The following is a 144179-nucleotide window of genomic DNA, read 5'->3' as shown; positions in this document are numbered from 1 at the left end:
CACTAACGGAGTTTGGCAAAATCTGTTAAGTGGTGGGAGTTTATAAAGGTTTTGTAAAGTTTAGGTGGAAATTTAGGAAAAAAAACATAAAGGCCGGAGTTTCTAAAAATGTGAAAACTTAAGGTGGTTTTGTGCAAATTTTCCATTTATTTATGATTTCTAATATTATAAATTTTTAGTTGATTTTTGCATTAAGTACAGTACTTCATAAATTGTAAAGAAAGTGGACACTTTGATTTCAAGTCAAGTTTTTCATAGGTTTTAGTTTATAAGTGAATTTTTAAGTTTTTGTAATATTTCCTCATTTTAGTGATTTGCATAACGTAAATTATGCAATTTTATGATTTTAGTTGACTTGTGAGTGATTGTTATAATTTATTTTAGGTATTTTTGTTTGAAGCCCCCTTTGATTTGTAAGTGAATTTGTAATTTAGAATGGGAAGGGAGTAACATAGTCCTCTTCATTCGGGGACACCATAGCTCCTCCCTTCCCTTATATAATAGAGATATGTTGTACATTAATTCTTGGATGATAATTTACACAAACCTTTTTACTTTGATAATTAAACGCTATTATAAAATAGAAAAAGATAGGTCTAAATATATGTAAAAGTTTCATTATATATAGGAAACACTATAAAAAAGTAGATAATTTTTTTTCCTTGTCTAACTTCTAAATTCTGATTTCATTACAAAAATACCTCTATTTTTTATCATTACCCACCATTAATTGTGATTGGTTCTTGAGAATAGTGATTTATAAGTAAATTCTTGTAAATGTTTTTGTATGTATTGACGTTCTAGGTTATTAGTTTTAGTTTGTATGTTAATTTTAAGTAGTTTTAATAAAGTTTCCTGATTATATGAGTGATTTGCGTGATTTTTATAACGTGATTTTCTCAATTGTATGAGTGATTTGTAAAATTTCTTCTTTTAAGTGATTTGTGAGTGAGTGTTGTAAATTAATTTTCGATAGTTATATTTGAGTGCCGATTTTAATTTTGACATTTCTTTTGTAATTTAGAAAGGAAAGGGCGCAAAATAGGCATTTCAAAAGAGGACACCATTGCTCCCCCTTCCCTTATATAATAGAGATTTGACAGATTTGGAGTTCAAATGTGTCAAATCACATTGTACAAGGTAAGACAGAGAGCTCTAGTGGATATAAATGTGGGAAATAATACTTCCTACAATTTCTTACCTATGTACTACTCCCTCCGTCCCATAATATAAGTCCTGATTCTATTTTTACACGGGAATTAAGATTAAATGGAATCTTGTTTTATTTGAATAAAAAAAATTATTTTTATTGAGAAACACTTACATTGTTTTTTTTTTCTTTTTAACAAAAAATAAAAATTGTCATTTAATGTTGCATGGTTTAATGTGTAGAGGAGTTCAATGGAGTAAAAGATTCCATTTTGTTATTAATAATGGTGCATTGGAAGCTGAAATTATGATGACATTTTGGGAATTAAACTATTTTTATGAGGGTATTATGGGCAAAAATTATTAATTAAAAATAGAAATAAGACTTATATTTTGGGACACCTTATAAGGAAACATGACTTATATTATGGGACGGAGGGAGTATGAGGTAATCAAGGACATCAACCCTAATTCAATTGCAAATTTTGCATGGAACCACCAGAACATGTTGACAGGTCTTTTGCTTTTGTTTCAATTTTTATCTCATTCAAAGGTGCTTTGGATGAAGTGATTGCTGGTTGTAGGAGTTTAGTTGGAATGGATAAGGCTCACCTTAAGAGTATTATGAAGGTGTTTTACTCTCAGCAGTTGCCTTAGATGCAAACACTCAAATCTTCTCCTTTGCATGGGTTGTAGTATCTGGTGAAAATGAAGAATCTTGAAAGTTCTTTATATAGCATCTAAAAAGAAATCTCTCTACATGAGGAAGAGGAGATGAATGGTGCATCATCCCTGATAGGCAGAAAGTAATTGCACTTAAGTTCTTTATTTTTCCTTGCATTGTATCTTATCTTGTTTTTTTTAATTTCCTCAAATCGACAGGGTTGTAACTAATGTGTCACAGGGCCTTGATCTGGCCATAACTAAATTGTGGCCCAAAGTGGACAGAAGGTACTATTGTAAGTACCTTGCTAGAAATTGGAAGATGAAGTTTCCTAATCCACTGATGTTCAATCACTTTTGGAAGGCATCAGGGCCATACTCACCTTTCACATTCAAAAAAGAAATGGAGTTTTTACATAAGACAAATTCACTAGCTCTTGTTTGGCTGATGAAATTGGGGAGCAGTCAACATGGTCAAAGCATGCTTTTAAGCCAGTTGTCCCAAAGTGATGTTAACAAAATCGAATTTGTTGAGAGATTTAATTCCACTATTGGCATTGATAGGTGTACACCTATACTCACACTTCTAGAAGGTAAAACTAATACTAACAAAATTGATTTTACAGACATTAGAAGAGTTACAATGGTGAGGATGGCCACAAGGAGCCATACTTGTGAGGAGTGGAAGAGAGAGGATTTGTTCCCTAACATAACAAGAGGTTGCAAGTAATTTCAAGTGATTCAAGAACCTGTGTTGCTTACCTAAGTTCAGAGGGTGCATATGAGGTTGTTGATGGGAGATCCACACAACCTGTAAGCCTGAACAACAAATCTTGTGTTTGTGGGGCTTGGCAAATCTCTAGACTACCATGTAAACATGCCATGAGGGCTATTCGTCATGCAAGGTTAGACCCTCATTCCTTTGCAAGCCAATGGTACACTTTGGACATGTACAAGGCATCCTATGCATACAACATAAGTCAATTACAGATTGGGAGAAATAGCAAGAGAGTAACCGCACTAGCTATACAACCACCAACATTAAAAAAGGGGCATTCGTAGACCTCTAAGGAATATAAGAAGAGAAGAATATGAACAAAGAAAGTGAAAAATGTCAAAAACAGTAAAGTGTAGTACATGTAAATAGTTTGGCCATAATGCAGCCACTTGCAAGGGTGGTTTGATGTAATACCCCGATTTTTTAAGAGCTTTTTACTTAGCGTTAATTATAATTATTAAGTTAATGATGTTTTGAAAATTCTTATTTTATTTAAGTTGGAATATGACTTTTTAAAAGAGATTTTGTAATGCATGTATTATTTTAATTTTTCAAGATATCTTTATCTAATATATTTTGGGGTTTTAGATATTTAAAATATGTTAAATGGTATTTGGCCTAAATAGGAAACTAAAGCTAATTTCTCTTCTAACACCTCTTCCTACTTATTTTGGAAACCACAAATTCCTCCTTAGATTATACACACGCACGTATAGTGAGGAAGGTGTGCATGCCCTAAAACGCGAGCAAAATAAAACAAATACGCTGGCAACTAGAGGAAAACACTAAGCTAATGAATATGTGTATATACAAAAATGAACATGATTTAAAAACTGAAAAATTAACTGATGTGACAGTTTTTAATGCATATCAAGTTACCAAAAGTGACAGGCTTCAGTTGCACGGATTGCGAACGCTGAACTTTCTCTCTCTAAATTTTTTTTCCCTCCAAAACTCTTCCCATTAACTTTTCTCTCTACCACCACCATTAAAAAAATGGCCGCCAACGCAGTCGCCCAACAAACCAACACCGGCCCCCATGGCTACCACAAGGCAAGTTTGTATCAATTTTTTTTAGTTTCTGGTACATTAATAAATTCTTTAGAGCCCAAATTTTTAATTTTTAATTTGTCTCAATCTAATTCAGTACCAATAAGAGGAGGCTTTGAGCGCCACCCCATTGAACCAGATATTTTCGACAACTGAGTTTGTTATTTTAAGAAAACAAAATTGTGAAATTCAGTTATATTTAGTGAAAAAATAGGAAATTTTGTGAAAAAACACCTATTATGTTTAATTTTTTGTGACAAAACACCTTATATATTTTTTTTTTGTAAAAAAACACCTTATATTTTCTATATTATTAAAACAACCACCTTACTTCCGGATTCCGGCAAAAAAAAGTCAATTTTCCGGTTTGACCTCACTTTTCTTTTTTCTTTTGAGTGTGTGAACTTCACGCTATACATAAGAAAGTATGGGTTTCTATTTGTCTTTGTTATAATGAGGAGAGAGAAAATTGGGAGAGCAACTGGAAGGTTCCCAAGTTCACACCATCTCCATTGATAAGCATCTAGAAAGTTGATTCCATTTTGCCATTCCTCCATTGATAAACATCAGGTATGTGCTCTTCCATTTTCTCTCCCCTTACCTCTTTCTCCACTCTTCCCATTTGTTTGTTTGTCTCTTATCTACCTCCCTCACAAATACAAATTGTCTCCTAGCATATGAATTTCAGAGATTATAAATCAGGATAAATTGCTTGAAAAATCTTATAGGAATTTGTAATAGCTTTTGCTTTTTTCAAGTATAGATTGTCCTCTTAGGGTGCGTTCTATTCAACTTATTGGACCTGAACTTATTGGAACTTATCTGAACTAAACTTATTGAACCTGAACTGAACTTATTGGAACTTATTAAACCTGATTGGACCTGATTCAACTTATTGGACCTGATTGGAACTTATTGGACCTTATTGGAACTTATTGACCTTATTGAAACTTATTAGACCTTATTGGCCCTGATTGAAACTTATTAGACCTTATTGGACCTGATTGAAACTTATTAGACCTTATTGGACCTGATTGAAACTTATTTGACCTTATTAGACAAAAACATTGACCATGAATAACATAAATATTACCACTAACGTAAATACTACCCCTCAAAATTTTTTATGGAGTAATAATTATTATAATTTGTCCTTTAAAAAATAATGATTATTAATTATCTCTTATGTTAATTATTTAACAAAAAAATATACTATATATATTTGCCTATACATAACTTTCACCTCTAATATATCTAATAGTCTTGTTTTGGTTTTATAAAACACTAGTAGAAAATCAAAATTTTATATCTTTCATTGTTATTAGTAACGAAAACATGTTATCTCTAGTTATTTAAAGACGAATTGCAAAATATTATAATTATAATTATTATTATTATTGTTAACCTTAATTATTTGACCATGATTATAATATTATTTAATAGCAATATGAATAATCAAATAATAGACAATAATACAAGTATAATACTATACATTGTGGTACTTTAATAAAAAAATTCTAATAATAACATAATCAGTTAATAGTAATATGAATAATAAAATAATAGACATAATATAAATAAATAATAAAATAATAGACATAATACAAATAAATAATAAAATAATAGACACTAATACAAGTATAATACTATATAATCATTGTGGTACTTTAATTAAAATTCTAATAATAACATAATCAGCTAATAGTGATATGAAATTATGAATAACAAAATAATGAACAATAATACAAATGTTTATTAAACATTGACTATTTGGACCTTATTGGACCTGATTGGAACTTATTGGACCTTATTAGACCTGATTGGAACTTATTGCACCTGATTGGAACTTATTGAACCTTATTAGACCTTATTGGAACTTATTGCCCTTATTAGACCTTATTACAACTTATCTGAACTTATCTGAACTTATCTGAACTTATTGGACCTGAAACTTATTTTTTTAGGTTGAACAGAACGCACCCTTAGTCGTATTAGTTGATGCTGTGATGTTGCCCTCTGTGGCAGAATATCATTGCATGGAGAGCAAACATGCAAACACCACTAGATTACATCTTATTATAGCAGTCATGATACTATCTTATTAGTTTATTTCAAGCTCTTGTATCCTGATTTAAACTATATATTGGTGTTGCAGTTTTGTTCCTTATTGTCCAGTACACCCACGAGTCCCGGGGGAATCTGGGTTTTGTTGCAATGGAATATGAAATTCATAGTTGGATATGGGATGGAGTTTGCTACTATCCACACGTATTTGGCGGAATAATGGTCACAACAGCTCTACTCGGTCTGTCGACTAGCTACTTTGGAATTGGATTTCACTATTTGCCTTATTTGGGCCATGGTTTTGGTATTTTGAAAAAGCAAGCACATGAAAAGAAGCGTGTCAGGGTATACATGGATGGATGTTTCGATTTGATGCATTACGGCCATGCTAATGCACTGAGGCAGGCTAAGGCCCTCGGAGATGAATTAGTAGTTGGAGTTGTTAGAGATGAAGAAATTTAGGTTAACAAAGGTCCACCTGTGTTGTCAATGGAAGAGAGGTAATCATAAAAACTTTGTTGATTTTTACTTCTATTTTATTAATTGCTGATGATTGATATTAATTTGTTATAGTTGTCAGTATAGTTTCTATATTGAAAGTAACAAAGAGTTTGGAAGAAATTCTCAATAAACTACTTGGTCTAACAAACATATGAAAAAGTATATGATCTAACGAAGTAATGATTGAATAATTATCATATTTCTATCGACCATTTAGACCTAGATTGTAGCTCTCAATAAGTTTCAGGGGTCCTGTAATTTTGTTCGTTACACACTAATTTTGCTGGTGAAGTAAGACATTGTTTGGTATTTTTGTTTTTCAGTGGTTTCCTATACTGGTTCATCTTCCTTTAAGCTTTTAGTCCTTGTCTAAAAGCAGATGATGTTAGACAAGTTCTTTGGTGCAATTACTCTCTCGTAAATTATTGTATCGATTGTTATACTCCCTCCACCCTGTATTAAGTTACCGTTTTCCAAATTAAGAAGTTCTGAATGATCTTCATAATTCCATTTTTACGTAAAACTTGCATATTCTTGCTCCAACTGGCTGGTACAAATTACCGCCTAAAGGGTCTGGATCATCTTGTTTCTGGATGACATCTAGATCGTACATAGTTGGAGTATCAGGAACTCCTGTGTTTCTCTTACCTTATTTTTTATGCACTTTGAACTATACACCATGAGCAATAAGGCAAAGTTGTCATAATGAAACTGATCTGCTCATTGTGAGAAAAAGGACAAAAATAGTTTGAATATCTTTGTTTTATTGCTGTAATTAACTCATGGAACTTCTCATTTGTTTGCAGGAAGAACATTTCTGACTGGTGGTTATAAAAGCAATCACAAAGATAATGATGATCCAGCTTCGCAGGAGGATTCTTGCGGCGTACAGCAAGTCACTAAGAATAAGTAGCCTAGCTGGTCATTTATCTCATTTTCTCCCACCTCCAGGCGCATTGTACAGTTTTCAAATGTCAAGGTATTTAACAAAGCATCTCCAATGTAGTTTCATTACGTGTTTATCAAAATCATAGAAATAAATTAAAAGAACACCAACTAACTCTCTAATAATGTTGTGATGATGGTGGTGCTTGGATGAACGAACATTTGACTTTCAGGCTGATCACCACCATTCTCGGTGGCCTCCTCTCTTTGCAGGCGGTTTGGGGGGGGGTTTGGATTTTTGCACGTTGATTTATATATTATGCCCATAGTTCCCACAATTCCCACATTTGTTTGGTTTTCTTTTTCTCAAAACCGGAGGTTCTTTTGGAGCCTCCTCTTTCACCTTTCTCCTTATCCTCTTCTTTTTTGATGGTCTTCCCGCATCTTCTTAAACCCAGGGGGGTTGGGTTGTGGATCCAGAGTTCTATCCCATTGTTTTATACCAGGCATTGGTTGAAACACAGGAGAATATGCTAATAAGTAAGCCTCTCTACTATAAGCCTTATGTACATATTCTTCTGGGTTGCCTCTGTATTTCATAATACATTTAAAGGCGTGACAACAAGGGATACCAGACAACTCGCATCTAAAGCAGCCACACGTTCTTTGTTTGAGGTCAACCACAAATCTGTCATTATTATGGTCAACCTCAAACAAATCAACATCAGATATAGTTTCAAAGCAATGTTTAGCTATATTAGATGCAACCTCTAGTTGCTTCATAGCGGCTGGCATTATACTTCCCTCAAACTTTCTTAGCCCGTCACGCTTTTCAAAAGCTCTTTTCATCACATATTGTCGTATCCATTCCATCATGGTCAAAATAGGTTTGTCTCTAGCTTCCCTTAAAACATTGTTGAATGATTCACAACAATTATTAAGGAGCATGGCATATTTGGACTTTGGATTGAATGCATGTCTGCTCCAATGTTTTGGTGGAATTTTGTCCAAATATTTGAAGGCATCTAATAACAAAAGCTTGATTGATTCCATTTCCTCTTCAAATCGAGCCTTGCATTTAAAACAACAAAGTAAGAAATAATTAATATAAATGTTAAAAAGATATGTATAATTGAATAAAGGATTTGTTTTAAAAAAAAACCTTTGTCGATGCTCTAGCTGCTTTCCAAAAGCTTTGCCTATACGCTTCACCAGCAAAAGCCAACTTAAAGTTGGCCCAGATATGCCTGACACAGTATCTAACATCTGCAGTTGGCACAACTCTAGCAAATGCTTCTAATAGACCCTATATTAATCAATTCACCAATGTGAATTTTATGATAATTCGTAAATTTGAATCACAGAAGATAGAAGTTTGTCATTAGGATATACCTTTTGTCGGTCAGACATGAAGGTCAACTCTTCATTCATCATGAACCCAGGTGAGGTCTTCAGTGACTGAACCAAGGTCGTTTGTTAACAAATCAAGAAACCATGTCCAACTGTCTGTATTTTCCACCTCCACCACTGCCCAAGCAACTGAAACAATTGTTATTTCCATCTTTGCCAACAGCTACTAGACATACCCCTGGCCAAATCCCCTTTAAGTGACATCCATCCACCCCTAATATGTGCCTACAACCTTGTATGAAACCTTCCTTACAAGGTTGTAAGCAAACATACATTCTTTGAAAGACAATTGGAGGTCGTTCTATTCCGGTGACCATGACAAAAGCAGAACTACCGGGGTTGTATTTCCTAATTGCTGTAGCATAATCCCAAACTTTATTATATTGCTCTGTTGCACTCCCATGAATAAGATACAAAGCCATTAACCTAGAATAATATGCCTTGTAATACTTCACATCAACACCAATATCCCTCAAAATAAGCTTTCTCAAGTACTTCAACTCAAGTTAGGCTCATCCCTAAAATGGTTCATATATCTTTCCGCTAAGAATTCAGATGTGACCTTAGGGTTGGCATTATGGAAGCCACAAGTATAGTTTAGCCGCATGCTTTTGATTTGAAAAGTCTCTTCTAATTTTAGTTTTTTACAATGAATCTTGAACATGCATTTTCTGGGATAATTACAACCACATTTCACCAACCTACCTGCCTTGAAAGGACATTTACATCTGTACCTACAGTAAACGCTAACTCTTGTAGTATCGTTATCAAGGAAGTAGTAGTCATACCCGTTTAATATCGCATGTTGCCTTAGTGCCTTTCTACAAACATTTGCTGAAGGAAATTTCAAGCCCTTTCTCAGTTCAACGGGATTCTTAAAGTCTACTTCTGGGTTGAATACGGGAGCCTTGTCGTGTTCCTCATCAGATCCAATGTCACTACCTTCCTCGTTAGAGTCTTCATTTAAGTTCTCATCTTCGGGAACATGAACTTCCTCACCTTGTACAATTTCTAAATCCAATTGTGATTCACCTACAATATTTTGGTTGACTAAAGCTCACATTAACACTTTCAGTCAAGTCTCTCTCAACTCCCTCTGCAAAGAGATCACATTCTGTTCTATCCTCGTCCACAAACTCATCATACACAACATCATCAACTTCAGGTCCCCTAAGAGATCCGACTTTCCTTCTTGATTTCTTCCTCACATTAAGTTTGGCAGGTTTATTACTAAGACAACCCATATCTCCTCTTCCGTTTGAACTGAAACTCACTTCAGTATCCCAACCATCATTGGCAGCTAAATCACCCCAGTCATCTAAATTGGCACCACCAAGAATCGAACCTTCATTGTAACCTTCGTCATCACTACCGTCACCATATACTCTATCGGTTTCCTCAGCTCCATTGTCATACTCTACAAAAATAGTGATATACCCATGCTCATCCTTAGATTCAAACAAATCATATGGGTTTGAATCAATCATAAATTCCATTAGGCCATTAGTCAAACTTCTCCCTTTTTTCCTATACCATATTTTAACTCCATTTTTATCACCAAAGTAGTCTGTTATAATTTGAGCTATAGTAAAGTAATAGAATTGAGACATACCCCCTTTAAAAAACATTCTCCCTCCATCATATATCCTCTCTTTATTTTCAAATACAAACTTTCCACCATACCATATCTTCAGTTGTACAACCGTGTTAATCCCGATTTTAGGATTCAATATGGTGTTTGTTGTTTCCATTCTGTCATAAATTATAAATAATGTTATTAATATATCAAGTACAATTTAAACAAAATTAAAACATGAAAAAATAGATGACTTAGTTAGCAGCAGGTAGGTGTCAAACTATGAACTTATTGTAGATGCAATATTATATACAACTTTTGGTATCATTATGTTGTAAACAATTTGAAATAAAAAAATATATGGCAATTACATGTGATTATAGATATTGTGGCTGCTATCATACAGGGAATCAAAATAATAAAATTCTAAAGACTATGGTCTATGCCCAACTGCCCACGTATAGATATGTGCTGAGATTACTTTGGAAACATAAAAGAAAAGAAGATATAAAAAGAGTCTAAGACACAAATATAAAGAATCAAACTCACATGTATGTTGTAGTCTTGATTTTCCCTTAGCAACTTGATGCTGAGTGATATCCCAAATCAAGAAACGGTGGATTTTGATGTAGAGGAGACAAAGCACTGACACAATCTACTTTGCTTTTTGTAGAGGAGCATGAGAGACCAGAGGCAAGCAAGAAACTTTTGGCAGTATTAGGGTTTAATTAAACGCAAAAAAAGTTGAACAAAAGAATGAAAAAAATATCTGTTTTTTTTTTTATTGTGCGTGTAGTTCAAGCGTAGGGAGAGAGATATAATACATGGGTCAATGCCGGAAAGTTGACTTATTGGCCAGATTTTGACATTAAGGTGATTATTTTAATAAAAAAATATTATATAAGGTGTTTTTTCACAAAAAAAAATATATATATAAGGTGTTTTCTTACAAAAAGTTAAACAAATAAGGTGTTTTTCTCGCAAAATTTCCGAAAAAATAATAAATTTTGTTGTTTTGTGCAAAACTGAGGACTCGGACATGGAAATTCCATCCGCGCAGTACAAATAGCCAAAGGGAAGTAAGAAGAGAACAACATACATAGTAAGCGACCCATTCGTTGACCCAATGATTCTTGAAGAACTAAGAGAAGAGCATAGGTGATTTCTGGCGAATTTGTGTTCCGACATATTTATTGATTCATTTTTCATTAGGACCAATACGAATGTTCACTTAACTGGACTAGTGTCACTAAATGGGAATTCATGTTCAGCAAGTGAGATTTAGGGTTCCCTGGATGCATGCGTAAGGTTCGTTGAAATCTTTGCGATATTCAATACAATTGCATATGATGTTCTATCCGTCTTTGAATGTTTAGGGTTTCCTTAAATGTTTTATTATTTTCAAAAGTATATGCATGTCCCATGTTCATTGAAGTATTGCTAATGTTTGTTCACATCGGATGTTCGTTGGATGCTTGTGTAATGTTCAATGGAAAGAGAAAGTGATGGTCGCTTCAATTATCTCGCACGATGTTCATCAACATTAGTTATATGTTCAAGTGTATTGCATGTTCAAAAACATGAGGTTGATGTTCTTTGAACAATAGGTCGCATGTTCACTAATGGTTGTTTGTTTTTTGGTTTGTGGTTCACTTGTAATTTCCTATGCATGGACACAAGTAAGTCGCATGTTCACTATAGTGTTAATAATGTTCATTAGTATGATTGCAAATATATAGGCATATCTTGGCAGCACATGTTCATTTCCCTACCTATGATGTCCACTTGGATTGAACATAGTGTTCACTTGCGTATCCTATATGTTCATTTTTCCCTAACACATGTTCTTTATTTCCTAACACATGTTCATTTGTCTCCCCCATGATGTTCATTCGATTGAATGTAACGTTGGCTTGCTTTGGCGATATGTTCATTTCCGTTTCCACATGTTCAACTGTACAACCCAACATGTTCATTGAGTTCATGTAACTGATTGGTTTCAATGCCCGGGTGTTACTATGTTCAACATGGTTGGAAGTCAAGGTTCAAGATTTGTTGTGCTAAAATCACAACAGATATTGCAGAGCTGAATGCACTCATGTGCCATGACCTCCTCCTAGGCTCCACTCAAGGTGGCAAAGACGCGACCCCGACTGTAATGAACATCGTCTTTGATAGATTGGCAAAATCAAGCATCCCTGTTCCACCTCAACTGGAGGGGGGGGGGGAGTCAATCCTTAGCCAAGATGCCGATCTCTTATCCTCTAATTCTCTGCTACAGATGGTTGACCAAGTTGTTGCAGAACAACTTAACCCCCGCCCCCTAGGAATGATTTACATGATGATGGCCCTTCCTGTGAACTTCTAGACCTCGCGTTGACTGTGGGATGTACGCCAAATTGCCGGGAACGTACACCACAACGACATGAGGACCCCACCATAGATAAAATATTTGATCAACTTTCTCCTATGCATCCCCTCTACACTGACAAGGCCAAGCCCATTGAACATGCAGTAGCTAATAATTTTAATTTGGGTTGCTCGCTGCGAACAAATATGAGTGTATCATTGGACGGGAGCCCTACACAATATCCCCCCTACACAACGATGGAGACAAATTCATGAGATATGATTAGGAAAAAGATTTGTTTGTCAATTGCCATGGACTACCTATACAACGACGGGGACGAGTTCATCTTCAGGGATAATATACGGACCATGGCAGATGATGTGCCAATCTACAAGAACTTAATTGATGTGTGGGCTACACACCTTAACAAGCGCAATGCACAATGCCTTCTAGGTTCAGCAACCCAACTTTTCTTCCCAACAACTCCATATGTATGTACTATTCGCCTCATATAACGCATTGCTTCGTTCTTAAAATTGATTACCAAACTTTGACACACCGATGACTGATGCAAACTGAAATTCTTTCGTAAATATGCCACGATTTCTCCTATGCACACCCACAACTGGGGTTGACAACCAAGCCAATCATGTGGTCCGAATGAACGACATCATTGAATGTTTCAAGTATTTCATGACCAGGCTAGAGATAATAGACATCTCAGCGTACAACCTGGTTCGTATTCTTGTTGTCTGCGCTTGTTTTTCATACGTACGGTTCTTTCATCCTACTTAATGTTCTTAGGTCACTTTACATATGTGCATACTACACATCCACAATGTTCATTGGGTATTGTCATGGAAAAATATATTACAGTAATGTTCCTCTAGACTTCGTTCGAATGTCCATTTTATGTACTTTAGTTGTTCATTGGACAGTTCTCTAATGTTCACCCTGATCCTATTGCAACAGATCTTTTCCCAATCGCAGCTCATGGACAATACTACCAATTCTACTTTAACTTCCTCATAAAAACACTAGATATCATAGACAACAGGATTTCGGACCCGATCATCCCATTCACTGCCAAGTACAATAAGCACAACAGATGGTAACCACCTTGCATGTACCTGTTAAATTATTTTTATACCCAATCCACAAATACACTATATTCACATGCCTTTACTTATTAATGCAGAGGGACCTGTTGTCCAACTTATTCTTTAAGTTACATGACGTGAATCAGGTTAGTCTTATCAATGCCTTGCTCGCTCGTGTAATTGAAACAGGGTTCAAGCAAAACAATGTACAGTACAACTTACACTACTCTCCCTACATATCATTTTGTTTTGTTACCGTGTATTAACTGATCAAAATGCCGATAGTCTGACATGCTGAGGGAGCTCTGCTTCAAGTACCTAATTGACATCCTCACCCATGAAATGAACAAGCTGCGAGATCGGGTCGTCGAAAATGCAACAAGAAGGATGAACGGGATGCCATAATTGTCCTTGGATGACACATCCGCCAACTGAAAAACATTTAATCTCATTTTTTTTGTACATGACAACATTGGTTACAATGTACAAGATTATATGTTATTGCCTTAAAAATGCAACAATTAGTCAACTGCTTATCACATTTGATTTGAACAATTGTACGTACTTGATGAACATGTTCACAGATTAAAGTGAACATATGTAACATACGTGGTTAACATCGTGTTAATCTCAATGGCCATTTGGATTTAGCAGATGAACATTTTAATAATCATTACATCCATAGCATGAACTTATGCAAAGCACACAATGAACATTAAATGAAAAAATTATATGTTAACTGCACCTATTTAGAGTATTGGTGAAACTACACACAAAGAACACATAAAAATTCAAATTGAACAGTTGCATAAATAAAATGAACACTACAAAACATACAGTCACATGTCCATTGAACATTTGAATTAACATGACAGCAACATAATATGTGCATTCAACATTTACACGTTCTTGACGATTCAATGGACATGACAACGACATCGGCAAAATGGAAGGGCTGTGATTTTGGTCAAAACCGCACGCAGCCCTTTACGTAAAGTCCATTATAGATCCATATGCAATGTGAAAAAGATGCACGTACGGTTGTTTAATTCTATCTTTTTTATTGTTATTCCGTGCGCATAAAGGGCTGCGGTTTTGACCAAAACAGCAGCCCTTGTGACTTTTTTTTTTGCATTTTTTTAGATCTAAATGATTCCGGAACAGTGAATTTTGAAAACATCGAGGGTATATGGTGAATTAAAGAACAAGAGAAGGAAAGAGATGAAGAATAATAGAGAGAAAGAGATAATTCAAGTTTTATTTTAAAAAAAAAAAAACTAATTAATTGTGTTTTAAAACAATTTAACACTGTTAGCCATTCCATCAAGTTTAATGACAAAGTTTAGGATTATCCGCAATATGAGTGAAAATGTCGGGTTATTTGGGAAAAAGCCCATATGTCAGGGTTATCTAAGATAATTTCCCTTAGTAGAACATGTTGTCAAAGCACTAGGGGCGGCCTTCGAGAACTCCTGACATGTCCCACCTATGGAAGAATAGAAAAGCATATAAATTAGGGAATAAAACCCTAATGACCAACCCATGAACCGACACCTAGATATTTATAATTGTACGTTTAAAGGCTTTGACGTTGTGTTAGCAATCAGTCAAAATTCTTCCAAGAAGCAGAAAAGATAGTTTATTATCATTCATGCTAGGGTTAAGTACTTCAATGCACATAACAGTTTCTTCCTCGTCATTAATACTCAATTTAGAACATATCTTAGTAATCTCCTCAACCATTAGCGAGGGGAGATCAACCGCCGCGACAGAAATGAGATTGGAAAAGCGGTAAAGTTTTCTATCAAGGATAGGGAGAGAAGCCCTTTCTTTCATGGAGGAGTCAAGGAGGAGTCTAGCTCTTATAATATATATTTAATAGTTAGTTGTTTCTCAAAATTCATATGCATATATTTACTGGAAAATTTATTAGGACACTCTTCAACTTTTACAAAGTTTACAAGATAACATTCTATCGTTGTGCATTAAATAATCTTTTACTTTCAAATTATGTATGTCGCATGCAAAAAGGTATTATGCAATTAGTTTGTCTCGAATAATTTGATGTGCTAGAAATTAAAATTTAGCCAAACTACTTAATTAGCTTGTTTGAAACATATAAGCTTATATTTTCAAAGTTGATCATATAGTACTAATTAATGCTTCTTTAAGTTCTTTCGCATCCATAACATAATACAAAAGTTCTGGGGGTAATAACACGAAGTAAGATACTAAACCAGACACTGGGCCAAACTAGCCTGACGCATTAGCTTGCTCGGCTCGGCACACAAAAAGTCTAGCTCTGTAGGAGCCCACTTTAATCCTAACCCATTATTTTAATTTTGGGTTATCTGCCGTCTCTTTTTTTGACGGGCTAAGCTCGCCCCGCATCCCATTGTCCACAAGTCGTTCCGAAACAAGCTTGTGGGCCGACCCGTACGATGCATCCATCTATTCTACGATTTTGAATGTTCTGTATGGTTTCAAAGATATAAAAGGAGCAATTGTATGTGTACGTATTTGTTGAACCCTAGTTTTGATAATGACAAAGAAACAAAGGAACAAACTAAGTAGTGAACTAATGAATTATTTAAGTGTATGGTGTCTAAGGTATCAATGCAAGGAACTGGGAGAATACAAAGTCAATGAAGAAGTCAAGAGAGGATTTCAAAGGCTAAGTAAAGAAGTTTCTATGTTGATACTGGAGCAAGCATTGGATCAAGAATAATAGAAGCTAGGCGTTTTATTTTCTAGTTCCAATGTAAAGGAACAAAGAAAGAATGGTAAGGAACTGTGGCAGAATATTTGAGAATGAAGCGTTTGTTCCTCTGTAAGGAACAAACTCAGTGGCACTTAGTAAATATGTTAAAGGAACTGAACTATATAAGGAACTAGACTTAGGCGTGTACTTAGTGTAACGGTTAAAAGATAATGGAGTAAGTCATGCCTAGATTATAGGAAATTAGTTATTTCTAATTTCAAATGATAAAATCAGTTTTAAAAAAGAAAATCTGTTTTGGAAAAGATTTTATTTTTCGGAAAATAAGAAAATAAATATCCGGTTGTTAGAAAGATTTTATTTAAAGATATTATTTTCTTAAAGATTAGAAATTCAGATTTAAAGATAAAAAGAGTTTATAAAAACTGATTTTCGGATAATTTGAAGGAACTCCTATTATTTAGGAGTAATGGCTGCATTTTATCCACGTTCATTTATAGTTCATGGGATCATGGGACATGATGTAAAACGTGTTCCTTAGGGGAAGGAACATCATGGGTAAATGGATTAAAACGTGTACTCTAACATTAATCCCACGTTCTTCATGATTACACTATAAATATAGAAGTCTAGATAAGTTCCAAATGTGTCTGACTAAGTAATTAAGTGAGTTTAACTTATTAAGTGTCAGTGCCTTCATTCTCTCATAATAGCCATTTGTTCTTTGCCTTCTTACTCTAATTCCACTAAGCTTATTTCGATCAATTGTATTTTGGTTTTTGGGGTAAGGGAACTTTGAGTGAAGTTCTGTAAGAGAAAGGCTTTGAGTGAAGCTTGTATGTGTGAGAAAACTTCGAGTGAAGTTGAGAGGAACTGCTGTTAAGGGAACAGTGGTTCAGGAACTTGAGTTTAGGAACTCAAGGTAGGGCTCGAGTTAGAATTAGGTTGTAACAGAGTTGTTTGGCCTAATTAGTGAAAGTGTTGAGTTTAAAATCCCTAGTGGTCGAGGTTGTTTCTTCTTGTTGGGCCCAAGAAGTTTTTCCTCGTAAAAATCCCTTGTGTTCCTTTAGCTTGTTTATTCGTTTAAGTTTTAATTTCCGCAAAAAGTTACGTTTATTTCTACACCTACAATTCACCCCCCCTCTTGTAGTGTTCCTAGGGAAATAACAATTGGTATCAGAGCTAGAACTCACGTAAGATAGGAAACCCTATTGAGGAAAAGATCCAAGGAACAATGAATACCACCGAGAAACTTGAAGAAGGTTATTCCACTCAAAGGCCTCCTATGTTCAATGGGAAGTACTACAACTATTGGAAGAACCGCATGGAGATATTCATCAAGGCTGAAAACTATCAGGTATGGAGAGTCATTGAAGTTGGTGATTTCGAAGTCACAACTACAAATGACAAAAATGAGGTAACTCTTAAACCCCTCTCTGATTATGAAAATCTGATTTTGAAAAATGGAAGTAAATGCCATGGCTATTAAACTATTGCATTGTGGACTTGGACCCCATGAACATAATAGGATCATGGGATGCAAATCCGCAAAGCAAATATGGGATTTACTAGAAGTAACCCACGAAGGAACTAATGAAGTTAAAAGATCGAAAATTGATTTACTTATGAATCAATATGAACTGTTCTGCATGAAATCCAAAGAAAGCATCCGAGACATGTTTACTCGTTTTACTAACATTATAAATGAGTTGGCTTCTCTTGGAAAGTTTATTTCATCTGAGGAACAGGTTCGAAAGTTCTTAGGAGTCTTCCTAAGGACAGATGGATGGCTAAAGTCACGCTCTTCAAGAAACAAAAGACTTCACTAAGTTCAACTTAGAACAGCTGGCAGGGTCACTTATGACTCATGAGCTTCACCTTGATACTGAATATGGTGAAAGCTCCAAATCAAAATCAATTGCTCTCAAAGCAGATGATGAAGATGATTCGGACTCTGAAGAAGAAGAAGCAGCCCTCATGGTTCGAAAATTTCGAAAGATGTACAGGAACATGAAGAATGGAAACTTCAAAGGTAAAACTAAGAAATTTTCTAACAAAGCTGCTTGTCATAAATGTGGAAGTACAGATCACTTCATCAAAGAATGTCCTCTTTGGGAAAACGACAAAACCAAAGAAAGGAACAAGGAACGCTTTGCTGAAAGGAACAAAGAATCAAAAGCACCTTTCTCTAAGGCAAATGTGCGCAAAGCTATGATAGCTGCTTGGGGAGATTCAGAGACGGAAGAAGAAGAGGAACAACCAACTGAAGAAACAGCAAACCTTTGCCTATGGCAAACATCGACGAAAAAGAAGATGAAGAAAAATTGAGGTAAGTCAACATGGACTTGAGTCAGAACTAGATGGTAAAACTAGGACTGAAATATATGATCTTCTTTATGATGCAATTCTTGAATGTAGAGATGAACGTGAAAAACGTGAACAAACGGAACAAGCCTTAAAGGTTTGCAAGGAACACATAGAATGGCTTAAGAAAATGAGAACTGATGTCGAAACTAGATTTTTTGATTTGTTTGATAAAAACTTAAAAATCAAAGAATGTTATGAGAGTTTGAAAAATGAAAATTATCTAATTAATTTAGAGATTTCACACTTGAAGGAATTTGTCCCTGTTCTGAGTTCCTTTGATATAAGATCAACCCCTTTGAAAGGATACAGATCTGAGATTGAAAAAATAAATAAAGAGAAAAATATTTAAAGGAACAGATCTGTAATCTTAAAAAGGAACTGGTTGTCGCAAGGAACAGAGGCAAAATCATGAAAGTTCCTAAGTGGATTGAGAAACCACAGACCAAAGGAAGGAAGGTCTTGGTTTTGAAAACTACAAGAAAAGGAACAAGACAAAGAAATATGTTGATCTACCTAGTGATAAGTTCTGTATGTATTGTGGCAAGGTAGGTCATTACATAAATCAATGTCAACTAAAATCTGAGATGATTGGGAAAAATGTGACAATAAGTAAGAAAAAATGGGTTGTCAAAACAAATCCTAGTCAAGAACAGGAACCCACGAAAGATGGGGTTCCTTCAACTAACAACTAGTTGATTTTTGCAGGTTGGAGTGAGGGGAACAACACTTGGTATCTCGATAGTGGTTGTTCCAAGCACATGACAGGAGACAAAACGAAGTTTCTCTCACTCACAACCTATGAAGGTGGCAGTGTAACATTTGGTGATAATAAGAAAGGTAACATTGTTGCTATGGGTAAGGTCGGTAAGTCACCATTACACTCCATTGAAAATGTATTTTTAGTTGAAGGTCTAAAACATAATCTATTAAGCATTTCTCAATTCTGTGACAAAGGAAATACTGTAAAATTTGATAAGAAAAATGCTTAATCATCAACATTAAAACTAAGAAGGTTATTTGGAAGGAACAAGGAAAGGGAACACATACATTGTGGATCTAGACCTTGTTCCTCAAATCAATTTAACTTGTCTTAGTGTTATTGAAGATGATTCACTTCTATGGCACAAGCGTCTAGGACATGCTAGCTTTTCATTACTTGAGAAACTTAGATCAAAAGACCTTGTTTTAGGATTACCATCTATAAAATTTCATATTGATCAAGTTTGTGATGCATGTGCACGAGGTAAACAAGTAAGATCCTCTTTCAAATCTAAAACGATTGTAAGACCACTAAACCATTAGAGTTAATTCATATGGACTTATGTGGACCCATGAGAATTCAAAGCAGAAGTGGAAAAGAGTATGTACTTGTGATTGTAGATGACTACTCTAGGTACACTTGGGTTATTTTTCTCTCTAGTAAAGATGAAACTTATGATGAGTTCCTTGTCTTTGCTAAAAGAGTTCAAAACCTAAGTGGACATAAAATAATGCACATTAGATCAGATCATGGCAAGGAATTCGAAAATTATAAATTTGATGACCTAAGCAGAGATAATGGCCTAGATCATAATTTTTCTGCCCCTAGAACACCACAACAAAATGGTGTTGTAGAAAGGAAAAATAGAACTTTGGAGGAAATGTCTAGAACCATGTTAATTGCTAGTGAACTTCCAAGGAACTTTTGGGCTGAAGCTGTTAATACTGCTTGTCACATAATTAATCGTGCCATGATGAGACCTATCATTAATAAAACTCCTTATGAACTTTACTTTGGAAAGAAACCAAACATCACCTATTTTAGAACATTTGGATGCAAATGTTATGTGCATAATAATGGAAAAGATAATCTTGGAAAATTTGATGCAAGGAGTGATGAAGCAACATTTTTAGGATACTCCTCACATAGTAAAGCTTATAGAGTATATAACAAGAGAACTATGTGTGTTGAAGAAAGATTCATGTAATCTTTGATGAATCTGACAAACATAATCCAAGCATACAGGTTGATGACTATGAGATAGGGTTAGCGCAACCTAGTCAAGGAACACAGATTCACAAGAAGAAGAAGAAGTGAAAGAGGAAAGGAACGAGGAATTCGAAAATAATGAGATCAATGATATTCCTGTTCCTCAAGGAGGAGAAGATACTCCTGTTCCTCTAAATGAGGAACTGAGTCCACCGAGGCTAACAGAGGAACAACTGAGCAGAGTTCCTCATCCACTCAAGGAACTCATGAGGAACAACATGTTCCTATAAGAGAGTTTCAACCAAAACCTTGGAGATTACAAAAGTCACATCCTGTGGAACTCATAATCAGCGACATATCCAAAGGTACGCAAACTAGATCTCAGTTAAGGAACTTTTGTGCATTTCATGCGTTCCTATCAATGATGGAACCAAGAAATCATGAAGAAGCCTTAACTGACTCTGATTGGTTATTGCAATGCAAGCTGAATTAAATGAGTTTGAAAGAAACAAGGTATGGCATCTAGTTCCTTCATCTAAACAACAAAAAGTAATTGGCTTAAAATGGGTGTTTAGAAACAAACTAGATGAATATGGAACCATTGTAAGAAACAAAGCTAGACTTGTAGTAAAAGGTTATAACCAACAAGAAGGAATTGATTATGAAGAAACCTTTGCTCCTGTAGCTAGATTAGAAGCCATTAGAATTTAATTGCATTTGCTGCTTACATGGGATTCAAATTATATCAAATGGATGTTAAGTGTGCATTTTTAAATGGCTATCTAAACGAAGATGTATATGTTGAACAACCCCCTGGTTTCGAAAATAACAATCTCCCAAATCATGTCTACAAGCTTGATAAAGCTCTTTATGGGTTAAAACAAGCACCTAGATCATGGTATGAGAGATTATCTAAGTTCCTTTTAGAAAATAACTTTAAAAGAGGAAAGGTTGATAAAACCTTGTTCCTAAAATCTAAAGGAACTGATATTTTGCTTGTTCAAATATATGTTGATGACATCATATTCGGAGCTACTAATGAAACATTGTGCAAAGAATTCTCAAATCTCATGAGCAATGAATTTGAAATGAGTATGATGGGAGAGTTAAATTTCTTTCTTGGACTACAAATCAAACAAACTGAAAAAGGTATAATTGTTCACCAACAAAAATACATAAAGGAACTATTAAAGAAATATGGCCTCGAAAATTCAAAGATAATCACACTCCTATGGGAACTTCAACTAGATTAGATGAAGACTCCATAGGAACAAGTGTTGATCAAACAAAATATAGAGGAATGATTGGTTCACTTTTTATCTAACTGCTAGTCGTCCAGACATAGCTTTCAGTGTTGGTTTGTGTGCTAGATTTCAAGCAAATCCAAAGGAGTCTCACCTCACTGCTGTGAAGAGAATTCTTAGATACCTTAAAGGAACAGATGATCTTGGACTCTACTATCCAAGAAGTGATACATTCGAACTAAAAGGATATGCAGATGCAGATTATGCTGGAGATCTTGTTAATAGGAAAAGCACCTCAGGTATGGCACAATTCCTTGGTCATAGTTTAGTTTCTTGGAGTACCAAGAAACAAAACACAGTTGCTTTATCCACTGCTGAAGCAGAATATGTAGCTGCTGCTGCATGTTGCTCTCAAATGCTTTGGATAAAACAACAACTTAGTGACTATGGAATAAACTTTGAATGTGTTCCTATTTATTGTGACAATACAAGTGCCATAAGTATATCTAAAGATCCAGTGCATCATTCTAGAGTAAAGCATATACATATTAGACATCACTTTTTAAGAGAAAATGTCGAAAAAGGTTTGATCAAACTTGAGTTTTGTCAAACTGATTATCAGATTGCTGATATCCTAACTAAGCCTTTGCAAAGAGATAGATATGAGAAATTAAGGCTTGAGTTAGGCTTAATAAAAATTAAGTGATTGTTCCTATGTCAATTCCCCCATGTTTGAATCAATTTGAGTGACTTTGTGTGCTAAAAATAATTGTGTTTAATTGCCTAAGACCATTGCAAATTGGAATGTTGCAAAACATAACCATGAAGTCAAAGAAACTAAACAACTCACAAATGTCACATAATACTCCCCTTACTGTTCCTAAGGTCAAGAAACATGCATAGTATGAAGGATATTGATATGTAGCATTAGTTGTTCCTATAGCACAAGTTCCTTAGCATTTATTTTCTTTCAAAAATTAAAATTCATAAAAATCCGAAAAATCCGATAAAATCCAAAAAAATTAAGGGGAACCAGTTTAATTAAATCTTGGTTCTTTTTATCTTTTCGTTTTCTTTCTTATTTTTATTTTTATTTCTTTTGCTTTATTTCTTTCCCGCGTGTCATAATTACTATTACATGCAAAACTTCCTTCTTCAATTCATCTAAGAAACCGTGTTCCTCTCAAACGCTTCATCTTCACCAAATCCGAAACCTCATCACACCCTTTGATACTCCATAAAAACCTCCAAACCTTCATAAATCATGGCAAAAACTTCAAGAAACTCACCTTTTCCAACAACAAAAACAACCGACACTTCAAAAATGGAAATTTCTTCATCTCCAACTAAAACCCTTGAAACCGACATAATTCAAGAAAACCCCATAGAGGAACAGCAATTAGAATCTCCTAGAAGGAGCATGAGAAGAAGAAAATTGATTGGGGAAGATGATGAAGAAGAAACCCCGGAACAATCTCAGGGGGAAGAAGAAGAAACTGCACCTGTTCCTTCCAAAGGAACTGTTTCTTCGTCTTCCAAGAAAAGGGTCGAACGAAGTGAATCTAGGTATGTCTTGGGCTTTTGCGTCGATTTAGAATGGGCAAATAAAATTGAATTTCTAGAATTAACATCCATTCTAAAGGAACAAGGCATGGAATTCTTGTTTGAATTCGCCTTTAATAATGCTCTTGTTCCTCTAGCTATGGACGAGTTTTGTGCAAATTTTGTTAATACTAATGGAACTTGCACAACAAGTTAGAGGCAAGAAAATAAGGTTTAATCAAGCAACTTTAAGCAAAGTATGGGAAGTTCCTTGCAAAGGAACTGATTTGTATTTTAAAAGGAAAGGAACTGTTTCCTTTCCGAATTTTCCTCAAGACAAAATCTTAGAATATTTTGGAGGAACAGCTGGCCAAAACAAAATTAACCATAACCTACTCTTCCCCTTCACAAAGTACTGTTTAACTTGGTTTGGAGAGCACTCATTCCTCGAACTGAAAAGAGGAATGAAGTGGGTCTCTTGGATATGTGTTACATGTTTTGCTTAGACCACCACATACAAATCAACTTCCCTTCCCTCTTCATTCAACATTAACTCACTGTATTGAGAACATTGTGTGATTGGGTACGGTCCCTATAACTTCTTTACTTCATCACTTTGAAGTAAGACTTCGGTTGGACCACCATAGGATCAAACAAGGGAACATCTTGAATGAGAAGACCCTAAATGGACTTGGCTTGTCTGTCCAAGAAGGTGTTCTCATTCAAGGAAAATGGTTTCCAGTTCCTCAGGAAAAAGAAAACTGCCTCAACTAGATTTAGAAGAGGACAATGATGTAATTTTGGATAAGGCGCAAACACATTGCCACTAAGCCTAAACCCTCTGTTCCTTTGAGAGTGAGAAAGAGCACTCGTCGAAAAATTGCTCCTGTTCCTGTTCCTTCCAATGAGGACTCTCCTTTAGTCCTTTCGGATAATGAGGAACAGGTACCCTCACTCTCAAGGAACCATACCTCCACCATCTCCCAAACTCTCTGTTCCTTCACAAAAATACCCTCCATTTCACCTTCGTCCTTCTCTGTTCCTTCAGTTTTGAGCAGTTGAAGGATGAAATAAAAGGACCAAATCCTTTTGCTTCCACCTCCACAACTCTTCCACCCACACCACCATTTCTTCCTCCCATTTATCACCCTTCACCTTCTGTTTCCATTCCTGGAACAGATGAGCCTTCCACTCAAACCTCCCCAGTTCCTTCACAACATCCCCCATCTGCCTCTAGTTCCAAGGTAAGGAACAGGAAAATCCGGAATGACTAACTGGGTTAATGAAGTCTGCCTTCCTGCACAACATATGATAAAATTTTACAATCATCTTCATTGGACTTTGGATGCCAAAACTGATACTATGATAAGTCTTATGAAGAATTGAGTGATACCGTGGTTGCGCAGCAAAAGAAGATGGACTATGGCTCGTACTTGGAGGAGCTGAAGGAACAGGTTGAACTACATCATGGGGTGGTGATGAAAAAGTTGGAGGATGTGGTTGAAGAAGAAGTTGTAGAGGAACACCATTCCCCTTCCCTTTCTTAGTTTCTTTTATTTGTTTTGTTGTTCCTGTTTCTTTCATCAAGGAACACAACTTTTGTTTCTTCTTTTTCTTTTCTTTCTTTGTTTTGTTATGGAACAAGTGCTATATAAAATTAATGACTTTTGCTATATTGTCTATGTTTCTAAATGCTTTGCATAATTTCTTCCTTGGAATGGCTAGTATTATGTGATTGATGTTTGAGCAAGTTTACTCTTTGATTTTCTAACTTAACCACTAATGGTGCTTGCATATTGGTCTTAAGGTGTTAAATCAATTCATCAATTCATACCGAGTCTATTCTTTTTGAGGATGACAAAGGGGGAAAAGGATTTAAGGAACAAACTGTACATAAAAAATGAAAGTTGAAAAAATTAAAAAAATTAAAAAAAAATTAAGGTAAATGAAAAATCAAAAATAGGTTAAGGTAAATGAAAAATTAAAAACTTCAGTTACTCACATAATTGTGTTTTATTTTTCATTTTCTTCTTTATATTTATTTTCATTCACTTATATTATTTGTTATTTTCCTTAGTTTGACCTTTGTTGTCATCATCAAAAAGGGGGAAATTGTTGAACCCTAGTTTTGATAATGACAAAGAAACAAAGGAACAAACTAAGTAGTGAACTAATGAATTATTTAAGTGTATGGTGTCTAAGGTATCAATGCAAGGAACTGGGAGAATACAAAGTCAATGAAGAAGTCAAGAGAGGATTTTCAAAGGCTAAGTAAAGAGTTTCTATGTTGATACTGGAGCAGCATTGGATCAAGAATAATAGAAGCTAGGCGTTTTATTTTCTAGTTCCAATGTAAAGGAACAAAGAAAGAATGGTAAGGAACTGTGGCAGAATATTTGAGAATGAAGCGTTTGTTCCTCTGTAAGGAACAAACTCAGTGGCACTTAGTAAATATGTTAAAGGAACTGAACTAATATAAGGAACTAGACTTAGGCGTGTACTTAGTGTAACGATTAAAAGATAATGGAGTAAGTCATGCCTAGATTATAGGAAATTAGTTATTTCTAATTTCAAATGATAAAATCAGTTTTAAAAAGAAAATCTGTTTTGGAAAAGATTTTATTTTTCGGAAAATAAGAAAATAAATATCCGGTTGTTAGAAAGATTTTATTTCAAAGATATTATTTTCTTAAAGATTAGAAATTCAGATTTAAAGATAAAAAGAGTTTATAAAAACTGATTTTCGGATAATGTTGAAGGAACTCCTATTAATTAGGAGTAATGGCTGCATTTTATCCACGTTCATTTATAGTTCATGGGATCATGGGACATGATGTAAAACGTGTTCCTTAGGGGAAGGAACATCATGGGTAAATGGATTAAAACGTGTACTCTAACATTAATCCCACGTTCTTCATGATTAACACTATAAATATAGAAGTCTAGATAAGTTCCAAAGTGTGTCTGACTAAGTAATTAAGTGAGTTTAACTTATTAAGTGTCAGTGCCTTCATTCTCTCATAATAGCCATTTGTTCTTTGCCTTCTTACTCTAATTCCACTAAGCTTATTTCGATCAATTGTATTTTGGTTTTTGGGGTAAGGGAACTTTGAGTGAAGTTCTGTAAGAGAAAGGCTTTGAGTGAAGCTTTATGTGTGAGAAAACTTCGAGTGAAGTTGAGAGGAACTGCTGTTAAGGGAACAGTGGTTCAGGAACTTGAGTTTAGGAACTCAAGGTAGGGCTCGAGTTAGAATTAGGTTGTAACAGAGTTGTTTGGCCTAATTAGTGAAAGTGTTGAGTTTAAAATCCCTAGTGGTCGAGGTTGTTTCTTCTTGTTGGGCCCAAGAAGTTTTTCCTCGTAAAAATCCCTTGTGTTCCTTTAGCTTGTTTATTCGTTTAAGTTTTAATTTCCGCAAAAAGTTACATTTATTTCTACACCTACAATTCACCCCCCCTCTTGTAGTGTTCCTAGGGAAATAACAGTATTAATTTATAAACATTAGAAAAAAACTAAGAAAATATCATTTGAAATTGATTAAAAGCGAAAAGTATCGAAGGATAGATCATTCGACTTGTGGGCTCGTATCAGGCCATGATTATAACATGTTCGAGCCAGGCCTGACACGAGGGTGTACCGAACCTGACCAAGTCCAAAGCCCAGTTAGATGGGCTCGAGGTCAAACCCGTTGCCATCTTTATCTCACAAGTGCGTCTTGCATACAACCGGCCACATGCAAAATTATAGGTGTAGCCGCGCGCGACACCTTCTCAGCCTACCAGCTCATTTTCAAATGGTCATATCTCACTCGTTTTAATTGAGTTTTTTTACCAGGCGTCGAAAAGCTATCGAGCCAATCATCTTCAACTTAAATCTTCCCAAAATATTAAGTGTGCTGTAAGATATGAACTTTTGAAGTTGACCCTTGTAAACAAATTCTTATGAACAAATGAAGTTACTCTTATGAACACATAGAGTTACTTGTATGAATATATGGTTACTCTTAACAATAAAAAGGTGTTACTCTTATAAACAAATGTTGTTACTTTTATTACAAAAGAGAATTCTAATCTGTTTACTTTTATGAACGAATGATGTTACTCCTATGAAGAAAATGGATTACTTTTGTGAAAAATTGAGGTTACTTGATCAAATAGGGTCATCTACGATTGAATAAGGCTAATATTGTGATCTAAGGAGGTTACTCGTATGAAAAAATGAGGGTACTTTTGTGAACAATTGAGGTTACTGGTATGATTATATAAGGTCGTCTTATTATTTAGTGAAGTTACTTATATAAAGAAATGGGGTTACTTTTGTGAGCAATTAGGATTACTCGTAGGATTAGGTGAGGTTGCTCGTATGAATAGATGGAGTTACTCGTATGAATAAACGGGGTTACTTTTGCAAACATTTGGAGTTACTCGTATAAATAAATGAAGTTACTGATATGAATAAATGAGGTTACCTGATATGAATAAATGAGGTTAGTGATAATAGAATGGGTAATTCTTATAAGAAAAATATGGTTACTTATGTGAACAAAATGGAGTTACTCATATGATTAAATGGGGTTACTAGTATGAATAAATGTGGTTACTCCTTATGAACAAATGATGTTACTCGTATTAATAAATGCCTGTTCATTGCGTAAAAAATTGAAGTTACTGATATGAATAAATGAGATTACTCATGTGATAGGTTAATGGAATAATCTAAGGTTATTCATATGATAAAAATAGGTTACTCATAGGATTAACAAGGTTACTCCAAAAACTAAAGGAGGTTACTGTAAATCATAAATTGGGGTTACTAATATAATATTTCTAAGGTTACTAATTAATAATAAAAGGGTGGTTATTCATATAAACATATAAGGTTTTTTTTTTATAAACAAATGGAGATACTAATGATCAGCTTACTCTCGGGAACGACTATAGTTACTTGTATGAATAAATGCGGTTACTTTTATGAATAATTGAAGTTACTTGCATGACTGAATAGGGTTACTAATATGAATAAATAAGGTTACTCATATGATTAAATATAAACAAAGTTACTCGAATTATTAAACGAGATTACTCCAAAGTATTATGGTAATACTATTCACCTCATCACATGTAGTGTCTTATTGATGAGATCTAAAATCCATACTATTCATGTAGTGTTTTATCGATGAAATCTAAAATCCATGTGTATCAGGTGATGTTTATATTTCCACACTTGAATTGCAATCAACGTAACAACATACCCAACTAACAAAGTCAATCCAAATTTCACCAATTGAATTTGCAGCAATAGGAATACAAATTAATTAACCAAAAGAGAATAAGCAATGATGAATCTAATATTGGGTTATCAGCCGCCATTATACATGACAATAGGAGAGGTTGAAGGAAACGATTTGTAGTCAGTTTGCTGTTCTCTTTGGCTGATGAACGACATTCTCTCTCTCTCTCTCTCTCCTCGTATCCTCCATCTCTCCTCTATCTCGTAGTTTTGTGAAGAATTTCTTTTCCAGTGAAATCGGGATCTTTTGCTGAAGCTTCATTGATCCCCCAACCATCAACAAAAAAAACAAGCTTAGTTAAGTATAAGAAAGAAAGAATTTGAAGTTAATTACCCAAAAGAGAATAGTATGCAAATAAATCTGGAGGAGGTGCAGATTTTAAACAGGGAGGAAGAAATAAATCAAATAGCAAGAAGTAGTGAAACAAAGAATTATGTTCGCGAGGGAAGAAGATGGAACGCGTTGGAAGAGATTAAAATTTATTTCGTCTGGGCGACCACATCTATAATTATACATGTAGGATGTAGCCGGTCACATATAAGAATTTGTGTTATCTCACATGTTATCCGTCCATTAGAATAAGTGAGTCCGGGAGCCCAGGAAGGCACGACTCATCACCATGAATTAACGGGCTGAATTCAACAAGCCGCCATATGGACCACATAGTATAACTATACAACAAGGTCTTCCAAACGGAAATGACGACATCAATGGCTCCAAAACTGTTAAACTAAACAAAAGATTCTAACGAGTTCACCTCAAAATAAATAAAAAAACCTAAAAAAACTGAAGAGAAAATTCACGCGCAAAAAGAGAGCGTGGGAAAGTAGAGTTGGCTCTTTCAAACTTTGGTTTGTTTTGGAATGATTAGGCAAATTAACCAATAACACTAAAAACGAAGGGCGTTGTCCACTCCGTTCACTTCTCAACGCCGGTGATCCAATTTCAACCCCCATCAATTTTAATCTTCAATTGCATCATTTAGTTTCATCTATTTCTTGGGTTTTCCTTCAATTTAAGGTATGCTTTTCAACCAAATTATCTTTTGATTGCTGTTTAATTTTTATTTAGACCAAGTGCGCTAGAAAATTTGGTTGATGGGTCTTTTCTCTTGTGGGGTGGTTAATGGGTTTGGTTTAAGGTTTGAAATCTGTGGGTATGATTTGATTTTCTCTGATGTGTTGTGGGTGATGAGATATTGTGGTATTTGATTGATCTTGAAATGATTTTTGTTTGTGTTTATAGATTGAGCTTGTGTTTGTGTATGACTTTATTATGCTTTTGCATTTCATATAATTAGTGGGTGACTCTAATTTTGGGATGAAAGGTAAGTTCTTTGTGTTGGGTACTTGTGAAATCTTCTTTTAATGGGAGAATTGACTTGTTGATTAAATATGTTTAGGCTATTCATGTTGATTACTACTAGTTTGACCAATGTTCTAGTTCATGAGGAAGGTTAATGTTGTGGATATTGAAGATAAGATATTCGGAAGAAGGTTAGAGTTGTGGATATTGAAGATAAGATAAGAGAGAATTGTTGCATCGGTTTGGGCCATAGTTTGAAAATGCGGTTTTGGTCACGGTCGCGATCGTGAACCACGAGTGGTGATGGTGGCTGGTTCATCTTCAAGGCAGACAAGAATGCGTAAAGAATCGTCCAATTACGGTGATACGGAACGAGGATGATGCGGTTGTCGTACCGCCAAATATTAGCTTAGACCATGAGATATCCCTATAACTCGCCTAAAACGCGGGTTTTTTTACACCTTTACGATGCTGGTAATATCGGTTCGGTAGATTTGAAAACCTTTACGACACTGGCGATACGATACAACGTGGCCTTGTTTTGACACTATGGTTTGCGCATGTGAAGCCTCACCTTGATGATGCATGGTAAGGTTAGTAGAGAATTGACATTATAGACATTTTAGATTAAGTTAGGGGAGGGTCGGGAGGCCAAAGATGATGTGGATACAAGGCGTAAAAAATGATAGAAGTAAATTAGGTTTATAGTAGCATATAGAAAATGGGATCTCTGTGGAAGACCATACGAGATAAAATCCTAAATTATGGAGTTGACTCCATCCTATTTAGATATGGCTTTGAGGTTGTTGTTGGTGTTGTTGTCCGTTGCAAACCACCTCTTTATTTCTCCCTCTGTCCCTTAAAGTATTCCCCGTTTTTCCTTTTCTGTCTGTCCCAATTAGGTTTTTCATTTCCTTTTTTTGGACCGATTCTTTTATATTAACTTACTCTTGTCTTAATATAATATTATGCACTATGTCTCGACACATCTACAGTTTTCGTCTTTCTAGAGTATATATCTTTTTCCTGAATTGTGTGCCCAAAAGAAATGAGAAATTCTTTGAGGAATGGAGGGAGTAATTTGAAGTTTGAGCTTTACAGGAATGAGACTGCTTGTATGTGAACCTTCTTGGACCTTGCTGATAGAGGATTTATATTGGATCTGTTATTGCCCTTTTGTTTTCTTCATAGTTTGGTTTGGTTGTATGACCCAGTTTGTTAGCAAGTCCACTATGGCAGAGACGAAACTATTTTCGTCAACAAACAATGGCCTTATTCACTTTTACTTTTGAGTTTGTTCACAATTTTATGCTATTGATATATGAGTGATTGAGGTGTAAATTTGCTGGAATAAGCTCTACTTTACCATCCTTGTAACAATCAAGTCATGAATATGGGTAACGGAAGCTTTCATCTTATTTGTTAAGGATATTTGGGTTGTATACTATTTAGGGGTCGTTTGGTTCACTATTTTTGGGTTTCAAGAAACGGAATCAATTACCAATTCCCTTTCTTCTTGTTTGGTTCAACCCCTCATCAATCGCTTACCATTACTTGATGGTAATGGATTCCACCAATTTGTTACCTTCCCTCCCCCTCAAGTAACAAAATCCATTACTTGAAGTTAATGGTTACCCTTCATTTCCATTCCTTAGTTTAAACCAAACACTCAACAAAGGTAACCATTTTTATTACCATTTTCCTCCTCTATTTGTATCTATTTCCTTTTCATTTCATATCTTGAACCAAACAACCTCTTAGTGTTTACTCAAATGCTTTGCTACTGCCTACTAGTTATCCATTGTGGATTTGTGGTTGAGTGAATCTGTGGGGTGACGTATGACTTTCAACGCTCCCAACTTGGTGAGGGTCTGTTCCATAAGTGTAGTAGGGTCTATTCAGCCAACTTGCTCAGTACTCACTAAGATGTTTTCTTTGAGGTGCGTGGAAGTATTTATGCATCTTTCAGATGTATGAAAATCTGCTAATGTTAGCCACGAAATGCCCTAAAACATAATGCCTCCTACTCCTCGAGGAAACTTTCAAAAGACCCCCCCAAAAGTCATGGAAATTTCCATGGCAGTTTTATTCCCGAGATTCTCAAATTTGTAGCTCTTTAGGTCCTTTCTTTATGTGATCCCTCCCTGGGCTCCTTTATACTGCTTTGTTTCTAACTTGATTTGATGATTACAGTGTAATACAGTTGGATGCTTTAAGTTTTCATAAAACTCACCATATACTCTGTAACCCGTATTTTCAATTGTAATTTATCCTGAAAATAAGAAACATTTCTTCTTAAAACCATTGTTTGTTTGCCATGCTGTGACCTGTCTATATGCAATGTATTGATATCTTACTTCTGAATAGTGTTGATGCGTATAATCAATTTTTCCAGAGAATGTTTGATTTCACTCGTGCTTTTTGTTATATAGTATTAACACTGCACAGTTATTCTCTCTGGCCTTTATGCATGCTTGACTTTTATGCTTTTTGAGTTAGCTTATTGTAATGCAGGGAAGAACCTGGAACTCAACTCCAGAACTTTTTATACGGCCAAATATGGATGGGCGCCCTGCTTTATCCGTTCAGACATCTGGTCCAAGACAGTTGGGTGCTTCTGGAGCTCTGTCTTCATCCTTGCCAGTTCTTCCTTGTACCTTGGAAGAGAAGTATCCTAAATTTCCTAACTCCCAGCAAGTCTCCTTGGAAAGAGACCTTGTTACTGATCCTTTAGTCTTCCATCCAAATCCGTTGCCATCCAGCGTTAAAATTGTCGGCCATATGTTCTCATCATCATCTGGATATGCTAGTAATGAACAATTTTCTTCTTCCTCCCATGAAACGCATTCTAGTAACTACCCGTATATTTCTCCATCTGCTAGTAACGGATCATCATTGGCTTTAGGGCCCTCTAATCATGCAGATCTTATTCATTCATCAGCTTCTAATACTAGAGGAAACAACATCTCCTGGTGTTCAGATTCAGGACCTGGTTTCCCTGATTTTACCTCCCACACCTCCTTGCAGAACGGTCACATCCAGGGAAATGCTGATGGTGGTAGTAATCTCATCACACATGAGGAACTTCTCAAGCGAAATGATTGGCAGGAATGGGCTGATCAGCTAATCACTGATGATGAATCTTTAAGCTCTAATTGGGGTGATCTGCTTATTGATACCAGCACTCCAAATCATGAAACAAAGGTTGGTTTGCTGCATACTTGGACCTTTTTTTTTCCCTTTGCTTATGGATCTTTCCACGATAGGACTGCTGCTTCATTTTCTGTGCACCATTGTTCATCACTCTGTTTCTTTAGATGTCGAACAAACTGGTTAATTCAGCCTCAAATTTGTCGTTGCACCCTATGCAAAGTCAACAGCAGCTTTCTGTATCATCAGCAGAAGTCTCAGCAGCTGGCCCTTCTTCTTCTGCTGGAGCCTCATCAAAGCCACGCATGCGCTGGACACCAGAACTTCATGAAGCCTTTGTCGAGGCAGTCAATAAACTTGGTGGCGGCGAAAGTGAGTTGCATATATATCAAGTTTGACCTTTTCTGTATGATGGATGCAGCATCTAATCTAACATGAGCATCTTGATCTGCAGGAGCCACTCCAAAGGGTGTTTTGAAGCTTATGAAGGTTGAAGGCTTGACCATCTATCATGTGAAAAGCCACCTGCAGGCATGTAGGACATTGTCCTTTTATCTTGAAATGCGATCTTTCACACTTTGTTTCTTTTATTATATGCTTCCTCCGTTTCAAAATAGTTGCTCCATTTGCTTTTTCACGTTTGCCGAGATATTTTTTTGAAGGTTAATATCTCTAGTTGCGTATAAGTAAATATTATTAAAAATTAATATTTGAAATCCTCATATTGAGACGTATTCAACAAGATCTCACTTGACTAAGTTTTTTCTTATATAATGGTGAGAGAATGCGTGTCAAAGTTGGTTGATGAATAGTGATCAAATGCCAAATGGTGCAACTATTTTGAAACGGATGATACATAAACTTTACTTAGCTTTTATCTATACCCTTCCTATTGACTTCTTCAAGTAAATTGAATGCAGAAATACAGAACAGCTAGATACAGGCCAGAGCCCTCTGAAGGTGCGTGTTATAATGTTCTCTCCTCTGGCCTTCATCGAACTCTCGTGTTACTTTTTTCAGCTTTCTACTGTGAAATGGAGTTGTTGAATTGATAGATGTATGTGGATTAGAAAAATTTGGAAAACTCAAGGGATTCCGGTACCTCGATAGACTTTAGTAGTACTTTTCATCCTTTTCTTTTAATTGACATAGACCATCTGGCAAATCGAAATAGGTTAGGGAAGAAAGGGGAACATAGATGACACATTCACATTGCCACTATTTTCCTAATTATATGGCACATAGATTTGTGAAGAGAGTTGACCTGCTGGCTAACTTTGGAACAAAGTGATGGCATGTCTTTGCTTCAGTTTTTTTTCTCTTTTTGTACCAGTTGAAGTGTTTCTGCATAGTGGAAATGGTGGGTTTGCGAACTGTAGAATTTAATTTCTGGACACAAAATTGAAGTCACGTTGTGAACATTTATAAACTGGTTTTCTTTAAATCACTCATTTTTTGAACGTGAGATGATTATGTTGGTGATTTGGCTATGAAAGTGGAAATTCCAAGAGCTTTGTAAGGATATAGCTTCTCCTCCTTAAAGTTTCAAATACCTTCTTTTTTTGAGCTTTTTTTGTATAACTGGAGTTAAGTTTTAGCCTCTGAGCAATATTTGACAATTCTTGATGCTGGAGGGCAGAGACTTCTTTTTGTCACTAGGCCTCCTTTAGTTTGTGAGTGATACCCCCTTGCTTTATAATATGTTTCATTTTAACTTACAGAAATTAATAGAAAGAAAAAAGATTGGCACTATTTTCTCATTTAATATCTACAGCTCTGAAGGAGCCTGATGGGTTTAAGTTAATAAGACCCCTTGCCGGCTTTTTCTTTTTCCATTGTAGACCTGGTCCTTTTTGTTTCGCGTAACAATTATAAATCGTATTCATCATCCGCTAATTTTTATCGCTTCAAATTGAGGCATAGCTTTTCATGGGAGTTTTATTAGTATTGAGACCATTCCGCGTCATTTGTTGGTTTTATTATTTCTTCTGTCCTTCATTGTGAGACAAATTAGATTGCACACCAGACCCTACTGTCCGTATACAAGACACACACACAGCACCTAACATAAGCTGCTGAAGGAATGATATTGTTATACCATTACAAGTATTTTCCTGATGGACATGAATTTCTAGATCTATAGTTCTTCCTTACAAGAAAAGAAATGTGGATCTAGTAGTTTGTGATCTTCAGTTGTTTTACTAGTAAATAAGAGTATGGATAAGGCCTTCACTCCATCTTGGGGTGGGAAGGTGAAGGTTTTCTGTTTTATTCAATGGTGTTTGCTTCTTCTGAAGTGTATGTCCCTTATGGGTTATGACTGTTTTAGTTCATCCATTATATGTAAACAAAGTTCTCAGGATTTGTTTTAATTACAAAATATTTTTCGGCGTTTCTCTTTTACCATGTTTTTGGTTTGAGCCTGACCCTTATCATTCTTAGGAATTGGTTTCCTGTGTTCAGGGATGCATGCCTGCTAACTTTTTTTCTTTTTCTTTTTTCTATTCAATATATGTTGTTCAAGAACCAGTGCCAAGATATCTTCTATTGGAGAGTTATGTTGTTTTAAAGAAGCCTGAGTTTAATGCTCTTTTGCTGTCGTATTGTTCTAGCCAACAGGGGATTCAATACCTTTTTTTTGTTGTTTTTGGTGCTTGAAACAATTATGCACTAATGTCTTGTATTCTTTTGCCAGTGCATGAATGTGTGGTCCCTTAGCTTTCTTCTATTTTAAAATTATGTGCTTGGATGCTCACTGAGTGTGGTTTTCTGTCTTCTACTTGCAGGATCATCAGAAAAGTTGTCAACTCCTCTTGCAGATTTGTCGTCTTTAGACTTGAAAGCGTAAGTTATATGTGCTGTATCCTTCGACATGTTTCTTGTCTTCTTCTTGGTGTTGCCATTCCCTTGTCTGCATATAAACATTTTTCTGAAACCAAAGCCTGGACTCTTTTTAATTTTTTTGGAGATAGACAAGAAGCCCACATGGGTGGCTTAATATCATAGATGTGAGCTTTCCAAAGTGGTACATTAGACATTGTTAGTTGGCTCAATCAGTGGATTATTATCCTTGCCATTTGTTTCTCTTTAGTTCCTTTATTTTGCTTGTGCCTTTTAGGTGTTAGTTTTTCACTGACCTGATGACGCTCTTCATATCAGTAACAGATTTGGAAGTTCTATGATGCAAGTGCAAAGAATATATATAAGGTTTCTGAAAGTGGAGTCACTTACTTTATAACCCTGTCTTCTTTTAGTCTCTTGCATTTTAAAACAGGGTTGCAGTTGCGTTCCCATTTATACAGCTGGATGCCTGCATCAGCTCGCTTTTCTGATGACTTGCACCAATTTCATTGGAGAACTATGCTATTGGTTGGAACAGCTCATTTATTAGGGCAGCAAGTTAGAAAGTGACATTGTTGTCCGTGTTGAGTTAATGGGAGATGGTACACCAGATAGTTCTGATTAAGCTAACTAAATTATACTTAAACTGGATGGAATGAATTGCTTGTTCGTATAAGATTGAAGTTTGAACCTTTGAATAATATAATCACGACATCGTTTCAAGTTCCAACCTTTGGAGTCCTGGACCTTTCACCACTTCCTATATATGTTCTATTAACTCAACTTTGTCAAAGGACTGATGCGAGGAACAAATCCCTATTAGCATCTTGAGGGTACACTAAATGTTAAATGGGTGTCTACCATTTATTTGTTTGGAGGTTGGCGTGTTACATTCATGTCCCCTGAATATTTCTTTTCCCATTTCTTTTTTGTGATGTAGTCGTGGAAATGGTATCTCATTCGACATTTCCTCTTTCATCTTCAATGGAATACAAATCAAAATTTCACAAAACTTACTTCCTTGGCAAATGAGCAGATTTTCGCCTAATAAACAATTTCCAAAACATCAAACTTTGACCCTTGAGCTTTAGCAGGAAAGTGCTTGATTTTTGCACGAATTCAATCAGCCCCATACATTCATCACTTCAGGGGATTGTGTTTATTTTGGTTTCCAAATGTGCGCTAGAAATTCTGTTATCTTCTCTTCCATATCTTAAACTGTATGTTATTTATTTGAATAAGAGTAAGTGATCCTCTTTGAAATAGCCTAAGAGATATTTCTCAAATTTGGTCAAGTTATTTTTGTTCATTTTCTTTGTTTTTCTCAGAATGTGAATATAACATTTTAATCACTGTTTCTCTGTTCTGATTCTGTTTTATTTCCTTTCCGTTTTTGTTTCTGCATAAATAAGCTTCTGCTCATTACCACAACATCAAAATCTGGAGGGAGCAGACAACGGCTATGAAACCTGTTTGAGTCGTTTCGGCTTTGCATGAAGTCATGAGTTCTCTGCCTTGAAATAACCCACAGTCTAATGTCGATAACCTTAACGTTTTGTCTGTGTGCTCTTGTTGTACTTAAACAATCACTTTATCGTTAGGTTATGTAAGTGTGAGTGCTAGGATAACGTTGGCTTCTGCCTCATATATGGAGACCTCAGTGGTAGTATTTCTAAAGCATTTATAATTTAGTTAAATGGTCAGTTTCTGTCAGGAAGTGGTGTTTCCAGTGGCAGGTGGGTGATAATGCTTTACTTGGAAGGGGAATAGGATGATAGAGGGTGCTGATGGTGATCCTGACCGGAGGTTGGGGTCCTTTAGAAGTATAGACTGTTTTAACTATATAACTCAACTGTTGACGTATCCATGTGGAGGGTTTTTATGATGTTAACAAAATTTGGTTAAGTTCATCTTTACTCCCGTCTGGGGAATCTGCCACAAGGAATAGCCATGTAGATAACACTTTAGACATGTAATGATGCTTTTTTAGGTCTATATTGAGAACTTTCTTTCTGCTCCTACCTTTCCTTTTTAATTGACAACAATCAAGTTTCATATCGTTTCTTGGTGTCACAACAGGGGTATGGATCTTACAGAAGCATTAAGGTTGCAGATGGAAGTTCAAAAGCGTCTGCATGAGCAGCTTGAGGTATGCGTTTGTGAAGTATACATCTTTTCCATCAGTTACAGGTGCTATCTAAAAGAAGAAATATCTAAAAGAAAAAGAAAAAAGAGATTATTTGCAAAGTGTGCCCTTAATTGTACAGTCAGGTGCTTCTTCCCTGTTCTCTGGCTTTCCAGATGTAGTTTAAATCTGTCACTTGGATACTGGTATGAGGTTCGGGTATGGGTACATATTTAGGTGTCAACACAACATGTTTAACATTTCAGACACGGGGTAGCTATCCAAGAATTGGACAAGAGTGGGGGGACAAGGCATTCATAGAACATATGCTTGCCAAGGAAGACCTCTTGCATGTTCTTACAATGTAACAATTATTAGATTTACTTGTTTGCTGATTCTTTTCGAAATTATGATCTCGAGCATGTTTGTAAACATATATTTTATATTGCATACTTTTCGCTTCTCTTTCCCCCTCTTTTTACCTTTTTCTTTTTTCATTTATGAAAATGTGGTTTAAGATTATTGAAGTATTTGGTTGAAAATTGAAGTGTCAGTTAAGGATTTCATACCCTTGTCAGAGTGTCGAGTGTGACACAGGTGCGTGAGACAAATTGAAGTGTCACAGGATCATAGACTTTAATGGTACAATATGCAGCCTCCGTCAAATTGTTTTTTCATTCTTGGTGTATTTGGTGAATATGATCCCAATGTATACATTAAGTTTGTGCTTCACACCATTTGTAACATATGAAGATGTAGTTGTATTCATGATTTCATGCTGGGGTGTAATATGAAAGATCAACCATTCACAATAATCATCAATATGACATATCTTAGACAATATTAAAAAAAAGAATAAGCAATAAAGAATATTCACAAAGTCAGATCATTTGATTTGAGGAGCATCATCATCAACTTCAAGAGGAGCAAGTAAAACTATGTAAAACTTCGATACTTGCGATTGCTATCTTAGTTGATTAAGCTAGATCTTTACAGGGTAGAACTTCAAGACTGTCCATATGCTAGTAGTGTATGGATGCTCTTGTGCCGCATACTTCCTTTGTATAGCAATTTCGGTGCCATATAAGCAACTGCTGTGATTGTTCCAAAAATGTTCTTATAGATCGGAACATTTTGATTGGGCTTCTCCTGTTACGTACCTAGCCTATAAAGAATGCATGTGATTGTGCTTGTAAAAAAGGATGAGTTAGAGGGGTGCGGATAACATTGACTAGTTTTTTTTGTACTATTTGTTTTGGTCTCTTAGGGCGACGCCTAAAAGTACTACGTTTTGAAAAGCTTGCGAGGTTCTCTTGCAGACATGCTATGTTCCCCCCCCCCCCCCCCCCCCCTTTCTCTTTCATTTACCTTCTCTCTGCTTGTATAAATGCATTTTTTAATATCATATGAGACTATAAGTTGGTGCTGGCATATAGATTTGTGATTGTGCCAACACATTTTGCAGATTCAAAGAAATCTACAGCTTCGGATAGAAGAGCAAGGGAAATACCTCCAGAAGATGCTTGAGAAGCAGTCCAAATCAGGTGTTCACGATCTCAAGATTGATTCTTCAACAGCTGAAGAACCTTCTTCCCAGACCTCACCGGTAACTGCTCAAGATCAAAATGACGCTGAGAAGCTAACTGTTGCTCCCTCAACTCCCAGAGAGACTACAGAGAGATTGGGAAGGGGAGAAGGAAAGATGCCCATTGAAGTTGCTGAATCTCATAACCCATATAATGAAGACGTGTCTGATTTACAACCATCTAAGCGCAGTAAAAGGTCTGAGCCAAATTTATCAGCGTCTTCAGAACCTCCTGAAGACTGAACAAAACCATGCCAGTGCAGGAAAGCTCTGTTGTAGTGTTCTTGCTGCTGTCATTTTCTAGTGTGGTAGATTTAGCTGAAGGTCGTGTGACCAAACACGAAATATGATAGTAACTTTTCTAAGACTTCGGTATCACTGATAAAAAGTAAGGTTGGAACGTTGAAATGTTCCGTTTCTTTTGTCCTTTCCAAAGTTGCGTCCAGATAAAAGAAACCCGGACAATGGTTTCTTTTTTAGTTGATCATGGTCACGGGCTCACAGCACCTGATAGCTCATATGTTTTCCTCAGCCTCTAATATTTTCCTTATCAAAGTGAATACTGAGTAATGCAGTTTAGGTGCCACTTAGCTGTTTTTCTTTTGGCTTACTAGAGAGTACTTCATATATTTGTGAGGGAAGGTGATGAAGCCGTAGCGTGATATAATCAAATTCTTACCTATAACCCCCTGTACAGTGATGATCCTTTCCACAGAATTGAATGAGATGACTTATTGATGGAAGATTAATGTGCTTTGTTCAGTTTCAGATTTTGGTATTTGCTTGACAGATTTGGCATTTTTCCAAAATCAACAATAAGTAGCCAGTGATGGGTAGTGATATATTTTTCTGGGTAGTCTTTTTTGCTAACTCAAATAAAAGGAAAGTCTCATTTTTGTGGGCAAGAGTCATTGATAGCTGATATAATGGTGATTTTAATCTTAAGTTTGTATGTTGTTTACTGTCAAGTTGTTCTGTTGGACAGTCAGTGTCATGATAAGTCAGTAATTTCTTCTTTTCTACGATCTTTATCAGTCTGAAATTCCTGTTTATGGCTGAATTATCATGATACAGAGGCGAAATACTCTTAGAAGACTAGTGAACATGTATTTATGAGTAAAAGGTATTTAATTAATTCTTTGAGAATCTAGAGAATAAAATGACGTTACAACGAGCTATTGATGTGTATTTTGATTATACCTTGACCTGTATTCAACGTTATCCGAAATATCCGGACTTGTATTTTACTAAAAAAAACCTTAAACCACACTTTCCCTACCAATTTGACAAGTCTAATGGTGCCCCATAAACTTAAAGTTCATAAATTTGCCATTGATCAACCACTGCTGCTAGTCCAATAGGATGGCATTGCTACGGTCCAGTGAATCCCAGACTTGGGACTAGGGGTGAACAAAACATTTGAGTATCCAATCTCAAATCTGAGATTGGTTAGGAATTGTCGGTTTCAGCTCTAAAATCGATTATGTTAGTTCTTGTTCCGAGTATTAAGAATTGGAACTGGTTAAAACCGGTTACAGTTCTAATTCTCAATTTCTTGAAATCGAAGTTACTTAACATGGTTCAATTAGATGCAGTCCTAGCTGAAACCATGTTAGAATGTGATTGTACACCTAATTAATAAGAGATTGTATTCCTCTATAAATAAATATATAGTGAATCACTAAATATACAACTTATAAAATACTATCTTTCTTTTTTGTTTTTTGTTATTTGCTTTTATTTTTTGCTTTTGAGGTGACAAATAGTTATCTACTACTGTCACTTTCGTTTGATATTAAGTTCAAATATAACATGAAAAATTGATATTAAAGCAATAAAAAATGTGAAGAATTTGGAAAATGGCGCCAACCTTGGACATCCTTTGAGCCTAAGCTATGAACAGCAAAGTTCTCTTTTGTTATTTCACTCTTCTGTCCTACCAATAATCCCCAAGATTACATCTAACGTCTCTTTGAATCAAACCAATGACTTCCCAACTATCAGTTTGGTAGAAAATTACCTATTCTCACCATACTTCATTACTTGTTTTAATTTCATTAGTTATTATGATCCTCTTTAAAGCTCATTCCCTCATCAACTCCTCTTCTTCATCTACCCCGCCTTCGTCTTCGCCTTCTCCATCGCCGTGGTTTCTTTTGCCATGGCTAGCCTCAATATTGCTCCATTCCCTGGCTCTGATGAGGTAACCTCCCTTCCCCATCTTTTATTTTGTATCACTTTACCTTTCGAAATTTATGACAAAATTACGTGTTGATCATTATCATTTTTTTAAGAAAAACTATATTGGTGAGAAGAATTCCTCTGGGCTACTCTTGAACAGGCCCCCCCATTCAGAGGCCCATTACATGCTACCACCCCAACCTTCCTCCCCTCTAGAGATTTTGCTAAGAAAGATGGGAAAGTTCACCACTTGAGCCAACCCCAATTCATCATTGTCATTAATGTTTAGTTATTTGCTTAATATTTTCACTTTTAACTTCATTTTTTTCCGATAATTTTCACTTTTAGCTTTTAGAAAGATCACTCTAGAATTTCACAACTGATAACTAGAAGTTAGAACTACAAATGCCATGTTGACATTTTGTGGTTTTCAAGAAGCTTGATTTTAGTTGTGCCTTAAATTGGAAAGTTTCCAAATTTCGGTTCTTTTCCAATTTTTCATTAAATAAACAGACAAAATTTCGACCAAGCACGATATATTATTTATGTCATTTCATTTTTGATATTTCCTTAACTTAATTAGCGAGCCAAAAAATTTCTATTTATAAAAATAAACTTCTAGCTGTTATAAGGAAATAATTAATATTAGTTTTGGGTAACTTTTTGAATTTGGATCAAAAAGTTACACTACCTTTCTATCCTTTTGTTTGTCCCATTATATTTTGGCATGATAGATGTATATTACTCCCTCTATTTTAAATTATAAGGCATTTTAGCTAAAAGAATTGGTTTCACAATATAAGGCATTTTACAATATCAATGTAAAATTAAATGCAATTTTATATTATCAAGATAAGCTTATAGGTTATTTTGTATTATCAATACAATATTTAATGTCAATTTTTATTACCCATACAAATCTAACTAAAATTAACTAAATTCTTAATCTATGTGCATAAACCTTAAACGATTTATATTTTGAAACGGAGGGAGTATGATATTAAGGAAAAAGTAGGGGGGAAAACTTATATTCCTTATTAATGAAGCATTTAAGTGATTTCAGAAGAAATATGGGCCAAATAAAAAGGGACGAAGGAAATGGAGTGGGAAGTAATAATGTATGGTTGGAGCTTGGAGACAATTTTTTTCTTTCCCTTCTTTTAATTTTTTGAAACTCTACAGATTAGGTTGTAATCACTTGTTGAATTTAAGATACATAACACCGTATTACCTCCTTTTCTTTAATAGTTACATCTCTCTTTTTACGATTAAATTTCACAAAACTCACAATGAATTAAAGCTAATGTAAATAATATAAAAAAATCATCATATGAGATCGTATTAGATCCATTACAACTTTAGTATTTTTAAATGAATCAATTAATCTAAAACATCGAGCTTATTTCATGTTAAATTGTAATCTTCTCATGAACCTATTGTCATCGCTTGATCACTTCCTTTTCCACTAAGTGATTGCTAAGGCATACCAACATTCAATAGCTTTTACCACTGTTCAAGGACGTGCATAGGAGTCCATAGAGTGTAACCATTTGCTATATAGAGGTCACCCAAATGGTAATTTCAAGTACCTAAAAATGGAGAAAATTTTGTTTGTCTTTTTTAGGCTTGGAATGGAAAGATAGAAAGTATCCAACAAGACTAAAAAGCTCCTAAACATTTGCTTAAATTTTACTCAACTCTAAAGAACATCAAAGATCTCACAAGTCACAATTTGGTTCCAGAATCGTCCCCCAACCAGGCAATCAAGAGCAAATATATGCAGAGTATGTGGAGATGGTATAGAAGTAAGAGAAGACGGGGAGGCTTTCATAGCATGCCAAGAATGCAAGTTTCCTGTCTGCAGGCCTTGCTATGAGTATGAAAGGTGTGAAGGCACTCAGTGTTGTCCTCAGTGTAACACTCGCTACAAGCGCCTTAGAGGTAAATTAATCTTTCTATTTTAGCCGCGTTCTTCTTAGCAAGAATTATCGCAGTAGGATAATGGCTAGGAGAATTTGAAAGGCATTATGGCATTAAGATTTCCAAGGCTTAGCTCAGGACTTAACCAACCAAATTAAGATTCTACACTGCTCAGGAGCATAATGTGCAATATACTTCCAGTTAACGTTCTTTTCAGTATGCTTGCTTGTTCTATCATATTATACTATTATGTTCTTTTACCGTATGTTCTTTATTATAAAATATATATGTTTTATAAATCAATATGAAAAATGTTCTTTATTCTAAACTATACGTGTATCTTTTTTACTTTGAACAGTCTGCACTTTAGGGAGCATGCTCTAGGGTGTAAGATATCATTTGCAAGCATTAACCATTCTTTTTCATCCTTAGATCATATAGTTTTCAATTTTAACATGATCATAATAGTATTACATTAGTTTGAGAACTTTGGTTTGATTTTATGTATCAGGCTCCCCAAGAGTTGAGGGTGATGAGGAAGAACACTTAGATGCTAATGATTTAGATGAAGAGTTTGAGAATAAGATCAACCCACAACATCTTACCAGTCATTCTGTAAGTCAATCGTTTCAAGAGATATTATTGATTTTTTTATGTACATCATCTAATTACTGATGCCATACTAATCAAATGGAAGCTAATTTTGCAGGAAAATGGGGAGTATAACCAACAGCAATGGCATGTCAATGGTCATCCTTTTTCTTCTTTTGCTGGAAGTGGTAATAAAAACTTTGGTTCTTCCTTTCTCATGTAGAAGCAAATGGTTCTGATCAGTGTGATTTACTGTTTTTTCATCTTTTCTTTGGTTGATGTTGGGTGATTTATGTAACAGTTACTGGTAAGGAGCTTGATGGGGAGAAGGATATGAACGGAAAGGATTTGGACAGTGATCAATGGAAGGAAAGAGTAGAGAAGTGGAAAACCAGGCAAGAGAAGAAAGGCTTAGTTAGCACCTACGAAGGTGATCAAAATGATCAGGCTGAAGAGGATGATTTCCTGTAAGTACAAATCAGTTTTGATATTAAATTTTTGTACTGATATGTAACATGTTACAGTCTTAATAAACCAACCCAACATACTGTAACTACTCGTGTTCACTTATGATGTTATTATTACTGGCTATATAACAAGTAATAAGCATTGACATAATAGTTCCTGCTTCACTAGGACTGCTGAAGCGAGGCAACCACTGTGGAGAAAAGTACCAATTTCATCAAGCAGAATCAACCCATACCGTATTGTAATTGTCATGCGGCTTGTCATCCTTGCCTTTTTCCTCAGGTTCAGGATATTAACCCCAGCAACTGATGCCTACCCATTATGGCTCATCTCTGTGATCTGTGAGACTTGGTTTGCGTTCTCTTGGATACTTGATCAATTCCCCAAATGGTTTCCCATCAACCGGGAAACTTACTTGGAGCGACTTACATTGAGATTTGAACGCGAGGGGGAGCCTAACAGTTTAGCCCCAGTTGATTTCTTTGTTAGTACTGTGGACCCACTTAAAGAGCCACCCATCATTACAGCCAACACTGTCCTATCCATCTTGTCTGTTGATTATCCAGTTGAAAAGGTCAGCTGCTATGTATCAGATGATGGTGCTTCAATGCTTCTGTTTGACACACTGTCTGAAACTGCTGAGTTTGCGAGGAGGTGGGTCCCATTTTGTAAGAAGTATAACATTGAGCCTAGAGCTCCGGAGTTCTATTTCTCACAGAAAATGGATTATTTGAAGGATAAGGTCCAAGCTACATTTGTCAAAGATCGGAGAGCCATGAAAGTAAGGAAGCAACTCTTTTTTATCGTCTTGTATAGCTGTACAAGTTTATGAAAGAAACATTGACAGTTTTGACTTCTCATTTTTCATGAACGTTAGAGAGAATATGAAGAGTTCAAGGTCAGCATCAATGCTTTGGTGGCACAAGCACAAAAGAAACCTGAAGAAGGATGGGTTATGCAAGATGGAAGTCCATGGCCAGGGAATAACACACGTGATCATCCTGGCATGATCCAGGTAATCTGTTAATTACTCATATTGGAAGCTTAAAAAAGAACCACTAGAATAATTCATTCTAACAAGTAAAAACCATGTGCTCAGGTTTATTTGGGAAGCGAGGGAGCTCTAGATGTGGAAGGTAAGGAGTTGCCGAAGCTAGTGTATGTCTCACGTGAGAAGCGACCTGGATACAATCACCACAAGAAAGCCGGTGCAATGAATGCATTGGTTAGGGCCTTAATCTTTTGGTTTTTGCATTTTATAACCTACTCTAAATTTTGCAATCAACTACAATGTACTTAATTGCATTATGATCTGCTGTTGATTATCAGGTTCGGGTTTCAGCAGTTCTTACAAATGCACCATTCATATTGAACCTTGACTGCGATCACTACGTCAATAACAGTAAGGCTCCAAGAGAAGCTATGTGCTTCTTAATGGATCCTCAGTTTGGCAAGAAGCTTTGCTATGTCCAGTTTCCTCAGAGATTTGATGGTATTGACAGACATGATAGATATGCTAACCGCAATATTGTGTTTTTCGATGTAAGCTCAACCCTTTCCTTGTAAAGACACTGAAAATGCAACCACTCTATGTCCTCGATTTTACTAAATACATGTCTTACTTATTCACTTTCCTTTTTCCGTGTTGTAGATCAACATGAGAGGCCTAGATGGGATTCAAGGGCCAGTTTATGTTGGTACTGGATGTGTGTTTAACCGGCCAGCTTTGTATGGGTATGACCCTCCAACATCAGAAAAAAGGCCGAAGATGACATGTGACTGTTTTCCCTCGTGGTGTTGTTGTTGCTGTGGTAGGAGAAAGAAGACCAAGTCAAGGAATAATAAAGGGATTAAGAGCTTGCTTAATAAGTTATATAGCAAGAAGAAGAAGACAATTATGGGGAAAAAGTACACGAGAAAGGGCTCTGCACCTGTCTTTGATCTTGAAGACATTGAAGAAGGACTTGAAGGTTATGAAGAGTTGGAGAAATCATCCCTCATGTCTCAAAAGAACTTTGAGAAAAGGTTTGGTCAGTCACCCGTCTTCATTGCTTCTACACTCAAGGAAGATGGGGGTGTTCCTGAGGGGACAAACTCCACTGCATTAATCAAAGAGGCCATTCATGTAATTAGCTGTGGGTATGAAGAAAAGACTGAATGGGGCAAAGAGGTAAGCATAAGACAACTCTGCAATCTTATAAATTATTATAAAATGTTATACTACATCATATACATTATATTGCAATTATGTTTTGCAGATTGGATGGATTTATGGCTCAGTAACAGAAGATATATTAACAGGCTTTAAAATGCACTGTAGAGGATGGAAATCAGTATACTGCATGCCTAAGAGACCAGCCTTTAAAGGATCTGCACCAATCAATCTATCAGATCGGTTGCACCAAGTTTTGAGATGGGCTCTTGGATCAGTCGAAATATTCCTCAGTCGACACTGTCCTTTGTGGTATGCTTGGGGAGGGAAGCTCAAGTTGCTAGAGAGGCTTGCTTATATTAACACCATTGTTTACCCCTTTACCTCTATTCCTCTGCTATTCTATTGTACAATCCCAGCTGTCTGTCTCCTCACCGGGAAATTCATCATTCCAACTGTAAGTAGTCTTTGCTAATTATAACATAAATTTAAGATTAATATTTACTCTCATGATCATGCACTTCAGATGTTTCTCTCTGTTTGAATATTAAATATTCTTTTCTTCAGCTAACAAACTTGGCGAGTGTATGGTTCTTGGCTCTGTTCATCTCCATCATAGTAACGGGAGTTCTTGAGTTAAGGTGGAGTGGAGTAAGCATCGAAGACTGGTGGAGAAACGAGCAATTTTGGGTGATTGGTGGTGTCTCAGCTCACTTGTTTGCAGTCTTCCAAGGCCTTTTAAAGGTACTTGCAGGAGTAGACACCAACTTTACTGTGACTTCTAAATCAGCTGATGATGCTGAGTTTGGAGAGCTATACCTTTTCAAGTGGACTACCCTTCTTATCCCACCCACCACCTTGATCATTTTCAACATGGTTGGAATTGTTGCTGGAGTATCCGATGCCATTAACAATGGGTACAGCTCGTGGGGCCCATTATTTGGAAAGCTCTTCTTTTCCTTCTGGGTGATTGTTCACCTGTATCCTTTCCTCAAGGGTTTGATGGGAAGACAAAACAGGACACCCACTATTGTGGTGCTATGGTCTGTTCTTATTGCTTCGATCTTCTCCCTCATTTGGGTTCGGATTGATCCTTTCTTGCCTAAGCAAACTGGGCCTATTCTCAAACAGTGTGGGGTAGAGTGCTAGCTTAATCACGTGTAATCCTTTGCTACCTTCTTTTTATCTGGCAAACAACAAGTATGTGTTTCTATCTTGAATGTTCAGTAATTTTGTAAATAGGGAGCAAGAGATTCTGATGAACTCCTGCAAATATGTGCTAGCTTAAAATGTCGAAAAGTATTATTCTTTTGGATTTGTTCTGTGCAGTCTATACAAAACTTGTTTGATGAGCATATCAAGCACATAATGCATAATGAATAGATAGCAGTTCTAAAAAATTTGTAGCATCATTTCTTATTAAACTATCGAGTTGCATAACACTGAGAATTCTCCTTTGTACAACTGCATTTCCTGTACCACCACATATTCTAAAGCATATTCTAAAGCAAGGTACCTTCTCAGTTTTCATATGTATTTTAATCTATTTTTCTGTTCACTTCTTGCTGCGAAACTGAACTTTTCTATTAAAAAGGTTTCAAATTTTCAATTACAACTGCCCATGATTAAAAACATATCTCAAATTGAAACTGTTAATGGGGGGCATTGCTTGTCGAACTTCCACATTAAAAACAAAATCCCAGTACTGTGTACCTCAGTTTTGTGTTAGTTGAAAGCTAATTAAATGTAACATTTCAGTTGCAGACTTGCAGTCTTAGAAGCCTAATACTCCCTCCGCTTTTTTTTATTTGCTACATTTGGGTTTACACAAGAATTTAGGAGATGTCATTTTCATTCTTTTTTAGTGTACTTTTTGACCCTTTTAGCATTAAATAGGGTGGGAAAAGCGAAAAAAGTAGTACTTTTTGGTGGAAAAGGAGGAGAAAAAAATATAATACTATTACTTTTTGGTGGGCCAAGTCTCCTAAGAAGGAAATGTAGCAAATAAAAAAAAGCAACCCTTTTTGGAAAATGTAGCAAATAAAAAAAAAAAGCAGAGGGAGTGTATACATAAAAACGTACGACATCAAGTAAAATAACCGACAACAAAAGCGAAGTCCTTTAGTAAAATTAGTATAGCAGAATGAATCAAGGAACAATGATCATGATCAACAAAGACCTTCATTTACAAGATTATTATTAGTTTCACCTCTCAAAAAAAATTATTTTTTCTTCCCCTTCCATTTAGATCCTCTTTCAAGACTTTGTTCCTCCTAACCAAACAACTCGAATAGGTGACTTCTATTGTGAACAAAGCGAGTATATTATATAGCAAGATTCGAGGCATTGATGAACAGATTATTCAAGCTCTAGTAGTATGATTACAGCTTACAGTATCTATTTACACAGTACATACATTTAGTTTACAAAGTTACAAGAATCTTGGTCATGCGAAATATCATAGATTCTATGTTGTCCTAGATCTAAGAGCATACCAACAGTTATGAACCCAAAAGGGTCAGATAAAAGAGATTCTTCTGTTTGAAACGACAGTTTTTTGGCAACACTGAGCATGGTTGGTCTTGACTCTGGCAAGTGGCGGGTGCACTCCAATGCTGCAGCAACTACTACAACAACTTTAGCTTCCAATTTGGGAGGTGGCATTTGAAGTCTTTGATCTAGTATATCTATCAAGCACAAATCTTGAATGCTAGATGATAAAGCTCCTGAAAAGTGTGAGGATAATACCTCACTTGGGCGTTTCCCCATCATAACTTCTAATGCCACAACACCAAAGCTATATACATCAGATTTCTCAGTCACCTTCATACTGAATGCTAGCTCTGCACATTAATGTATTAGACATGTCAAACACATAAAAAAAAAGGTAACTGATATATATTTTGACTTTTTTTTTAGGTGAATATATATTTTAACTTTAGGTAGAGAAAAGTCATGAAATTACAGAGCTTCACCTGGAGCCATGTAGCCATAAGATCCCGCAATGGCAGTCCAGTTGGATGAACCAGAGACCAACAGCTTAGCAGTGCCAAAATCTGAAAGCCTTGGCTCAAAATCTGCATCAAGTACAACATTGTTGATTGATATGTCACGATGCACAATTGGTGGAGAGCAGTCATGATGCAAGTAAGAAAGTGCATATGCTAATCCTTGGACGATTTTGAGCCTTAAACCCCAGTCAAAAAGGGATCCTTCTTCATCATATAGCACTTCCCCTAAGCTACCATTTTCTGCATAATCATAAATCAGATACAACTCTCCACTCTTTGAGCAACAACCATGTAACTTAATGATATTTCGGTGCCTAATCTGAGTTAGTGCTGTGATCTCATTCTCGAAGCTCTTGTGATCAGTTAATTGCGTACTAGTGGAATCAGATTTATTGAGCTTTTTGACTGCAAGAATCTGACCATTTGGCAGCATAGCCTTGTAAACACTCCCGAAACCACCTTTTCCAATACAAAATTTGTCATTGAAATTCTCAGTTGCTCTGATGATATCTTCGAATTTAAATCTCCCTTTTCCTGATCCCCACATGAGCATCTCAAAGTTTTCATAATAGGAAGGATTTTTCCTGTTTTTTTGGTGTTCTGTTTCCTGTTCTTTTATCCTTTTTCTCTTATTGTACCAAATGAGGAGAAAGAGTCCTCCAAGAACACTTGCAAGAAACAAAAGGCAACCAAGAATAATGGCTTCAATCAGTATCTTCGGGTTAATCTTATATGAATGTTTGTTTATACATCGAGGTAGTCCTTGTTTATCTCCACACAAACCCGGGTTCCCAATAAAGGTTGTTAAAGGTGCTTTTCGGAAAACATCAATAGAGGGAATAGGGCCGTTCAGTTTGTTGTATGAGAAATCAGCCAACTCTAAGCTGATCATGCTAGAAAAGCTCACAGGAATACTTCCTGAGAGCTTATTGTGAGAGAGATTCAGAGATTGCAGAGAAGTAAGGGAGCTAAGACTTTCAGGTATGGTTCCTGAAAAATCATTGCCACTAATATCTAAAAAGTAGCGTAACTGAGCTAATTCACCAAGCTCAACTGGAATGTTTGATGATAAATCATTGTGGCTCAGATTCAAGCTTGACAAGGCCTTGCAATTTGCAAGCTCAACAGGAAGTTTTCCTGTTAAACTGTTTTCTGACAAATCAAGATCTTTGAGATTACTCAATTTACCCATACTTCTTGGCACGTTTCCTGTCAAATTGTTTTTACTCATGTTCAGTTGTTCTAACTGTTGCAAGTTTCCTATTTCTGCAGGAATTTTACCACTTAGCTCATTTGACTGCAGCTTCAGAACAACCAATTTTGACAAGTTTCCCAGTGAAGCTGGAATATTCCCTGAAATCCTATTTTCTTCTAGCTCTAATCGAGTAAGATTGGTACAGTCTCCCCATTGAGGAGAGAGTGAACCAAGAAACTGATTATGAGCAAGGTTAAGAAAATCAAGATTCGGGTGAACCCCAAATGTTCTAGATATATCTCCATTGAACTGATTCCCCTCAAGCCATACTCTATTTAGCCCCTTGCATTCCCTGATGCAATCCGGAAGTGATCCTGTTAACTTGTTGAAATGAACTGTAAGCTCTTGTAAAGCAAAACCGTTACATAATTTTTGTGGCAACAATCCCGAAAAGTTATTATATGCAATTCGGAAGTTGGTCATGGAAAGGCTATACTTACCAAAAAGCTTTGGGAACTCCCCAAAGAAGTTGTTGCTGAACAAAGAAAGAGTTTGTAGGTTCACTAGATCAACTAAGCTATCAGGCAACTTACCTTGCAACTGGTTCATGTTAAGATCAAGAATTTGCAATGATACCATGTTGCCGAGCTCAGGAGGCAAAGTTCCTGCAAGATTGTTATTGAAAAGTTGTAGGATGGTAAGATGTGTAAGATTACCAATAGATGAGGGAATAGGACCTGAGAGCTTATTGCTAGAGAAGTCTAACTGATTCAAAACCTTCAAATTTCCAATTTCTAAAGGGATTGAACCAGAAAATTTGTTGTTGTACAAGAAAAGTGTGTCAAGTTTTGTTAAAAGACCAATCTCAGGAGGAATGATCCCACTAAACTGATTGTACTCAAGTTGCAACATGATCAACTCAGTCCAATTGCCAAAGAAGTAAGAAGAAAGAGTTCCTGAAAATGAATTTTCAAGGACATTTAATTCAGTTAACGACCTGAGATTGGTCAACGACAAAGGCAATTCCCCTGTGAGTGAGTTTGAAGCTAAGGCCATGTATGATAGGTTACTGCATAGGCCTAACTCAGGAGGAACAGTAGAGTTCAGTTTGTTCAAACTTATATCAAGTCTTTGAAGCCTTTTCAGGTTTCCCAAAGAAGAAGGTATACTCCCTATAAATGAATTATTATACAATTCTAATATCTCAAGGTTTAAGAGATTACCAATTTCTTCAGGGATCTGCCCACTAAAGAGATTATTTCCTACACGAAGATCCTTAAGCATGGTAAGGTTAAAAATGTTTGATGGTAAATGACCATGAAAATCATTTGTTGTAAGATTAAGGAACTCAAGCTTTGAAAGAGTAGTAAAAATTAAGCTAGGTAAGAAACCACTAAACATATTCTGTGTCAAATCAAGGTATGTGAGATTAGCACAAGTGCTAATGAAACTTGGGAACTCGAACTCAAGCATATTAAGATTAAGGCTAAGATGGGTAAGCAATGGCATGGCATTAAACCTTGACCAATCAGATGACTCTAAGTAATTCGATCCAAGGTCTAAGTATCTTACCTCTTGAAGATGGCTAAGTTGGTATGGGACTTTCCCCAAGAGGTAGTTGTCACTCAAGTCTAGGGAAACTACACTTGAGAGGTTGCCAATAGTTGATGGTATTGATCCACTTAAGTTGTTTTGGCTAAGATTTAAGATCCTAAGAGTGGGAAATGCAGTGAAATTGAAATGGTTTAGTGTTCCACTAATGTTAAAGTTAACAAGGTTTATTTCTAAAACACTGTTTTCTTTCTCATCACAACTTATTCCTTCCCATTTGCATAGGTTATGGGAGTTGGAAAGATTCCATGATGAAAGTGATGATGAAGAAAGGCTGTGTTTCCAAGACAAAAGAGCTTCTATCTCAAGTTTTAGTGAACAAGTGATATTGTTTAGAAGAATCAGAAACATGAAAAAGCTGAAATAAATTGATTGGAAAGGCTTCATGACATAATACATATGGTAGGCTTAACTTCATGTGGTTACAGAAGACAGAAGGATTGATATTTCAGATAAAGCAAAGAGGATCATATATAGCCAACAATATCTTGTCCTATTACAAATCTACAATGGAGTTCCTTGGTATTACTAACAACTTTTAGTGGGCAAATAGCTACATTTCTGTTCTGTCATTTCGGTCTAGAAAGATGACGATGACATATTAAGCCTGCTATAAACAATTTCAGGACAAGAATAAAAAGGATGTAGACTCTTACACGGCCCGTTTGGTAAGAGGTTATAAATGGTGGGAATGGTAATGCATTATAGTGTAAATTTGTACTAGAAATCCAATGTCATTATCAATGGTAATGCTACTTAAATCACAAGATATCAATTTTCTTCCTAAAATCTCATTACTATCCATTACCACTTGGGAAGATGGTATTAGGTGGTAATAAAAAATTATAAAGGAAAACTCATGTTTTGTGATAAAGTTTCATTTCCATGGTTATGGACAAGTGAAAATCTTTACAAATTTACACTAAATTTCATTACCATTACCACTATTTATAACCACTAACCAAACGGGCCGTTAATGTGCAAAAGTTCCATCTTTAATAATTACATATGGTCATAGAGTCTAAATATAATGCAGTACTTGTTGAATATACCTTTGTGTGGTTGTGTGTGCCTTGTATGACTTCATATATGTCCAATTTTTTCACTAATATTCCATGCCACAGAAATTATAATATCTCCTTGTACCCAAATTTTATCATTATCATGATGTGCTTAATGTATAAAGCAACAAGTCACAAATGAACAATAATCAGCAACAGTAAATCACCTTTTTTGAGCAAATGCTACTTTATCGTGCAATTCAAGCAAACCCCATTTCAATGTACATACAACAAAGAAATTCATGTAACAGGCAAACAGAGGGATTTTCGAGAAATCCCAATTCATAACCTTTCTTTCCAATGGCTATCATTCATTGTAGAGTTCCAGAGAAGTAAGAACGGAAGCAGCACTGCAGCATTTGCTAGAAAATGAAGGAACGAAATTTAAAGGCTCTATTATGTGTGTAATCAAAATTATTAAAAGAGAAAAAAAAAATGGAATGCATAAACCCAGATTTGTGCAACCTCGTTTGTTGGAAATAGATATGTTAAACAGCTCAACCGAGCAGCCCATAAATCTGGAAATCTGGAGATAGATATGTTTGAGCATCTTACTCAAGTAGCTTCTTTGGAAGTGCTGAATGTGCGTGTTCGAAACCCAATTGTTGGGCCCAGAAAATTTCATATTAGCAAAGAAGGAATTAAATATCAGTTAGCAAGAATCATGGAATTGACATTGACTTTGGGTATAACTGCTGGAGGGAAAATCAGGAAGAAGTTAGAGATAAACAAGGCACTACCTATCTTCAAGGGAGTTTGGCAGCATCTTTGAAGGATATCCCATAGCCTATCTATATATATATATAGTTCAATGTAACCCTAGTTTCTCTTCTACTACTTCTCTCTCTCCACGCACACATTCATATTCTTTATTCTCTACTCTAATATTTTCCATAGTGGCACAAGAAAGCTTGATATTATAATCTACCCTTGTATTGATGTCGTCGGCATATTAGTGGATTATTGGTGATCAAGAGTATCACCCGCGGTTTTTCCCATCATTTGGGTTTTCCACTCAACAATTCGTTTGTCTTTTTATTGTTTTATTTCCTTTACATATTTCATTTATTCATTAATATTGATTGCCATAGTGTAAAGATCTTGTTGTTGGTTCCCTTTTCCTTTTGCGTACTTCATACAAAATTGGCATAAACACCAATTCATGGCACTGCTTATTGCTTTCTTTTTCTTTCTTAAATGTTTTACAACTTTCTTGTTTTTTATTATTATTTTCCTTTTGAAATAATCTTTAATTGTTTTTTTTATTAGGAAATTAAGTCAGCCCAAGGGCTAACCCCTACAAGACCAGGCCCGTCCCTGAGCCTGGGCAGGAGGGGCGTCCGCCCAGGGACCAGGGCAGAAGGGGGCCCAATATTTTTAAAAAAAAATCATTTGAGAGGTAAATAACTGCAAATCTGCAATTTACTCCTTTAGGCTCTCATAATCATAATTTGCAATTTACTCCTTTAGGCTCTAATAATCATAGAAGAGTTATTTCATCTTCGACCATAACTAGAGCTGGCCATGGGCCGGGCCGGCACGAGGCCCGGCACGGCACGGCACGATTTGAGCCCGGCCCAGCACGAGCCCGCTATGAGCACGGCACGGCACGAGCCCGCTATGAGCACAGCACGGCACGCCGGCACGAGTGGTGAGCCATGGGCCATTGATATGTCACATTTATATATAGTTTTTAGATGCATTTTGATTGCATTTAGAACTCCTTTTAGAGCATTTAGGTGCATAATGGAATGAATTACGTAAGTTGTGCTCTACTACTCCCCGTTTGCGTGTTTTGATCATTTTCAGGTTACTTTGATGCAAATTGATTATGATTACCTAAGATCAAGCCTATTAATCATTGAAGATGAAGATATCTTGCACAAGGATCACAATGCATCATTTCGGGACAATTTCGAGTTAGAATGAAGCAAAGAGTTGTGAAAGAAGTGTCAAAACTGACCTGTTCACTATTTTGGCCATAACTTTTGATATACAATTGATAATCAAGAAATTCCAGTTGGGTTGGAAACTAGACTTCAAGGGCTTTCCAATGATAGGTCACACGCCCCAATCCGACATCTGGTTTGAGAGATACAGCCTTCACAAGTTGACGCAAAATCACTGTTTCTCCGCCCGGTCGACCGGGCGGTTTTGCCCGACCGGGCGAAATCAATTTTTCACCAAAATGCAAGGAATGTTAGCCCGGTCAACCGGGCGAGAAAGATCCAAAAATCGCTTGCGCCCGACCGGGCGGATTTGCTTTTTTGTCGTAAGTTGTGAATCACCGTCGCCCGACCGGGCGGATTTCGCCCGGTCGACCGGGCGGTTCTCGGACGCGTTTTTTCGGGTTTTTTAGCCGGTTTTGTAAGAAGTATAAATAGGTTTTTTATATTTTCGAGGAGATCTATCTTATTTTCTACGTTTTTTAGGGCCAAACACTTAGTTTATTCTCTCTACTTTTGTTGAACTTTTACATTGGAAGATTATATAGATCGTCGATTTCCTTTTCCATCGTTCTTCAATCATTTGGTATTCTTCTCTACTTAGTTTAATTTCATGAATTCTTTTACTTTGATTATGTTTATCGTTTTCAATATCATCATGAGTGAGTAGTCTATTTCTAGGGTTTAGAGAGGGAAGCCATGTTTATACCTTTTTGATTGTGATTTGATGTTCTTCAATAATTGGATTGAATTAGAATAATTCCTATTGATTTGTTATACTTGTTTAATTCATGTAATTGCGCAATATCATGAGTTATGTTTAGCTAATAAGAATTAGAATCGAAAGATCATATTCATTAGAGGCTTGTTACAATAGGTAGATTTGATTATGTTGAGCGACCGTACTGGCATATGTTAATCTAGGAGTTGTTAATGCCTGACCAAGGATTAGCGAAATATTTCATTTATTCGAACCTCAATCCAAGTGTTGTTGAACTATATTATATTGATTAAACTGGTATAAGCATGGTGGACCGATCGATTGCCCTAGGCTTTTAATTATTTGATAAATCTCCATTTTTCTGCGTTCTAGTTTATTTTAGTTTAGTTATTAATTAATCAATCTTTACTCTCTGAATAGTTAGATAATTGACAAAATCTGTAGAACTCCTCTCCCTGTGGATCGACCCGTATTTGCCAGTTTCTGCTAAACAGACACCGTGCACTTGCGGTATATTTTAAAACCATCAAGTTTTTGGCGCCGTTGCCGGGGAGACGGCTAGTTTCTATAGCTTTCTGATTAATTATTTGACTATTTCTGCTGTCTCATTGGAACTTCAAGTTCCAATTGAGGCCATCTCACTGCACATTTTTCTTTGTTTCTTTTATGCCCAGGTCTAAAAGAACAGGTTCTCCAGTTCAGACTGATCCTGATCTTGAGAAAACCATCCGGCAGCTCAAGAAGACACAAAAGAAGAAAAAGCAGTCTGCTAATCAGGAAAAAGCCACGGAAGAACCAACTGAACCAATTATGCCTCCTAAGTCACTGAATCTTATGGGGTACCTTCTCCTGGCAATGTTCCCACAGGCCCTACTATGCCTGATATCAAGCAGTCAACTTCGAAATCAAGCCTGGCCTCATCAACATGATCCAGCAGAATCATTTGGTGGCATCCATCTGAAGACCCTGCAAATCATTTACAACGGTTTCAACAGCTTTGTCGTACCGTTAAGCACCAAGGGGTCACTCCTGATCAGTTGAAGGTCATGGTCTTTGAATTTTCACTAAAGGACAAGGCACAGAAGTGGCTGAATGATGTTAATGAAACTGAGTGGAGTGCTATATCTGAAGCATTCCTGAAAGAGTACTACCCTCCCACCAAAACTGCAGAAATAAGACACAAGCTTGCCACCTTCCAACAAGAACCGATGAAACACTGAAGGAAGCATGGAATAGATTCAAGGATCTGCAGAGAGAATGCCCACACCACAATCTGGATAAGTGGTTCATCACCCAAGCATTCTACAATGGTCTACAACCCATATCAAGAGACATTGATTCATCTGCAGGGGGGTCTTCTAGATAAGGGGTGGATGAAGGGTATAATTTTCTGGCCAACTTAGCAGAGAATGATCATAGTTCTCCAGGACTATTACAAAGAAAAAGTTGGATTGATGCATATGCCTTGTTGTCTTCACAAGTAGCCCAGTTGAGCATGAAGATGGACTCACTGAAATCTTTGCAGTCTATATTCCTCCTATGAGTATTAATGCAATGTCTTCCATGGCTCCTATTACTTCTTCCTTTTGTGAAGTGTGTGGTGTTCAAGGCCACTTTGGTCATGATTGTTGCTACAATCAACCTGATCCGAATCAAATGGCGCATGCAAATGTTTTTCAGCAAGACCTCCACACAACCCATACTCTACACACAACCCAGGTTGGAGAGACATCCTAATTTTTCCTACAAGAACAACAATGTTCAAAATCCTCAACCTCCACCACAATCTTCCTACCAACCACCACATCAAAACCACCACAACATGCTGCTAGACAACCATATTATCAAGGGGCTCCTCAAACCCCCTCCTGGTTTCAATAGGCCTTCACCCCAAGGCTATCAGCAGCAAACTCCTCATAATACCAGCTCTCAAGAGCCTACTATGTCTGATCTAATGAAAATGATGGTTTTTATGCAAAAAAATCATGAGGAGAGCATCAAGGAGCTGAAGAACACCACCAAGCATTTGGAGACTCAACTTGCTCAGGTGGCGGAAAATAATGCACAGAGGCAACCAGGTCATCTGCCGGGACACCATCCCAAAGGAGACTGTCAATGCCGTTACACTTCGTAGCGGCACTGTTTATGATGCTCCTCCCATGCCCATTGATGATGATGCTCCTAGCAAGGAGAAAGAGTGGTAGAGGAAGAAGCGGAGAAGATTCGATGTCTGAGGTCGAACTAGCTAAGGAAGATCAGACAGGAAAGCGGAGGGAAAAGGTTTCTGAAACGCCTATTACACCAAGGCTACCTTTTCCCCATAGGATGCAGAAGTCGAAGGTCGATCAACAACTTGGTAAGTTCTTGACTATGGTCAAGAACCTTGAGGTAACAATTCCTTTTACTGAACTTATTTCTCAAGTGCCTGTTTATGCTAAGTTTTTGAAAGACATGATTACTAAAAAGAAAGACTTTGGTGGGGTAGATCGAGTCGCTCTAACTGAAGAGTGTAGTGCTGTTTTACAAAATAGAACCCCACCTAAGTTGAAGGATCCTGGTAGTTTTTCCATCCCTTGCCATGTAGGTGCGTTATTTATAGATAAGGCATTGTGTGATTTAGGTGCTTCTGTGTCTGTCATGCCTTTATCTGTTTATAAGAAACTGAATATGGGAGCACTTAAGTGCACTCAAATTACTTTGCAAATGGCCGATCGTTCTATAAAATACCCTCTAGGTGTTTTAGAAGACGTCCCTGTTAGGGTGGGAAAGTTTTATATTCCTGTTGATTTTGTGGTGCTTGATATGGAGGAGGATGCCCAAATTCCTATTATTCTTGGTAGGCCGTTTTTGTGTACAGCTGGTGCTGTTATAGATGTCAAGTCTGGGTCTTTAACTTTGAGTGTTGGTGATGATAATGTCACTTTTAAACTAACCAATGCTGTTAAGTCTCCTATGCTTGAGCAAAATTGCTGCAGGAGGAAAATGTTTGATGAGGGGGCACTCATTGCCAAGCCCCTCCGATTTGAGATTGAGGAGGTAATATGGTCGTGCGGGACCTTTATAAACCAGCGCTAAGCGGGAGGCAACCCGTAGTTTTTTTCTCTTATCTTTTTTTTTCTTATTATTTTTTTCATTTTTTCCCTTTTAGAGAGTGAGAGAGGGGAGCGTACTAACGTTAATTTTTCCTCTAAGCATAGTCCTATAGTTCATCTTGCGGCACTGAGGACATTGCCACGTTCAGCTTGGGGGAGGATTTTTGTATGTATTTTCTCTCTTTTACTACCTTTTAGTGTAGATTCTTTGCTTTCTTAGGCCAGATTTATTTGCTTTCAGACAAAAAAAAAAAAAAAAATATTGCTGAAAAAATACAAAAATACGATTTGACTGGATTGGTGTGATTGCTTCCCTGTGCCCCATGATGTTCTTTGAAAGTATATTTGGGCTCTTTATCTGGATAGTTGGGCACTTGAGATTGTGATGCTGGAATGTGAACTCTAAATGCCTTGACCCTCAATGAGTTTTGATAATAAAGCGCTTATCTTGACTGCATACTTGAATTGGTTAGACTGTGAGGATTCATTCTTGCCAATGGATTCATTTCTATATCCATTCTGTTTTCTTGTGTGTTAGTTCCTCATTAGCTGACTGATCTTGACTTTGACATCGTACGCATTGATATCTGATGCTTGTGGCAATTGTTGTGATAGAGGCGTTCTTTTGTCTGCTTTTGAGCCTTAAAGTGATTTTGTGATATACTTTTATCCTCCTTAGCCCCGCTGAGCCTAATGACTATTTCAGGTTACTAAACCTCATTACATGCCCATGGCCCTTATTTTGATATTAATCCCAAGCCTAGCTTGGGGGAGCATATGTTTGAGTTAGTATCTGAGATAGTTTTTATGAGTTACTTTGGATGGAGATGATTGTATTAAGGTACAAAAGTTGAGAAAAAGAAAAGAATGAGTGAAATACATGTGATTATGGGATTGAAAAAAATGCAAAGAGAAAGAAAAAGAAAGATTGAAAAAGAAGAAACGAACAAAAAGTCAAAAATTCTTTCTTTTACAAGTGCTTGCAAAGAAAAAAATTCATCACACTGCTTCAAGGATGAGTTTATTGAAAATTTTGTGATTTATAGAATTGGGACACTGTTATTGGCTATATTCAGGTTGATACTTCTAGTAACTTGTGCTCCCTATTCTTGGTTTTTCCACCACATTTCCCATACATAATCCATACCCATACCTAAGCCCATTACAACCCTGAAAAAGTCCTCTTGAGCTTGCGCTTACATTGTCTATCGGATTGATGTGGTCAGTTTGTCAAGGTTAAAGAGTACGTTCGCTACTTGAGTCGACATGATTAGGTTGAGTGACATTATCACCTTTCTAAACACATGAGAGTGTGAGTGGGAAGGGTTATTATGGTTGGGATGGTGAGTGATCGGGCACATCTTTTGCCTGCCACAAAAATGTTGAGAGGAGTGACACCCAGTGAGTGCCTTTTCGAGATTTGTATGTCATATAAGGCAGCTGCATTGGATTGTTATTTGGGCGATTGGTAAATAGAGTAATCTGAACAGTTGAACTTGAATTGTGCCTGCTTGAATGATTTATGAGCTTTACAAAAAGATTTTGATCTCTGTTTTCATATATAAAGGGGTGAAGCAATCATATTCATGTTCATGTCTTGTTTGCTTGAGGACAAGCAAAGGTTTAACTTGGGGGAGTTTGATATGTCACATTATATATAGTTTTTAGATGCATTTTGATTGCATTTAGAACTCCTTTTAGAGCATTTAGGTGATAATGGAATGAATTACGTAAGTTGTGCTCTACTACTCCCCGTTTGCGTGTTTTGATCATTTTCAGGTTACTTTGATGCAAATTGATTATGATTACCTAAGATCAAGCCTATTAATCATTGAAGATGAAGATATCTTGCACAAGGATCACAATGCATCATTTCGGGACAATTTCGAGTTAGAATGAAGCAAAGAGTTGGTGAAAGAAGTGTCAAAACTGACACCTGTTCACTATTTTGGCCATAACTTTTGATATACAACTGATAATCAAGAAAATTCAGTTGGGTTGGAAACTAGACTTCAAGGGCTTTCCAATGATAGGTCACACGCCCCAATCCGACATCTGGTTCGAGAGATACAGCCTTCACAAGTTGACGCAAAATCACTGTTTCTCCGCCCGGTCGACCGGGCGGTTTTGCCTGACCGGGTGAAATCAATTTTTCACCAAAATGCAAGGAATGTTAGCCCGGTCAACCGGGCGAGAAAAGATCCAAAATCGCTTGCGCGCCCGACCGGGCGGATTTGCTTATTTTGGTTAAAATTTCATAATATAAATTAAAATTTGTATAAGGCACGATGTCACGGCACGAGCCGGCCCGGCACGGCACGTGGGCCGGGTCGTACATGGGCCTTAGATTTAACAACTTGGCACGAGCCCGGCACGACACGAGCATTTCTTGGCCCGTTTTGACACGGCACGTTGTGGCACGAGGCATGCGGGCTTGGCACGTGGGCCATCCCGGCACGGCCCGTGGCCACCTCTAACCATAACTTATCTCTCTAATAACCAAAGACTCTTTAACTTATCCTGTAATAAATACTTCAGCTCCAATTTTCATATTTCCAAGAAGATTTCAATGTAAATGAGGGGAAAAATCAAACCATAAAACGAATCAAGCTCTACTCTAATGTTAAGGGAATGAAAATTTTCCACTTTTACAACTCCAATGAAAATATAAAACATACTTGAAATTCAATTTTCATATTTTCTCACCTATAACTTGGAATTGGGTATTAAGGTTTGGATGTTTCTATTTAAAATTTGTTTGTAAATCTGAAATATTGAATTTGAAAAACAATCCCCTGCTTCATGGGTTGTGGCTATAGCCGGCAAAATTGACACGTACCCGTTGACCCGACCCGAAATACCTGGCACGCAACCCGTTTTTCACCCGAAACTAACGACACGAATATGACCCGAAACCAGAAATAACCCGACCCGACCCAAACCCGACCCGAATTAAAATAGACCCGAAAATGACCCGAATCCGAATCTACCCGACCCGAAAATGACCCGATAATGATGACCACAACCCGAACCCGACCCGAAATGTTGTCATATTAGTTACTTTTTAAACAAATTTAAGGAAAATATTGTATTGAAATATTATATATAATTTAGCCACTGTCCATGAATTATTTAATATATACTCTCATTAGTTTTATATGTGTTTTATTTATTTGGAAGATTGAAAACCCGACCTAACCCGACCCGTTTCAACCCGACCCGTTTTAACCGACCCGTTCTAACCCGACCCGATATGAACCGAAATCTCATGGACTCGATATTAACCCGTACCCGAACAAACCCGACTCGTACCCGACCTGATCAGAACAAGAAGTTGACCCGATTATGACCCGACCCGTTTGACCCGTTTGCCACCTCTAGTTGTGGCGGCGAGCGTGTGATCAACGTGGCTGTGGGGCGATTGCCAACGATCTGCGTCTTCTAATTCTTGGATTTGCTAGCTTATATTGGTATATTATAGGAGGCATCTTCATCACTTTTAAATTCTAATAGTCTCTAATCTTTTGTTTATGGAGAAATATAATTATTGAATTGGTGGATTATGATGAGTTGAGACATGAGTATTGAGTACCCATCTTGTTGTCTCATGGAGGAATGAAGTAAAGGTTGAAGTTTTAAATTTCCCCTACAAGTATAAGTCAGTGGATGTCTCTTACGAAGAGTAAACTATAGTAGTATAGTATATAATTTTCAATTTATCTTGCATAATTAAACAAAAAAAAAAATAAACACATAAGCAATAGGATTATTTAATTATTTATTTTGCCAAGTTTACTTGAAATCAACTAATATGCTATTTTTTAGAATAGTTATACACCAATCAAATTTCTACGAATAATCTAAGAAACAAGATAGAAGTATAAAAGGAATAATGATAATTCATTATTTCATCGCTTAAATCTCTTCTTATGATTATCTTGTTGTTCTTGTGTAAGTGAGGGGAGCTAATAACTTTTTCAATGATATATATGGTAACATTAAATTGAATGAAATTTCTTTAGAATTTTGTAAAAGTTTATTTTATTAATTAAGTAAAATGTTTAATCATTGATATTGAATAAAAAAATGTCAGTGAATATTTTATCATAATGTATTATAAAAAATTATAGCCCACTATATAAGGGGCCCTTATCTTATATTCTACTAGCCTGTAGGAAACACTAACACATTGGCTGATAAGACATGCATAGCATGCTAAGGAAATACCCCAACAGAATGCTGGGAGTAAGGATCGAACCCCTGACCTCAGGAGCCAAGGGGGGTACTCTACCCACTTGAGCTAACTCCTATCCTTTCTTCAATTGCTTTTTGGTTCTCCGTTCTACCTTTTTTCAAAAAGTATTATGTTAAAAATCAATATAATTTTTATCATGTAAACTTTTAAATTGTAAATTGTGCATATATTAAAAATAATGTACACAACCTAATCTTTAAACTTGGATTTTTAATATTTATTTTAGGTGTTGGGTGATAAACTGAATTTGATTTTAAAAAAATAATGTACACACTTTTTCTATCAATAAAAAAATACTCATATTTCTCTTTTTCGTTTTTAATAAAAAGTACTCTAGTAACTCACATCACATCTATTTTTAAATAAAGATAATATTTGATAGTCACACTACAATTTATTACCTTAAACTACATGCTTCACAAGTGTTCGGATTTTTTGGCACAGAGGGAACATCAAATATTACTCATATGAAATGCAAAGTTTTCTTTTTTTTGAAGAAACAATTGTTGGAGGATTTGGGTTAGTCAATTCTCAATTAGTTATTATCCTATAAATGTGTATATTTTAATAAATTTATTATGCGTTAGGGCCTTTTTTTTTTTTTTGCCCCGGGACCAATAATTTTCAAGAACGGTCCTACAACCGAGTCCTCATAGAGTCATTGCAACGGTTTATTTTGGGTCATATTTAAGTTGGATTATACATAAACTAAGACTCAATGAGTTAAGTAATTGAATTGTTAAGTCGATATACTTATATCTATTTTCATTTTATGGCCACTTATAAATCAAATATATCCAATATCCATCACAAATAGCAAGTCATAATTAATACTTATATAACCATCTATAATCAAATAGAAATATACCTAGAAATATATGAACTAGAAACATATGTTGCAAAGTACTAAAAATATATGAACTAGTTAATTATTGAAAATTGAACAATAATGCAATAAGTATCACAGTATATTACAATTAACAAACTAATTATAATATGTGAAAGTATTGTGTCAGACCGTCTGACACAATACATTTGGTCGGACCATCGTCATCGCCGTCGTCGATTTATCTCTCCTCTTGCTCTTCCGCCATAGCTAAAGAAATTAAGGATATTTATGTAAATTATGTAAGACCAGCCACATCATTTGAAGATATACTAATGGGCAATGGCACAAACTGACTTACCGATAACAACATCGCGATGGTGAGTCTCATCTGCCGAACAACCATGACAACATCCCTAAGAGTAGAGTCAGGGGACAACCTCCAATAGTCAATAGCAATGGCAGGAGCAGGAACATTCTTGATGTTGCCATTGTCAATCTCCTTAAGGAACTCAGTGTAAGAGTGAATGAATTTCTTTCAAGTTTAATAGTTTTTCTTTTAGTCGAATTTTTCTTTTCAGTTAGTCGAATCATTCTTTCAGTTCGTTGGTCTATTCTTTTAGTTGATTGGTTTATCCTTTCATTTGGTTACTTTGTTCTTTCAGTTGGTTATTTTATTTTTTCAGTTGGTTTCTTTATTTTTTCAGTTCGTCCCTTAATTCTTTCAGTTCGTTACTTTCATTTAGATCTGAGTTACTTTCATTTAGACCTAAGTTACTTTCAGTTAGACTAACTGAATAGAATGAAGACTACCTGAAAAAAAATGAAGACTACCTGAAAAAGAATGAAGACTACCTGAAAAAAATAAAGACCAACTGAAATCCAAGTAAGTCTAACTGAAGCACAAGAACCAACTGGAAAAAAAAGATGACTAACTGAAAAAAAATGAAGACTACCTGAAAAAAATGAAGACTACCTGAAAAAAATAAAGACCAACTGAAACCCAAGTAAGTCTAACTGAAGCAGAAGAACCACCTGAAAAAAAATGAAGACTACCTGAAAAAAAATAAAGACCAACTGAAACCCAAGTAAGTCTAACTGAAGCACAAGTGCTTCTAACTGAAGTCGTCCGACGAGAATATTGTGTCGGACGAGTCCGACGAGAATATTGTGTCGGACGAGTCCGACACAATACGAACTCTTATAATATACCTCATATAAACTTAAGTCCGTAGATGGTACACGCGTATGTATAGTGAGGAAGGTGCGTACATGTACATGCCTCATAAGCCAAATGTACATGAATAACAAGTTAAATGAACATATGTACATAGCTAACAAGCGAAATGAACATATACACAACTCTGTTAGTATATGTTGGTTGGTATTGGTCTATATGTTTATAACCTATTGCTTAATGTTCATCATACGCAGCTTTCTCACCATACAAACATGTGCACCTACTAATTTGCAAATTTAAAGGCTCTATTTTTGTGTTATCAAAATAATAATTTAAAGAGAAAAAAAATTGGAAAGCATAAACCCAAAAAAAATACGCCCTTACATATACATCGATTACTTGGTGATATAATGCACATTAGCAAATGCAAAATTGCGTTTTTTTTGTTTTACATTGGAAAAATGTGCATTAATTAAAAACAAAAGTACACCCTAATGCTAAAAACAACCAAATGAACATAAAGAAACTAAACTGAGGTGGACTCGCCCTTACGCAACAACTATAAAACCATAAATAACTTAAACCAGAATAAAATTGCTCGATATGGTAGATGACGCTTCTTCTAGGGGATGACGCTTTTTCTAGGGGATGAGGATCGCCAGAACCCTGCTGAAAGGAGTGGGAGGAGAGGGCTGATTTCACGAGCGGGACACTAAAGTACTAGCGAGATTATGAACTCGCAACAGGACCAATTCCAGGCCGAGTTTCCTGAAAGAGTCACATTCTTGTGTGATTTACTACCCCTTTGGAAGGGTATTTTAAGCTTCTCCATTAAGGAGAAGCTTAATGAGTTGACGCGTTATAAACTCAATTGACAAATTGGGAAGCTGCCTTCAGATTTCGTTTTGTCAAGGCAATGATAAATGAAATCATTACCAAGCAAGATTGAAATGTAACCAAGGTTAGATCTCGAAAACCAATCCAATTATGAAAACCGGATAAACCAAACCCCAAACATGAAATTATCTTGTCGCGCAAACACTAACCAACCGCCTAGAAAGATGGAGTTAACAAACACCACCACCATACTAATTAGCAACACCATACTAATCCAACTAAAAACTCAGCAACGAAAACAGTTAACAAAACATAAAGTGGATAAAGGGGAACGTTTCTCCAAGATCCAAAGCAACACCAGGTGAAGGGGGTGAAAAACACAACCACCGTGATAAACTGCCTACAGAACACTAAGGGGGAAGGGAGGAGGAATTCCGGTACCTTGACGATTTTCTTTGTACTACACTAGGGGGGGAGGGGAAGGCCCAAAACTGATAACTAAGGGGAGGGGGAGGGGAGGCCCAAAACTGATAACTAAGGGGAGGGGAAGACCTAACCACGAAACAGGGGAGAGGGGGAGCCCAAACTAAACTAACTCACAATGGTCGGTGGAGACGATGGAGACAGGGCTGGAGCAAAGGCTGGTGGCTGGAGGGAGAAGCTGAGACCGGAAAGCGACGCGACGATCGACGGGAAACCGACCGAAAAACTACCCGACGAAACCAATGGAAAACTGGGCGACGAGGCTGTAGGGCGAAGGCTATGAAAAGCGATGGAAAAACCGACAGAAAAGGCAAAAAAAGAATGATGGAACTCACCGGAGACCCGCCTGAAACCTGCGCGATCCGGCGAGTTCTAGGGTTTGGAGTATTCTTTTGTAGAGAGAAGGCAGAGGATGAAAGTTTAGAGAGAGAAAAGGGTATTGTTGTAGTTCAAGGAGATAATTGCGTTTTTCTACTAGTGTTGTAGTTCCTTATTAAAGTTCACAAGTTTCTTACCATTATCTTTGCTCATTCCTTACCAGAAAATTTAGTTACACCCTAATGTAAACTAGGCTCCTTTTCCAGCATAATTACATAAGAGCATCTTCACTTCAATCTTAATTCAAGTCTCTTCAATTCAACCTTAATTTTAGTATTCTCTTTACTTATTCCGTATGAAAAAACCTAATTGGACTCGGTGCATACTAAGTAAGATATCAACTTCATATAGTGAGTTCTACGGAGATATAATAAACTTATATACAATATAATATATTATATTAACGGAAAATATAATGTGAAATTATATCCAATATAATGGAAGGATTAATTAAAATATTTTAACATACAAGAAGATCTAAGCTGCGTAGTATATATATCATGAAACATGTTCTTACATACGGAATGATTTAGTTTTTGCATGATATAGTGAGTGTCTGAATGATATAGTGAGTTTCTGCTTGATATAGTGTGTGTTTGAATGGTATAGTGAGTTTCTGCTTGATATAGTGGGTGTTTGAATAATATAGTGAGTTTCTGCATGATATAGTGTGTCTGAATGATATAGTGAGTTTTTGTATGATATAGTGTGTGTTTGAATAATATACGAGTGTATGTGTCTGAATAATATAGTGAGTTAGTTTATACATAATAGAGTGTGGGTCTGAATGATATAGTGGGTTTATGCATAATATAGTATGTTTCTGCATGATATAGTGGATTGTTAAGTAATGATACATTGTTTTGTCTGTTGCACACTAACGTTACCGTGAACTGGATCCACACAAGTCAAATTGTATTCCATAATGATGCATTATACAACATCAAACTGAAAAACATATATTAATAATATAAGTAGTATGTCTGTTTTTCCTTTGTTTCCGTATCATCTTCAAAATTAAGAGTCGACAAGGCTATATTACGGTATGTTCGTAATCATATATTGTTATTTACTTTTTATGCTCTGTTGTTTTGAACTAAATTGATGAAAATTCAGTTCATTTTAGACAAATTCAGTCTAGTTCAGGAAGATTTAGTTCAGTTCATTTCAATTAGTTCCTTTCACAATTTTGATGCCATTCAGATCAATTCAGTGCAGTTTTTTTTTTTTTTTTTTGGTGAAATAAGGAAAGTTCTCACATTGAGTCAAACATAATATTAAAGTTATTACAATCCGAGATGTAAGCATTTATGCAAAAATTAGGAGGGAAAGGGAATATCCTAGTTACATTCATGCAATCATCTAGTCTTCTTGCCTCCTTGGCAAGTTTGTCCGCAAGTTGATTCTTCACCCTTGACACATGGATGATCCTAAGGTTGTTGAACTCCTTGCAAAGCTCCCTGCATTGAATAATAACATTGGTGCACAAGGTAAGATCTTTGGGGTCCTCTTTAAGTAGTTGAGTTGCCTGCAAACTATCCGAATAACAAACGCAATCAAGAATATTTTCATTAATAGCAAGTTGCAGCCCTTGTTGAATACTTAGCAACTCAGCCATGAGGGCATTTGCTGCATAAGATTTCCTACAAAAGCCCTTAGTCCACTGTCCAATGTTATTCCTAATGGCACCCCCCAAGCCTACAGGTGAAGAAATATCGGTAAAGGATGCATCAGTGTGGATCATGTAGAAAGAGTTTGCAAATGTAGGAGGATGCTGCGTGGAAGTAGGCGTAGGGGTAGGTTGCCGGTTGATAGGGAAAAATTGGGCAAACTCACAAGTCTGGTTCATGGCTCTTTGAATGATACACGTGGGAGTGGTGGGCGCTTTATTCCCAAACACCACCGAATTTCGAGCTTTCCACAGTTCGAAACACACCCATGGGAATATATTCTTCCAAGGTACTCCTTGGACGATAATACTTGCCTCAAGATTCATATTTAGCCAAGCTGAAATATTTCCAAGATTTAAATCCGGGGACGGGGATAAAAGATTCCATACTTGACTAGGTGATAAGTGCGTTTCTAACGCACTTTATGACCTTCTTTTGGCTTGTTTTAGCTCCCTTTTCCTCCTTTTCTTCCTTCTTTCTCCTCACTTTTCCCTTCTATTTCATTCACGTGATCATACTTGGTCATAGTGACATTTTGCTAGATTTTCGATCTATTTCGATCGAATTTCTAGCACATATGCTTTCACCATGTTTGTTCGTGTTTCTATTGCAGGTATTGCCCTCTTCGGGGTCGAGAAATGCGAGACATGGCATAAGGGATCGAGCTAGAGGCTGAAAGGTAGCCTGAGGTGCACTTGGTATGCCCCGCACACGATGGTGCGCCCGCACAACCCACTGGTGCGCCCGCACCATCGACCATACTGGAGCACAAAACAGACTACATTGGTGCTCCCGCACCTTACATTTGGTGCGCCCGCACCTTCATCTGGTGCGCCCGCACCATTTGACGAAGAGAGTTCCACCCTGAGGCAGAAGACTCAGGTGCGCCCGCACCTGAGGTCTGGTGCGCCCGCACCTCCTTTTGGTGCGCCCGCACCTCACGATCCGGACAAAAAAAAAATCGATCATTAAACCCTCTTTTTGAGAGGAGTTGGGGACTTACGCTTTATTCTATCTTTCACACAACTTTTTAGGGTTTGGTATTAGAGAGAAAACACTGGAGTTTTCATTGGTAATTGAGATTAGAGATCATAGTTTGTGATTCGATTTACATTCAAGGTACTTTTTATTCAATTCAATTCAAAGTTTTATTTTTTTTTTTCATTCTCTTGGTGTTTGTTTATGTTCTCATATTATTTAAGATCTTCATTCTCTTAGTTTATGAAGTGCGATTTTCATTAGTTTAATTATTTTTTAATCATGTTTAGCCTTAGATTAGTCATAGATTTTATGTTTAATTGCTTTAACTCCATGATTAGTGAGTAGTTTCATAATCTAGGGTTAGGGTGAAAGTATGAATTAGGGTTTTAAATATGATGTTGATGTGATTGTGATGTATGGAGAAGCTTATGCATTGATCTTGGTGTTTTGAGACCTTAGGATAGATATTGATCACATTTATACTTTGGTATTTTGATTTCAAATGTTCTTAAATCGGATTTTGAACTCTTTTATCATCCCAAGAATCAACTTAATTTTATACCAAGATATTGGATGGAAATTAAGGGGATCCTTCATTAGGGGTTTTCCAAACTTATTGAATCTCTTAATCAATTAACTAAAGACCATTCGAGAGAGGATTTAGTTGATTGATTAAGTGATTACTCTTGAGGACCATTCGAGAGAGGACTCGAGTATTTTAGAGGAGAACTAAACCTTGCATATCGTCTTTGTTACTTCACAATCGCATTAACAATCATCATCCGTTCTTATTCATACTAGTAACCTTAACTCTAGTGTCTTTTATTTGATATTTAAACTCTTGATATTTGCTTGTTCTAGTTGATAGTTAGTCTTAATTGTTACCAAAATCTTTCAAACCCCCAAATACCTTTCAATTAGGTAGTCTGAACTTGATAGACTTTAATCAATCCCATTTTCCCTGTGGATCGACCCTTGACTTGCCCTTACTATTCTCTTAGTAATTGCTTGTTAGGACTTATAAATATTGTTTGGAAAGCGGTTCTTAGTGCTTTAACGACACACTAAAAACCTCTTATCAAAATGGCGCCGTTGCCGGGGAATCTGTGCTATTGATTGAAGTATATTTTAGTTTAGTTTGCTTAGTTGATTTTCCTTTATTTTCTTTTTAACTGTGGTTGTTATTTGCTAATCCTCTGCTTAGCTTTGTTGTGTTACATGAGAAGAAGAACTCACGGTTCACCCACATTGCCTCTAGATCTTGAAATCGACCGTACGTTGCGAAAGCTTCGGAAGAATTTGGGAAATCTGACTTTGGGTTCCGAGCCTTCTTCACCAATCTCAAGTACATCAAGTGAAGTTGAATCAGAAATGGGTGAAGCAAATCCACAACTGTTTAGGGATTTCGGAAATCCGGGTTCCTATGTTCTTCAAGGTGGAATTCGACTCCCTACCACTACTACAAATTTCAGCATTCACCCTCAGTATACTCGGATGGTGAAAGTTGAGCAGTTTTGTGGGGTCAGATGAAGATCCTCTAGACCATCTCGACAGGTTTCTTGAGATCTGTGCCATGATAACAACTAATGATGTCTCTCCTGACTACATCAAGATGCACCTGTTCCGGTCCTCTCTTACCGGAAAAGCAAAGTCATGGCTCAAGAGCTTGCCTGCTAATTCCCTCACTACATGGGAAGAAGTCACGATGGCATTCTTGAAGAAATACTTCCCGGAGTGGAAGACTGCGGACATAAGGAGGAAGATCTCCTCATTTGAGCAAGAGAACGATGAGACACTTGCCGAAGCTTGGGAGCGGTTCAAGGAGATGATCCGTTCATGCCCACACCATGAGTTCAACAAGAATCTACTCATGCGATTCTTCTATGATGGTCTTGATCCGATTTCACGGGCCAATCTTGATGCTGGAGCGGGAGGTCAACTATCTAAGATCCCGCAAGAACAACTTGAGTCCACAATTGAGGAGGTGATCAAGAACTACTCATGGGGTGGAAGACGAAGAGGTGCTCAACCTAAGAAGAGCGGAAAGTTTGAAATTGACCCCATGGATCAAATTCAAGCTAAGATGGACCAACTCGATAAGAAGCTCTCCAAGATCAATCTTGCATCGTCTACTCCTTCACAGGTAAACTCTTTTTCTTGTGATATTTGTGGTGGTACTAACCATGATACTTCTTATTGTGGAGGTACCCATTCGGAGCATGTGGCGGCAATTAATTCAAGAGGAGATGGATATCAAGGAAACCAAGGGTATAGGAACAATCAACAAGGAGGTTGGAGACAACCTCAACAAAACTACACCCAAGGATTCAACCAACCTCAACAAGGGTACAACCAAGCTCACAACCAAGGGTTTGCGCAAGGGTATAACCAAAACCAAAACTATAACCAAGGTGGTTCCTCCTCACAAGGGTCCAACACATACCAAGCTCCACATCAAAGGACCAACAACCCAAAACCTCCCTCCAACCTTCCTTTCCCCAAACAAAATCCCGAACCTACACCATCTTCCGATCCAACCTCTCTCCAAATTCTCCAACAACTCCAATCCATGAACCAAATTCTCCAAAACCATGAGCAAAGGTTTCAAGAGCTACAAGCCCACAACAAAATGCTTGAAACCCAAATTGCCCAAGTAGCTGAGAAGAATCCCTCCACCCCCACAAATCAACTTCCAGGCCAACCCATTCCTAACCCCAACCTCCATCAAGCCAAAGCCATTCATTTGAGGTCGGGAACAAGTTATGCGGGTCCTAAGATGCCGAATGGGGAGTTAGAGCAGGATGGAGAAGCTGAGGTTGTTGAGAAGGAGGGGAGCTGAGGAAACTGAGAAAGAGGACATTGAGGAGAAGGATGAGTCACATGTTCAAGTTGGTGACAAAAACACATTGCCATCACCTCCATCAACCAAATCCTATGTGCCTCCGGTTCCCTATCCTCATAGGTTGGTAGAGAGAAAGTTGAGTGACAAGTTCACTAAATTTCTGAATGTGATGAAGAGCCTGCAAATCAACATTCCATTCCTTGAGGCTATGTCTCAAATGCCAGCTTATGCTAAATTCTTGAAAGAGATCCTCTCCAATAAGCGAAAACTTGAAGATGAGCTTATCTCCCTACCTTACCAAGTGAGTGCTCTTGTGCAACGAACTATGCCCAAGAAGCAAAGAGATCCCGGGAGTTTCACCTTGCCAGTGAAGATAGGTGACTTAGAACCTAAGGGTGCACTGGCCGATCTGGGAGCCAGTGTCAATTTGATGCCCCTTTCTATTGCAAAGCACCTGAAATTTCCTCTTCATCCTACGCGCAAAACGATTCAATTGGCGGACCGCACTGTGAGAGTCCCTTGTGGTGAGTTGGAGGATATACCGATTCAAGTTGGGCATGTGTTTGTACCATGCGACTCTGTGGTGATGGATATGGAGGAAGATCCTGAGACTCCTCTTATTCTGGGAAGAGAAGCTCTGAAGACTTTGGGTGCCGTGATAAACTGCAAAAACGACACACTAACTATTAGGAGCTTTTCCTAACCCCCCTCCCTCTCCCTCCTTTTGCAACTCCGAGCGCGGAGTTTTGCTTACGCTTGGGGGACTTGCTTGTATGTCTATATCTTAGGGAGTTTCGGGGTCATAGATGGTTAGAAGTTAGGGGTCTCATTGGTTTTCGGTTGTTACTGGTGATTGTTTCTGTTGTGGTATTGACATCCTCCACCCCTGCTGACTTCTCTTCACCTGTACAGCTGTGCTTTGGTAGTTTCTTTTTGTCATTTTCTTTTGCCTTGCATATTTTTATAAAAAAAAAAAATAAAAAAATAATAATAATAAATAAAAAAAAAAAAAATCTGCATTTAGGATAGCTTGGTTGCATGCGTGATTTGTGGCTAAAGAGTTCATGACTTGATTGGAAGACCTTCCTTATATTAGACTTGATGATTTTGGAAGCCCTGTTGTGACTTTAGGCGTCTCTTGAAACCAATAACTTTTGGTAGAGTCTCTTTGAAATTAGGCAAGTTGGATGAATGGATTGCCTTTCCCCTTGTGCGATGAATCCCGAAGGAGGGCCAAGAACCTCGTAAGACTCACTCACAACCCTCACCATTGATCGCCTAACTTGTGACTTGCATTTTAGCTCCCCAAGATTACATAAGACGAGCCTCTAGGAGAATGATTTAGGGCGTTTCTTTTGCTAGTAATAGGAGCTACAGAGCCAAAAGCTTGAATACCTGCATAATATTCGCTTCTCAACCCATCTGAGTCTTTCTATCCTATTTTTGCTTAACCCACATAATGAGTCATGGCCAAACTTTCCCCAAAGTGGAGTACATGTGTAGTTTTTGTTGAGTTAAGTGGTTTTGATATTAAGTCTTGGTTGAAAGAGAGTTAATGTGCTTGTATGATGGTAAAATTTGAAAACTTTTGTGAAAAAGAAAGACAAAAGAAATAAAAGAAAGAAAGTTCTTATTGTTTGATTTGGTTTATTATTGAAAATGAAAAGAAAGAAAGATCAAATTGATGAGAAAAAGGAAAAAGTTCACAAAGTGAAAAAGAAACAAGTGAAATTCAAGGATATGTGTGAGAGTTCTTTAATTGAGAATAGTGTTAGGACTAGCTTGGGGGAGTATTTACCCCTAGTTTGTACTCCACTTACCCTTTTTGCACCACATTCCTAGAATATGATCCACACCCCTAACCTAGCCCCGTTACAACCTTAACAAAGCCCCTTTTGACTTCTAGATTGGACTTGATCTATTTAGTAGTGGCGGGTGAGATTTTGTGCAAGTCATGATGAGGGTCATCAAAACATGGTAGAGGCGAGCAATTATGGTTGAGCATCCCTAGGGAGGAGTCAAACTTGGGTCTTGGAAGTGGAGAAGAGTGAGAAATCATTCTTGGAAAGCTTTCTTTCAAAAAGACTCAGTTGATCGGTGGATTGAGACCTTAGAGTCACTCTTGTGCTTCCTAATCATCTTCCCTCTTGTGTTTGGTTGGTCTCCTAAATCTTGATATGAACTAATTTAGCTTGCATGTCATGTTTGTAACCTTGCATTTAGAGCATATAGGTTAGGTTGTTGCATGTTTTCCCTTTTCTTTTTATTCTCCTTTTCTTTTTCTCTCCTTCACTCTCATTCTTGGTTTACTTGAGGACAAGCAAAACGCTAAGCTTGGGGGAGTTTGATAAGTGCGTTTCTAACGCACTTTATGACCTTCTTTTGGCTTGTTTTAGCTCCCTTTTCCTCCTTTTCTTCCTTCTTTCTCCTCACTTTTCCCTTCTATTTTATTCACGTGATCATACTTGGTCATAGTGACATTTTGCTAGATTTTCGATCTATTTCGATCGAATTTCTTGCACATATGCTTTCACCATGTTTGTTCGTGTTTCTATTGCAGGTATTGCCCTCTTCGGGGTCGAGAAATGCGAGACATGGCATAAGGGATCGAGCTAGAGGCTGAAAGGTAGCCTGAGGTGCGCTTGGTATGCCCCGCACACGATGGTGCGCCCGCACAAGCCACTGGTGCGCCCGCACCATCGACCATACTGGAGCACAAAACAGACTACATTGGTGCGCCCGCACCTTACATTTGGTGCACCCGCACCTTCATCTGGTGCGCCCGCACCTTCATCTGGTGCGCCCGCACCATTTGACGAAGAGAGTTCCACCCTGAGGCAGAAGACTCAGGTGCGCCCGCACCTGAGGTCTGGTGCGCCCGCACCTGAGGTCTGGTGCGCCCGCACCTGAGGTCTGGTGCGCCCGCACCTGAGGTCTGGTGCGCCCGCACCTGAGCAAGGTGCGCCCGCACCTCCTTTTGGTGCGCCCGCACCTCACGATCCGGACAAAAAAAAATCGATCATTAAACCCTCTTTTCGAGAGGAGTTGGGGACTTACGCTTTATTCTATCTTTCACACAACTTTTTAGGGTTTGGTATTAGAGAGAAAACACTGGAGTTTTCATTGGTAATTGAGATTAGAGATCATAGTTTGTGATTCGATTTACATTCAAGGTACTTTTTATTCAATTCAATTCAAAGTTTTATTTATTTTTTTCATTCTCTTGGTGTTTGTTTATGTTCTCATATTATTTAAGATCTTCATTCTCTTAGTTTATGAATTGCGATTTTCATTAGTTTAATCATTTCTTAATCATGTTTAGCCTTAGATTAGTCATAGATTTTATGTTTAATTGCTTTAACTCCATGATTAGTGAGTAGTTTCATAATCTAGGGTTAGGGTGAAAGTATGAATTAGGGTTTTAAATATGATGTTGATGTGATTGTGATGTATGGAGAAGCTTATGCATTGATCTTGGTGTTTTGAGACCTTAGGATAGATATTGATCACATTTATACTTTGGTATTTTGATTTCAAATGTTCTTAAATCGGATTTTGAACTCTTTTATCATCCCTAAGAATCAACTTAATTTCTATACCAAGATATTGGATGGAAATTAAGGGGATCCTTCATTAGGGGTTTTCCAAACTTATTGAATCTCTTAATCAATTAACTAAAGACCATTCGAGAGAGGATTTAGTTGATTGATTAAGTGATTACTCTTGAGGACCATTTCGAGAGGACTCGTGTATTTTAGAGGAGAACTAAACCTTGCATGATCGTCTTTGTTACTTCACAATCGCATTAACAATCATCATCCGTTCTTATTCATACTAGTAACCTTAACTCTAGTGTCTTTTATTTGATATTTAAACTCTTGATATTTGCTTGTTCTAGTTGATAGTTAGTCTTAATTGTTACCAAACATCTTTCAAACCCCCAAATACTGTTCAATTAGGTAGTCTGAACTTGATAGACTTTAATCAATCCCATTTTCCCTGTGGATCGACCCTTGACTTGCCCTTACTATTCTCTTAGTAATTGCTTGTTAGGACTTATAAATATTGTTTGGAAAGCGGTTCTTAGTGCTTTAACGACACACTAAAAACCTCTTATCACTAGGGAGGGTACAATCCCTAAGGACATGAATGCTATCCTCAGGAGTGTTATGACAACATGGGCAGTAAGGGGAGGGAATAATTTGGCGGTAGTTGAGAAGCCTATTATGGGGAATGCGATCTCGCCACACAAGCCAAAGGAAGAAGCGAATTCTAGGAGGGCAAGTAGATTTCCACACCTTTGAGATAGACAATGGGACTAATTCCTCAGTACCCTCTCTTAGACTCTCTTGATAGGCCAACGCTAGGGAAAACCCTTTATCAGTTACAAAGTTTGAAATCAAGTGATCGTGGTGCTCAGGATTTTTAGGGGTAGGAATTGCTAGGATTCGGTCTTGGATTTGGGGTGGGAGAGAAAAGGAGATATTCTAGAAGTTCCATTCATTATCTACAATCAGGTCTGCAACAGTCATGTTACATTCCTCTGCAGTGAGAGGGCCACTAATTGAACGCCTTAAGGGCCCAATACCTAGCCAATCCTCCCCCCAAAGATTGATAGATTTTCCATTTCCTAACATCCAAGTGCTATTTCTAGCGAGGAGATCCCAACCCTTCCCTATCCCTTTCCAAATAGGAGAGCCATTCTTAAAAAGAGTTACGTGGTTTTTATGCACATATTTAGAGAAAATGCACTCTTTGGCCAAACTATTACCCCCATGACACATTTTCCACCCTAGTTTTGCCATTGAAGCTATGTTAAGAGTTGTTTGATCTCGAATGCCTAGCTCCCCTTTATCCTTTGGTAAAAAAGTTGTTTTGCGGTCAACAAGATGAATTCGTTTCCTATCCACCGTGTCTCCCCACAAAAAATCATTACAAATCTTATCAATACTATTCAACGTGGCTTTGGGAAGAAAAGACGCTTGCATATAGTAAGTGGAAATAGTGGAAAAGGTGGAGCGAATCAAGCAAAGCCTTCCCGCTTTAGTCAAGAATTTGGTTTGCCGATTTGCTAGCTTCTTTCTAACTTTTTCCACAACAAACTGAACTTGTCCTTTTGTTGGTCTTTTATGGGATAAAGGAAGACCAAGATATGAACCTAGATCTACCGATTGGGTAATATTCAAAGTGTCTTGGAACAGGGTTCTATCTTCTTGAGGGGTATTGAGAGAAAACGTGAGACGACTCTTATCTTCATTGATTTTTTGTCCCGATAAATTGCAAAAACTTTTAAGGACTTCCCTGACTGTGAAAGCCGTTGATTCATCTACTCTACCAAAAAGTAAAAGGTCATCGGCGAACATTAAGTGAGACACAGGCACCCTTTTTCTCCCTACCCAGAAAGGAGTCCACATATTAGCCCCACAAGCTTCATTAATCATAAGAGATAGGGACTCAAGGCAGAGGTTAAAGAGATACGGGGACATGGGATCCCCTTGTCGAAGCCCTCTCGAATGTTTGAAATTTTTTCCTTTCCTTCCATTCACAAGGATAGTTGAAGAGGCTTTGGAAATGCAATCCATGATTACCTTAATTGTGTGGTCATCTAAGCCATGAGTTTGCAAACAGTTTCTAATAAAACTCCACTCAAGCCGGTCATAGGCTTTCTCAAGATCAATTTTCAAGGCGAACCAACCCATGTTCCCCTTCTTTTTTGCCATGGAATGGAGAACTTCTGAGGCCACAACTAGATTTATATCCGGGCCTCTCCCCTTCGTAAAGCTATTTTGATTCTGGAAAATAAGATTAGGCATGAAGGGTTTCAACCTATTAACCACCACTTTAGTTAGCACTTTATACAAAGTATTACACAGGCTAATAGGGCGAAGATGTTTGACCGTTTCCGGAGGATATTGTTTCGGAATTAGGCAAATAATTGCCTCACACATGTGTTCTGGGATACAACCATCCTGGAACCACTTTTTTATGGATAGGCATACGTCATCTCCAAGGACATCCCACATTTTTTGAAAGAAGATGGGGTGTAGGCCATCTGGCCCTGGTGCCTTATTTGGGTGCATCCCAAACAAAGCAGCACGGATCTCGTTATTTGAGATGGGAGAGTCAAGCTGGATAGACACCTCTTGCTCACGAGTATGCCAAGGGCTCCTTTCTTTCTCAGATGAATAAAGCTTAATAAAGAAACTATAGATATGATCACTAATAGCAACTGGGTCACTCAAGTCATTCCCTACACTATCTCTCAGATTAAGAATCTTACTCGAGTTCCTAGCTATAATCATACTTCGATGGAAGTAGCTTGTATTCCTATCCCCCTCTTGGATATTTTTCGCCCTACATTTCGCGGCCCACAAGGCCTCTTCTTGGTTAAGGATATCGATAAGCTCTTTTTGAAGATCAAGTTCAAGCTGGAAGAGGAAACTAGAATGAGGATTGCTAGCAAGTGCTGTCTGGGTACCTTGGAGGCGGGCTATGGTTCGCTTTTTCCTATGATAGATATTCCCGAAGGTAACTCTGTTCCAATGACTTAAAGATTGACACAAAACGGATAAATTCTCACTCAAACCCCCACCCCTCATCCTATTCCTCCATTCATCCTCAACAAACCTATGAAAAGTCGGTTCTAGAAGCCACATCGGTTCAAATCTAAAAGGCTTGGCACCTAGGGGTTGCGGCTTTTCCTCGAGATTGAGTAGAAGAGGGCAATGATCTGAAGTTATCCTAGGAAGATGCCAAAGAGCAGAATTTGGGAATTTAGTGAACCATTCGGGATTACCCCACCCTCGATCTAGTCTTTGGAAAATAGGATTGTTTTTTCGTTTATTGGACCAAGTGAACTTAGGGCCATGAAAACCTAAATCAATCAAGTTACATTTGTTCATCGTTTCGGCATAGATTTCGGCTCTCTTCCTACTCATGGGACGACCACCAAATTTCTCAGTTTGGCACACAATGTCATTAAAGTCTCCAACTACTAACCATGGATCACTCACAGTATTTGCCACACAAATAAGTTCATCCCATAACAGTTTGCGATTATGAAAATTAGGACTAGCATATATAGAAGATAATAAAAAATTTGAAGAAGAGTTACATACCTCCACAAGTCCATGCACTCCTTGGGAACTTCCTCCCGTTATGTGAATTGTAACCCTTTCTGGGTTCCAAAGGAGGAGAATACCTCCAGCAAAGCCCACCGGTTCCACCAAGTGCCATGCCGACAACGGAAGTTTCCGCACAATGCTAGCCGTGTGCTCTCTACTTGCCCACGTCTCAACCAAGATCACAATATCTGGGCCATGTGTACTCATAAGATGCCTAAAATTTGCCTTAAAAGAAGGGCGGGCAATTCCCCTTGCATTCCAGAATAAGACCGATATATTTCTAGGAATCGATGGTCGGTTCACAATGCTCTGGTAGAGTTCCCCTTTTTGAACCCCCAACGCTTCTACTTCTTGCCCCGTTATTGGACACATCCAGAACACTCTTTGAGGCCAAAGAACCATCTCGGCTTCTCGCGGGTCGCTTTTCTCTCTTCCCTCTTCCCAACTCACTGACAACTGAAGTTGTTTGAGCGGAGTGCGAATGCGGGCTGCAATGAGTGCGTTTGTGTTGCTCATGAACTGTACTCTTTGTGCTGTGTACGACACTCGTACTACTAACCTGCGATGTGGGAGAAGTGGGGCAGGATCTAGCCAAGGTCCCAAGTTTTGTAGGAGTGCTCGTTCGTCCTGTTCCATTCCCCCTGTCTTTTGGAGCAGCCACTTCATAAAGATTTTCATGACCAAAGGGAGATGTGCAACTGTTTGGAATTGCGGCAAGTGCGGAGGTTGGAATGTACTCGCATCATGGTGCTACAATAGGAGGTTCTGAGATATTTCTGGTGCAAGACTTGGGTTCAGAATTAATGCTTTCATTTGGTCGAACGTCAAGTCTTCCATGTACCCCTCCTCCTCCATCGGGAGAACATAATCTGTGAAGCCCGGGTTCATCTCCGGGAGAAGGGGCCTGACATGACGATTGAACAGTAGTGGTCCGGTGTACTCCTGGAATTGGAGGTGGGGAGGAGATAAGGGTGGGGAAGGAGGTGGGGTGTCCGGTGGAGATGCTGGAGGAGGGGAGAATGGTATCATCTCTTCCTGGTTTTGGAACATGATATGTGGAAGGGGTGGAAACTGTGCCATGAGCAGGTTTGAGCAAAAAAATTCTCGATGTAGATGGAGATGGGGTAGTATTTTTCAGAGAGATGGGTTTTTCTTTGTCTGGGGTATTATTCTTTAGGGTGGGGGGTGTTAGTTTGGGTATGGTAGTAACTCTGGGTACTGGAAAATTAGGGAGGCTAGAGGAGAGAGAATTCGCAGGCATGTCAGAAGTTTGAGTGGACATGGCAGGGGAAGCTTCTTTTCCTTCCCTACTTTTCACTATCTCATTGGTTGACATTACGTGAAGTTGAGTTTCTGAGGGAACTAGGGTGGCTTGGCAGTCTTCTTGGATTTCACAAAGTGCAGCAAAAGTATTTTCTACTGCCACAAAATTCACCCCCTTTTTAAAATCTTTGCCATTGACAATATTATTTTTATCATTTTTTGGGACCCACTTTTCCATGTGTGCTTCCCCTTTCTGTGACACTTTTTCTTTTCTCTTATTCCTCTGAACATTTTGCCACTCATCTTCATTTTGAATTTTTGTTGTGTGACTCGTAGGTTGCTTAGCTATGGTGGATTTCGGACAATGACTCGGATGGTGGCCGAAACTTTGACAGATATTACAAAACCCTGACCCGATGCATATGTGATTTCTTGATAAATCTTGCCAATCCATACTCCTTCTGGCAGCTTCTTATTTGCATCCACCCATAGACATAAAGATGCATATCTCCTTTTATCTCCCTCAATAGAATTTGTGTCTAACTTGAGCACCTCACCAATAGATTTTCCTACCTTCAATAAAATTTCTTTTTGTAGGAGTTCTACTGGTAATTCAGGGAGGTGCGCCCAAATCTGTTTTTGGGAGATAGTAATCTTGGATGGCTTGAACCCCGGCATCCACGGCTGGGTCCAAATATGGCTACCCATGGTCCCCCAGTTAGTATCTCAGCCTTCTTTTCCGTTGATGGACACACTATTATGTAGAAACCTCTACCTATTGCTGTTGCCTCCAATGGCCCTTGCCAATGCCATTTCTTACGTAGTTCCTGCTTGAGAAACTCCTTAGATAGGGATTTTCCCATGGGCTTACAAATGATAGTTGTCTGCCATGGTTTGCTTAATGCCCCATATTCCTCCTCTGATAAAGGGATGAAGAAAGCTTTCTCTGCCATGTTCGGTGGGGGTGAAGTAGAGAATGGAAGTGGTGGCGGTGCGGTATCGAACGTTTCCGAAATGGATAACATTCCTTTTGAGTCTGCTTTCCCTAGTGCCGTAATGAAAGAGAGTGGGACTTGTTTTGGTGCTGTAGCGTTGTCGGCGGTGGCGGTCGGTGGTTGCGGTGGCCTATGCTGAACGGAGAGCTGGTGGGTTAGTACTTTGTGCCTTGAGGGCGGTTAGGGGTAATTCTTTCTGTGGTGGGGGAGGAGAGAGAAGAGAGGTTTCTCCCTCTTCTTTCTCACTCATCGTTTGCATAACAATTCATTCAGTGCAGTTTAAACAATTAAGTTCAGTTCAGTTCATACAAATTAAGTTCAGTTAGAGTCGAATCCTATATAAAATCTAACTAACCTAATCTGCCTCCGACTTTGAAACAATTAGTATTATATGTATATTTTGACTTCAACTTTGAAACAACTGTATTGTATAAGATTTTCCTGTTAAAAAAATTATTGTTAAAATATATGGTAATGATTAGATTATTTGTATTATATAAGATTTTCTATTACATATTGTTTAGTTCGATTCAGTGCAATTCAGTTTAAACAATTAAGTTCAATTCAGTTTAAACAATTAAGTTCAATTCAGTTCAGGTTAACAGAAATATGGAAACACAAAAATTAGTTTTGGATTTATTTATTATTTCTAAACATAGATTTAATTATTAATATAAGTATAACTAATCAAATAGCATCATACGACCTATTTCATATTTTTTAAAAATATTAAATTCAGAAGTATTGAGAACTAGCACTGTTGCCAAATGATTTACCTTTATGACAAATTGCGAGAATAAGTGAAAAGTGGTTGGTTTCCAATCGATTGTAATTCATAATACATGTTGTTTATCCTATGGCAAACACGTGTGCTTAAGATTTCGAGGGTACACATTATTACATCTAGTATAGAAACTTTGATGGGCCATTAAATTTTTTGTAGTGCATAAGTGCCGACATCACAATTCACAGAGTAGATATCATGTTAGTAATGATAGTCCACTAATCACAAAGGTAACAATTAGACTTTGTTCCGTTCACCTTATTTTTGCTTATTTCAGATCTAATTAAATCAGATCAGATTAGAAAAAATTCAGATCAGATTAGATCAGATCAGAAAAAATAAGTTCAGATCAGATCATGCTTATATTTAAAAATCATTATACTATTAAATATCTTTCATTATATATTAGTAAAAATTATAATAATTGAATATTAATAAAGTACTCATTGAGACGAATCAAACAAGACCCCACATGACTATATTTTTTTCTTATATATTGAGAAAAATCTAAAAGATAAGATCTTGTAATCAGATCAGAAAAAATAAGTTCTGATCAGATCAGATAAGTTCAGATCAGAAAATTTCAGGTGAACTAAACATAGCCTTAGAGCCTATTCTATGATCTAATAGGTACGTGTAATTGATGTGTCTAGCTTTGCCTTAAGGTTTATGTACTCCCTTTATTTCATAATGTTCTTTCCAGTTAATGATCTTCCACAATTTAAGGTATATTATAAAATACTAGTAGTAGAGTTGGAGGGTTGCTTTTCGGGGACAGAGAGTATATGCAGATATTAAACTACTAGTTTTGAAGTCCATGCGTTGCACGGATTCTTGTTTATATTATTATTTGCAAATTTTTTGTTAACATTGTTGATTTGTGTGTTGTTGGAAAATGAGATTTTTCAACACCATTTTATTTACATACTTCCTATATTCTTTTTCTATTTCAATAATCACTACTTTGGGTAGTTTTATCTATTTGAATCACTTCACTATTAGTAAAAAAAAAAACAACTATAATTGACAATATTACCTTTACTTTATGTTAATAAAATCATCATTAATTACTCATCAAATTGCCTCATAAAATTGTGCTTACTTTATTAAGGATTTACTTGTCCCCTACACTTTTTAACCAAAGGGGTACCTCTAAGGTAAACTACCCATTTTTTCATTTCCTTAAAATATACCTCTTCATCCATCATGACCATATCAAGACTTATCAAACTTTAATTTCTCCTTTTTTTTTTATGATATGTAACCTCAAATAGTCTAGAATGCGAACCTTAATTTTTCAATTAGTTTAGTAGAATCAAGTTCATCGAGAAAATAATAAGATATGACATATAGATATATTTAAAAAAAAACAAACATGAATAATTATGTATACAATAAATATTTTATGAATAAAATAATTAGTGAATTGCATGATACCTTTGCAATGTCGTCGACAAACTTTCATTTAATTCATGTAATGCCACCATGGTATGCTATAGGTTCAAAATTATAAATATATGTATTTTTATCTTTATATAACTCAATTTTTAATGTATGATTTTCAAAGATATAATTGATATTGTCCCACATATAATACATTATTTTTATAATTTACATGTAATTAAAATAAAGAATAAATAATACGTTATTTTTCATCCAAATAAATCAATTTTCATAAGTTGTAAAACTATATTGTATATGAAACTTATTTCGAAATATATTTCGAGCACTCTCCAATGGTAAAAAAAATTATTATATTTAAAATAAAAATTAATGACACGACAATCCTACATGGTACTCTCTATTCATAAGTTGTAGAACAATTGTATATAGATCTTATTTCGAAGCATATTTCGAGCACTATCCAATGGTACAAAAATTATAATATTCCGAATTACGTAGCAAAAGTTATACACAAATTACATAATATAATAATTCAAGTTGTTTATTCAACACGAAACTCTAATTTTCACTTATCCAAAGCTTTTTATATGTATTTAAATCTATGACGAACTCGAAATAAAAATGATGACATGTCAATTCTATGTGGTTATATATATATATATATATATATATATATATATATATATATATATATAATATATATATATATTATATATATATATATAGAAGTGAGTTCATATGAGAATGCATATTTATATGAGAAATGAGAATGAATTTTACACGCTATAACTCTTATGAATAAGTGACGTAACTCTAATGAAAAAGTGATGTAACTCCGAAAACAAAATATTTGAATTTTCAAAATTCAAAAAAAAACAATTTTTTTTTGAATTCAAAATTTTTTAGAAGATATAACTCTAATGAATAAGTGTTGTAATTCTAAACCAATCGTGTGGTTGAGATTCATTCTCATTTCTCATGTAAAGACTTCTCATGTGATCTTGCCCCTCTCTCTCTCTCTCTCTCTCTCCTCTCTCTCTCTCTCTCTCTCTTCTCTCTCCTCTCTCTCCCTATATAATATATATATATATATATATATATATATATATATATATATATATATATATATATATAATACTTACCAAATATGAAATAAAGTAGAAATAGGAAATTTTTATGAAACACCCTTAAACATAAAGTATGAAGAACTCTAAGGAACATAGGATTCAGGATGTAGCTAGTGTGTATATATGTATATACTAGCATTTTTTGCACGATGCGTGCTTGGATTTTTCTCAAGAAAAAAACTCGATTTTCTTCGACATCGTTAAAAGTCAAAATTTGAACGTTAGACATACGAAGTATAACTGTTTTTAGTTGCAAAATTTGATTGGTGTAGTCTCTGTCACTTAAATCTCTCACTAGTCTTTTTTATTTTTATTTCTTAAAGTTAAATTCTATGAAAAAATAGAAATTTTATTGAATTTATTTATGATTTCTAATATTATAATTTTTTAGTTGATTTTTGAATTAAGTACACTACTTCATAGATTGTGAAGAAAATGGACACTTAGATTTCAAGTCAAATTTTTGTAAATGTGTTTGTGAGTATGTATTGACGTTGTAGTGTATTGGTTGTAGTTTGTAAGAGAATTTTTTTAGTTTTGGTAAAGTTTCCTCATTTGAGTGATTTGTATAACGTAAATTATGCAATTCTATGATTTTAGTTGACTTGTGAGTGATTGTTATAATTTTATTTTCGGTATTTTTGTTTGAAGACCCCCTTTGGTTTGTAATTTAAAAAGGCAAGTGGGGTAAAATAGTCTCTTCATTCGAGGACACCATAGCTCCCCCTTCCCTTATACAATAGAGATAACCGTGTCGCACAAATGAGAAATTTCAAATAAACTAAAAGAATAGTCATTCTAATTTTGGTCATTTTAATTTGAAATATGAAAACAAAAAAGAAAATTGGTAACAAAAGATCATAACAAACAAGGCTAGGGATGGCAATCGTGTCCAGATCTAAACCTGGTCCAATCCGAAAGAAAAAGTCTGAGCCGACTCCAAAAAAATAATAATCCAACTCTGTTTAAAAAGTCTGACTTTGAGTCGGAACTCATATAAAATCTATGGTTTTTTCACCAAATACCCCCGAGTTTTCGGGAAATTCAGGAGATACTCTCGCACTTTGGAAATACATGTGGTATCTAATACCCATTTGTTTCAACATAATACATCCCAATGCCCTTAGTGACTAACAACGTTAACCGCCGTTAGTCATTGACCCTAATTTTCTATTTTAAACCCTAATCTAAACCGTTAGTAATGATTAGATTATTTGTATTGTATAAGATTTTCTATTAAAAAAAGTGGGGCTAAAAAAAGTCGGATCAAGTTGGAGTTGGAGTCGAAAGTTATGATTTCAAGTCAGTTCGTTCGAATTTCTTAAGTTAGATATCTGAGTCAGAGTCGGAGTAAAATTAAAATCCGATTTGTTGTAGGGTCGGAGGCGGCTTATGCGTGATCCCATCCAAGTCTGACTCATTAGCATCCCTAAACAAGACCTTAGTTAGTGGTAGCAGTTATAGATTATGCATTGATCTTCCCGAATCCACACATGGCAGTACTGCTACATGTATCAGGCCTTTATTTTAGTCATGTAAGAGTTTGCTAGGTGAAGCAAAATAAGGTAAATACCGACTCCAAACATCAGAAAGGTCAGAGGTCGCCAGATTTTTAAGACTCCAACTAAATACATACTGCAATATTAGAAATCATACATTACTTGAAGAATGTTGTATTATTCTTGAACAAAGCATACTCTTAATGTTCTACAAGTTAACCATAAAAATGTCAGTCTACAAAAAAACCAAGTACTGTATGTAAACATACAATAATGTTTCTTTTTCTTTCTGAGGGGATGTAAACATAAAGTAGATGAACAATGTTGAATCAGTGCATAGATAACCAACTCTTGATGCTTGAACAAAGCACACACGGGGACTTCCAAGCGTATGACAGAAAGCAGGAATCGTCATGATTAACATGCAGATCATTACATCAAGTAATTTGCCAATGCAACCAAGATAATGACTAATGAGAGTGGTCGAGGTCTTCCCTTAGTTAAACCATATCCATCAGCATAAAATCTCATGTTCAATTTTCTTTCCTAGGGAACATTCATTTTGTTAAGTGTTACTGTTCCAAAAGGCTCAGTGAGATAATTGTGTGTTTCAGCAGATAGCTCTTGAGCCACATACCGCATTGTAGGCCGTGAGTCTGGTGCTGAACTTGTGCATAAGAAAGCTAATGTGACCGCAATCACCACTTCGTCTGCTACATGTCCGGTAGGTGGTGAGAGTCGTTGGTCCAGAACATCTTTCAATAGCATATCACGGCTCTTAGCAGGAGATGATAAAGAAGACAGGAATTCCCCTGGGTGTTTTCCCATCATAACTTCCAATGCCACCACACCGAAGCTAAAGACATCACACTTCTCTGTCACTCTCATTGTCAGAGCCAGCTCTGCAAACAACAAACAAATAGAGGTAAAGTGATACTAATCGAGTGACAAAATATAACAAAAGCCTAAGCAATGAAGAATGTACAACTTCTATGATTAAGAAACCAGAACTCATCATTAGAGAAATATTGTACAGAGGTGAGGTTCAGACTTACCAGGGGCCATGTAACCATAAGCTCCAGCGACCGAGGTCCAGGTAGAAGTATCTGACTGGAGAAGCTTTGCAGTGCCAAAATCTGAAAGACGCGGTTCAAATTCATAATCGAGTAAGACATTGTTTATGGATATATCACGATGAACAATGGGAGGGGTGCAATCATGGTGCAAGTAAGCGATTGCATGAGCCAGTCCTCTGACAATATTCACTCTTCTTGCCCAGCCTAATTCCACTTTAACTTCTTCACTGTACAACACTTTCCCCAAACTACCCCTTTCAATGTAGTCGTAGACTAAGTACATAGACCCTTCTTTGGAACAATACCCATACAATTTTATAATATTCCGGTGCCTGACCTGTGTTAATGCTTTTATCTCATTCTTGAAACTCTGTCTCATTGTTAACGAAATGTCAGCAGATTCGGACATATTGAGCTTTTTTACGGCAACTACATAGCCTGATAACAAAGACGCCCTATATACAGTACCAAATCCTCCTTTTCCGATGCAGTAGATATCACTGAAACCATCAGTGGCCTTCTCAATTTCCTGGAATGTGAATCCACCTTCTGTCTCCCATATCAGAGACTCTGAATCATCGGTATCAAAACTTCCACGCTCTTCATGAGGCTGTGAATCCTTTCTGATATATATCATAGCTGCAACACATGCTCCAATGACCAACACAGAAACCACTGGCACCACAACAGCGACAACAATCTTCATATGTTTGGTTAGTGTGGCACAAGCAGATAACCCAACAGCATCTCCACAAAGGCCTGCATTTCCCATGTATAGCCCATGCTTGAAAAAGTCATCGCTAGGGACAGAACCTGACAAATTGTTGTACGAGAGATCAAAGGACTCTATACTGATCATGTTCGACAGTGATTTTGGGATCTTCCCTGTAAGATGATTGTGGGAGAGATTCAAACTTTCTAAGGACGTTAGCTTGTCAAGGTTTGGAGGAATTGGACCTGAAAGGGAGTTGCTACTAAGATCCAATGTCAGCTGTAAAGTGTTCAAGTTGCTGAGCTCTGATGGTATATTGCCTGATAAATCATTGTGACTTAAGTTCAAGCTATATAATTGATCACAATTTCCAAGAAGTCCAGGGATTTCTCCAGAAAAATTGTTTGCAGATAAATCAAGAAGCTGAAGAGACTTCAAGTTACCTATAGTTTGTGGAATGTTCCCTATGAAGTGATTATTGCTCAAGTCAAGTTTAAACAACTTGCTCGAATTTCCAAATTTGTCAGGGATTGTCCCACTTAATTCATTTGAGCCAAGAGTTAGAACACCCAATCGCGGTAGTGTCCCTAGCTCAGCTGGTACTTCCCCTGAAACTTTGTTTCTCTCTAACCGAAAGTCTGTCAGATTCTTACATTTTCCCAAATTGCGTGAAATCTCACCTACAAATTGATTGTCATTCATGCTGAGAAAATAAAGATCCGGGTGAACACCAAATGCATCAGATATACTCCCATTAAACTGATTCTTCTCCAACCTAACTCTACTTAACCTTGAGCAATTCCTCAAACAATCTGGAAGGCCTCCAGTGAAACTGTTATTATTAACTGTCAAGTGGTCCAGCTTAAACCCATTGCATAAGCCAGGAGGAAGACTCCCTGAGAAACTGTTGTTCGAAAAGCTGACAGAACTAAGAGAAAGGCTATTTTCACCAAATTTTTTTGGAATTTCCCCAACCAAACTGTTAGAGTAGACAGAAAATAATTTTAGGTTGTGAAGGTTAGACAAGGTATTTGGCAATTCCCCTTGCAGTTGATTGGTATTGAGATCAAGAATAGTCAATGATGTGAGGTCTCCAATTTCTGGGGGGATTGTTCCATTGAGGTTGTTTATAAAAAGATTTAAGACAAAAAGCTTGCTTAGGTTCCCAATGGTTGGAGGGATCGGACCTGAAAGTTTATTTGTTGAGAAGTCAAGCTGTGACAAGGCTTTCAGATCTCCAATCCCAAAGGGTATGGAACCAGTGAAACTGTTCTTGTAAAGATAAAGATACTCGAGTTTTGTCAAGCGGCCAATTTCTGGTGGAATTATCCCACTGAAATTATTGTTATAAACTTGCAAGGAAGTTAAACTACTCCAGTTGGAAAGAAAAAAAGGGGATACCTCACCAACCAGATTATTTGAAGATAACTGAAGTGTTGATAAGTTCTTAAGGTTGGTCAGCGACAAAGGCAGTTCGCCAGTGAGTAAATTATTATTTAGTGAAAGATGAATGAGCTTGGTACATGATCCAATCTCTGATGGAATTGTAGAGTTCAATCTATTTAAGAAGAGATCAAGGGTTTGAAGGTTCTTAAGCTGACCAATGGAAGTTGGAATCTTCCCTACGAGTAAATTACTGTTCAATTGGAGTTTTTCAAGGCTAAGAATCGACCCAATACTCTCAGGAATTGAACCAGAGAGCTGGTTAATGCTCAGGTCAATAACAGTCAGGTTGGAAAGTTTGGAAATATTAGGTGAAATTGGTCCTGTAAATGAGTTATTACTGAGATCAATGTACTAAGCTCAGGAAAACTGGTGTAAATGGACTCTGGGATCAACCCACTAAATTTATTATTTGACAGAAGAAGGTAAGTCAAGTTTCTACAGCTGAAAATAAAGCTTGGAAACTCGCCATTTAACTCATTTGATTGAAAACTTAAGGTGTTCAAAAAAGGCATCAGATTGAACATAGACCAGTCAGCATTTTTAAGCTTATTTGCTCCTAAGTTTAAGATGCGTAGCTTCTGTAACTTACTAAGGTTGACAGGTATTTTATCGCCGATACTGTTATTAACAGGATAAGAGACTCAAGGAGTGACAACTGACCTATTTCAGGAGGAATAAACCCATCAAACATGTTGCTTCCAAGGTCTAACTTAACGAGGTTGGAGAGGTTACTAATGCTTGGTGGGATTTGACCTTTTAGATTGTTACTGTCAAGAATGAAGCTTGTGAGATTGGGAAATGCACTGAAATTAAAGCTGGTGAGAGTGCCAGTGAGGCCTTTTTTGGACAATACGATGCGAGTAATTGAATTAAGGTCATCACAAAAGATGCCAGTCCAATTGCAAGTGGTCGGGGTATCAGAAATTTTCCATGAAGAGATATTAGTAGACTCAGATAAGGAGTCTTTCCACCTTATAAGTGTTCGGGCTTCTGTTATTGTTGCTGCTGTTATCGAAGTGAGCCGCGTTACAAAAAGGAGGCAGAGAAGAATTTGGTGAAAGCTAAGCAGAAGACAAAGAGGAGCAAGTTTTTCAGGTTTCTCCATGGTTGTGAAACCCAAAACTTGTTCACTGCTCTTTTTCTTGTTTCTATGAAAAGACACAATATAGATACAACTGCCAGTTGACTGTTTCTGACATCTGATTCAGTCACTGCCACATTAAAAGTCCTCATGACAGATCGACATTTGAGTTCATGATGGCCTCAAATCCCACAACTTGATCAACCTCCAGCAAAAACAACTATGCAATAATTTGTTATTGAGCTCTTTCTTGTCCAACTTTTAGCTGAAAAAGACTAGGCTAACTTCATAAGTGTCTCCAAACTCCAATAATTAGTGGGGAAGCATAAGGTAAATAACATTTCAACAAGTATATTTCATACTAATTCAAAACAATAACAGTCATTGCACCAATAGAATCAAAGATTTATATTGTTAATGTTTATTAGAATCAGCATGATTTATCGTGCTTGGATTAACCCACCAATCACCATCCCATTATTTTAGTTTCTTCCTTCTGTCTGAATTGCACTGTTATCCATCTGTTAGAACATTTCCTAAAACAATAACATAATGCTAAGCTGAAGTAGAACCATCTATGTGAAATAATCAAAACAAAAGTCAAAAGTTTATGTTCATATCCACACATGGAATTAGACATAGGTTGTTTCGATAGGTAAAATTCATTCTATGAAACTTGTGTACCAGAATATGAAATTATAAATAGTCCCCGAGTTGCGATTGATTGGTATTAAAAAAATACTTCCTCTTTTTCTCAATATATACATTGCTTTGACTTTTACATTATATATAAACTAACTTTGACCTCGTCTGTTTACTAATGTGTAAAGATTGGGTAAATCTCAATATATGAATTTAAATGATCAAATTACAAATTTTATTAATATATAATTAAAAATAATTGGCAAACGTGTATGGACAAAGCAATGCATCTAGTGAGAAATGGAGGAAAATACAAGTGTCCTAAATATATACATATAGTGGAAGATATTCATAATTAAATAACATATTACAAATACTATATACGCATATAGTGGAAAATATTCATCATTAAAATAACATATTATAAATACTATTATTGTAGTTCCGCAAAACTCTATGCCATAGCATGTCGTCACTTGTAACTATAATACTCATTATTATTTTCTCCGTCTCTAAATACTTTATGTAACTGGGAAATAATGGTACTTTACTTACCAATTAATTTTTTTATTGAAAAGGGAGATTTTAGAGCTACGGGTGCATTTTGTTGAAAACTTGATTTGATATGAGATATTTATTAGAGTTATTATTTATTTGAAAAAAAAATGTGAATAAGACCACTTTTTATTAATGGAGAAGAGATATATTAGATTATTCGTGGGTCATTTTCAAAGATGGAAGTGTAGAAAGTATTGTGATAGGTGAAAAAGGAAGGTGTGGAGAATATTATGGGACATAGTGATTACTGAGTACTCCATTAATATAAAGCCATTTTGTTGGTAATACTTTATGAATTCACAAATAAGAAAATTGTACTCTCATAAATAGAGAAGGTAAATAGGTTAAATCATTGAAACCAAAATGGAAAGGTTAGAGAAGGTCACCAAATTCTAATACTTCAACTCGTACAGTAATTGAGAGCAAAAAAAAAAAAAAAAAAAAAAAGAAAAGAAAAGAAACACTAATACAGTACTGCAGTCTGATATTAAAAAAACCATACAATGGTAGAACAATGTTGTATTATCATAATTTATCAGCCTCGAACATAGCATGCTCTAATTCTAAAGAAGTAAACATCAACAGTTTCGTTGATTTTACAAAAGGTGAGGGATGTATGGAAACACACAGTAAATGAACAATATTGAATCAGTGCCTACTGCCTAGCTCATCAACCTTTAATGCTTGAACAAAGCACGCTCTAGTTTCAACTTTCAAACATACATATCACAGAAAATAGTAATATTCCTGATTAGAAAACAAATGAATACTTGAGTAATTTGCCAATGTAGCCAGGAAAATGCTCAGGTCTTTCCTAAGTTGAACCACCTCCACAAACACTGAAAAACAAGTTGTTCAACTTTCTTTTTCTGTCACTATATTAGGGAGCATTCACTTTGTTGAGTGTTACTGTTTCAAAAGGCTCAGTTATATAATTGCGTTTGGCAGCAGATAGTTCTTGAGCCACATACCGCATTGTAGGCCGTGAGTCTGGTGCTGAACTTGTGCATAAAAAAGCTAATGTGACTGCGATCACCACTTCCTCTGCTACATGCCCTGTAGGCGGTGAGAATCGTTGGTCTAGAACGTCTTTTAATAGCATATCACGGCTCTTAGCAGGAGATAATAAAGAAGACAGAAATTCCCCTGGGTGCTTCCCCATCATAACTTCCAATGCCACCACACCGAAGCTAAAGACATCACACTTCTCTGTCACTCTCATTGTCTGAGCCAACTCTGCAAACAACAAATGGATGGAGGTAAAATGATACTGATTGAGTGACGGAATATAAACTTCTATGACTAAGAAACCAGGACCCGGGAGAAATATTTGTATAAAGGTGGGGTTCAGACTTACCAGGGGCCATGTAACCATAAGCTCCAGCAACCGAGGTCCAGGTAGATGTATCTGACTGGAGAAGCTTTGCAGTGCCAAAATCTGAAAGGCGTGGTTCAAATTCATAATCGAGTAAGACATTGTTTATGGATACATCACGATGAACAATCGGAGGGGTGCAATCATGGTGCAAGTAAGCGATTGCATGAGCCAGTCCTCTGACAATATTCACTTTTCTTTCCCAGCCTAGTTCCCCTATAACTTCTTCACTGTACAACACTTTCCCCAAACTACCCCTTTCAATGTAGTCATAGACTAAGTACATAGACCCTTCTTTGGAACAATACCCATACAATTTTATAATATTCCGGTGCCTGACCTGTGTTAATGCTTTTATCTCATTCTTGAAACTCTGTCTCATTGTTAACGAAATGTCAGCAGATTCGGACATGTTGAGCTTTTTTACGGCAACTACATAGCCTGATAACAAAGACGCCCTATATACACTACCAAATCCTCCTTTTCCGATGCAGTAGATATCACTGAAACCATCAGTGGCCTTCTCAATTTCCTGGAATGTGAATCCACCTTCTGTCTCCCATATCAAAGACTCTGAATCATCGGTATCAAAACCGCTGCTCTCAGGATGAGGATGTGTATCCTTCCGGCAATATAATAAAGCCGCAACACATGTTCCAATGACCAACAGAGAAATGATAGGTACCACAACTGCAACAACAATCTTTATATGTTTGTTGGGCATGACACAAGCAGATAGTCCAACATGATTCCCACAAAGCCCTGGATTTCCCATGTATAACCCACGCTTGAAAAATTCATCGCTAGGGACAGAACCTGACAGCCTGTTGTAAGAGAGATCAAAGAACTCTATTTTAGTTATGTTCGAGAGTGATTTTGGGATCTTCCCTGTAAGATGATTGCGGGAGAGGTTCAAATTTTTTAAGGATGTAAGCATGCCAAGTCCAGGAATATCTCCAGAAAAATTGTTTGCAGATAGATCAAGAAACTGAAGAGACTCTAAGTTACCAATGCTTTGAGGAATATGCCCTATAAAGTGATTATTGCTCAAGTCAAGGTTGAACAACTTGCTCAAATTTCCAAATTCGTCGGGGATTGTCCCACTTAATTCATTTGAGCCAAGAGTTAGAACTCCCAACCGTAGTAGTGTCCCTAGCTCAGCTGGTAATTCCCCTGAAACTTTATTTCTCTCTAACCGGAAATCTGTCAGATTCTTACATTTACCCCATTTGGGTGAAATCTCACCAACAAACTGATTGTCATTCATGCTGAGATAATAGAGACCTGGGTGAATACCGAAAGCATCAGATATACTCCCATTAAACTGATTCTTCTCCAACCTGACTCGACTTAACCCTGAGCAGTTCCTCAAACACTCTGGAAGGCCTCCAGTGAAGCTGTTATTATTAACTGTCAAGTGCTCCAGCTTAAAACCATTGCATAAGCCAGGAGGAAGATTCCCTGAGAAACTATTGTTTGAAAAGCTGACAGTAATAAGAGAAAGGCTATTTTCACCAAATTTCTTTGGAATTTCGCCGATCAAACTGTTAGAGTAGACAGAAAATGATTTTAGGTTGTGAAGGTTAGACATGGTATCTGGCAACTCTCCTTGTAACTGATTGTTAAATAGATTAAGTCTAGTCAATAAGGTTAGATTTCCAATTTCTGGGGGGATTGTTTCATTGAGGTTGTTATCAGACAGATTAAGGACAGAAAGCTCGCTTAGGTTCCCAATGGTTGGAGGGATGGGACCTAAAAGTTTGTTTGTTGAGAGGTCAAGCTCGAACAAGACTTTCAGATTTCCTATCTCAGACGGTATGAAACTGCTGAAACTATTTTTGTAAAGATAAAGATAACTAAGGTTTGCCAATTTGCCGATTTCTGGAGGGATTATCCCGCTAAAATTATTCTCATAAAGCTGCAAGGAAGTCAGCATGGTCCAATTGCTTAAAAGATACGGGGATATTTCACCATGCAGTTTATTTTCGAACAATCCAATTTCTGATATACTCCTAAGGTTGGTGAAGGACAATGGAATCTCCCCACTAAGTGAATTCTTAGCCAGATTGAGGACAGTAAGATTAGTACACGACCCAAGGTGAGAAGGAATTGAAAAACTCAATCTATTCGAATAAAGAGCGAGGATTTTAAGGTTCTTGAGCTGACCTATGGAGGATGGAATTCTCCCAGTGAGTAAATTTTGGTTAAGGTGGAGAAGTTCCAGGCTAGAAATAGAGCCAATGCTCTCAGGAATTGAGCCATTGAGCTGGTTTATGCTCAGGTCAATGTGAGTCAAGTTGGTGAGCTCAGAAATCTTTGGTGATATTGGTCCTGTAAAGGAGTTATTACTAAGGTCAATGTACACGAGGTTGGGAAGACTGCTGAAAAGGGCTTCTGGGATCAACCCACTGAAATTATTATTTGACAGAACTAGGCGAGTTAAGTTCCTGCACCCAAAAATGAAGTTTGGGAACTCTCCATTAAACTCGTTCAATGGCAATTCTAAGTTTCGCAGCAAAGGCATAGTATTAAACTTAGACCAATCAGGATTTCGAAGCTTATTTGCCCCTAAATGTAAGGTGCGTAGCTTCTGCAAATTACTAAGATCAAAAGGAATTGTATTTCCTAAACTGTTATTAAATAGGAGAAGAGACTCAAGGTGTGATAACTGACCTATTTCAGGAGGAATAAATCCCTCAAACATGTTATGTTCAAGATGTAATACAACGAGCTGGGAAAGATTACCAATGCTCAGTGGAATTTGACCTTTAAGATTGTTGGTGCCGAGAATGAAGCTTTTGAGGTTGGGAAATGCGGTGAAATTGAAGCTGTCGAGTGTTCCAGCGAGGCCTCTTTTGGATAAGACAATGCGGGTAATGGAAGTAAGATTGTCGCAAATAATGCCAGTCCAATTGCAAGGATTTGGATTATCAGAGATACTCCATGATGTGAGATTAGAAGACTCAGACAAAGAGTCTTTCCACCTGACAAGTTCTTGCGCTTCGTCCAATGTTGCTGCTGATATTAAAGTGATCTGCGTAAAAAAAAGAAGGCAAACTAGACTTTGGTGAAACATGTGAAGAAAATTGTGAATAGGAAGAGTTTTTTCAGATTTTTCCATGGTAATGCAATGACCATGTCCTGGTTCTGGGGCAGTGCAAGAATATAAAGAGGACGTCTGCTTAGATTTCACTCACATTCATTTGATCGTTTCTGAACTCTGATTGAGTGGCAGCTACAAATATAATTTTAAATGACATATTGGCATTCAGTTTCATGATGGCCTCAGATTGTGCTGGTGAAACAATTGGAAAAATAGTGGAATAGACCTTTTCCAAAACTTGACCAACATACAGCACAAACAACTTGCAATAGTTTGTTCAATTCTTTTTAGCCCAACTCTTACATGAATAAGACTATTAGTTTAACATCAAAAAAATTATCCAAAAACCAACAGTTAGTGGGAATGCATAACGATAATAACAATTCAACTAAGAAACCTACTCTTTGAAAATCAAAACAGTCAATAGAGTATATACTAAAAAAGGTAAGACAAAGCAGCAAATGTGAGCGTTCAACTAGCAATAATTTGAACTGCAAGTCCCATGATCAGACCTACTTTTGCCAACACTATGATCTGAGAGGTTGAGTTCAGTTCACCCATTGAACATTTCCAAAAACTAACTCAGAAAATTGAACCTGATGTTAGTCTTTTCTGCAGGCAAAGAAAGCATCATCATAAACTATATTTTGTTCATAGTTTCTTTCACTGTGAGGAGATGTTGATGTACTAAAAGCAGACACAGCTTACAAAGAAGAAAACCAAGCTATCTATTGCTATATGTTTCCACACTTGTAATCTGATTTAACAAATAATATATGTAGTTGATGTCAACCAACACACAATACCCAAGAATCGTGTTGCGAAAAAACAATAACTTAACCTACAATGAATAGCAATACTCTTATCTAAATGTATAGCAACTTTACAATAAAAAGCCAGTAATAGGAAAGTACACTAGCTGACTTCAATGTAACACAATGCCCTAGTTGGTATAAACAATAAAGAATCTGACCTTATTAATTTCTAGCCCTCGCGAACTGTGAAGATTACATCATTGCAGAAGGCATCCATTGGGAACACACAACATTAACTCAAAGGACAGACCTCATAAAATCAACATGAAGCATTAGTTAGGTCTAGTTCACAGGCAGTCAGTTTCTTTCTTGTATTGCTGACAAGAATCTCATTTCTTTTGACATTGAATCTCAATAAAGGCCATTTTCAATAAAATTTGAACCATCATATGCTTCCTTAAGAATAACAGTACTTTGGACACCCATGTTGGTGAATGAGGAACGGTGATATACTTCAGAAGATACCATGATGCTTAATCATGCAAAGTAACAGCCTAGCAGATTAGAGCAACTCAGACTCTATAATAGATTTCTTTTTGGGTTTTCTACCTTCACTTGTTTTATGCCTGATTTGTACCAACATATGGCCTGATTGTTGAAATGGGATCGAACCCAGTACTGCTAGATTGCAACAAATCCACCTCGCCCACCCATATTGATAACCTACATAGACGTGGCAAGAGGGGACCACAAGGAGAAAGAGAGGAGCAACGGCCACCTGCCAAACAGACTGAATGGGCAGAGAATAATCAGGGCATGGCAGGGAAGATTCTGGAGTCCCAAGAATGAATGAGCTGGATGGTGAGGTGTCCTTAGGAGCAGGAATTAGGGGACTTGGGAGAGATATAACTATATAAATAATAGAGGAAAGAAAGGGTGAAGGTATCCAGAAATTGAGTGATTACTAGAGTAATTAGGAGAGATCTTGGCCTCTCGAAAGCCCTGACTTATCTTGTAAACCTTGTTCTCATTAATCAATCTATCTATAATTCTGTGTCAATTCTTCTGTTCTTGCTGTGTTTACTGTTGTTGCTAGTATTATCACTCTTGTAGAAGGCAGGAGGTCTGGTTTGTTACATAGATTGTTCAGAAAATACCCTTTGAAGCGCATTCTGAAATAAAATGAAAAAGCTTTTGAGGCCAAACGTCGAGCAGGTTGTGTGCTGTGTGCAAGTGCATTCAAGGCTACTCTAAATTAGCATAGTATTACTCTTAATGGCTAATAAGTTTGATGCTTCATGAATCATGAGCATGGTTCGGCAGCCAATATGATCAATTAAAATGATGAAATCCAGGAGTATGGAAAAATTCGACGACCAAATTGCACAAACTTTGAGTTTCCTGATGTTTCATCTAATTATCTTACTCATGGGTTTTTGTCGAAAATTGGCTAAAAAGTCGATTGCGGTTACATACTCACATTATAATATATTTCTACCAAGATATTGGAGAACATAGACAAATTGAGAGCTTTTAAGCTTATTGGATCCAAGTACTAAGACAATCTTATTAATTTCTAATCCTCGAGAACTGTGAACAAGTTCCAAGAAAGTCATTGCAGAAGGCTTTCACTCACATATTAACTTTAAGGACATACCTCACAAAATTAACAAGGAGCATTGTTTAGGTCTAGTTCATAGGCAATCACTTTCGTTCTTATATTGGAGAGTCCGAATTCTTTTGACTGCTACCATCTGAGAAATTTGAATCTTTCCTACCGCTAAGTGCTGCAAATTTGGCATTGAATCTCAATATAGGGCATTTTTCAACTAGATTTGAACCATCATATGCTTCCTTAAGGAAAACAGTACTTCGTACACCCTTGTTGGTGATATAGAAGATACCATGATGCTTAATCAAGCAAAGTAATAGCCTAGCAGGTAAGAGCAACTCAGACTGAAAAGCACTCATTTGAACGGATGTCATCCTCCTCTCAATGGTCAAGCTTAGAAGCTCATGGAGCACCGCCACAACTCTTTTCCGAGCCTTTGGATTTGCTGGATCAAACCTTCTTGCATTTAAGTATGGAGAAGGAAATTCCATTCTCTGCCATCTCTCAAGTTCTTCAAGGAAGCCCGTATTCGGCCTAAAACCAGCAGGATAGCTAATGCGAAATGCATGAGGACCGGGATAATTCCCATCCCTTGATATCTTAACTTTCTTTCCTTTCCCTCCATCCTGCAACACCCTTTCCTGAATTAAACTCTCCTCTCTAACAGTTACTCCTAGTGAAGAATCCCAACTTTCTAGGTTTAAATAAGCCTTTCCATTAACATCTTTCACTGAAAAGAACTCCGGATACTTAGGAATCAACGATTCCTTATAATCTACAGGCAAACCCAATTCACTCTCAATAAGTTCAACTTTTTCCAGTGGCACTCTACTATCAACAGTCAACATCAGCAACTTCCTCAAGTTCTTAACCAAAATAGGCTCCATAAGTATCTTGGCTTCATCTTCTTCAGCAGCAACTCGTTGTGCTTTCTCAGTAAGCCGAACTGAGATAGGAATTCGATTACCACCACTAACATTAAAAATTGTAGGGTACTTCTCAATAACAGCCATACAATTCCATTTCTGCACAAACCCAACTTCCTTTTCAAGGTCCCTAAGAAGAATACATTTGCTTTTCTGGGATTGAATGATGTCCTTAAGTTGTAGGATCACAGCTGGTTTTTTTTGGAGGTCCATGACTTTGTCAAGTTCATGTACCCTATAATAGATTTTCTTTTTGGGTTTTCTACCTCCACTTGTTTTATGCCTAATTTGTACCAACATATGGCCTGATTCTTGAAATGGGATTGAACCCAATACTGCTAGATTGTTTAGAAAATACCCTTTGAAGCGCATCATGAAATGAAATGACAGAGCTTTTTGGGGTAAAACGTCGAGCAGGTGGTGTGCACAAATGCAGTCAAGCCTACTCTAAATTTAATTAGTACAACTCTTCTTCAGGGCTAATGAATTTGGTTTGGTGCTTCAGCCTTCAGGGATGCAATTGGTTGCATCAGATAACATGAACTTTGAACAATGAAAATCAACAGCCAATATGATCAACTAAAGAGATGAAAGGCAGAAGTATGGGCGAACTCGACGACCAAAATGCAGAAACTTTGAACAACTCAAATCACGTAGACTTTTTGTTATATACTACTGTATAGCAAGGTTCTGTTAGATGACGGGGATTTTTCGTTTGGAGAGAATCTGGGTACTTTCACCAAATCACCATTGGAGGAAGAAAGTTAAAGTTTGAGTTTCATTTGGTGTCTTCAGTGTACTCAGGCCCGGTCCTGACCATTTTTAGGCCCGATAAATGAGGGCCCTTTGTATATATACTACTATTCTACATTTGTTGTACCCTCTATAGCTTACGCTATCATTCTTATTAGAATCTATTTTTTAGAAAACAAATTTACTACGCTATTATTCTCATTATAATCTATCTTTTAAAAAACAAATTTATCAATGGCACCCAATATTTGAAATTTATTAACATTTGAGAAATTAGTATAACAATTAATACACATAAGACAACAAGTAGTTCCTATCAACTTCTCACTTCACATCTATACTAATTTAATTGAAAGTTTTTTTTTTGACGGGAAATTTAATTGAAAGTTGAAACCCCACTGATCAAGAATTTCCAAATTAGGGGTAGTGTGACTAAGTAAATTAATAAACTTGGTTTCAATATTTAAAAAATATTACAATTCAAAACATTTTTCAACATTTAATGTCATAAATTCCAAAATATAAAAATACATAAATACAAATCAATTAATTCAAAACTAATTGATAAACACATTAAAGTTGACCCAAATCCTATATAGCAATGCCTTAAAAATCGACTAATCAATTTAGTCAAACTAATTCATCTTCATCCCTTCCTAACTATAAATCAATTAATTCAAACAATTCCATCTTCATGAAAATCAACAACATAGCAGCGAAATCCAGTAGCTTTAAAAATCAACATAACAGCCTTAAAACTCAACAACATAACACAAAAAATAAACTTTGTTTTCCTAAAAAAAAAAAAATAGATAAACAAACTAATTGAGATATCTGAGAAGGTAGGAAGTAGGAAGAGACGGAAAAAAGATTGAAAAAGTAAAAGGTAATACAGTAAATGACAACTCATTATGTTTTTTCTAGAAAAGTAATTTCTAATTTCTAGCCCATAGCTGACAGTCCTGAGTCCTGACACTCTCAGTTCTCACTGTCTCACATACACATACTCACACAAACAAACGATATTTCTACCTCTTTTTATTTTACTTTATTTTTCCCAATTCTTTTTTTGCAATAACTGGCCCCTTATTTCACTGGGCCTTGGGCAACCGCCCCTTTAAACACCTCTCAGGGCCGGGCCTGGGTGTACTCATCAACTTGTAGAATTTGAAACTAGTTCTTTTTTTTTGCCCGATATCCCGAGTTAGTTACAACTAGTTTTTTTTTTTTAGAAATTTCATTAATTGAAGGTCAAACGGCATCTACAATAGATATTAAAGAAAAACAAAGTACAATTAAACAAGGTTAAACCAAATTCGTTTTCGAAGAAACTATAATGAACCAGATCGAGCAATACAGCGCAACCCCCTTGTATTTGCTGAATCAAACAACTATTGATGAGGAAGTCTATCATTTTGACATAGTTTGGGAAGAACATTCTTGATCGAGCCATGTGAACCGCATCCGAGATTCCAATACCTTCATATTGAGTCTTGAACTTCAACCAATAAGAACAATTTCTCATACCTAAAAACGAAAAAACCACACTCATAACTCCCATAGGGGAGAACGAGATCTCCACAACAGAGACTAAAAACCCCATAACAGGGTTTGAAGAAATCTCATAAAGAGATACTAATTTATTCAACAAAACAAGAAAATAAACTAAAAACTTAAAATAAAAGGGAAAAGGGGGCTTACCATGGATGGAATCATCCATGACAACCCCTAACTGATGAAGAAGGAGTAGGGGAGGCTAGGGTTTTAGAGAGAAAAAGAGAGGGGGAGGCTAGCAGGATGTTTTTTTTTTTTTATTACTCTATTCTCTATTCAATGTCATCCAACCTACTCCGATCCTTTTTAATTAATGTCACTCCCATTAGTTACAACTAGTCTTACATGCACGCAAGGCATGCAATATCGTGTGATAGCATATGAAGTAAAAATTGAAATTAATTAGATTGAAAAACTGTCTTTACATTTTGTTTTCGCAAAAAACTGATGTTTAGTTCAAATGTCCTACTTTCCCAATTTTTTCATTCAAAATGAAACAGTTAGTTATCTCCCTATTTTTTTTTCTTTTATTTTTTTTTTAATTTTTGGTGTCCTCCATGTATTGCCTTATATAATAGAGATAAATAAATATGTTATTATTTTTAAATTTTATAATTTATTTTGCTACTTTTTTTTGTCCACTAATAAATTGAAAAATTCACGTCACAACATGATAATTAAAAAAATGAAAAGTTTTAAGTTTGAAAACAATATCTTAAAAGGAATTGTAGTAAGAGAATATGACATCAATATTCTCTTGTAAGTTACGTAATAAGAGTGTTAGAGATATATATATACTTGTTGAAGTCTTTTTAGTTAATTATAATTATTAAAAGACTTGATCATATTTTATTTCAAACATTAGACAACAAAGTAATAGTTTATTGATGGTTAAGCTCTTACTTTTCATTTCAAAGGACACGTGTTCGATACCTTGCACTTACACATTTTTTTTAAGTGAGGAGTATACATAAAATATTTGCATTAGAAATTTGAGGAGAGTGCCACGTGGCACATAAGCTTTCTTTCGAGCGCCTTTCAATATATTTGTATAGATAAGAGAAGGTGGGAGTGAGAGAAGTTGATTATTGTACTTATCATAATCAAATAACAATTCCTAAACTATAGCAGTGTACTTCCTAGGATCAAGGTAAAACTAGGAAATTGATAACTACATCTAACTTCCTACTAAGGGTCTGATCTCTTGAGCATAAAACAACTGAACTGAAGTGAACTGGACTAATTGCAATTGAACTGAACTAACTGAATTAAACTGATTGCAATTGAACTGATTACAAGTGAACTGAACTGAATTAAACTATAACTAATAGTAGTGGTAATAATATAATATTATATTATTTAATTAATAATAAATTCATAATAATGATTTATTAATAATAATAAGTTATTAAATAAAATAATAATTAACTGATTGTGAAAACTAGTTAATGTTCGATAGTACTATTATTTTACCTAGTAATTCAACTATCAAAACGTCTATTTTTTTTTTCATTTCAACAATGACAAGTATTATCATTGTTATTTTTAACAGTATTATTGTTGTCATCTATTAAAAGTTTGTACTTTAGCAATGACAAATATTATTGCAATGTATACTTCTTAGGCATAAATTATCATTTTAATATAATTAGCCAAATCATATAGAAAAAAGATGGTAGCAAAATAATAATTAGAAATATTAAAATATAATTATTATTATTATTAACAATAATAATATTAAAAGCAATAGTAATAGGAGTAATAATAATAATATTATAATAATAATTATAATCATGATATTAATATTTATAGTAGTAATAATAATAATGATAATAATATAATAATAATAATTATTATTGTTTAATTATTAGGAAATTAAATGACTGAACTAAACCGAACTGATGGCAACTAAACAGAACTGAAAATAAGCCGGGGAGAACAGGCCCTAAGACTATGTTCATTTCAAACTATTTAAGCACTCTAGTGCTTATTTCAGATTTGATCTAATCAGATCATATTAGATCAGAAAAGTTCTAATCAGAAAATTTTAGGCCTTATCCTTAATTCTTTTTCTAATTATTATTATTATTATTATTATTATTATTATTATTATTATTATTATTATTATTATTATTATTATTATTATTATTGTTATTATTATTATTATTATTGTTATTATTATTATTAGGGTAAAGCTATATGCAGCCCTTAGGGCTGTATATAAGAAGTTAAAAATGGAAATAAGTTGCATTAATTGATCATTTATTACATCGGTTGATGTAAATTTTTTTTCATAAATTCACAACTTATTTCCATTTTAAGTAGTGTATTTATGTCTTATATGCAACCCTAAGGACTGCATATAGCGTAACCCTTATTATTATTATTATTATTATTATTATTATTATTATTATATTATATTATATTATTATTATTATTATTATTTATGATGATGATGATGATGATGATGATGATGATGATGATGTTGATGATGATGATGATGTAAGAAATGACATGAGACGACAATATGACCAAAACTCAACGCGAAATAAATGGATTCATGTCAAAGTTTGTGATATATTTTAAGTAAATGGGTCAACATGACACGACTCATTTATTAGATATGTGTACCTATATTTTATATAAAAAAAATTAAAACTACGTCATTAATTTAAAGATGCATTGCAAAATCACAATGCAAGTTGTCTTGAAGAGTTGAAGCCACCTGATTTATTTTTTTCGTATTTCTCTTTCCTTCTTTAATTGCAATCATTGTTGTTTTTTGTTGGTTATAATTATTTTTGATATTATTCACTTTTATTAGTAGTAAAAAGTAGGTAATGCTACAATACAATGTAGTAGTTGTTGAAAGTGCTGGAGTTATAAATTTTAATAATATTGACAAAATGTGTGCAATGGCTTAATGATGATGTTAATAATAATAATAATAATAATAATAATAATAATAATAATAATAATAATAATATTAATAATTGTTAGGATTTTTTTGATTTTAATAACGCAACCTTTTAGCCATTCGCAACGATTAAGCTAACCTTTTAGTTATTCCTAAATAATGCAGCTTTTAACAAAAAATTCTCTCAATGGGTAAAAACCGGATATAACCTGATAAACAGGTTGCCCAGGACACTTGTCACAATTTCATTGGTTAGTATTTAATTTTTATTGAATTAAAAAAATAAAATTAATTTTTTCCTCTCTCTTCCTTATCTCCCTCCACTAGCACACTGAACTCTTCCCTACCCGGCCACCGAAACTCCCCTTCCCTTAGTCCCCTACGCCAAAATCACCACCTCTTCCGACCCCCACCGTCGAATAAATGGAGTTCATCAATGACTGTCTCGCAGTCGCCAATTCCACGACACTAGTATTAGCACGGTCAACAGTCGTGAGTTTGATTGCGTCGTCCCATGACCCGGAAATGAAGAAGTCACAATGAGTGGGGTTCCAGTCGAGTGAACTTCGCGAGTGTGTTCGGAGACAGAGCAAGATGGGTTTTGACTTTGAGGGGGGGGGGTAAAGAGAGGTTGAGGATGAGTCGAAGAAGGCGAGTTCGGAGATGGTGGAGGGAGTGGTGGGGGAGAGGTCGAGGATGTGGAGACGGTTGTTGCCGAGGATGGCGAAGTTTTGGGAAGTGGCGATTGTGAGATGGTGGTTTCAGGGATAGGGTGGGACGGTGGGTTGTTTCAGTGGTGAGGGTTCTTTTTGGGGATGGGGAATGGGAAGGAGACGGGGTGGGGTGAGGGAAGGGGTGTCTTTTCTGGTGGGCAACAGGTGAGATAGGTGGGAGTGAGATAATAAGCTTTTTTATTTTTCTATAAATTTTTTTTACCTGTTTTATAGGTTACCAGTCAATTTGACTTGTTGTAGGAATTTTGATATAAAGGTTGCATTATTTAAGAATAACTAAAAGGTTAGCTTATTCGTTGTGAATGGCTAAAAGGTAGCACTATTAAAATCAAAAAAATCCTAATTGTTACGTAGTATTGAACTCGTAAATATACTGCTATCCATAAGAGGTTCTTCAAATGGAGACTTATGCAACAATGCCTTGATCAAAGATCCCGAACCGGAGCTTCGTTCCCGGACTTGCAAAAAGGGACCCACCCTGGAGGTTTGGTGGTGGCTTCCCTCTAAAGCTTAAGTCAGGTATCAGGTGTAATAAGGAAAAGTTAGAGAGATTAAGTAGAAAGAGAGAGAATTGCAACTGAGTAATAGTATACTGCTCTGAAAAACGTACCTTTCTCCTTATTTCAAGGACTATTTATAGTGTTTAGAATGATTGCTGCACCTTGAGATCACCCTAATTTAAGAGGATTGGCTAAACAATAGAAACATGACACGTGACAGGCAATGATTGGAAGGTACACATCATCCAATAGTTTCCAAGCGTCCTTTTGAGGCTCTGGGCCTCAGTACGTGTCAGGCCAAAAAAGTGGACTAGTACTTTTGCTGATTTGAGATTTGTACTTCAGCTATCTCACTTTCACTACTAGAATCCGGCCTTTTACCGACCACTTTTACTGACAGTTCAAAATACGGTTGGTGATTATTTAAAAACCGATCGCAAATGGACATGAAATAACGACCGTTATTATCAGCCACCGAACGCTACAACAACCGCCTAATTGTGCCGTAGGTAATTACCGACCGATTTCGGATATCACCGACCACGTTGACGTCGGTGAATTACTTCTAGAAATTTCAGCATAGTTGACTCCCATGTTTCCCCTTTTCACTCTATCATAGTAATCACTAATTATAAATAAGTAAATAACCCTAACATTGCCTTGGAGAAACCGACGCCTCCCTCTCCCTCTCCCTCTCCCTCTCCCTCTCCCTCTCCCTCTCCCTTCACCATCATCGTCGCCGGTATGCTTCATCTCCACAGTGTTGTCCTCGATAGTTTCAGGTAATTTCACCGTCATTGCTGAATTTGCGACATCTTCATCTATTTTTTTTTAAAATTCTGATTTCAATTGTAATTTTAGAGTTATCTTGTGCACCTGCCGCATCACCGTCGCTACGGGTGAACTGCACAACCACCGCAGCGTTGTTTCTTGGTTTGTTTCGCCAACCCACAACAGGTTTTCTCTTCTTCCCTCTTTCTTGGTCTAATCTGAATTTATTCTCTTCTTTCTTGGTTTGTTGCACCCATCATTCTAGTTTCTTTGCAATTTCATGGATTTCATCTTAGCTAGTTGAGTGAATATGTTTAATCTCATGGTTTGTTATCTTATTTTGTCATGAATATGTGAAAGAAATGTTCAAAGTGGCAGACACACAGAGGATGACAAAGTAATTTTATCAGGAATAAAGCACTCTTAAGAATACATGGAGGTTATGTTCTGTTTGTAGAATGTGCGAATTTCACTATTTGATTTATGAACTGCGATCTTAGTGTTGCTCGATCTGTTTTTTTTTTTTTTTTAATTTCAGTTGCATGTCGTGACTGTGAAAAGATTAGTCATTAAATTATTTTATGATTGTTAAAATCTTTATTATATAGGGCAACACCCGGGGGACACCAAAAAATTGAAAAAGGAAAAAAAAAAGGGGATAATTAACTGTTCCATTGGAATGAGAGGGGGGAGAGTAGGACATTTAAACTGAACATCAATTTTTTGAGAAAACAAAATATAAAGATAAATTAATTTTATTTTCTACTTTAATTCTTCAACTGTTATGACACGCTATCGCAAGTATTACGTGCATGTAAGACTAGTCATACTACAAGGGAAGAGGGGAGTAACGGTGTCTCCATCTGAAATCACATTTTTATCACTGTTAAATAAAGTATATTTTAAGAAAAAAACTTTAAACAACACTCCTAAACAACTCAAAATCAGCACAATCAATGCATATCAACAAAAAATTGACAAAATTATTTTATAAAAGGAAATTCCCAAACAATTCAAAGTCATCATAATCAACATAAAATTGACAAAATAATTTTACATAAAGAAATTTACCATAACTTTAAAAGGACACATACATATGATTATACATTGATTTAGAAAGTCCATAAACATAATTAGAAGTGTGTTATTGAAATATTTTATCGACAATAATGTAGTATGTAAAAACTTGATGATGATTTATAATGTATTTAGAAACTTATATCTTTTTTTATCAATAAAATAAGACTATTTATCTAAAGTAACATTATTGAACCATCACATTGTTTCAACTCCAACTTTATGTTAAAACAAACAAAAGGTTAGTTATATATAATTTCTAGTTGCTTTGTGCATTATACGTGTTTCATTGATTTTAAATTATTTACTTCATAAAAGAGCACAATCAAGAAGAACTGAAGTTATTCAAATGCTATAGAAAATTGACTTGGAAAGAAAAAATTCAAAGAATTTACTACGAAAGAATAACCAAGAAAAATAATAATTAAAGCACGCATCTTGTGCATACATTGCTAGTTACTATATAAATGAAGATTGCTGAATATGTGAACATTAAAACAAAGGAGATGAAAAAAACTTGTTACATATGAAAACTCAAATATTAAAACAAAGGAGATGAAAACTCAAAATCTTCATGTACAGTTGGCTAACAAAAATTAAAACAAATGAAGAAATACCTTTGAAATTCGGACCTTGCATTGTAATGTAAAATACCTATTTATAATACATAATATATAATTGCCTTGGAGTAAATCATGTTTTGTAGTTGCATTATAGTTGAGCCGATGAAGTTTACTGTTTAAGTAGATTTGTGCTCAATGTTCTTTTTAATTTTAAACAATAGACTTACATGAAACTTATAGGTACTACTATTTTGGATATATGTGATTTGATAACTTAAATGCAGTAGATAAAATAATCAAACACATTTCAGGTAAGCAAAATAAAAAAAAAGTTATGCATATTGTAAAGTATTATTATTTTAAGTTGTTTAATGGGATAGACAAATTATCAAAAATGGGCGATCATACTGAAAAGAATTACAAATACGACATTACATAATTAGGTGAAAGCATATCTCGGAGTTATAATAACTGCATTAGTATGTATAAGCAAAATACGCCAGTGTTTTAATTTTTGCTTTTTTTAGCGCTTAGGTTCAAGTTTGAATATTTGATGCGTGTTGGATTGAACACCTAGAAGCTTATAATTTATACTAGGCAAAAGGAATTGGACATAATTTGTTGTTTCGAGGTTCGTGTCGAATCATGTAATTTGAATTTTTGGGGGATGGGGTCCATATGCATTCATGTGTATGTGCCCCTATACCATTAATTCTATTATCTTTGACATATTAATATATTATAAGTATATAACTAAACTTTCATCTTTTTTCCTAAATCTTTGTAAGTATAGATTAGTGGTGGTATATGTAAAAATTGATATGAGGGTGAAATTACCTTAATTTAACTTATTCGGACAACTTGTATCATGAAACTAAGAAAGCGTAGTTGGATGTAGGATAGGCGTGAGGGACACTTTCTCAAGACTGAGTTTGTGAATGGAGTTCGAGATTTTATTGAATTTGCACAACAAAATAATAAATTCACAGACGCTGAAAAAAATAAGATGTCCATACTTTCGGTGTAACAACAAACAATTCTTTGATGTTGACATAGTTATAGAACATCTTATAAAAAAGGATTTTGTCATGACTATTATGATTGGATATGTCACACGAAACTGTTAACGAACCCCCATTGGAGCCATCCAATCCTTATTGAGACATGATTGTTGATGCTCTTGGACATAATGAAGAAAACTGAAACAATGAGCAAACAAATAATGTCGAAGAGGAGCCAAATGACAAAACTAAGAAATTTTTTGAGCTCCTTAAAGCCGTCGATAGCCCGTTGTATGAAGGGAGCAAAGTATTTGTCTTGGAGATGGTATTAAGAATAACATCTTTGAAGTCTGAGTAGAATATACTACATAGGTATGCTCATAGATTTGCATCTTTATTGAATGAAGTGCTTCCAAATAACAACAAAAAAAGTAGAAAATTCTATGATACCAAGACAGTTCTTAAAGGCTTACAACTCCCACATGAGAAGATATATGCATGCTATAACCGTTGTATGCTACGTTGGAAAGGCGACGCACATTCAATCAAGTGTAGTCTATATGAGTCTGATCGCTACAAGAAGACTCCTAAAGGCAAGCTTATTTCAATTGAAGGTTGCACAAAGAAGGAAGTCAGCCAGAAGACAGTTGGCCACTCCTCAGCTGTGAAAGAGACTTGTCCATAAACTGAAAAACAATTTCAGTCCCCAGTCGAAGGCTGCCCGGAGAAAAAGGTCGGCCAGAAGACGGTTGGCCGCCCTCCACCCAGGAAAGAGCCTCGTCGAGAAACTGAATAAAGACTTCAGTTTCCAGACGAAAGCTAGCTGAGGGAGAACGACGGCCAAAGTGTATCTGGGTAAAGGCCGGCAAAGAAGGAGTGACCCCTTTAACTCGCAAACGTCCAAAAAAGTCAGGATATTTTGCCAAAAGTTAGGGGCTAATTGATTGTGGCCGATGTTATAATAATGTAAAAGCTGGCTAACAAAAGGGTGAAGGGGAAATCTTAGTCCCACGTCCAAAGCCAGCCGATAAACGGCAAAATGGCCAGACGGAGCACTGAGAATGGTGCTCTCTCTACCCGACAAGACAAAAGAATACCCCGACATAGGAATGGCCGAGGAGAAGTATCTAAGGTCAGTACCTACCCGTCCTAGCCAACCATGATTGGCTAAAATAAACACAGGGTCAAAAAGAGGACCTATTCGTTGTCTAATTTCAGAAGAAGTTGTGGAGGGGTTGTCTGAATCGTTGGAGAGATTAGATCCGTTTTTTGCTCGTTAACCTCTTCTACATCCATATCTTTCCCAGACGGACTGGCCTCAGAAGTCACCTCGATAGTTCCTTCATCCTTGACGCTCTAAGGAGAAGGAGTTTCAGGTGTCGGCATGGCACTTTGGATTTCACGCTCCCCGTCCTCGAGAACTCTAGCTACTTGACGCCTCCATCTCAAAGCTGGAGGCTGGGAGTTTTACTCTGCGTCTTAAACGAGCAGTTTGCTTGACGCGCGCTAGATTACCCTGCACAGGTAAAGATTGGATTGTCTGACTTTGCCGTCCATGTCCATAAAAATAAAATGCATGACCGGCCAGAATAGGCCCAAATCTAGAATATGCCGAATAGGGAAGGCTATCTGTTCTAGTGTTAACACCGACTCTTAGGCGGCCGGGATTATTCGACGAAGAAGAGGAATTCATTTTTTTCAAAAGGAAAAGTAAAGAATTAAGAACAAAGAAGAAGAAGAAGAGGGATACCTGACGAGTTACTCGGATTGTTGCTGAAGGTAATGAATTATGGACGAGCACTCTCTCTCTCTAGAGATTCAGAAAAAAGGTAGCGTTTCTCTCTCTCTACAAAACTTCTCTCAAGATGTGAAATGATTTAAAAAAGGATAAAAAATCGTATTTATAGGGAGGTAAAAACCACCTGCCCTTCCGGTAAAAATGACCATTGTACTAAAAAACCATTAGAAGTTGATCGGTTGAGACCGACAAAATGGCGCCCTTACCATTTTTTGAAAAGCAAGACAATTCTCTCAAAATAAAAGAGGAATTTTAACCGTCTTGGCGCAAAATAGTAAAAATAACCTTTTTTGTGGGCAAATGGTGTAGCCTAAAAATCAACGACTCTTAGTGGAACACGTGGCTTCATCTAGTACATCCATGTGTCTCTGGTATGCAGCTGAAAATGCAGTTAAAAAAATAATCAACTTTATTATTATTTTATAAGTATGAAATATCGAACTTATGAATGGTTTACTAAAAGAATTATACGCACCATATTTCTTGCATACTCGGCCGTAGAAATTGAACATTGACAATGTCCAGGTTCCACAACACCTTGCATCGATCCTCCTCTCTTGTTCTTTTTCGCTTGTTCTGATTTTTTCTTAAACTTATCATATTCTGTTTTTTGCATAAGTTGTTGGTGTACTTGCTCTGGCATCCATATTGGTCTTACACCTTTTTTCTTCGATGTCACCCAATGATGCAAGTCTTTAATTCTTTTAGCTGCTTTCCGCTGAAAACCTTCTCTTACTTGCGAATCCAACTCTGAACGGCAAGAGTATCTACATTGTATATCTATAAAGTTTAGAACTGAATAAATATTTATAGTCTTATATGTGATAGAATAAAATTAAGTTAAAATGTTAACCTTGAAAAGATGAAATCAATGATCTTTTGTTGATTGACGTGTTTCAGTCCAATTTCTACATAGCTCAAGGTAGTATTCTTTGAAACATTCCGTAATAGACTGAGTGACTTTGTTATTGTCAAACCTTAGAAAGAAAAAAGACAATTACAATACAACATAAAATTTGTAACATAATTACAGGTAAAAAACTAATAACACTAAGAAAGAATTAGCATGCACTAAGATGAATAATATAAACAGTGTAAGAATAGTGCCTTGAATGTGTTTGTAGAAATGCGTAAAAAGGATGTTTTGGAGTACCGCCCGATCGGGCAAGGTCGTCCGATCGGGCCAAAGACAAATCATGGGAAGAGAGTTTTCTGAAGATGCCCGATCGGGCTAACTCACCGAACTACGGCAGGGGGAGTTTCGCCCGACCGGACGCGCAACAGATTCTGGATTCCTAATTATCGCCCGATCGGGCAAATGTCGAACGACCCGATCGGGCAAATGTCGCACGACCCGATCGGGCGAATGTCGCACGACCCGATCGGGCGGATCCCCGGTTTGTGCGGTAGACGCGTTTTTAGACGACGAGTATAAATAGGTTATTTTACCTAATTGTTTAGGCTACGAGTTTAGCCTAATTTTCTCCATGTAATCTGGTTTTCCTCACATAATAAAATATTCTCTCTCTCTGCCGTGGACGTAGACAAATTTTTGAACCACGTAAATCTGCTGTCTGATTTTCTTTGTTTTGCATTATTTATTTGTTTCTTTTTCATGTCTGTCATAATAAATTGGTATCAACAACGTTGTGTTCGATCTGTGTGAGAAAGATGTCTGGGATGAATGTGAAGATTGATAAATTTACTGGGAGGAATAGTTTTAGAGCAAATAAAGATGCGGGCTTTACTGAATCAACAAGGGTTGTGGGCGCCGTTGACTTAGAACTCAACGATGACCACTCTGTTGAATGAGCCTTCTCCTCCAGAGTGATCATCTCAGCAGTAACTAATTCTATTGACTTCTTTGTCAACGACGCCCACAACCCTTGTTGCTTCAGTAAAACCCGCATCTTGATTTGCCACAAACTGAAACTATTCCTCCCAGTAAATTTATCAATCTTCACATTCATCCCAGACATCTTTTTCACACAGATCGAACACAAAGTTGTTGATACCAATTTGTTATGACAGACGTGAAAAAGAAACAAATAAAGAATGCAAAACAAAGAAAATCAGACAGCAGATTTACGTGGTTTACCAATTTGGCTACGTCCACGGCAGGAAGAAAGAATATTTTATTATGTGAGGAAAACCATATTACAAAGAGAAACTAGACTAAACTCATAGTCTAAACAATTAGGTAAAATACCTATTTATACTCCGCGTCTAAAAATGCGTCTACCGCACAAATCGGGGATCCGCCCGATCGTGTCGTGCAACATTCGCCCGATCGGGCGGTAATTACGATTCTAGAAAATGTTGCGCGTTCGGTCGGGCGAAACTCCCACTGTTGTAGTTCGGTGAGTTAGCCGATCGGGCGTCTTCATAAAACTCTCTTCCCATGATTTGTCTCGGGCCCGATCGGGCGGTACTCCAAAACATACTTTTACGCATTTCTACAAACACATTCAAGGCACTATTCTTACAGTGTTTTTATTATTCCTCTTAGTGTAGGCTAATTCTTTCTTAGTGTTATTAGTTTTTTACTGTAATTATGTTACAAATTTTGTGTTGTATTTTGTAATTGTTTTTTTTCTTTCTAAGATTTGACAATAACAAAGTCACTCAATCTATTATGGAATGTTTCAAAGAATACTACCTTGAGCTATGTAGAAATCGGACTGAAACACGTTAATCAACAAAAGATCATTGGTTTCATCTTTTCAAGGTTAACACTTTAACATAATTTTATTCTATCACATATAAGACTATAAATATTTAGTCAGTTCTAAACTTTGCATGATATACGATGTAAATACTCTTGCCGTTCGGAGTTGGATTCGCAAGTAAGAGAAGGTTTTCAGCGCAAAGCAGCTAAAAGAATTAAAGACTTGCATCATTGGGTGACATCGAAGAAAAAAGGTGCAAGACCAATATGGATGCCAGAGCAAGTACACCAACAACTTATGCAAAAAACAAAATATGATAAGTTTAAGAAAAAATCAGGATAAGCGAAAAAGAACAAGAGAGGAGGATCGATGCAAGGTGTTGTGGAACCTGAACATTGTCAATGTTCAATTTCTACGGCCGAGTATGCAAGAAATATGGTGAGTATAATTCTTTTAGTAAACATTCATAAGTTCGATATTTCATACTTATAAAATAATAATAAAGTTGATTATTTTTTTAACTGCACTTTCAGCTGCATACCAGAGACACATGGATATACTAGATGAAGCCACGTGTTCCACTAAGAGTCGTTGATTTTTAGGCTACACCATTTGCCCCCAAAAAAGGTTATTTTTACTAGCTTGGTGCCAAGATGGTTAAAATTCTTTTTTTGTTTTGAGAGAATTGCCTTGCTTTTCAAAAAATGGTAAGGGTGCCATTTTGCCGGTCTCAACCGATCAACTTCTAATGATTTTTTAGTACAATGGTCATTTTTACCGGAAGGGCGGGTGGTTCTTACCTCCCTATAAATATGATCTTTTATCCTTTTATTAAATCATTTCACATCTTGAGAGAAGTTTCTAGAGAGAGACTCTACCTTTTTTCTAAATCTCTAGAGAGAAAGTGCTCGTCTAGAATTCATTACCTTCAGCAACCATCCGTGTAACTCGTCAAGTATCCATCTTCTTCTTCTTTATTCTTAATTCTTTACTTTTCCTTTTGAAAAAAATGGATTCCTCTTCTTTGTTGAATAATTTGGCCACCTAAGAGTCGTTCTTAACACTAGAACAGGCCTATTCTGGCCGGTCATGCATTTTATTTTTATGGACATGGACGACAAAGTCAGACAACCCAGTCTCTACCTGTGCAGGGTAATCTGGCGCGCGTCGAGCAAACTGCTTGTTTAAGACGCGGAGTAAAACTCCCAACCTCCAGCTCTGAGATGGAGGTGTCAACTAGCTAGAGTTCCCGAGGACGGGGAGTGTGAAATCCAAAGTGCCAGGCTGACTCTTGAAACTCCTTCTCCTGGGAGCGTCAAGGAGGAAGGAACTATCGAGGTGACTTCTGAGGCCAGTCCGTTTGGGAAAGACATGGATGTAGAAGAGGTTAACAAGCAACAAATGAATCTAATCTCTCCAACAATTCAAGCGATCCCTCCACAACTTCTTCCGAAATTAGACAACGAATAGGTCCTCTTTTTGACCTTATGTTTATTTTAGCCAATAATGGTTGGCTAGGACGGGTAGGTACTCCTTAGACACTTCTCCTCGGCCAATCCTATGCCGGGGTATTCTTTTGTCTTATCGGGTGGAGAGGGCACCATTCTCAGTGCTCCGTCTGGCCATTTTGCCGTTTATCGGCTGGCTTTGGACGTGGGGTTAAACATTTCCCCTTCACCCTTTTGTTAGCCGGCTTTTACATTATTATAACATCGACCACAATCAATTAGCCCCTAACTCTTGGCAAAACATCCTGACTTTTTTGGACGTTTGCGAGTTAAAGGGGTCACTCTTTCTTTGCCGGCCTTTACCTAGATACACTCTGGCCGTCTTTCTCCCTCAGCTAGCTTTCGTCTGGAAACTGAATTCTTTATTAAGTTTCTGGACGAGGCTCGTTCCCGAGTGGAGAGCGGCCAACCGTCTTTTGGCCGACCTTCTTCTCCAGGCAGCCTTCGTCCAAGAACTGAAAATATTTTTTAGTTTCTGGACGAAGCTCTTTCCTGGGTGAAGAGCGGCCAACCGTCTTCTGGCCGACCTTTTTCTCCGGGCAACCTTCATCTGGGGACTGAAATTGTTTTTCAGTTTCTAGACAAGTCTCTTTCAAAGCTGAGGAGCGGCCAAATGTCTTCAGGCCGACTTCCTTCTTTGTGCAGCTTTCAATTGAAATTTCATTTCTAACTTGTGTTTTCCATTTTGTTTTTTAGAAAAATGCCCCAATGTCAAGAAGTGCCATTTTGCCGTTTCGGGAGATTAGGTCGGCCGCTTCGGGAGATGTTCCTCCTCCCAAAAATTCCAAACGCTTTACAGCCAAGAAGAAGGTCAAGCGCCGATCTCTTCCAAAGGCCGAGAAACCTTCAAAATCCGAGGATGGGAAGGCCATTGTTTCTTTTGTGGGGGGATGGTACCCAGATGCCTTCTTCTGTAGTGCCTGCTATACATCCAGACGCGGGTGTGCTCCTGGACACACCGGCCACGGTCGAGGCAGAATCTGGTCTGCCGGACGCAAAGGAAAGTTCGGTATTTAGTGGCCATGGTTCTAGGGTGGTGTCTCAAATACCCCCTGCATATAGGCCCGCTTCGTTTTCTTTTGGTGAGTCCTACTACTCCAACATAGTTAAGACACTACGTGTTGGTGGGCTCCGATGAGTATGTCCAACAGGCTAGCAGTGGTCATTCCCGTCAGAAATATTGACGAATCTCCTCTTTCAGATAAGGGCAAAAGAGCGGCTGAAGGAGTTCCTGAGGCTTCCTCTGTACTCTCGGACGACGAGTCCTCGGCCGCTTTCGCCAGGATGACCCCGGCTGATCTTGAGAAACTCAAGCAGAAGCTCTTCAAGTGCTTTTCTGAGCCTTATATCAAAGGATTGAGAGGTGCTTCTTCTGGGCATGTAGGCTACATGTTCCAGCTTGGTGCTGAGGTGTTAGAAATCCTTTCTCTGTTGTTCTACTTTTGTACTTGTATAATAACATGTTTTCTTTTATATGATTGTCTCGGAGTATCATAACAGAAGACTGGGCTAGGCTGCTCAGAAAGGAAAACAAAAAGCTTGTCCGACAAGCTACGACGGTCGGGGACAAAGCCATTCATGATATCGAAAGGATGGAGATCCTGCATCGCTAGTCCAGGAAGCCTGGGAGAAGCGGTCGACTGAGATGGAGGCGTCCATCAAAAACTACCTCCATCGAATCCACAACCTCTTCGACGAAAGGACGAGAGGAATGCTGCTCTTTTGACCGCTGTCCAACTTAGAAGGGAGAATTGCCTTCTAGCCCAGAACCATCAGCTAAAAGAGGCGGCGGCTCAGGCATTCAATGACGCCAAGGAGGCTCTGAACGAGGTCACCGACACATCTAAGACCTGGGTTGTGAAGGCCTTTGAAATGCTGGCCGAAGCGGACAACGTTCCCTGTTATGAGCATCGTCTAAACTTCCAAGAGAGTCTTCACAGGGCCATGGTGGCCGGGGATGAGCCTCCGGTCTTTCAGGAGTCATCTGATGATGAAGAAGAGGAGGAGACGACCGAAGAAGAGATTCAGGCTGATGACGCCGACGTCCTCCTACTGAATAGAACTCATAGTCTAGGCTCCATGTTGTTGTAACTTGGCTGGAGGCCATTTGTACTTAGTTATTTTGTTTTTATATTTATTAGGTTGTAATCCTTTTGAAGAAATTAACATATAACATAACTTTCTTGTCCAACCTTGTTCTTGCTTGCTAAGTACCATGATGACCCGTCTAATTCTAAAGATCAATGATTTCTAAATAAACATTCCTCGTTCAATACTGTTACAATGTATGGACGAATTGCATCTGTAAACCCCTCCAAAACTTGTCTAATTTTCAAGTGCTGAAGTTATTCGCTCATGACCATAAAAGTGTATTAATTTTACAATACTTCTGATGTTTATTACTTACAGGACGAATCTTGTTTTTAGAATTTCACAATTGTTGGTACTGATTGGCTGACTTTAGAGACGTCAAGAGATTTTAACCTCAATGCTTTTTATGCTAAGTACCAAGTTATCCTGTGCATTTCATCATTGCTTTAGGCGAGACTATTTAGATGGCAATTCGTCTTAGCTTTTTTAGACGATTGCTGCATTTTCTTTTTCTTGGACGGGTTATTCAACTTTAGTCAAAACTTTTGACTCTCTATGTCTTGGCTCTCCCCCCTTCTTGGATGAAGTAGATGTTATTATGGACCCCTTTGTTCCAAGAAGGAAAACGACCATGATTATCAATGGTTTTTGAAAGATAGAAGCATCCAGGGGACCGGTGACACGAACAACTTTCTTTATTGTTTATTTGTAATAACTTGTTCCTTTACTAAGGTAGTTATTACCTGGATGGCCTTATGGTTGTAAGTAAGATTCCTTTACTAAATTTTCTTAATTCTGGCCGTCTTCTTTTAGTAGATTGATGTTACTCTTTCTAGAGTTTATCAATTGAATGCCATTCGTCATTTGATAGACCTTATAGATCTGTTACATGTTTGACCGATCTCCTTGTAGAAGCACTGTGCGTCAAGGAAATATTCTTTGTTTTACTGATATTGTGGACGTTTGTGTTTTTATTTACTTTATTACTTAGTTAGAATTACTTATTTATCCCACTAATCTGGCCGGTGGTAAGATGCCCCTAAGTAAATAGCGTTAAATAACAAGTAAAGAAACAAATTAGGGGGAAAGATAGAATTGTATTATATGAATTTTTTGGCTAATCACCAAGGTACATGTATACATACACTAGTAGAATAATTGCTATTTGCTGCGTTAGTATTGCTGCAGTTTTACCCATGCGCAGCAATATATCACGTAAAAAAATGTAAAATATGAAATAAGGATATTGCTGCGGTTTCGGCCTAAAACCGTAGCAATATGGTGTCAAGAGGAAAATTTTTGAAAAAAGTTAACTATTGGACCAGACATATTGCTGCGGTTTTTGTTAAAAACTGCAGCAATATATTAAAATAATATTAAAAAAAATAATATTTTAATATATTGCTGCGGTTTTTAACAAAAAACCACAGCAATATGTTTAGAAAAGTAATGAGGCGCCTCGTTCCCTTCAGTATATAAAACGTGTCACTTAGGGTTTTTTTTTTCCTCCTTTCATCTCTCTTGGGCAGTAGCGCCTCTTTCCCCGTTCAGATCTCACGCCTTACTCTCTCATCCTCTCTCTCCTGACTCCTCTCATCCTCTCTCAACATCGAACGCAAACAGCTTCTCCATTTGAAGCTCGACTCCATCGTTTTAGTGACATTTTCGACAAGTCAAGAATCGGTGACTGAGATTTTAGTTTAATATGTTACACGCAAGATTAAGATGGGGTTCGATACACTAGAAACAGTGTTTGGTTTAAGATGCACAAATCCCCTTTTGGTTTATTCTTGTTTGAATCGAAATTTTTGGTTGAGTCATTTTCAGCCTCCGACGAAGCGAAATTCGGCCTCCATTCTCACATCTCTCAGCGGCATCATCTCGAGATTTCTGTTTCTTTTTTCATTTTTTTTCCGGTTTTTTCCCTATTTTTTTTTGCGTTTTTTCATTTTTTTTGTTCTTTTAAAGATCTGGTTGTTAGCTTTATTTTTTTCCCTTGTAGATCTTTTATTGTTTGGTTTTTCATTTTAGATAGTTTTTTTTAGATCTGTTTGTTGTTAATTTTTAGTTTTAGATCGTTTTTTTTTTAGATCTGTTATTTTTTAGTTTTAGATCTTTTTTTTTCTGTTTTTTTTATCTGTTTAGTATTTTTTTAGATTGTTTTAAGTTGATTTTTCATTTTATTCTTTTGTAATATTGATGTAATTAGATTTTTCATTTTTATATATTAATGAAATTCATGTCATTTTATCTTTAATTTGTTTGCGAATTTAATGGATAGTGAATGGGTTAGTGGTTTGGTTTTAATATTTCAAATTTAATCGGCAAATGCAAAAAAAAAAGATATATTGCTGCGGTTTTGGCTAGAAACCGCAGCAATATAGTGGATTTTTCTGCTAAAAAGTAATAATATTGCTGCGGTTTTGGTTAGAAACCGCAGCAATATACTGGATTTTTCTGATATAAAATAATATTATTGCTGCAGTTTACGCTAGAAACCGCAACAATATGTTGAAATATTGCTGCGGTTAAAAACCGCATCAATATATTTTTTACCTATTGCTGCCCCCTTAATTGATGCACGCCTAAAACCGCAACAATAGGCCACTTTTTGACCGCAACAATAAGCATTTATTCTACTAGTGATATCTACTTTTTCATTGTGGTGCCACAACACTTATGTTAGAATTTAACAAGACTTCCATAATCAACTCAAGCATGATACTTTTTCAATGTATCTCAATTCCAAGTTCGCGGAATAGGACGACCATCCATGGCTTGAAGACGAAAGGTACCACTTTGAACTTCTTGCATGATTTGATAAGATCCTTCCCAATTTGTTGTTAGCTTTCCAAACTCTTTGGCTCTGCCGACGGCTTCCATTTTCATTAGAACCAGATCCCCTACTTTGAGTGGCCGTCTGGCGACCCTCTTGTTAAGTCTTGGGCCACCCAAATCTTATACAGCTGCATTCTTAGCAATGCATTGCCCTTGATCTCTGGCACCTGATCTAAGGCCGAGCACGGGGCAACCCAATTGGTCTCTTCTGAGTATAACATAATTCGCAGAGTAGGTTCCTTTATTTCGATGGGTAAGACAGCTTTCAAACCATAGACAAGCATAAAAGGAGTTTCCCTAGTTGAATTCTTGGCCGTTGTTCTGATGGATCATAATACCAATTGCAATTCTTCTACCCATAGACCTTTTGCATTGTCTAGTTTCTTTTTTATACCGTTTGATAAGATCTTTTTGAACACTTTTACTTGCACATTTGCCTGCGGGTGAGCAATAGCCGCGAAGTGAGCCTTAATTTACTGTTCAACCAACTAGTCTTTGAGTTTAGGAGTCTTAAATTGTGGGCCGTTGTCAAAGACAATGGACTGAGGCATGCCAAATCTTGTTATGATGTTTTTCTAAATGAAACATTTGACATCATTAGCAGTGATTCCCCGCATTGCTTCAGCTTCAACCCACTTCGTGAAGTAATCCACGGGTACCAACACAAATTTTTTCGGGCCGGCCGCTATGGGAAACGAGACCAGAATGTCCATGCCCCATTTGGCAAAGGAAAGCGGGAACAAGATTGGGGTCAAATAGTTGGACAACTTCTGGTGAATGTTACCATGTTTCTGACAACTATCACATGTTTTGGCATAGGTAAGGGCGTCTTCCTTTAAAGTGGACCAGTAATATCTAGTACTTAACGCTTTTTCCCCCAACGCTCTTCCCCCTATATAAGAAGCACAAGCTCCTTCATGAAGCTCTTTCAATACCTCAAATCCATCTTCTTAGTAATGCACTTGAGAAGTGAACAGTTAAATGCTTTCTTGTAAAGAGTTTCATCCTATAGCTCGAACCACTTTTCCCTAGCTTTGACATACTTAGCCTCTATTGAACTATATAACAGGTTCCATCCAGACTTGCCCCCGGCTGAGGAACAATACTTTTCTTTGACTTCACTTCCCAAAACACCGTTCTTGGTGCATCACCTTCGGTCGTAAAATCGGAAGGTCCAACACTCTCGCATTCGAATAAATTATCCAACCAAATTTCTGAACCATAAACTCTATCAAGAGTCTCATAAATGTGTTCATTCCCTAAGCAATTGTTGCACCATGAGTATCTTGGACCATAACTTGGAACTTCAACTAGACCTAACTCACGTCTCCAACTAGAGAACAACTCTCTACCTTGGATAATTTCTGAGCCTCCTAGTTTTTGATTGGCAAATTCAACCTGGTTAAAGTCTCCCATTATAACATAATTTTCAGATTCATTCATCAACTCACCCTTGACATTTTCCTATATTTCCCTTCTAAACTGATTATATGGCGATCCATAGAGCAAAATAAGTTTCCATATATTCATTCTTCCATCTTTAACGTCAGATATATTACATACAAAGTAGTTCCTAGTGCTTCCACTAACTAGTAGATTAGTAGATGGAAGCCAAAACATGGAAATACCCCCCGCATTATCAACTGCATCATCACAAACTACATTACAATGTCCTAAGAAAACCGCCAATTTTCCAATAACATTTTCCTAGCCTTTGTTTCCATCAAAAACAAAATATGAGGGTTAAATTTGCGAACCATGCAGATCAGGAATGAAATTGTAGGGGAGTCCGCTGAGTTAATGCCTACAATTTCAGGCCATAATCTTCATTTGCCCCACTGAGACTGATGAGGCTCAGTCTCCGAAACCTTAGCAATAAACTCCATTAACTTGAATATCTTAACTCTTACAACAAACTCCTTTCTCTTGATCTCCACCCATGCATCTAGCAAAGCATCATGTTCCTTCTCCATTTCCATCAGTAAACTCTAAAATTTCAGCTTCCATCTCTGCCATCAAACATTTTTTTTCCATAACTAGTTTTAGGACCCGTGCATGATGCACGGGAGTATTAATTGCTTGATAGCATAACTAATGATCAATAAAAATAATAAAAATAACGTAACATATTTAACTAATCATATATGAAGGCATCAAATCGTTATTTATAGAAATGATTTTTGTAACGCAATCTATATGTTTGAAAACACTTCCTTATAAAATACGTTTGTTGTACTTGTACGCACTCCGTGTTCTTTATCAAAAGGAAGTATCTTCAGACCTTTTTTGCTCGTAACTCTGGAAACAGCAACATAAAATTGGCCGTGGCTAAAAACAGGTCTCGGGAGATACATGCCTACATGAGACAAAGATTGTCCTTGACTTTTATTTATAGTCATAGCAAAACAAACCATTAAAGGAAATTGACGTCTCTGAAATCTGATAGGAAACTTGGTGGAGTCCGACGGCGTCAATGTCATTCTTGGGATAAAAACTTTTGCACCTACATTACTTCCGGAAATAACAGTAGCTTCAATAACACGATTACCTAAATGATTGACGACTAACCTCGTGCCATTACATAATCCAGATGTTTGATCAATATTACGTAGAAGCATAACGGGCGCACCAACCTTTAATCGTATGCTATGATTTGGGAGACCAGAGCATTTAATTGTATTGAGGAATTCAGTGGAGTATATTTCGTGGACTCCAAAGTTTCCTTCCTCTTTGCTTATAGCATCCGAACTCAAATAGACTCTCCCTTCTCCTGGAATAGTAGATAGAACATTATCATTTACTATCTCCACTATCTCATTTGTTGGGGCCAAAATAGTTCTTTCTTGGAAATATTTAGCTTCCCAAATATGCTCCTGTAGGTCTGGATACGTGCTTTCAACAATTGCTGAAATCGGATCGACCCCGGGATCTATAAGGATATCTTTTGCAATCTCGATGACGGCTTCACCATCATTAGGACCGCCAGCATTTCTATCTCCTACGCTTAGTATCCACTCTGAGAATTCTCGCAATTCATCAGCAGAAGATTTCGAGGAATCTGATTGTAATCTCATATTGCGAGTAAGTCTTAGGACCTTACACGAATCCCATAAGTAAGACGAATTAACGGTGGCGAACACGATATCCTGCCTACTTCCCTTTGGTACAACTGGTAATATCTGCCTGAGATCAACACCTACTACTATCACTTTACCTCCAAATGGTCGATGCAAGTTATCCCTATCAACAGACCTTATTATGTCCCTCAAACTTCTATCAAGTGCTTCAAAACAATACTTATGCATCATTGGAGCTTCATCCCAAATGATAAGTTTTGTCTTAATGAGAAGAGCAGTTAATTCTGACCCAGGGCGAATTCCGGCGCAAGTAGAATTTTCATTTACATTCAAAGGGATACCAAATCTAGAATGAGCTGTTCTTCCACGTGGAAGGAGGAGAGACAATTCCACTCGAAGCTACTGGCAATACAATTTCGCCCTTCTTTCTTATTGAGCACATAATGTTTTCCAAACATATGTTTTACCCGTCCCTCCATAGCCGTAAACGAAAAATACACCTCCTTCTTCACTGAGACGGCATCCAATACTTCTCGATAAATCATCGACTGCTCATCAGTTAAACCTTTATACAATTTGTCGTGTTCCAAGGTCATTTCCTAAAGTCATATGAAAGCTCATCTGCTATAAGCTTGTTTTGTCCTTCAAAAATGATTAGTTCATCTGGAAACGACATTTCACTGAATCTACGCAAGCTGCTACCATTACTTTGGAGCATGGTTTCAATCTCAGCCAATGCAAAAGATTCGATTTGATCATCGGTTAAATGCAGGTCTGTGAAACATATAAAAAAACAGTAACCAATATTAAGAATGCAAATTGCTAAAAAGTATGGTTTTTGACTCAAAAATCTTTTCGTAGTTATTTACATTTATTTTTTTTGAAGACAATGCTGCTTGTAAAGTATGTCATCAGATAATAACTGCCATGTCTTATGCCAAACTTCCTCCGGCTTCGACATGCTATCAGATAATAGTAACATAGAGAACAAATGTCTTAGATGATACCCTGATTCTCTAAAACTTGCTTCTGTTATTGCATCGACATATTCCTTGTCATCATCAAGTAAACCCCTTGCATAGCAAGCTTCTTTGAATGTAGGATACACTAAACCATCAACCGTTCTAATGTCTTCGTAGCATGTCGCGCCTTTTACACAATTCAATAAAGTTCTAAGATAGAACTTCTCTCCAGATCCTGATGAGACATGGTAGATTCGTCTTATTGTAAACCTTTAGCTCTTGGTGTCCACTCTCTCTGTGCCTGTTTCCAAACAAATTTTGTAGGGAACTCCACATAAGTAAGCTCCCTAGCTTGTTCATATTTTTGGTTACATTGCATCCAAGATAGGAATTTTGTATTGTCAATATGAGGTCTGTCTAGTATAGATTCCACATCCGCATGGTCATTAAATAAAACGGTTTGTTCTCCTAGTAGATGAAAACTTAATCTTTCAACAGCAGGGGTTCGATAATGTATGCTGAATCCAAAAATCCTCTAAATTGCTTCACACGCCAAAATATATCGGCAATCATAGTACATCTTTATCTCATCTATTTCTTTAGCTTCACCTTCTTTCTGTTTATCTTGATAAGCCGCAGCTGTAACCCTATCATATCCCTTGTTTATATATTTGAACAAATATTTAATTGATCTAGATTGGTTACACCATTCAACGTTTATGTGTCCTTGATATTTACGAAGCAATTCAGCATTATACAGAACAACATACCGATTATCAAGGTGAATCCCACTTTTCTCAACTATAGATCCATTATCTCTTCGTCTGTACACTGGATATCCTTCATCATTACCCTAGTTGCATCATTGAACTCTGGGAAAATGCTTACTGCATTGCTTGTCAATCATACAGGAGCATTTGTATTTGCTGACCCACATGGACGATGCATCATGTATCGTACTGCTTGATATAGTTCTGGATCTTCACATTTACCGGGAACTCGACGCAAATAATCTTATCAATATCTGAAGCAACAGGGTATTTGTCTCCCTGATGCATGAACAACAAAACATGAGCGTGCGGCAAATCACGCTTTTGGAATTGAACTGTATAAACCACTGAAAATAAGCAGACAACAAAATAAGTTTTGATATTCAAATTAAATACAATATATAACGATAGCAATCCAATTTAAAATAACATATAATAATAATAATAATAATAATAATAATAATAATAATAATAATAATAATAATAATAATAATAATAATAATATATAATAATAATAATAATAATAATAATAATAATAATATAATAATAATAATATATATAATAATAATAATAATAATAATAATATAATAATAATAATAATAATAATAATAATAATAATAATATATAATAATAATAATAATAATAATAATAATAATAATAATAATAAAATAATAATAATAATAATAATAATATAATAATAATAATAATAATAATAATAATAATAATAATAATATAATAATATATAATAAATATAATAATAATAATAATAATAATAATAATAATAATAATATATAATAATAATAATAATAATAATAATAATAATAATATAATAATAATAATAATAATAATAATATAATAATAATAATAATAATATATAATAATAAAATAATAATAATAATAAAATATATAATAATATATAATAATATAATAATAATATAATAATAATAATAATAATAATAATAAGGACGATGTCTAACATACCAGCCCTAACCCTGCCAAATATTTTGCGATCTTTCAGATCCTTCACCAGCTGGTCTAGTTTCATCTTAAAAACTCGACATATGATGTTTGGCCTATTCTCTGGCCTTAGGCCTCTTTTTTTTACAAATCTAGTAATCTCTGGCCACTTAGGATTACACGTAAATGTTATGAATAAATCTGGATAACCATACCATCTACAAATAGCCATCGCATCTTGATAGTTTTCTCTCATATAACTATGTCCTCCTGTGAAGGAAGCTGGCAATACTATACGACTTCCAGTTGAAGATCCCTCTGTTTCACCTCTTTCGACAGCACCTCTTAAATTCTTGACATTCGCGGCTCTCAAGCTCTGTTGGTTGTGTCTAAGAAAAGACAACCTTTCAGCTTCAATCATTGTGTAAGCATCTACTGAGAATTGTTGTAACAACCTCCGAGATAATAGTATTATTGCCGCTCCAAAGCTCGGTCTTGTATTCTGTATGCAAAAAATCACGCATTGTGAGTTTAAACCTCTTACCTGTTGAACCGTCTGATTGAGTCTTCTCTATGCATAATATTTGTTCTAAATCCATCTTCTCCGTATGGAAATAATAGTGGATATTGCATAGCGAGGTAAGAAGGATGAAGTTCGGGAAATTTGATGTAGCTTTCCACCCTTCGTTCGGCACTATCAATATCTCATACGATAAGTGCAGCTACTTCTGATGTTGTTGGCAAATTGTAAGTTCTTCCATCAGACTCTCTTTTGCCGATAAGTTTTAATTTCAAATTCTCACACGTGTTAGATGCAAACCTATCCCTAGCCATTCTAAAATTATGAGCTAAAGGGTTATTATGATCTAACATATCTTGTAATTTGCGACTAAGCGATCTTCAAACTTGTCTGGGTTTGACTACTGGTAAGACATAATGAATAATAAGTTAGGATTTGAAAAGGAATATGTAAATTAAACAATTAAAGTTACAATGATACTTGATGATTTACTATGTTGTACCTTGCAGTTGTTTTCCTGTTCTTTATTTCATCCTCAGTATCATATATGTAAAGTTGAGAAAACTTTGGTCGTGCACAATCAGCAAGCAATAAAGTACCTATTAAGTGATGATTTTGACCACCAATTTTGTAATTGTATGGACATCGACCTTTAGTTGTAGGTGCAATAATCCTTCCACCCATTGATGTAAACGAATACATCATACTATATCCTCTTATATTCTCAAGAAAGTGGTTGCTTCTATTATGTTTCTTCTTCAATAGATCATAAATAATTTGAGGTGGATGTTTTAGCAGAGGTACTGAACCTTCCCTTGCATGCAACACAACGAAAACTTTGGCTTGATGTTTTTGGTTTTCTTGTTGACTCTCTCATCAAACCACATTTCCGCGCCACAAAACTCACAGACATATGTTGGATCTCCTAAATCTGAGTAGCTCTCTCTGAAAAAACAAAATCAATAATAAATATGCGATATAAACATAAATAAGAAGAAAACACAATAAAATAAATTATATGCCAACCTGTAACGATATCCATATAATTGACGTCATTGTCACTATCGTCTTCTGTAACACACTCATCTTGAACGATAGTATTTGATTGGTCATGAGAACTTGATTCAATATTTTCATCTTTATATAACAATCATAAACAATAATACATTTTAGATATGATGTGAAAATGTACTTCAAATATTACATACTTATATTAAATAAGTAAATAATAAATTAATATCATTTATAATTCTCTGCGTAACTGATTTAAGGATATTTGAACTTCGAACCACATGTCTCTTAGATCTAATATAACTATGAGATTGTGCCAATTCCAACATGTCTCCAGAAACCAAAGAGCTGCCTATTAATTATTGCGTTTTAGTTAATATAAATGAATAAATCGATGTAATTATCGAATACAATCACTTCATTGAAAAGTACAGAATGCATACCTTGAGCTCTTTTTTCTAACATAATCAGCTTTCTGTTACTTCTGGCAATATCAGAAGGAGATTGTGTGGCTAAAGTAAATGTCAAATAAATATCATCATGAGATTTTGCATATTAATTTTATTTAATCGTTTAATATAAATAATAATAATAATTAAATATCTGAATGTATGTAAAGCGTATAACGTTATTAACAATGCTGGTAGGATTATTGTTAGTAATAGTTGTGTTTAGCGGTGCCTCAAAGACGACTTAGAAGATGATGATTGCAAATCTATAAAATAAATTTGTATATTAATTTCTAATATCAACATTAAAATTTAATTACCATATAAAGGGAATGTATCATATTTACCTACGCCCCAATGGAGTAGTACAAATAATACTTGAATCATTAAATATTATGCTTATTGACGGTAAATTAACAACGGATCCATCTGAATATAATACGAAAAGATAAAATAAGTTTATATTTGACGTACGATAATATTTCGTATAATAATAGCCTCTATAGTACTCCCTCCGTTTCCTAAAGATCTTCCCTCTTTCCGTTTAAGGGTGTTTCCAAAAGATCTTCCCTCTTTTGCTTTATTCCTTATTTGGCAAAACAAATTTCCCTATTTACCCTCTCATGTCACTATCATATGGTCCACCATTACATTATTAATTCAATTTTACTTCTTTTCTCTCTCCTACTTTAACCCATTTTTATTTGTTTATTTATCTTAACCCCTTTCTCTCTCCTACTTTACTCACACCATGCCCCACACAACTTGATTTTCCTTGGTATCTGTAGGAACAGTAAGCGGGAAGATCTTTAGGAAACGGAGGGAGTACACATCTATACCGTTCAATGAACGACAAAAAACATTGGAATAAAATACGGATTGCTGCGTCCCTAAATTGGCCGAGACTTTTTCACATCTTTGTAATAATATTAGCTTTCTTTTTTGCCTTGCACATCGTTGTTCAATTTGTTTTAATACAACTTGATTTAGAGATCTTGAGGATACTGCAAACAAACAAAAACAATACAATACAAAAAGTGAAGTTATATAACGACAATATAATTGCCAAATGAAAACCAAAACAAACGATAATGTGTGATTATACTAATTAATTAAATTTAGAATAATAGTATTTTATTATGACTATATCTTAAGTACTAATAGTATCACAAATAAATTAATATTGAGAGGGTTAAAGATAATATGTTTACATATAAAGTCTTCTTAAAATTCATGTTTTTTGACATTAAAATAGACTGCTTTCATGAAATTAACCTATATATTATTTGTTTTCTTATAAAAACATATAATAACATTAGTAACATACCATTTGACTATGTACAAAATATCAAATTATAAGCCAACATGTAGTGATTATATTTCGGTCAAGACAATATTTATAAGCAACCTTTGTTATTATATTTGTGATGATTCACATGCATTCCTCATTTACTTCATTTCTCAAACTCATGACACAACTTCTTTTATTCTCTATCTCTCTAACTTCTCTCTAGAATTCTTCACAAATCTCTTCATCTACTCCTCCAAAAATTTCCAAAAAATTTCTTCATTTCTCACGATTTTGTCCTACAAAATTTTTATTCTCAAAATCAAATACAAAAATTCAACATCAAACATGAGAACACAAAAAAAAATCAGATTTTTTTGGTTCGAAATATCTCGGTAGAAAATAATATTGAAATGCTACATATTTCCATTTTTTCAAAGTTTTAATTCGAGAATTTCTCAAATGTTGATTAGTTATGGATGAATTACTTGCAAAATATAGTTGCATGTCATCATCTCAACATATTCAAGATGGAAAGTAAAGATTTTTGGTAAGTTTTAACTTCTTTTTTTCGTTTTTGTTATATGGTATATGTTATGTGGATATGTAGTTTATATTTTTTTTGCTTTTGCTTATAAAAATATGAATAAATACAATAATGAATATTCGAAATTTGATTTGCATGTAAAATTATGATGAATAATGGGTGAATTTAAGCTAAATAAGTTTAATAGTAAGTGACAAAAATATTTCGTTTATAATTTTTTTCTTCCGATAATAGTATACATGATGAATCTATAATTAAATTTTTTCTTTAATTATAATTATTCATATTACTGGTTATTAATACAAATATGATTGAGTAGTTAGATTGCATGTTAATGTTTATTGAAAATTAAATTTTTATTCATTATAATGAAAGTAAGAAACAAATATTTTTGGTAATTTTAACATGTTTTTTTTTCGTTTATGTAGATATAGTTTGTATATATTTATATGCAGTTTTTATTTTTATTGAGAGATCTTAAAAAGATATGAATAACTACAAAACATATTGTTAATTGATTTGCATGTAAAAATTTGGTGAATTATGGGTCAATTTAAGATACATAAGTTTAATAGAAAGTGAACAAAAGATTTTGCATATACAATTTTTTTCGTACGAACATATAATTATACATGATGAATTTATAATTACATAATTTTTTCATTATAATTATTAATATTATTGGTTATTATTATAAATGTGATTGAGTATTTAGATTGCATGTTAATATTTCTTTAAAATTAAAATGTTATCTTCAACATAATGAAAATAAGAAATAAAGTCCTAATATTTTTTTAATTATAATTTAAATTTAAAACAGTGTACTATTGAATAATAATATGATTTTATTGGTTTTAAAATTATAGATCTTGGTGGAATATCAACAATAAGTTGGTATATTTTATTTGGTTCACTTGAATTGAATTTTAGGTAAAATTTTATATTTAATATTTTTTATTTCTGTCCATAAATATATATTATTTAACCAAGGTTGATTATAATATTTATTTATAGAATTTTGCAATTATGTAGTTAAAATTAAAAACTGGGTTGCATGTCAGTATGTTGCAAAGGAGATTTAGTAGACTTCAAGAAAATACATTGTAAGGTATTAATTTCTTTATTTTTGTATTTTTGTGCACAATATGTATACTTTCTTGAGTAAATAAAAATTGGAAAAACTTAAATATGCACAATATAATCTTACATAAACATATTTTAGTTTGAAGAAACAAATATTAGTGCAATACAAATAAAATCTAGATTTTTATTAATCAAATTTATGTGTTGTGTTGTAATTAGATTAATTTAATTTTCCAAATGCAAGTTTAAATTATTTGAATCAATTGTTAAGGATATGTATTAAAATGTGATTCCATACGACTAAACGAATATATGAAGAAAAATTATTTTTTTATTTACAGTAAATTGATAAAAATGTTGTTTCTATTAGTTTTCAAACTAACGATAAATAAAACAAAAATAAATATGACATCTATTATTACTATAACATATTGTATGTCATCTATAATTACAAATAGAAGTATAAAAAAATAACATAATTCATGAGTTTTTAACTATTTTAACATTATAATGAGAATATTATGCAATAGAAATACCATTAGATATGTCGCATAAAGGAGTTCTTCGAGTAATACAACTTATGTGACTTCTTTGAGAATGAAAATGTAGTTCTTGTTCTTGACTAACATTATCTGCAAAAAATCAAAAAAATGTTATATTTCACATAACCACAAATATTAAATGATATATTAGAAGCAAATATGTATAGACAAATACAATGAACAATACATACCATGTAACATGTTATGATTTTTGTTACGCTTTTCATGTAATATATATTTCCTGTTTTCCCTTGCTAATTTGTACTTCTCTCTTTGCGTATTGCCCCTTGCATATATGATTGGTGAATATGGATTTTCATTTGATTGCACTTGTGTTTCAAAGCTTGTCACAACTATATATTTTAACATTATCAAATACTCCCTCCGTTTCCTAAAGATCTTCCCTCTTTCCGTTTAAGGGTGTTTCCAAAAGATCTTCCCTCTTTTGCTTTATTCCTTATTTGGCAAAACAAATTTCCCTATTTACCCTCTCATGTCACTATCATATGGTCCACCATTACATTACTAATTCAATTTTACTCCCTTTCTCTCTCCTACTTTAACCCCTTTTTATTTGTTTATTTCTTTTAACCCCTTTCTCTCTCCTACTTTACTCACACCATGTCCCACACAACTTGATTTTCCTTGGTATCTGTAGGAACAGTAAGTGGGAAGATCTTTAGGAAACGGAGGGAGTATGTCACAACTATACACATTCGAAAATGATGAAATTTAAGTTATAAAATAATGATAAATATATTACCATTTGAAATATCGCTTAAATGAGAGCGTTGACTTGTAAAATCCTCTTCTATTCTTGGCGACAAAGTATGGGATTGGATTTCGAGTAAGTCTGCTAATCAAACGTATAATTTAGTAGAAGAAATACTTGTATAAATAATAAACGTACATATTGCCATGGAATAAAATACATATACATTCGATAGTGTTTGCTATTTCTGAAAGTTAACAACTTCATCAATTGTAATTAATAGTCTTAAATATAATGTTTTATTAAAATAATATTATTTATTTGTTTTGTTATTTTCATGTGGATATGCATTCGAATAAACATGAGTATAATCAAACACTTTATAACACATCGCACAAGATATAGAAGAATTTAGGTGAGAATCCTAATACTTATATATTAGACTATTTATATATTATTTTTCTTTGCTTTAAAAAATGATTACTAAACCGTTTATAATTAGTTTTTATAAGAAATATTTGATATTCCATTAATATCGTGAAATGTTAAATGTAATAATTAGTACTATAATTTGTTTATAGTTTAATCGTAATTTAATAATTAGTTATATTGTATTTATTGGGAAGAAGATGGAATATCATATATTCATATATAAAACCTAACTATAAACGGTTAGATGAATACATACATGTATGATATGCATGTCGTTTTGAACCCCTTCCCTTCTTAACATGACGATATTGTTTTGATGCACTTGGATCATCATTTTCATTATTCATTTTGAATTGGTGGATGAATTGAAATATTAAAAATGAATAATCATACTCTATCTTAACATATTATTTGAATGAATATTATAAACATGAGAATTCATAGACATACATAATATATATTATGTAATAGGAATACATATCTATGTATAGTTGGCAAATATTTCAATCCTGATTTTAGCCTTAATTTTAGTTATCAATATTACCTAGCTACAATTAGGTTAAATTATTATGTAATATAAATAGAAGGTTTACAACCTTAATATATTTTTATTATTTGTCAACATCAGAATCATAATGGATATTATAAGATAATATTACCTTAAATTTGACATTATTCCTGTTAATACACACCATTTACAATTTATTAAATAGATAATACTACTAACGTATATATATATTATATATATATATATATATATAATATAATATATATTATATATATATATATATATATATAATATATATATATAATATATATATATATATAAGGTTAAAGGAATATGAAATTAGTCCTCAATATATATATATAGTCGACTTTAAACATTATTTTATGATTAGTTCAAAGTTATATTGAAATAAGGGGTGAGAGGATATAACGTAAACTATGTAAAAACGTTTAAAATAACAAACATACTTCCGGTGTAATAAATTTTGGAGACACAAATTATTAATGTATTAAATCATTATATTAGAATTACAAACATATAATTATACTTAATACATAAATGATAAAAAGAACATAATTCTCGATTACAATGCAAGAATCACATACTATTCTATGATCATCTGAAACTTCTAGTAGCATTCATGATCTTCAAAAAGATTTCTATCCAGCTTACATGCTTGTTCTCTATCACATAAATAAAATCCTGATTCAAAGACATCTTATTTTCTATTCATACTCCCGAAAAATTAGAAGAATTTTCTTCCTACATTCTACAATCTTTTTCAAATCCATTTTCATTAACGTACTTGGTATCATTTTGAAACCAAGTTCCTTGTAACTCGCTTCTTGACTACAAAGATATATAATCCCAACAAATAAGTTGCCACTAAATATCCTTCATTTGATGCTTTCTCGAAAAATGAATACCATCTTCTATCCTCGATTCAGTAAAAAAGTATGCCTATAAAAAACATATAGATATATGAATAACCAATATAAAATATACTTGAAAAAAAATCAAATAACATATATTTATAATGTGAATGTAAGGCCTATAATTTATAAATATTTGAATAAATTCTTGTAAAAAAATTACCATTCCAACTCGAACAATAGCCTCAACGTTGTTGCACTCTAAACATCGTGTAAATAAGAAATCCATCTTATCTATGTAATCCCAAGATAACGCTTAGCAAGCTTTCTATTGATAACTTTTGTAGAACTTTGTCATCTTCACAAATAATATTGAGTGTCTTGCAACTATATCAAAAGAATGATTATCTATAAACATTATTTATAAATAATTTAAAACTATGAATAATTAGTTGAACATGGTTTCGTACCTTACTTTGCACCTAAATAAATCTCTGAAGAATTAGTCCAACACGTGAAATATATCAACAACAATTTCTGTGGGAAGCGTTCTATTATACATATATTTTCAGACTTCATACTAAGAATTAGTTTATATTTTGGCTTTATAAAATTTAAATCATATAAGTTGTATAAATAACTTATTTTTAAGTACAACACATTTAGAATCGAGAAGACATTAATATATATGTTGCTTTTTCAGAAATCTTATAAACGTATATTACATATATTTTATGCAATAAATACATTGTCATAAGATTTGATTTTGTGAATCTTGATTTTTCCTATATAAAATATATCCTAACATATGTGAAATTAAAAAATGTGCAATTATACTTATGTCAACTAAATATATGACTTATTCGAAATCAATTTGAAAAAGGCAATTTGTAATTGACAGATGTTTTTTACATTTACTTACTTGTTTTGAAAAAGAAAAAATCGGATACTAATCAAATCAAATATTAAACTATTTAAATATTTTTTACTAACTAATAATTTAATTGAAAGTTACGTTATTATTGATGAGACAATATGGAACAATGCGTAAACAATATAATAAATAAACTTTATTAAAAAATAAATATTAAATATTATATGACATAAATGATAGAAAGAAGCAAAGTTCTCGATTACATTTGCAAGCATTACATAGTATGATAGGTTCATATGAAACTTCATAGTTGTAATTATCACCTTCCCAAAGGTTCCTTTTCACCTCACATTTTATATTGTTATAGCATACAAATAAATCCGATTGAATAGTAATTTTATTTTCTATCCATATTGTAGAAAAATGATAGCGAATTTTCTTCCGACATTGGACAATCCCTTCCAATTCCATCTTAATTAGTGTATCTGGTATCATTTTAAAACCAACTTCCTTAGAATTCACATCTTCACTGCATAGATTTATTAGGCCCAGTAAATAGGTTGCAACTAAATAGCCTTCATTAGATGCTTCTTTAAAATTTGCAATACCCTCTTTAATCTTCATTTGAGTAAAATATTGTACCTGGAAGAATTAATAAAATATTAATTATCAACATAATGTATACAAATAATTTAATTGATGTATATAATTAATTTACCAAAAAACAGTTACCATTCCAACTCGTACAATAGCCTCAAGATTGTTACATTCCAAAATCGTGTAAACAAATCATCAATCTTATCAATGTAATCCCACGATAAGTTTAGCAAGCTTTCAATAGATAGTTTTTGTAGAACTTTTTCATCGTAACAAATATCATTAAGTGTCTTGCAACTTCATTATAGATTAAGTATCATTGTAACTTTAATTGTTTAATATAGTGCAAAAAAAGTAAATTAAAGTGCAAGGTCAGATTTACAATTTATTTTCTTTGACCATAAAATTTGGAAAACATTTGGATATAAATTTTTCAGTTATGATTATAAGCTTTCTTTTTTCACTATGAGGTTGAATTTGGATTTCTTCGTTGCTTTTCAATTATTTTTTTCCTAATTTCGTATCTGTAAAAACAACTTATTAATAAGAAAACGAAATATTAAAATTGCCTCATACACAGGGGCGGACCCATGAAGGGTCCTGGGTGGCACAGACCCCCCCCCCCAAAAAAAATTTAAGAAAATTATTTTCTGCTGTGAAACGTAAAGATCATATTAAAAGCAAATTCGCTGCCTTTAGTTTTCATTAGAGAGTACTTGCTCTACTGGTACTTAGTGTTCGATTCTTCTTCAAAACATATGTAGCTTTCATTTTTATTCTTTTGGTTTTCTATCTACTATTTCCAACGTTTTTTCTTTTTATTTGTTCTTCTATCTGTTTTCTCAAATGTCCAAGCTCACTATTTCACATGCTAACAAACCCAATTCTAACAATCTTCTAGAAGATGAAACAAATTAATTAACCACATCATTACATACAACATCAAATATATCTTTTCTTCTCTCCTTTTTTCTCATGTTTGCTTTTCTACCCATTTCTTTTACATACTTAAAGTCTAAAAATTTATTTGTTCTTATGTCCAACTCCAACTCTCTAACTGTCTAACAATTGAATTTTCAATACAACAATTCTTTCATTCGCTCATAATAAAGCGACAATTTGACGAAGTGGATTTTCATTTGACTAAATTCAACCAAGTAAAAAAATCTTAGTAAGAAAATGAGCTTTTTAATCTCTAGAACCCCTTTTATTGCAATAGATAAGTGATTAGGGTCAAACTTGTGTGTTTAGGATCTTTAAGTTAATTTCTCCCATAAAAAAAGTTATAGAACAACATATATTAAAAATATTGATATAGTACAAAAATAGAATATGATGAAAGTATTTTTCAATACCTGACATGAACAAAAGTATAAAGTTTGCGCTATTATCTAATTTGAAACTCTATTCTCATTGTTTGTATGTGCCATGAAATTATTGGTCGATTTCTTTATGATACTCATTATATATTTATAGATAGTTTGATCGGACCCCCCAAACATAAAATCCTAGATCCGCCTCTGCTCATACATTGTTTGTAGTTGACGAATTATATAGTATAATATAATTATAATGTGTGCAAATATTGAATGTATGTTAGAATATATTTAGCATATATTCTATACTGTTGTACATATCCTAGTTTAGCTAGTCAATATTTGCTTTCCATGATTCTTGCAAATCAGTAAGCTATATATTTTAGTTAGTGTTACGTTACCTTTTGTATAGCAATCTGCCAGCTAATTAGTAGCCTAGCTTTAAGCTTGTATCCTGCATATATTGTATGATGATGGAATACAACACTCACGGAATTGAGTTCCTTCAATGTATGATGTGTAATTGCGTTGGAACCTTAATAAAAGTGAAGAATTCGAAGTAATATGATTGTTTGAGTCTAGAATAACCTTCAAATTGCATAAAGAACAACCAAAAGTATCAAATCATTAATCGAATTTGAATATAATATGACAAAAAAAAAATGAAATGATTATTCAAGAGGATAAGGATTACATTTGATGAATTAACAAACAATAAAATACATAAAGAAATGATAACAAAATAAAAAACGGAATTTACAGGATGAACTAAAAACAATTAATTAAAAAAAGATTAAGAATGAGAAATGGCTTGTTTCAACTACGGCATTTTGATGATTTTCGGTTTCTAATGTTTGGAGGAGAAATAATATGAGTATAGGGGAAGAAGTTGACATCAATATGCAAATTGGAAAGTCCGAAATTGTTGGGATGTTTGAAGAGAAAACGACACTATTTATACTAAAAAATCTTCCGTTTTTTTTTTTAAAAATTTACGTTATCTAGGTAATTATCGTTGATTGACAATCAGAATAACTATTGATTGATTGATTGGTAATATAATTTCGGATAGTATCAATTTAAATTAACTGATTGATTGACAATTACCATTAAGCGAGGGAATAATTAAGATTGATTGATAATTTAAATTACTTCCCGTATTTAGTTGATTAGTAAAATATTCGTATAAACCCAATATGGCAATTAAAAATTTCGGATATACACCAATATTAATTTGAATTTTGAATTACGAAATTGTACCCATAATTAACGTCAATCAAATTAATATATGAATGGAATATCCTTGATTTCCGGAAATCTCTTATGAGATCATGATATTAATTGCCTAATTTAAAAAATGAATCAATTAATTTCCGAATTCCTTTGCATTTTTCATTAATTTTTCGGCAAAAAACATGCATTGCCACGTGGACACTCTCATTGAGCGTTTAATTGTGAGGAGCTCTAGAATTGCTCGGTTAATGTGAGCTTGACACGTCAGCTTTTGTCTTCTGCTTTAGATAATAGTATAGATTCATCTTGTGATCAATCTCATGTCTCACATTACTCAAACAACCAGCTGAACTCTAAGACAAAAGATTTACAATATAACTCATCTAACCTTGATATCTTCTTACCCCTCGCCTTATTATCACTGTCCACTTCTCAGCACCAACTTCCCTCATCACACCCGCATTAAAATCTAGAATTTCCCCCCCTCCCCCTAGGAACTCATCCATCCTCTCGCCAGTCCTTCTCACCTAAATTCACATTTCCCTCCTTTCTCACACTCACCTCCTTTCCCCCCACCAAGATTCATCTCCCCTCCCCCCTTTTTTTAACCCGATACTTCATCCCCCTTCACAATTGCGCTCTCCATATTTGATAGTAAGTTCCCAAACCCCCAGTATGGAAAAATTTGCAAATTCTGAAATTCTTGTCAAGGTAAATCTGATACCTGTGAGAAATAGGCAAGCTTACTTTTTTTTAGTCCTAATGAAAATCTTGAGTTATACTTCCTCCGTTCCATAATAAGTGAAACACTTACTATTTTAGAACGTTTGAAAATAAGTGAAACATACCTTAAATGGAAAAAAGAAAGTTATAAAATGACAAGAATACCCTTCACAAACTTGTGTGGTTTGCTTTTCTCTCTCATCCTTTTGATAATGAAAAGAGGTTTTATGACTTTTTGGCTTTTGAAAGTGATGTTTATTAAATCTTGTGCCCAATCCCTATATTTCACTTATTATGGAACGGAGGAAGTAGTTTGTTTTTACTTCTAGTGTTTTTAGATACGCTTACATTTTTTTAAGGGTAGATAAGCTTACATTGAGTTGGAAAAATTATCGATGACTACCTTTTATTTAAAAAAATTCATATAATTATAATTTAAGTATGAAAAAAAATAATCTTATATTAAACAATTAAGAGTTGGAAAAATTATTGATAACTTACCTTTTGCTAAAATATATCATATAATTACAATTTAAGTATGAAAATCTAATAAATCACTACCTATTGCGGAATTCGTTAACTAGATCGTTTTTTGACCCCGCTAACAAACTTCCGAGTTTTCCACCCTTATCCTTTGTTCATTCTTTCCCTTTCACATCAAAACATCCAAAAAATTATAATTTTATCCCAAATTTATGAAATTAGACTATGAAAAAGAAATAGCAAAAATTCACATGAATAATCCCAACTATGGCCGTTCTACCAATTTTAATCCCAACAACCTATTATCCTGGTATAATCCTAACTATTATGTCTAATTCATAATATTAGTTCTTAAACCATACAATTTACTCAATTGAATCACAACTAGAATTCATTGAGTCAATTCATTACCTTCCTAACAGAAAGTACATCTTAAACTAACAAATTACATTTTTTTAATCACCATTATAACAAGCTAACCAAGTTTAAGGACTAATATTGTAAATTAGAAGTAATGCTTAGGATTATACCAGGATAATAGGTTGTTGGGATTAATATTGGCAGAACGGACATAGTTGGGATTATTCATATCAAATTTTTCCAAAAAAGTGTATCGTATGGTTGAATGATAAGTCAGTTAAGTCATAGTTATATATAGTTTTTAGGTGCATTTAGGTTGCATTTTATACCATTTAGTTTCATATTTAGGTTCAGTATTGCATTATATTCTTAAGTTATGTTATTCTACTCCTATTTGGTATGTTTTCTTATTTTTGATGAATTTCAGGTGATGAGAACCTATTTGGAGTATGTTTAGCTAAGATTTGAATTTCAATCGTTATACTTTATAACCCTTTGGTTTTTTGTTTTAACCCTTCAATGTTTAATTTTAACCATCCGGCTTAAGCTTTTGTCGTTATTATTGGGTGGTTGTACAGTAGCATAGAGTATTTCGAGGGTTGCTCCTTAGTTTGTAAGTATTTTTTTTATACATAATATCAATTTTAGGTGATATAATCGATGGATATTTAGTATTTGTATTTATAAGATTAACACATAAGTAGTTCCTTGTAACAAAAAGTCATCTAATAATAATATTATGGAGTATAATTTCGATTTTTGGTCAAACAATTGATTGAGATTTAGTAATTTGTTAATATTGAGTATAACTTCAATTCTAAAGCCTAATAATTGATCGAGAGTTAGCATTTGTGTACAACAAGATTAATAACTGATGTGACTTATAGTAAACCATAAACAAAGTATTTAAACTTTTAAGTTTGATTTAAAAAACGTTATAAAACTTTTGCTGAAATTGCATTAGTATTTGTTAATTTTGACAAAATGTTGTATTTAACAGCAACAGATTACTAAGAATTTAAGCTTTCAGTTTATAACCAAACATCAAGCTTTCCAATCCATAAAATATTTGAAGTCCATGAATATAATAATTAAAATTAAAAGCAAAACATATTATAACCCTTTGCCTTTTGATTTTAACCCTTCAATAATGTTTGATTAGAACCATTCAACTTAAGTTTTGTCATTATTATTGCGTGGTTGTAGTAGTACAGAGTATTTCAAGGGTCACTCCTTAGTTTGTAAGTATTTATTTATCCATAATATCAATTTTTGGTGCAACAATCGATCGAGATTTAGTATTTATATATTAGATTAATAATTATATTGCCTTATAGCAAATAATTATCTTATAATAATAATATTATGGAGCATAATTTCGGTTTTTTATGGTAAAATAATTGATCTTGATTTAGTAGATGCGTTAATATTAAAGAACATAACTTCAATTTTAAAGGCTAACAATCGAACGAGAGTTAGTATGTGTATATGACAAGATTATAATTGTTGTTTTGCCTTATAATAAACAATAAACAATAAACAAAGTATTTAATTTTTTTTTTATTAAAAAACATTTGCTTAAATTGCATTTTTATTTGTTAATATTGACAAAATGTTATATTTAACAAGATTAGATTAGTAAGAATTTAAGCTTCCGGTTTAGAACCAAACATCAAGCTTTCTAATTCAGGAAACGTCTGAAGTCAATGATGTTAGAACCGCGATCCGGATAGTAGAACCATACGATCGTATGATCCTAATATGACCAAATGATCTGAATCGCTCATAAAATCGGCCTTGCATAAGATCGCTCAGGATTGGTTGGAATTGGCATAAGATCGGTAGGAATCGTATAGAATCGTTTCATATTAATATATGTATTATCTTATAATTAAACCCCTATGTTAGCTTTAACAATCTAATTTGCACTTTTAGGATTATTGTCCTCAAATTATGAATCATACGGAACATATTTAGATTATATTTTATCAAATGTTAGTTATTTTGTAGGATCGTATGATTCTCCGATTCGATCCAACGATCCGATCATATATGCCCTCAGCGATCCAAAGTAGGATCGCAATCATGATAACCTTGTTTGAAGTCCATTATATGATAATAAAAATTGAAAGTAAAATAGATAAAATAAACAAAAAATATTAAATTATATTAATAGCAAAACAGGTTCAAATGGTTTTGCGTTCGTAATTTTTTTAGTAACAATATATGTTTAATTCGTAATCAAAACCTTTATTGCAGTTTGAAATTAACGGTTGTGCATACTGTAATTATTAAATATATCCACTTTTTAGCATGGTGAATATCTCACCCACTTGGTTACAGCAGCAACAATGAAAGTGCTTTTCTGGCTAATAGGTCTCGGGTTCGAATCCCATGCTTGCCATTAGTGCCACATTTTTTCCCTCATTAAATTGTATCGTGAAGAAATATAAAATTTGTTAATACAACGGAAACATTTGAATCCATTATATGATAATTAAAATTGAAAGTAAAACATACTCCCTCTGTTTTTTTTTATCTTTCTCACTTTCCATTTACACATCTTCCAATGCACATCTTTGAACTTAAATATCTTTCATTATATATTAGTAAAAATTATAACGATTGAATATTAATAATGTACTAATTGAGACGAATCAAACAAGATCCCACATGACTATATTTTTTCTTATAAATTGAAAAAAATTGAGAAGATTCTCTCTAAATATGAATAGTGTCAAGATTCTAAGTGAGAACGATAAAAAAAAACAGAGGGAGTATTATATAAATAAAAATATTCAATTATATTAATAACAAAGCAGGTTCAAATGATTTTAAATTTGAAAATTTTCTAGTAACAACATACATTTAATTAGTAATCAATACCTATATTATAGTTTGCAGGTTGGTGGGAGTAATATGTATGCATTACTAACAAAGCAGGTTCAAACGATTTTAAGTTATAATTTTTTTAGCAAAAACATATATTTACTTAGTAATCAAAACCTATATTACACTTTGCAGGTAGGCATGGTAAATGGGCGGGGCGGATGCGGATGCGGATACCCCTAAATCCACACCCATCTCCACCTAAATTTTCCATACCCACCACCTGCCCGCCAACCATGGCGGGTACAAGTTTCCATATCCACCTCCGCCCACGCGGGTATAAGGTTATACCCACATTCACTCCACCACCCAAGTGGATATCCATTACCCACTTATACTCGCCCATCACCCAGGTGGATATTCCACCCGCCCACCTGATTTATTTTCTATATATAACCTATTATATAAATTAATTATTAGAAACATCCATTTTAAGAAAAAAAGTACCATTCTTTGTCATACATAAAGTGCAGTAGTTCAACCTCAAGAACAGTTGAAAATTATTCCAAATGACAATACAAAGTTCATAAAACACTAACAAACAAATACAATTATACAATACAATTGCATTGTTACTAATAAATCTCTAGAAACATCAGTCAATTCAATTTTTTACAATTTTTTAGATTTATGAACATAATTCTTTATTTTATAAA

The 144179-nt window shown here is 35.6% G+C and overlaps 7 protein-coding genes and 1 non-coding gene across 16 annotated transcripts; 3 read left to right on the top strand and 5 right to left on the bottom strand.

The window, feature by feature from the left end:
* Positions 1-29371: 29371 nt before the first annotated feature.
* Positions 29372-40404, top strand: LOC104909009 (protein PHOSPHATE STARVATION RESPONSE 1). 3 transcript variants are annotated; one of them, XM_010698186.3, is made up of 9 exons: positions 29372-29675; positions 32460-32769; positions 32866-33164; positions 33278-33482; positions 33565-33641; positions 34031-34070; positions 35897-35954; positions 38031-38100; positions 39542-40404. In XM_010698186.3, the coding sequence occupies exons 2-9, from the start codon at positions 32469-32471 to the stop codon at positions 39902-39904; spliced, it is 1413 nt and encodes a 470-aa protein (XP_010696488.2). In that variant the 5' UTR covers positions 29372-29675; positions 32460-32468; the 3' UTR covers positions 39905-40404. The 3 variants fall into 3 exon arrangements, with proteins under 3 accessions (XP_010696488.2, XP_010696485.2, XP_010696487.2); XM_010698183.3 differs by having other exon boundaries at positions 29373-29675; positions 32460-33164; XM_010698185.4 differs by having other exon boundaries at positions 29375-29675; positions 32475-33164.
* Positions 40405-41706: 1302 nt separating this feature from the next.
* On the top strand, positions 41707-50166 carry LOC104909008 (cellulose synthase A catalytic subunit 4 [UDP-forming]). Its single transcript, XM_010698182.3, has 12 exons — positions 41707-41864; positions 43585-43783; positions 44274-44377; positions 44472-44541; positions 44655-44820; positions 44990-45602; positions 45699-45836; positions 45921-46046; positions 46151-46363; positions 46473-46991; positions 47080-47430; positions 47541-50166. The coding sequence occupies exons 1-12, from the start codon at positions 41823-41825 to the stop codon at positions 48120-48122; spliced, it is 3123 nt and encodes a 1040-aa protein (XP_010696484.2). The 5' UTR covers positions 41707-41822; the 3' UTR covers positions 48123-50166.
* LOC104909007 (probable leucine-rich repeat receptor-like protein kinase At1g35710) lies at positions 49320-53379 on the bottom strand. The gene is made up of 2 exons (XM_010698181.4): positions 49949-53379; positions 49320-49816 (listed from the first exon to the last, which is right to left on the bottom strand). The coding sequence occupies exons 1-2, from the start codon at positions 53187-53189 to the stop codon at positions 49392-49394; spliced, it is 3666 nt and encodes a 1221-aa protein (XP_010696483.2). The 5' UTR covers positions 53190-53379; the 3' UTR covers positions 49320-49391.
* Positions 53380-71967: 18588 nt separating this feature from the next.
* Positions 71968-72074, bottom strand: LOC125492070 (small nucleolar RNA R71). The gene has a single exon (XR_007268520.1). It is a non-coding gene; the product is annotated as a small nucleolar RNA R71 (small nucleolar RNA).
* Positions 72075-87412: 15338 nt separating this feature from the next.
* LOC125491567 (MDIS1-interacting receptor like kinase 2-like) lies at positions 87413-91597 on the bottom strand. The gene is made up of 3 exons (XM_057390810.1): positions 91082-91597; positions 88314-90843; positions 87413-88160 (listed from the first exon to the last, which is right to left on the bottom strand). Exons 1-3 carry the CDS (start codon positions 91595-91597, stop codon positions 87805-87807), a joined length of 3402 nt encoding a protein of 1133 aa, XP_057246793.1. The 3' UTR covers positions 87413-87804.
* Positions 91598-93260: 1663 nt separating this feature from the next.
* LOC104899225 (MDIS1-interacting receptor like kinase 2) lies at positions 93261-97825 on the bottom strand. Its single transcript, XM_010686377.3, has 2 exons — positions 94131-97825; positions 93261-94009 (listed from the first exon to the last, which is right to left on the bottom strand). The coding sequence occupies exons 1-2, from the start codon at positions 97267-97269 to the stop codon at positions 93654-93656; spliced, it is 3495 nt and encodes a 1164-aa protein (XP_010684679.2). The 5' UTR covers positions 97270-97825; the 3' UTR covers positions 93261-93653.
* LOC104899226 (protein WHAT'S THIS FACTOR 1 homolog, chloroplastic) lies at positions 97055-101426 on the bottom strand. 2 transcript variants are annotated; one of them, XR_007276208.2, is made up of 2 exons: positions 99664-101426; positions 97055-97182 (listed from the first exon to the last, which is right to left on the bottom strand). XR_007276208.2 is itself a non-coding variant. In XM_010686379.3 (1 exon), exon 1 carries the CDS (start codon positions 100917-100919, stop codon positions 99723-99725), a length of 1197 nt encoding a protein of 398 aa, XP_010684681.2. In that variant the 5' UTR covers positions 100920-101425; the 3' UTR covers positions 97979-99722. The 2 variants fall into 2 exon arrangements, 1 of the variants encoding a protein (XP_010684681.2); XM_010686379.3 differs by lacking the exon at positions 97055-97182 and having other exon boundaries at positions 97979-101425.
* Positions 101427-107472: 6046 nt separating this feature from the next.
* On the top strand, positions 107473-141515 carry LOC104899224 (uncharacterized). 6 transcript variants are annotated; one of them, XM_048647991.2, is made up of 5 exons: positions 107473-107784; positions 107864-107959; positions 117086-117471; positions 117591-117752; positions 117890-118580. In XM_048647991.2, exons 1-5 carry the CDS (start codon positions 107747-107749, stop codon positions 118000-118002), a joined length of 795 nt encoding a protein of 264 aa, XP_048503948.1. In that variant the 5' UTR covers positions 107473-107746; the 3' UTR covers positions 118003-118580. The 6 variants fall into 6 exon arrangements, 2 of the variants coding, with proteins under 2 accessions (XP_048503948.1, XP_048503947.1); XM_048647990.2 differs by having other exon boundaries at positions 117591-117769; XR_008970222.1 differs by lacking the exons at positions 117086-117471; positions 117591-117752; positions 117890-118580 and adding an exon at positions 141062-141515 and having other exon boundaries at positions 107491-107784.
* The last annotated feature ends 2664 nt before the right edge of the window (positions 141516-144179 follow it).

Source organism: Beta vulgaris, chromosome 7 (genome assembly GCF_026745355.1).
Source record: "Beta vulgaris subsp. vulgaris cultivar EL10 chromosome 7, EL10.2, whole genome shotgun sequence".
Taxonomy (NCBI): Eukaryota; Viridiplantae; Streptophyta; class Magnoliopsida; order Caryophyllales; family Amaranthaceae; genus Beta; species Beta vulgaris.
This window is presented reverse-complemented; position numbering and strand designations above follow the sequence as displayed.

Excerpts from the sequence above, each read along its gene's own strand:
- LOC104909009 (XM_010698183.3), top strand. The coding sequence starts at position 32,469 with ATGCAGGGAAGAACCTGGAACTCAACTCCAGAACTTTTTATACGGCCA. Across the intron at positions 33,483-33,564 it reads TAAACTTGGTGGCGGCGAAA|GAGCCACTCCAAAGGGTGTT; the intron begins GTGAGTTGCATA and ends CTTGATCTGCAG. Across the intron at positions 33,642-34,030 it reads ATGTGAAAAGCCACCTGCAG|AAATACAGAACAGCTAGATA; the intron begins GCATGTAGGACA and ends AATTGAATGCAG.
- LOC104909008 (XM_010698182.3), top strand. The coding sequence starts at position 41,823 with ATGGCTAGCCTCAATATTGCTCCATTCCCTGGCTCTGATGAG. Across the intron at positions 45,603-45,698 it reads AAGATCGGAGAGCCATGAAA|AGAGAATATGAAGAGTTCAA; the intron begins GTAAGGAAGCAA and ends CATGAACGTTAG. Across the intron at positions 46,992-47,079 it reads AGACTGAATGGGGCAAAGAG|ATTGGATGGATTTATGGCTC; the intron begins GTAAGCATAAGA and ends TATGTTTTGCAG.
- LOC104909007 (XM_010698181.4), bottom strand. The coding sequence starts at position 53,189 with ATGTATTATGTCATGAAGCCTTTCCAATCAATTTATTTCAGCTTTTTC. Across the intron at positions 49,817-49,948 it reads TTATGGCTACATGGCTCCAG|AGCTAGCATTCAGTATGAAG; the intron begins GTGAAGCTCTGT and ends ATTAATGTGCAG.
- LOC125491567 (XM_057390810.1), bottom strand. The coding sequence starts at position 91,597 with ATGGAGAAACCTGAAAAACTTGCTCCTCTTTGTCTTCTGCTTAGCTTT. Across the intron at positions 90,844-91,081 it reads TAAAATACCTGTCAACCTTA|TACATTGATCTCAGTAATAA; the intron begins GTAAGTTACAGA and ends TCCTGAGCTTAG. Across the intron at positions 88,161-88,313 it reads TTATGGTTACATGGCCCCTG|AGCTGGCTCTGACAATGAGA; the intron begins GTAAGTCTGAAC and ends TGTTGTTTGCAG.
- LOC104899225 (XM_010686377.3), bottom strand. The coding sequence starts at position 97,269 with ATGGAAAAATCTGAAAAAACTCTTCCTATTCACAATTTTCTTCACATG. Across the intron at positions 94,010-94,130 it reads TTATGGTTACATGGCCCCTG|AGTTGGCTCAGACAATGAGA; the intron begins GTAAGTCTGAAC and ends TGTTGTTTGCAG.
- LOC104899226 (XM_010686379.3), bottom strand. The coding sequence starts at position 100,919 with ATGATGCGCTTCAAAGGGTATTTTCTAAACAATCTAGCAGTATTGGGT.
- LOC104899224 (XM_048647990.2), top strand. The coding sequence starts at position 107,747 with ATGCTTCATCTCCACAGTGTTGTCCTCGATAGTTTCAG. Across the intron at positions 107,785-107,863 it reads GTTGTCCTCGATAGTTTCAG|AGTTATCTTGTGCACCTGCC; the intron begins GTAATTTCACCG and ends TTGTAATTTTAG. Across the intron at positions 117,770-117,889 it reads GAGGTGCTTCTTCTGGGCAT|AAGACTGGGCTAGGCTGCTC; the intron begins GTAGGCTACATG and ends GTATCATAACAG.